The following is a 115,560-nucleotide window of genomic DNA, read 5'->3' as shown; positions in this document are numbered from 1 at the left end:
GGGTGGCATCATCATTAGTTGGAACTTTACCTGAATAGGGGTTACATGTCCTCAGAACCAAATCTGCCATTGACTTATGCAAGTGATTTGTCAGTTAACTGTGGGTCTCAGGTTCAATAAAGGATGACAGATGGAAAATGCTTAAAGGGTGACACGTTAGAAGCAAGCTCTCTTAGGAGCACCTGAGTGGCTCAGACAGTTGAGTTCGGGACTCTTGATTTTGGCTCAGGTCATGATCTTGGTGTCATGGGATTGAGCGCCATGTGGGACTCTCTCCCTCTCTCCCTCTCCCACAGCCCTTCCCCCCGACTCTCTCTCTCTCAAAAGAAAGTGAGCTCTCTTAGAATAAAGGATATATAGGACTCAAAAGCCCAAATAAGTATGTTATATTGGAATATTTTTTTCCCCAGAACATCAAGCCAGGATCAAAGGATAGGTGTAAACTCAAGGAGGAATTCAGAGGCAGAAATCACTGTCCAGGGGCGCCTGGATGGCTCAGCGAGTTAAGGCCTCTGCCTCCAGCTCCGGTCATGATCCCAGGGTCCTGGGATAGAGCCCTGAATCGGGTTCTCTGCTCAGCAGGGAGCCTGCTTCCTCCTCTCTCTCTGCCTGCCTCTCTGCCTACTTATGATCTCTCCCTGTCAAATAAATAAATAAAATCTTAAAAAAAAAAAGAGGGACACCTGGGTGGCTCAGTGGGTTTAGCCACTGCCTTTGGCTCAGGTCATGATCCCAGGGTCCTGGGATGGAGTCCAGCATTGGGCTCCTTGCTCGGCGGGGAACCTGCTTCTCTCGCTGCCTCTGCCTGCCTCTCTGCCTGCTTGTGTGTACTCGCTTGCTCTCTCTCTCTCTCTGGCAAATAAATAAAATCTTTAAAAAAAAAAAAAAAAGAAAGAAAGAAAGAAAGTAATCAGTGTCCCCAGAATACCCAGTCTCTATATTTTCTTTGTGGTAAGTATTGAAAGCATTTATTTCTGGATGGAGGGACAGAAGCCTCAGGAGTTCACAGAGAGCTCTGGAGTTGTCCTAGGAGTCCATGTCTTCATTTGGGTTAGTTTGACTGAAGCTTGGATGGTATCAGCTAAGAACTCTCAAGGACTTTGAAGTTCAAACGTTCTTAGCTCTATCCCTGGACTGGGCAAAAGTAAAAGATAAAAGCTATCACTGAATTTCATACATTCAGGCGCCCCCCCCCCCAATTTGAATCCCAGATCACTTGCCCAGCTGCAGTAGCACAGCCGAGACCCCACACAGAAAAATTCACGGCGATGACGAGGCATGAGATTTATTCAGCACAAACTCGATAACCAGGGCCAAGCTAAATCCTTCCAAAAACATAGGGAAGAAATTATTATCCTAATGGTGAAGTGGTCAGGGACTGGGTTTCCCTCTTCTGCGAATCCTCTTCCTTCCACATTTTACATTATTTGCAGTGTCGTATGGTAGGGAAAAAGCACATGTTTTCACAGATGTGGAAAACGGAATGGACTCAAAATTCATCTCTGCTACTTAGCACCTATGGAATCTTACTCGCACTTAACTCCTCTCAAAACTCAGTTTTCTCATCGATAAGGAAATCATTATCACCCTCCACAGGTGTGTGTGAGGGTGCAAAGACATCCACCGGAAGATGTTATTTATTTGACAGAGACACAGAGAGAGAGGGAACATTGTGGAGGCAAAGAAAAACAAGACTGTACCCACCTCGAGTCTAACCCTGACATAAGTACAGCCGTCTTGACAAAACAAAAGCTGGCACTTTGTACCCCCTCTCCACTCACTCCCCTCCCCTCGGTAGTATGTGTGACATCCTCAGCCACCCGGGGCTGCCCTAAAAGAAAAACAAATAGTTAACTTGCAGAGATTACAATCCTGCAAGACAGAGTCTCCCTTGGTTTACAAATGTCCTGGAGATTTACAACAAAGAAGCTATCTTAACAATAGCCCAATTTCCAGAGGCAAATAACTCAGTTCCCCCAGCCCTAATGTTGCCCTCCCCACCATAAAACTAAAGGAGGCTGAGGCAGAAGGAAATGGAAATAAAGTTAAATTTCTTCTAAACCCAAATCTCACTAACAAGGACACTTGATAGGAGAAATGTGAAACTTTATCTCTAAACCTCCAGGATAGTGTTGAGAATCATTCCCAAGCATATGGCCCAATGATATACATCTAAAGGGTCTCACGAGAAGATTTTCAGTAATAAATAACCTTTCTCCCAACAATAACTAGCCCCGCAAGGTCCTGAAGACCTTGCTTCCAAAATTCCTTAGAGACTTACAACAGCCCCTTTGTCCTCACCCACCGCCAAGTCCACCCCTACTCTGCCTTTAAAAACTCTGACTGTAATCTGGTTCAGGGTCCAAGTCCCTACTCCACTGTGTCGGGTATACTTGGGCCCAAGCTTAAGCTTGCTGAATAAACCCTCGTATGTTTATATCGGTGTTGGCTCCTTAGCGGTCTCTCGGACGCAAAAACTCGGGCATAACAAACACAAGCAGGAGGAGAGGGAGAGGGAGAAGCAGTCTTCCCACCTAGCAAGGAGCCCGATGCGGGACTCAATGCCAGGAGCTGAGCGGCAGATGCACAAGAAGGCAGATGCACAACTAACTCAGTCATCCAGGCGCCCCAATTAAATGATGTTTTAAAGCCTGCCAGTAATAACATGATCTGTCCAAGGGAAATCTGTTCAGAAATGGGGATGCTCAAGGTTGTTTCTGAAAAATAATAATGCACTGGAAAGCAATTAACCACAAAAAAGCAAATGTGAAATGGCTTACCATCTTAAAAATTACATTTTGAAGTCCAATCATTTTCTCCAATTTCCTGTGCACAGAGTTAATAGAAATCTGAGGCTTTAAAAATATATTGGAAAATGCAAGTAATTGGGTCAATGCTCTTGTATTCATTGAGCTGGCAGAGAAGGGAGTGGGGAGATGACAAGGCAGGAGGAGGGGGTGCATCAGGCCTGAGCCTGAGCGGCTCCTGCAATGGTTAATGAAATATGACACCAAAGACACAGATAGTAAGAGAAAAAAATAAGTAAACAGAACTTTGTTAAAATTAGAAACTTCATGCATCAACGGACACTTTCATTTTTTTATTACTTTTTTAAGATTTTATGTATTTATTTGACAGAGATCACAAGTAGGCAGAGAGGCAGGCAGAGAGAGAGAAAGGGGGAAGCAGGCTCCCCCAACGGATGCTTCCAAAGAGTGAATAACGACCCACACAATGGAGGACAATATTTGCAAATCACTTATCTGATAAGAGTATGACATCCAGAATATAGACAGAACTATAAATCAACAACAAAAACAGAACCCAGTTTAAAAACATCAAAATTGGGACACCTGGGTGGCTCAGTCAGTTAAGCGGCACCTTCGACTCGGTCATAATCCCAGTGTCCTGGGATCGAGTCCCACATCAGTCTCCTCGATCGGCGGGGAGCCTGCTTCTCCCTCTGCCTCTGCCTGTCACTCTGCCTGCCTGTGCATGCTCTCTCTCTCTCTCTCTGACAAATGAATAAACATAAAATCTTTATAAATAAATAAATTAAAACGTCAAAGCACTTGAATAGAGATTTCTCCAAAGAAGATACAAAAATGGCAAATACGTACACAACAGACACTCAACACCATTAGTCACCAGGGAAATGTAAATCAAAACTACAATGAGATACCTCTTTAAGCCTACCAGGATGAAAAATTTAAAAAAAAAAAAAGGAAAATAACAGTCGTTGCCCAGGATGTAGAGAAATTTTAACCCTTATATATTGCTCCTAAGAAGGTAAAACCCATAGCCACTAGGAAAACGCTTAGTGATTCCTCAAAAGATTAAACACTGAATTACTGTATGATTCAACAACTCCACTCCTAAGGACCAACTCACCCCAAAGATCTGAAAACAGCAGCTCAAACAGATACTCGTCCACCCCTGTTCACAGCAGCATTATTCACAATAAGGCAGAAGTCGCGCGTCCATCATCAGATGAATGGAAAAACAAAATGTGCTGTATACTTGGGCTGGAACATTATTCAGCCATAAAAAGAATGAAGTTCTGGTACACACTGCAACTGCAGGAAACTTGAAGACATTATGCCAAGTGAAGTGAGCCAGACGCACAAGGACAAAAACACTGTCTGATTCCACTTGTATGAAGTTATCTAGAAGAGGCAAATTCACAGACAAGAGGTAGATTAGGGGCTACTGGGGGCAGGTGGAAGATGGGGGGTGTGGCTATTGCGTAGTGAGTAGAGAGTTTGTCTTATGTCTTAGGAATGATGAAAAGGCTTCTTTAGGGGCACCTGGGTAGCTCAGTCGTTAAGCGTCTGCCTTCGGCTCAGGTCATGATCCCAGGGTCCTGGGATCAAGCCCCAAATCGGGCTCCCTACTCAGCGGGAAGCCTGCTTCTCTCTTTCCTACTCCCCCTGCTTGTGTTCCCTCTCTGGCTGTCTCTCTCTGTCAAATAAATAAATAAAATCTTTAAAGGAAAAAAAGAAAAGAAAAGGCTTCTTCAGAACTAGTAGGAATGGTTGCACAACATTGCATATGTAATTAATGCCACTGGGTTGTACATTTAAACAATGGTTAAAATGGAAAATTTTATACTGACATTTTTTCCACCAGTTTTTGAAAAACAAAAAAATAGAAACCACAATTTGGATATTGAAATGTAATAAAATGTAGTATTGCACAATATAACACTATAGGGCAGCTAAAATGAATTATCTGTCTCTTTATACGTAGCAACATGGCTTGTGAAACACTACAACTGGGAGAACATAGCAAATTTTAGACTGACTATATGCATAATGCTACCGTTATAGAGAAAAAACACACAGCCGTGAGTTTTTTTCTCTTGAGATACATAGATGGATGTAAAACAGTGATTTTTTTTTTTTAAGATTTTACTTATTTATTTGACAGAGAGAGAAATCACAAGTAGGCGGGGAGGGGGGGGCGGGGAACAGGCTCCCCGCTGAGCAGAGAGCCCGATGAGGAGCTCGATCCTAGGACCCTGGGATCATGACCTGAGCCAAAGGCAGAGGCCTAACCCCCTGAGCCACCCAGGTGCCCGGTGATTTTTTTTTTTTTTAACTCTAAATATCTCTCTGGAGAGTGTGGAAGACAGCAAATGGAGGGTAGTCACAGAGAACTTTCTCTTCACTTGTAATCATCTTTTTTTTTTTTTTCTAAGTATGCTTTCTATGCTTTTAAAAGAATGGAAAGAAAACTTCCCTGGAGAGAAACAAAATAAATTAACAGTGGATATTTCTAAAACGGGAAGTAGAAGAGTAGGGCTGATGAATGGAAGCCTTTTTTATTTTTCCTCTTTAATCTTCTGCATTTTTACCCAGTGTGTTTCATATGTTACTTTTGTCAGTTTTTAAATGCTGAATGGCTTCCCCACGTTACAAGCAATATTTAAGACTGAGACATTGTTATTACTACACCTGTGAAGTGTGATTATGAATTTATCTCTGATTTTTTATTGGAACATTCAGAAACTCTTCTTCTATTAGATGAAATTCTTAATTCTTTACACATAAATGGCAGATTTTACCCAGCTGGGGCAAGGAAAGAGAGAACTCAGCAAAATCAATGGGAAGTTTATGGGATCCCTTAGGGAAAAAAGTAAATTGATTTGCATTTAAAATGTCCAGTGAGGGGGCGCCTGGGTGGCTCAGTGGGTTAAGCCTCTGCCTTCAGCTCAGGTCAAGATCCCAGGGTGCTGGGATCGAGGCCCACATGCGGGGGGGGGGGGGGGGGTGTCTCTGCTCAGCGGGGAGCCTGCTTCCTCCTCTCTCTCTGCCTGCCTCTCTGCCTACTTGTGATCTCTCTCTCTCTGTCCAATAAATAAATAAAATCTTTAAAAAAATAATAATAAAATAAAATAAAATGTCCAGTGAGTCAGTTTGTTTAATTTGCCTTACAACCCAGAAAAAAGTTGAAAACAATAATAAAGCCTGGGTTTGGATTCCAGGCGTTGTCAGTTTGTGTTTGTTTTTAGCTCTCTATAACTGACCGGATGCTTGTGGACTATCACAAAAGATGTCTTTCATGCATCCTTAAAAAAAAAAAAAAAAAAAGGCAAGATGGAGAGATATTAAAACTCCCCTAGTCAAAAATTTTGCAGGGGATTAAACGAGCCATTGTTTTCACTGGACAATGGGCTTGGGTCATTTTGGGGAATAACAATAAAGAAACAAGATCTTAATGCTCAGAGGTTGACACGGTTACCAAAGTATTATATTTTTATCGCTTTTAGAAATGAATGAAATTGCCTAAATTACCAAATTCATTTTTAAAATGAAAGAATTATAACCTGATGAATAGCAATGGTCTGAAAAACTTTTATTAGGTTTTTCATGTAGTGTATTCTGATTAGCCTCCCATAAAAACAAGTATAGAGAGTTAACATCATAGCATAGTTGGGCTGGTATTCTGAGAAGAAAAAATTGGTCATGTCCAGTTATTGGGCTTTTTGCATTTGAAAGCAGTTAATATTTAACTAGACAAAATGTCCCTCAGCCACCGTAGGACTCAGGCAAAGTGCAGTTTAATGTACTCTTACGTCATTTATTCTGATAAAGTTCAAATACAAGACAGAGACTACTAGAATGCAGGAAGACAGGAGAGTTAATCCAGCCACACTGTAACTGTCATAGGAAACAAACATTTCAAACAGCTTTCCTGTGCATTTAGCCTCATAATCCCCATCTGTGTCCACTCTCAAATATTCCTGCTTTCTGTTTCATGTTAATGAACCACACGTTCACTCAACAGTCATTCATTGAGCAGCCACACTGTGGACCAACAGGAAACAGAACAGAAGGCAAAATCTCTGCCTTCAGAGAACTTAATATTCTAGAGGATGTAGAAAGATTTAAATATATATATATATATATATATATAAACAAGAAATTTAAATTGCAAATAAGAAATGTTTCCTGCTATAGGGGGAAAAGGGGAGGACTGAAGTAGGGATGGGGCGTGGCTACAGCTCCACTCCGTGTAGGGGTGCAGGAAAGACCTCTGTAAGAAAGTGTTGTAAAGTGTTGTAAAAGGTGAAAAAATACTGCTTAGGGAAATGCTAACCACTCCTCAACTACATTAATGTGCTGCAAAATGAATCAAGGTGCATCCCAAATATTGAACCCTCAGCCCTCAAAGCAGTCACCTTTAGCTGCAACAAAACCTTTGACTTACTACTATCCTGAGCAAATATTCTCATTTTCCATGTGTGCCATGATGTGGGAAAGTCTGGGAACACTATTTTTTTTAAGATTTTTTAATTAATTAATTTATTTGACAGACGGAGACCACAAGTGGGCAGAGAAGCAGGTAGAGAGAGGAGGGGGAAGCAGGCTCCCTGCTGAGCAGAGAGCCGATCAGGACCCTGGGATCATGACCTGGGCCCAGGCAGAGGCTTTAACCCACTGAGCCACCCAGGTGCCCCCGGGAACACTATTCTACTGAAGAAACTGCAGGCAATGACATGTCACTGGTAATAGGGTCTGAATCTTCCCAGTGTCCACAAACTGGAAGAGCTGAAAATCTCTTATCAGGACTCCATAAGCTAGTCGTTCTCGACAGAGGAGACCGGAGACGTCTTTGGTTGTCACAACTGGGCAAATGCTATTGACATCTAATGGGTAAAGGCGGGGAGGCGTCAAAACACACTACAGTCACAGCACAGCCCACCAGAATAAACCCTCATCTGACCCTAAATGTCCACAGTGCTGAGGTTGAGAGACTGTTCTAAGATGAGGAACATCTAAGATGTGGGTTCTGGCTATAGGATTTCCATTCCCTGGACCCTCTACTACCAGCATCTGCTTTGACCCACTTCTGGCCACTGCTGAGAGCCATGACCCCTATCAGGGAGTTCTTGCCAAATGCCACACACCCTGCTTGGAAGCCTTGGAGTGGGGCATTCTGTTTGCACAGAGCGCTCTCAGAAATAAATTCCTGTGAATTGGGGGGGTTTCTGAGACCAGGCAGAGTGCAAGGAGGGAGACACCATGCTTCTGATCTCTTGCACCATGGGGACAAGAAGATACGCTCTGTCATGTCTAGTTCTAATTCTTCTTGCCCTCAATGCGTGGAAGACCATGAGTACCACCCATAGCCCTATTTTATATTGTCCCCTTTCCTTCCAGGCTCTCTTCTCTTACCTCTTTCCATCGCTGTTTTCCCCACAAAATCTCCAACTGTATGCTTGAATGCCGCCTCCTACTCTAATATTACATAATTCTTTCTCATCTTTTTTGCTAAAGTAATTAATGTGACTAAACTTATATGCGATTTTATTGAGGAGAATTCCCTTCCTACGAGTCTGTCGCTGTTGGTTCATACCCTCCTTCCCAGGTGAAATCTGAAGCCAGGCCCTGGACATGGAGGGCAGAGAGAGATCAAATAAGCAAAGAGAACATACACAGGGGCTGTGCTCAGCAGCTGCAAAGTGAGTAGCTCTCCACAGCCACGCGCAAAATCTTAACCTGGGTTCAGTCACGTATACCACGCAGGTGTTCCCAGAACAGCTTCTGGGAGTGGGAAAGGCAAGTTGAATGTGCTCCAAGGCAAGAATGGGTACGGAGCGCCCGAGTGCCAAGGTCAAGCCCGTGGGTCAACCCACAGTCATGTCCTCTTAACAACAGCCTCCAACATTCCACTGGCTCTTATAATTTCTTCCCCAGTGTGCGCTGAGAAGTCAGCAAGGGGGTTCATGAGGATGGAGGTGGCTCATTTTCTGGCTCTCTGGCTGAGCTGGCCAAAAATGCCACTGGAAGAATGCAGGTACAAGGAAGAGGAAAACACAGACTGAGACAAATATTCCCAAAATCAGCGACGATGTCTTCCAGCCAAAGCCCTATGATCCAAAGCACTGATTTCTTCAAACCTCGAGGCTGGGGATCAGATGTTTCCGGGCGTTTACTTGTATCCTTACGTGACTTAATAAGGATGATATATTAGCAGACTGACTCACTGAGTGTGAACACACAACATTCTGCTTGGAAAATGGTACAAGTACCTCCTTGTGAGACATAATGATGTCTAAGGCCAGCCTGTTTGGAGGACAACCCTTCTCTTTAGAGCCACTGCGGTACTCAGTAAGGGCAGGCTTTGTTGCTATCATTTGAGGCTTGCTGCATGAATTTAGGAAAGGTTTCTCTCTATGCCGTAATGCTCTCCAGGTCAATGGAGGGGACACAGGATCGTACCAGTGGAAAACAGAATGTGTCCACCTACCCTTGAGAAGAAGGAGATTGGCAGTTTAAGAGCTTGACCTGGTTGTACGTACCACAAACGCTGGTCAGGGAGACAGCACTGCCAGGCAGGAGGAGACAGGCCGAGGGAGAGAGATGCCAGACCAGGACTCCCACCTTTTCTTCAACACCAGGGGTACAGATGGCCCATCTCCAACTCCCTAAGGATTTGTTGTGACCCCCTCTAGATGTCCAGGGTCTCACATGCCAGCGAGATCCCTGCAGGCTAGAGTAATCCAATCTATACAGGAGAGTCTGGATCCCACGGGGGACCATGAAGGACCGGGCGTGCATAATGTGGCTCATTTTCTCTGCCTCCTCCTGGGTCAGAGCAACACTGTGGCTCCTGTATCCTGCAACAGCACAAACCACACCTGGAAACTTTCCTGGGTCTTCTGTGGGAAGCTGGCAGCTACTCAGTAAGCTCAGAGAGCCTGTATTCTCTGTCATGAGCATTTCCTGACTTGGGGGCTCCCCGCTAGCTGGGGGTGTTGTTGCTGTGTTTTTGTTTTCCTTTGCGTTACGAGCTGGAAGCCATGGAACATGTTATCTGTTTCCCCGTCAATCCCCACGACACCTCCCGTCCCTTCTCCTCACTTTCCCAGGGATCCTCTTGGCTGCAGTGCACTGTGCGCAGTTCTCAAGCCAGCACATCAAAGCAGCAAGCGTATCCATGCAGAGGTCCACAAGCATGTGACATCTGGGCCACCCCTCTCCACACAGACCTCTTTTTTTTTTATTTAAACTATTTTTTTTATTTTATTTATTTATTTGACAGACAGAGATCACAAGTAGGCAGAGAGGCAGGCAGAGAGAGAAGAAGGGAAGCAGGCTCCCTGCTGTGCAGAGAGCCCATGCGGGGCTGATCCCAGGACCCTGAGATCATGACCTGAGCTGAAGGCAGAGGCTTAACCCACTGAGCCACCCAGGCGCCCACTAATCACCTCTTGAGTCTAGATCAGTGTCTATAAAATGACCCTCACTGCTATACAGGGCTCTTGTGAGGATCAAAATGCCTTGGAAATCATCAGGTGTGCTATCAACAGAAAGTATTAAACACGTTATCAGGAGTTGTGTTGTCACATTGCTTTTCAAGCTCCGAGTCAGGCTCCCAGCTCAGCCTTCTTCTCCCTCTCCCACTCCCCTTGGTTGTGATCCCTCTCTTGCTGTCTCTCTCTCTCTCTGTGTCAAAAAATTAATAAATAATCTTGAAAAAAAAAAGAAGGAATAAGTATGGTGGCAAAGTTCTGAGGAGATAAGAAAGTGCAGAAGCAAAAGAAATAGATACAGGGTTAACTTTTTTTTTTTTTTTAAAAAAAGCCAGTACTGTCTACTACCTGCTAGGCACTGTTCTCAGCATCGTGTTTGATATGTAATTCCAACTTCACAATCACTCTCTGATGTACCCAGTATGGTTAATCCCATTTTTTAAAATGAGGAGACAGAGGTGTGAAGAATTCGGAAGCTTCCCAAGGTCCAGTGGATGAGGAGGCAAAATTTGAAGCCCAGCATTCTAGCATCAATCTCTACCTAACTTCCCTCTGTTACTTAGCTATGGGAAAGAAAGAGTCTTCTTTGGAGACTTTAGATAATGGTAAGAGGCTTCATGCAGAAAGAGAGATGTGTTTAAAAGAAGAATGTATGTGAGAGCAGAGAGCAGGTAAGAAAAATGGGGCAGAGAAAGCAGGAAAGGCCGAAGTTAGGGGTTTTGGGGAGACCCTCAGGCAAATTCACCTCTGAGACCTGTGGGCATCACCAGGTAGTAATTGTCCCTTTCTTGCGGAAAGCATAGGGGATTGACAGACTCTGGGCTGTGCTGCTAACACGGCAATAGGCCTTTCCCAAAATTCAAACCACACTGGAGAAGGAGGAAAGGTAACATCTACAAAATTTTTGCTTAAAGCTTCTTTGAAGATGATGTTGCCTTATTTCCTTCCTAGAGTACAGAAAGAAAAGAGCCCTTCAGTATTCCAAAAGAGCTAGCAGACTTATGACTGGATAGTATCATAAGAGCCAAGATTCTTATCTACATGATCACAATGAAAGGGTCAGAGAACCTCTACCCTCAGCTTCAATCTGGCCATGCCCACAGGCTCTCTCTCATACAAGGCAAATGCTCTCACTCTGTTAGATGCCCCAATCACAAGAGAGGCTACAGGAGCTTAGAGCCCAGATTCGTGGAGCTCCTCCCAGAAATGGGCACAGTGAAGAATCCCAACTTCATGCAGTGAATTAGGAGTATTGCAAATCAGTAACCAAATACTGTTCGCCTTGTACTTAGTGACGAAGAAACAGGGAAATCCTGCTGACAAGCCTCAGACTCTTGGTCCCCTGATATTTTTGTCTAATTACAATAAAAGAAATATAAGATCGAGGATAGAAAGTGGAATCAGCTTTCAGTTTTAGTCTGTGTTAGGAGAATCAGACCAGGTTGAATGTTAAAAAGGCATGACAGTGTTTATGGGAGTAATAAAAGCTAAAGCCACAGGGTAGCCCTGGTGCCTCAGTCTGTTAAGCGTCTGCTTTGGCTCAGGTCATAATCCCAAGGTCCTGAGTTTGAGCCAAGCCCCACGTAGGACTCCCTGCTCAGTGGAAAGCTTGCTTCTCCCTCTCCCTCTCTCTTTCCCCCAGCCCCCCTTGTGCTCTTGTTCTCTCTCTCATATAAAAAGAATTGTTAAAAAAATAAATAAATAAAACAAACCTGAAGCTACAGAAGCTACAGAGATCAGGTGAGACTGATTTCTCAAGCATCTTCAAAGAAGTCTGTATTTTATCCTACAATAGGGAGCGAATGGAATCTTTTAAAAACAGGTCAGTGCATGATGGATTTTGGTTTAGGATGGTAACAAGTGACAGAAAGGGGCTAGGTGGCAAGGAAATTATTACAAGAGTACTTATTTCTCATGAAAAATGTGCCTGGAAAATATGCTGTGAGTATACTCTACTTCTTAAAATTGTATTCCTTAATTTTCTACAATTTAGGGAAAGCCAGAATGCTGTGTATCAATATGATAAGTTCTAGACCAAAATAAATGTCTACCAAAAAAAATTAAGAATCGGGCCTATGGTAAATAGGTTCAGCTTCCTATGCTTTTTTTATTCCTGGACTCATTAAAAGGCATAATTGATGCTACATGGCAAATCAAGATCAACAATTAATGTGTTTCCAGAGTAATTATACTTCTGGGTTAGAGGATGAGGAATGGGAAACTATGAAAATAAGGTTAGACTCAAGCTAACAAGATTGTAAAGGACAAATACTATAAGAAGACACAGATAGCATCTACGAGATTCATGGCTAAGATCCTGAGCATTCTGGTGAAAGATCGTCTTGGATGTCCTGCATTTTTTTTTTTTTTTTTTCTCTTTAACGTGTCTCCTGTACACTTGCCTCTCCTCTGACGGCTTAGCAGTAGCGGTGCGATGCCCCCTTTTCACGTACAGTAACGACAATCAGGCACAGGGTGGCAGCAAAGTTTAAAGAGTGAGTACTGTTTCTGCATTATTTTAAAAATGTTTTAAAAAAAAAAGTTAGAGATAAGGAAAAGAGAAAAAGAGGAATAAATAATTAAGGAAACTTAAAACAAGAAGATACCAAACTGAGGTAGCTAGAACACACGGTCCTTATCTGTGGGCAGAATTACATTCACAATGCAGGACAGCGCTGGCTGGTGGGCTAGGAGCAGTTCTTGCAATCTGTGTATTCTACAAGAAAGATTACAATTTTTGTTTTCTGTCAGTGAAATGTGACTTTAAGCCTTAGCGCCATTGGACTACAGGAAATTCATCCCAGATATCCTGGGGAACTAATGCAGGATGGAGATGTTGGGTCCTCTGGGGCTGCGGTCACCCCTTGATAGCCTACATGACCCTTCCCTACTCTGTGGCCTCCTTGTCCTTCGTAGGGATCCGACTCTTTGACAAAGATTTGTAATGTCTTTCTCTGGTTTTGGTGTTAGGGTAATGCCAGCCTCATAGAATGGGTTAGGAAGTGTTCCTCCTGTTTCTACCTCCTGGAAGAGAGAGTAGAGAATTGCACAAATGTTGGGTAGAATTCACCAATGAAACCATTTGGTTCTCGTGCTTTCTGTTTTGGAAGGTTATTAATTGCTGCTTCAAATTCTTTAATAGATATAAACCTATTCAGATGATAAATTTCTTCAAATGAGAGTTTTGGTAGATTGTATCTTTAAAAGAATTGGTCCAAAAAAAAAAAAAAAAAAGAATTGGTCCATTTCAGGTAAGTTATTAAATTTATGGGCATGAAGTTGTTCATAGTATTCCTTTAATTACCTTTCTAGTTCCCATAGAATCGGCTGTAATGTTGCCTCTTTCATTTCTGATATTAGCAATTTGTGTCTACTTTTTTTTTTTGCCCCCGTGATTAACCTGATTCAAATTTTATCAATTTTATTGATCTTCTGATTTTTTTTCTATAGATTTCTTGCTTTTAATTTCATTTATTTCTGCTCTAATTTTTATCATTTCCTTCCTTCTACTTACTTTGGATTTAATTTCCTTTTCTTTTTCAAGTTTCCTAAGGTGGAAGAATACATTATCGATTTTAGATGTTTCTTTTTTTCTAACACACACGTTCAGTGCTATAAAATTCCGTCTAAGCACTGCAAGGACGGAAAAGGCCTGGGGAGTTAGCACTGTCTGTGACTGTGAGGGTTTTGTGCTATATGTTGAAATTACATAATTTCAGTATAGGATTATGAGCCATTCTAAAAGATAACAAGATTTAGCTCTTTATTCTTCCACACTTCTTTTTCTCCTACCTTACTGAAAGTTTAATTTCCTATAATCCAATATCACCTTTTATTAAGCATATGATGTGTATCTGTTTTAGCCTCCTATGTTCTTTTTTCATTATAGAAACTTCTACTCCTGAAATTTCCAAGTTTCCTTGCTATTGAATGTTAGCATTTTTTCTTTCTTACTAACTTGCTATCATTTTTTGGGCTAGTGTTCAGAACTAGCAATAACCTGAATACAATGTACATGTAGTCTTGCTAATCAAATGATCCTAGATCTTGATCTTGAAAATGTACAGGGACAATGGGAATGCCTGGCCACAAATAAACTATTCGTATCTGAGATCTGTCTAGAATCAAGGTAATAAGAAAATATTTTTTCCACAAGTGATTGAAAATATTCTACCCTTGATTAGCCACCAAAAACAGACAAACAAGATACCTGAAGGGGTATCTTTAATTAAGTATCTTCTAAGATGACCTTGGGCTGAGTGCTTTAGCAACTATCATTATCACTGCCATCCTTGGCTTTGACAGCAAGAGGATTTAATTGCCCATTGTGTAATAAGATGATTACACATCAGTTTTTTAAAGTAAAGAAACAGAGGAAAAAGTAGTTGAATAGGAAAAATTGTTCTAATGTTTAAAAGCATGGGGTGCTTGGGTGGCTCAGTGGATTAAGCCTCTGCCTTTGGCTCAGGTCATGATATCAGGGTCCTGGGATTGAGCCCCACATCAGGCTCTCTGCTCAACAGGGAACCTGCTTCTCCCTCTCTCTGTCTGCCTGCCTCTCTGCCTACTTGTGATCTCTGTCTGTTAAATAAATAAATAAAATCTTTTTAAAAATTTAAGAATTTAAAAGCAAAAGCATAATATTACACATGTGCAGAGGTAAGTAAGACCGCTTTGTCAGTTCTCTGTTTCTGTGTCCACAAACTGATGCCTGATAAGTTAAATCCAATCTAAATCAAAATGTCAGTCTTATAACCAATTCAAAAATTTCCCCTACATTTCTCTCAGTTCTGATCCTTGTTTCCGCAGATCAGCAGTGCAGAGGTGAGGCAGCCCTCCAGTCTCAGGATACAGGGGACTGGAAGAAAAGGCAAAGTCCTCGCTGGTACTGAGGTTACCGGGTGGTGATTCTGTGTGGAAGATATCTGTCATGGTTGTCTGATGTTTCAGCCTGACTAGGCAACAGTCCCCAGTTATTTAATTAAAACATTAACCTTAGATGTTGCTATAGGGTATTTTAGATAGATAATTAAAGTCTATAACCAATTGACTTTAAATAAGAGAGATGATAGATAATCCTGGTGGGCTTGATTCAATCAGTTCAAAGGCCTGAAGAGCAGACTGGATGCTTCTCAGATGAAGAAACTGCCCCAGTGGACCCCAGCTTCAGCCCTGCGGAGGAGTTCTAGCCTGCCTTTCCCCGCAGCCTGCCCTATGGATTTTGGACTTGCCAAGTCTGCTGCACAGTTGCACAAACCAATTCCTTGCAATAATCTCTTCATGTAAACCTACTGGTTCTGTTTCTCTTGTTGGATTGGATATAATACCAATACTAGTTATCTTTCACGGGCCCTTCTATAGGTTTTAGCAGTTCCTACATGCAGAGAGATACACTCTTGAGGAATTTCTGCCCTGCATCATTCCGTGATACAGGTGATATGCTCTCTAGAAGGCCTCTTAGAGCCTCTTATGGCTTTACCTTAGCTCTCAACTTACGGTGAAACATTCCACAAGACTTCTTCCTTCTGGAGTCCCTTTGGCTGGCAGGACGTCCTGTTGGATAAAGCCCTTTGTAGGTAACTCAAATCCCATTACCTTCTTCCACTTCCTCTGGGCTCGGGGAGCTCATATAGGCACTCAACAAACAGTGAAACTGCAGCTTGTGTCCCTGCCAGCTCTTCCTCCTTACCTCATCTTTAGGGGCAATCTCTACACATTTTTCTACAACCATCAGACCTCTCGAAAGCAGAATTCAGAGAGAAGTTTCTATGCCCTCCAAAGTAGGGAACTTGGGTCAAGTTCTTCTAAGCCCTCTGTTGTTCTCCAGGCAGCTTCAAATCTACAAGTTTCCAGGGCTGAGCAACAGAGAACCAGGGAGTTCGACTCTGTTTCCAACTCCAGGAAGAAGCCCCCCGCTCTGTCCCAGCTGCCCTCTAGCTTTTCCTCTCACTTAGCTTGGTTGTGGGAGCACAGATACCCCAGCCATCTCTCCATCTACAAATTCCTGCAAAGGGCTTGCCTGTAATCGGTCTTTAATTTCCCCTAATGAGCTCTTAGTGATTGTCCCTAAACCCAGTATGGAGTCGGTCTGAGGACTACCTTTAGAACATAGGACTTCTTGTCACCTACTACTCCCAGCGTTAGCTTTCAGCCAAAATTTCAAGATCACAGGATGAGGTCTTTCTCTAATATTCTACGGCTCTCATCACTAAGCTTTTGCACTCTCAGGAAAAGCTATTATTCATAGGTAAGCTTCTATGTAGAATTTTGTATCTTTATAGAGCATCCCAGGCTGTTCCAGACTTTCAACAATGTTTTCCACTTGTGGCTGTTTCTGAGTCTAGGGATATTTGATGAGTTCATGAGTCAGTGACTATCTGTCCCACTGTACAGTGGTTCTTAAAGCCTCCTGGATGAATCTTCAAACGCATAATCGTTGACTCATCCATGTCTCACAGGCAGATGCACCAATTTTCCACACTCTTGTCACAACCATGCCGAGTTCAGTTAGTTCTGATCCTTCCGTAATTCTGCATTTCATTAGAAGTCAATTGTCTAACCAATTAAGTTGTCTAACTAATTTGATCTCAGAATGGAGAATGAAAGATTTCAAATGCTATGAAACCCAGAACTGATTAAAAAACTATAAATTTGTGGGGCGCCTGGGTGGCTCAGTGGGTTAAAGCTTCTGCCTTCAGCTCATGTCATGATCTCAGGGTCCTGGGATCGAGCCCCGAATCGGGCTCTCTGCTCAGCAGGGAGCCTGCTTCCCCAACCCCTCTCTCTCTGCCTGCCTCTCTGCCTACTTGTGATCTCTGTCTGTCAAATAAATAAATAAATCTTTTTTTAAATAAATAAATACATACATACATACATACATACATACATACAAACTATAAATTTGAGATATAAAAATCCCAAATTTCTAACCAGGAAAAAAAATCCCATCATATATAAGAAAAAAAATGACCAACTAAGACAAAATATTTTCAATTTTTATCACACTCAAAAGGCTAATTTATTTAGTATATAAAGAACATTTTTTCTTACCAATTATTGAGGAAAAGCTCGCTCATCCAAAGTTTTTTTAAAGCCTTTATTTTTTTAATTTTAGAGCACATGAAGGGGAGGGGGAGGTACAGGCAGAGGGAGAAGCAGACTTCCCACTGAGCAGGGAGCCTGATGTGGGACTCAATGTGTGACTCGATCCCAGGACCCCAAGATAATGACCTGAGCCTAAGGGAGACACTTAACCAACTGAGCCACTCAGGCATCCCCCTCATCCATTTTCTTTTTAAAGGATAAAGGTTGTGTCAGTTCACAGAAAAGGAAATGGCCCTTAAGCATGTGAAAAGATGCTCTCTATAGTTCTTAATAAGAGAAATACAAATTAAAGCCATAATGGGAAAATATTTTTTACCTATCTAATTAGCAGAGATCAAAACGTTTGATGAAAAAATGCATTGGTGAAGAAATTCTTATACATTGCTGGTGGAAAGACAAATCTGAAGATTTACACAAAGCAATTTGGCAGGTCTACAAAAAGCATGTAGTTATGCCTGTATGAAATATAGTCATTGCTGCATTGTTTGTAAAGACAAAAAAGAGGAAATGATCTATAACTTCCATTAATAGAAGACTAGGTTAGAGGCACCTAGAAGACTAGCTTGGGGTTGCCTTCGGCTCAAGTCATGATCCCAGGGTCCTGAGGGCAGGCTCCCTGCTGAGCAGGGATCCTGCTTCTCCCTCTCCCTCTGCCACTCCTCCTGCTTGTGCTCTCTTGCTCTCTCCCTCAAATAAATAAAACATTTTTAAAAAATAGAAGACTAGCTAAATAGTTATATCCATAAAAGAGAATTCTATCCAACCATTAAAAAGAAAGAAGCAGCTCTTATGAGTATAATCATAAAAAGATAAGAGATAGGGGCGCCTGGGTGGCTCAGTGGGTTAAAACCTCTGCCTTCGGCTGGGTTCATGGTCTCAGGGTCCTGGGATCGAGCCCTGCATCGCATTCTCTGCTCCTCGGGGAGCCTGCTTCCCCTCTCTCTCTGCCTGCCTCTCTGTCCTATCTCTCTCAATCTGTCAAATAAATAAATAAATAAAGTCTTTTTAAAAAAAAGATATGAGATAGATTGTTAATGGGGGGATTGACATATTGATCTCTCTCAATCTGTCAAATAAATAAATAAATAAAGTCTTTTTTAAAAAAAGATATGAGATAGATTGTTAATGGGGGGAGTAAAGTTCAGAGCAGCACGTGTACTATGCTATAGTTCAGGGGTGTGTGTGTGTGAGCGCGCACACACATACTCATGTAAGTAAATGCTGTGTATGAAAAGATTATATCTGGAAAGGAACACGAAAAGGAATAAAACTGAGTGAGTCAGCAATCAGAGGTGGGAACAGACTGTTTTCACAGACACATCCCTTTGTCGCTTTTGCATTTTAAACTGTGAACATACACATTGGCAAAACATAGTAAGTAATAATTTCAAAGAAGTAACACATAAAGAGAATCACAGACTTGACAAGAGTTTTGAAGGAACTACACAAGTGGATGTCATAGAGACCAAGAGATTGGCTATTTTAGATGGAATGATCTTATAGGATGGGTAAACCTAGGCTGGGAGAAGTTAAGCATTTTGCCTCAAGTCGCACAGTAATTATTTTAAAAAGGATTTGAATATAGGTTTGTCTTATTAACTCCAGCACTGTTGTTCTTCCCAATATGTTCCCACAGCTCCCAGGTAGGGACAAGGTATTGTCTAAAAATATACACATAACATACGGCCATACAGAGAGCCAGTGTAACCAACAGGTTTCAGGAAAGTGTTTGAACATTGTATACCCATCACAGTAAGCAGCAATTAGATGTTCCTAGTCGCACAGGGTCTCGCAGTAAGGAAGACCTAAGGAAAAAAAACAGAAAAAAACTGGGCGCCTGGGTGGCTTAGTTGGGTAAGTGCCTGCCTTCAGCTCAGGTCATGATCCTGGGGTCCCAGAATGGAGTCCTGCACTGGACTGGGCTCTCTGCTCAGCAGAGAGTCTACTTCTCCCTCTGGCCTTCCACCATCTCATGCTCTTTCTCTCTCTCTCTCTTAAATAAACAAATACTTAAAAAATAATAATAAAATAATAATTAAAAAAAAAAAAACAGAAAGAACTAAGGGGAAAACAAAAACAAACAAAAAACCTTCTCCTGGTTCTGACCAGGGAATCTACAGAACACATTCTACCAGCCTGTGGAGAGACAGCACATACATCACAGCTGGTTTGGGGCCACGCTGGTAAGAGCAGAACAGGCCACATCAGATCTCTTAGCCCAGAAAGGCCACCACCTTCGTCTTGGCATCCATTAGGAATCTGGAGGGAAGTCCCTGACTCTGTAGTCATGTGACGAAGTGCGCCGCCATTTTAAAATGAGGGAGGATCTGTTCTGAGGGGGTGGGTGGGGAGAAGAAGAAAACGCAACATTTGATAGTGGATTCTTAAAAGAGGGAGTGGTGGGGGTAGAGGGAGAGGAAAAGGTACATTAAGCAATCCCAAGCACCATGAAGCAATGGGACCACCGTCTAAACTTGCATTCCCACTGGAGCCAAACCAAACTAATCCTCCAGCTGGGAAGAGCTGTGCAGAAGCCCAGAGTCCGGGTGAACAAGAGCACCATGGAGCCCGAGGACCTCCTCACCCCTCACGGACGTTCTAGCTTGACGATTTTGTTGGAGGGTAAAGACTGGTTGCTTTTTGTCCATTATTTTTGTTGTTCGGGCAAAAGATAAAAACATTCTCATTTTATAAGGTCTATTCCACAGAAAGAAAGCAAACATAAGGTGATACATTTAATCATTTCAATACCAATAGATATTTGAGTTGTTTGTAATTTTTCCCATTGGAGAAATGTAATAACGTTCTTTGTACATAAATCTTGGCGCAGGCATGCAAACATCCCTTTCAAATCCATTGCGGGCATTATCAGCTTACTGACCGGGCTGGAAGCAGGAAGAGTGATCTGGTGTGAGGCACCATTAGTGTCCTGTCTGAGTTGGCAGGAAATGCTCACACCTATCCTGGGTACCTGTGCCCACTCTTGTCCCAGTCCTGATCTGGGCCTCCCTGATCAGCCACCCTCTTGCTGCTCCTGCAGACAAATCCTCTACCCCTCGGGTGTGCTCACTGAACTCCAGTCACGCTAAAAACACGTTACATTATAGTATTCACCTGTGTGCAGAACGTTCCCACATTTCTTTATCTTAACCGCCCACAACAGTTTTTTCGTTTTGTTTTTAAAGATTTTATTTATTTATTTATTTGAGATACACAGAGTGAGAGAGAGAAAGAGAGAGAGAGAGGGACAAGCAGACTCCCTGCTGAACAAGGAGCTCGATGTGGGACTCGATCCCAGGGCCCTGGGATCATGACCTGAGCTGAAGGCAGATGCTTAAAGACTGAGCCACCCAGGTGTCCCATTGGGAAAAAATTTGGAAAATGTATGCATAATCCCAGGTAGGGGATTCAAAGTAGAAAACCAGAATCCACAATTTGCGGGGGAGGAGTGGCAGTGGAGAATGAGAGATTTGACCTTATTAAAACTTAAAATACATGAATGGAAAAAAAATCTCCATGACATTAGAAAAACACACAAATAATAGAAAGAAAACATCAGTAACACATATAACTAACAAAAATTTATTCCAAGTATACACAGTGCCTACAGATCGGTAAGAAAGGAAAAAAAACAAAACCAAAAAAACAAAAACGCTGAGAGAATAAATAGCCAAGGGATATGTATGAAAAGGTAAATCAAAGGAAATACAAATTACAAATTAACTTGAGAAGATGCTCAAAGATATTAGCAGCTAGAAAAACACAATCCCTATCAAAACACCAACAGATTTTTCAAAGAAATAGAACAAACAATCCTAAAATGTGTATGGAACCACAAAAGACCCCAACTAGCCAAAGCAGTCTTGAAAAGGAAAAACAAAACTGGAGGTATCACAATTCGAGATTTCAAGAATCCCTACAAAGCTGTAGTGATCCAAACAGTGCAGTACTAGCACAAAACAGATGTATGAATCAATGGAATGGAAGATAGCACCCAGAAATAAGCCCACAGTTATATGGTCAACGAATCTTTGACAAAGGAGGCCGGAATATGCAAGAGGGAAAAAGTTCCCTCAACCCAATGGTAGTCGAGCTAGGGCTAAGCACTTATTTCTTTCCAGGACTTTCTAGTTCTTAAATTTTATGCTTGTATTTGATTATAGATATGAGTGACATTTCATGGTTTCAAAAGTCCTTGATGCTCTGAGAAGTGTAGAGTCTAGTGAAAATTACATCGCCATAAAAGAAATGTGTTTTGGGGGCACCTGGGTGGCTCAGTGGGTTAAAGTCTCTGCCTTCAGCTCAGGTCATGATCTCAGGGTCCTGGGATCGAGCCCCACATCGGGCTCTCTGCTCAGCAGGGAGCCTGCTTCCCCCCCCCCTCTGCCTGCCTCTCTGCCTACTTGTGATCTCTCTCCGTCAAATAAATAAATAAAATCTTTTTTAAAAAATGTGTTTTGTTTTTGTTTCCTTTTTAAAAGTTGTACTATTATTGGTTCTACACTCCCTAGAATACTACTGCTTTGTGAAAGTCCAACTGGATGCAGCGCCCTCCTTGTATTTAGTACATTTGTAAGCCTGGGTCTCTTACTACTTGATATGTTTGCATTAGTTAAGAGAGAAACTTGGTAGCTTGGTAGCTCAGTTAGAGGGAAGGGGTAATCTGCTGCTAGATGGGTCTGAACTGAGCCATACTCCTCTGGGTAAGAGTTGGAAAACATAACCTCTGTACATTAAAAAAAAAAATTAGTGGAACATCACATAGTAGGCAGCCATTAAATTATTTAAAAAGTTAATTTATGGGGTGCCTGGGTGGCTCAGTGGGTTAAAGCCTCTGCCTTCGGCTCGGGTCATGATATCAGGGTCCTGGACTTGAGCCCCGCATCCTGCTCTCTGCTCAGCGGGGAGCCTGCTTCCCTCTCTCTCTGCCTGCCTCTCTGCCTACTTGTGATCTCTGTCAAATAAATAAATAAAATCTTTTAAAAAAAAGTTAATTTATGAAGAAAGACCTGTACAGATTGGGAAAAAAAGATTTTCACGGAGATAACTGTATGATCAAGAGAGTTAACTTTTTATTTTTGCTTTACTAGTGCTACAAACTTGCCAGGGGTAACTTGTTTGGTTCAGGAAAACTGTGGTTTTCTTTCCTAGGATTTGTTGCTAAATGCCAAAAGACATTTTTGAACTGTACATTTGATCAGATTGTTGGCTTTTTCTGTTTTCCTTCTTTTGAAAACCCTGACTAAAAACATCTGAAATTTTTTTTTTAAATGGTGTTGGGAAAACTAGTCGAAAGTATGCAAAAGAGTGAAAATGGACCACTTTCTTGCACCAGACACAAAGATAAACTCAAACTTTATTTCACTAGGCAAGGGAGAAGAATTTGAGTTAGTAACTGACCCTGGCTCCTAATGAGTAAGTCCAGGGAACAAATAAATAGCTAGGAGATTGGGGCGCCTGGGTGGCTCAGTGGGTTAAAGCCTCTGCTTTCGGCTCAGGTCATGATCCCAGGGTCCTAGGTTCGAGCCCCGCATCGGGCTCTCTGCTCAGCAGGGAGCCTGCTTCCCCTCCTCTCTCTCTGCCTGCCTCTCTGCCTATTTGTGATCTCTGTCTGTCAAATAAATAAATAAGATCTTTAAAAAAAAATAACTAAGAGATCAGTGATTTCTAATGTAACATCCCGAAGGGAGGAAGAGCAGGGAAGAACTAGATCCAATTCTGATGAGAGGTGGTGAGAAATCCTTGCAAAAAGACTGAAACTTCATCACAGAGAAGAATTGCCCACAAGCTACCTGCTCAGGGGAGAGCTTGGGAGGGCACCGTCCTCCTCTGCTTCTCTTTGAATAAGTAACTGAGATTGTGCACTCAGTAGCAGCAAAGCCAGGGCCCAGGTGGAATCAGGATCATTACATCCTTAACCTAGCCGGAATCGCTAACATCACATTTGTAATCAACAGACACCCTCCCACCCCAGAGCCAACAGTAAGAGATCATAAGCAGACAGGAGTTTGTTTCTACCACTTCCTTCTCTAAACATTACATCCAAACCAAACTGCCTCTTTGCCTTTTTAGAGGCAGCTACTGAACGCATACATGGATGGGGTCAGGAAGGATTAGAAAATACTGTATTTCTTGCCCTTAACTCCTGTAATCAATTCATGGGCTAACAGAAAAAACTAGAATAAGATTTTTTTAATTTTTTATTCATCCATTCTTTTATTTAATATTCACTGATACAAGCACTATTTTAAGTGGGGGTCAGGATATAACAATAGATAAGATAGAGTTCATGTTCCTCAAAAAAACAAACAAACAAAAAAAAAAGAACTAGGAAAAATGGCCAACAGACACATGAAAAAGTGCTCAACATCACTCGACATCAGGGAAATACAAATAAAAACCAGAGTGAGATACCACCTCACACCAGTCAGAATGGCTAAAATTAACAGGTCAAGAAATGCAGATGCTGGTGAGGATGCAGAGAAAGGGGAACCCTCCTACACAGTTGGTGGGAATGCAAGCTGGTGCAGCCACTCTGGAAAACAGCACTCTGGAAAACAGGTTCCTCAAAAAGTTGAAAATAGAGCTACCCTACGACCCAGCAATCGCACTATGGGGTATTTATCCTAAAGATACAAATGTAGTGATCTGAAGAGGCACGTGCACCCGAATATTTATAGCAGCAATGTCCACAATAGCCAAACTATGGAAAGATGTCCATCAACAGATGAATGGATAAAGAAGAAGTGGTGTGTATATACAATGGAATACTATGCAGCCATCAAAAAATGAAATCTTGCCATCTGCAACAACGTGGATTGAACTAGAGGGTATTATGCTAAGCAAAATAAGTCAATCAGAGAGTGTCAATTATCATATGATCTCACTGATTTGAGGAATTTGAGAAACAAGACAGAGGATCAGAGAGGAAGGGATAGAAAAATGAAACAAGATGAAACCAGAGAGGGAAGCAAACCTTAAGAGACTCTTGGTCTCAGGAAACAAACTGAGGGTTGCTGGAGTGGAGGGGGGTGGGAGGGATGGGGTGGCTGAGTTATCAACATTGGGGAGGGTATGTGCTACGGTGAGTGCTGTGAACTGTGTAAGACTGATGAATCACGGACCTGTGTCCCTGAAACATATAATACACTATATGTTAATTTTTTTAAAAACTGAGAGAAAGGTAAGAGATTGTAATCCAGCATCATCAGCAGTACAGTACAGAATGATGGTCCCCTTCAGTATTCTCTCCTACGTCTTTTAAACAGCACCTTCCCTCCCTATCTATCTCCAAACCCTACTTTTTAAAAATATTTTATTTATTTATCAGATAGAGTGAGAGTGAGAGTGAGTGAGCACAAGCAAGGGAGCGGCAGGCAGAGGGAGAAGCAGGCTCCCCACTGAGCAGGGGGCCCGATGTAGGACTCGATGCCAGGACCCTGGGATCATGACCTGAGCCGAAGGCAGACACTTAACCGACTGAGCCACCCAGGCATCCCTCTCCAAACCCTACTTAAGAGAAATAACCAAGTTTTTCTCATTTTTGAGGCATTCATGCCTAAAATAATTTGGGAATCAAGCACATAAATGGCTTCTGTAAACTTTCCTCAGATTGACCACTATTGTGAAATTAACCTGCAAATCACACATCCACAACATGGAAAAGATATGGTCATATATCAGTTTATTCAACCACATCTATGCACGCCTAGAAAAATTAAATTCAGCCAAGGCCAGGTCTTTAAGTGGTGAAGAGCTGAGAAGCAGAAAGCACCACCCTGTTCTCATCCTCTTTCTACAACTTAGGTTCTCACTATTAGCATTATCCTTTAGAATATAGCTTTCTTCGTGAAGGGCCACCATTAGGATAAAAATATATTATGAGGAATAAGTAACATGCCAACTTCCTAGCACACATCAAAAACACCTATGGGGGGGGGGCCTGGGTGGCTCAGTGGGTTAAAGCCTCTGCCTTCAGCTCAGGTCAAGATCTCAGGGTCCTGGGATCAAGCCTTGCATCAGGTTCTTTGCTTGGCAGGGAGCCTGCTTCCCCCTCTCTCTCTGCCTGCCTCTCTGCCTGCTTGTGATCTCTGTTTGTCTGTCAAATAAATGAAGTCTAAAAAACAACAACAAAAAAAAAAAAAAACACCTATAACACATGAGCAATAGTATATACCTGTGCAGATTTCGTCAGTTCGGACCATAACATAGAGGAAAGGTACACTTTTGACAGAAATGGTGGGAATGGGGAATGAAGGAGGCAGCATAAGTCACTACAGTAAGAAGTACTACAAAAAAATTTGTATTTCCCAAATGATCCTAGATCTGATCTTTAAACTGTTAGGATAATATCTAAATGTTCTCAAGGAGAGTCCAGCAACAAATCTTCAGTTCCCAGGGAAGCTGCACTAATCTTACATCGAATGCTATGTCCTAGAAGGTTCAGCATTCACCAAATACATGCTCATGGTCATCTGAGCACCCAGAGGCCTGCTCCCTCTTGTGAGGGAGCCTTACCACAGATCTGACTCCCTCAAAGTCTGACCTTCTTACAGATCCACGGTAAAGAAACTTCACAGCTAGAGGCTTGGAGACCGTTTCCATTGATGGCTCCACACTTCTGGATCAAGTTGTTTAAAATGATGCTGTAAGAAATCAGGAAAGTCAATCACTTAAGGTAACATGAGAGCAAAGTAGCTGCAAGGCATGGAAGAGTTAAAAACCGGGCAGTTCTTTCTCCCTATTCAGGCCCCACTTCTCTCAGCTCCCAGAACATTAGCCTCTCTTTTTATCGTTGTTGTCGGGGGTTTTTTTGTTGTTGGTTTTGGTTTTTTGGTTTTTTTAGTTTGGGGGGACTGGCTCTTATCCACTATTCATTTCCTCTCCTGTTCTCTAGTTCCTTTCCTTACCCTTTCCTCTCCTCACCGTCTGTTAACCTTGACCTATTTCCCCATCACATACTTTCTCTTCTCCTTTTCTCTTTTTTCCCCATTGTTTTGAACCCCCTTACCTTGAGATGTTTAGGGGTGACCCATCTCCCCACCTCCAGCCAGCTTTGTTCCTCAGACCAATCCAGTAAAAATCATCTTTGAGGAACTGTTTAACCAGGCTCTAGGGAGAGATTGAAGATGATGGAAAAAGGTAAGAAAATGTAGGAAACCAAAGAAGTGATTCAGTGTCATGATCAATAATTATTCTTTACACCCCCTCTCATTACCATTATTATAGACTGAATATTTATTTCTCTCCAAAATTCATATATTGAAGCTCTAACTTATAACATGATGGTACCTGGGCATATGGCCTTTGGAAGGTTATTAGTTTTAGACAAGGTCATGAGGCCCTCACTAATGATGAGATTAGTGTCCTTGTAAGAAGAGGTCCCAGTGCACTCTCCCTCTATCAGGAAAGGACACAATTAGAGGGCAGCTGTCTGCAAGCCACAAACAAGATCCTCACCAGAGACGTAACCCATCAACATTTTGATCTTGGACTTCCCAGCCTCCAAAACTGTGAGACATCAGTGTCTGTGGTTTAAGCCACCCAGTGATATTCTGGCAAGCATTTCAAGCTGACTAAACCACCACCTAGTCCAAATAACTAATCCCTCTTTTAAACTCTAATTCTAGAGTTACACTGCAGAGTGCAACATTTCCTATAATTCAACTTAATATGGATAATTGCATTCTATAGCATGAAAGACATTATACTCTGCCTTCCACTGTAACTTCCTCGGTTAGATGAAGTACTTAATAGGTATTCAAATAACTTTTACAGAAGAAAAGCTTAATACCACTATGGAAGCAGTCATCTTTCTCATTATCATTTAATACAAAATTTATTATTAAGCTTGTATCAATATACTTGCTTTTTTCCCACTACACTCCCATTTTTCAAGTTCTCATCAATCTTGCATATGACAAGTAAAATAAAAACAGTTCTTAAGGAAACAAGCATAAGACAAAATTAAGTTGGTCCCGTGCTACCACTAGAACAGTGATAACAGATTCTTTGCTCTCTACAGTCTGACATTCAAATGAAGGAGTTATACTCTGAGGTAATTGCCTCAATAAGTGGCATAAAATAAAGGATAAATCCCAGAAGATTAATTATATTGTAGGATTTGGTGTTAATGTAATGAATAGACTTTGCAATAAACATCTTCAGCTTTGAAAATTTCTTTTGTTACAGAGACTTTTCTTGTGATGCTGAATTTTCAGTTTGATGTTAATGTTAACAAGTAACGTGTTTCTTCGTGAGCAAGAAGGATAAAATTGTAAGTCTGAAGACCAATCTATTGATGGGAAACAGTTACATATAACATAAGAAACTCACATCCAAATCTGCAAAGAAGTCAAATTATCACTCTTCGCAGATGATATGATACTTTGTGTGGAAAACCCAAAAGACTCCACTCCAAATCTGCTAGAATTTGTACAGGAATTCAGTCAAGTGTCAGGATATAAAATCAATGCACAGAAATCAGTTGCATTTCTTTACACCAAAAACAAGACAGAAAAAAGAGAAATTAAGGAGTCAATCCCATTTACAATTGCACCCAAAACCATAAGATACCTAGGAATATACCTAATCAAAGAGGCAAAGAATCTATATTCAGAAAACTATGAAGTACTCATGAAAGAAATTGAGGAAGACACAAAGAAATGGAAAAATGTTCCATGCTCATGGATTGGAAGAACAAATATTATGAAAATGTCTATGCTACCTAAAGCAATCTACACGTTTAATGCAATCCCTATCAAAATCCCATCCGTTTTTTGTTGTTTTTTTTTTTTTCAAAGAAATGGAACAAATAATCCTAAAATGTATATGGAACCAGAAAAGACCTCATATAAGGAGAGGAATATTAAAAAAGAAAGCCAAAGTTGATGGCATCACAATTCCAGACTTCATGCTCTATTACAAAGCTGTCATCATCAAGACAGTACGGTACTGGCACAGAAACAGACACATAGGTCAATGGAACAGAATAGAGAGCCCAGAAACAGACCCTCAACTCTATGGTCAACTAATCTTCAACAAAGCAGGAATGAATGTCCAATGGGAAAAAGACAGTCTCTTCAAAAAGTGGTGTTGGGGAAATTGGACAGCCACATGCAGAAAAATGAAACTGGAACATTTCCTTACACCACACATGAAAATAGACTCAAAAAAGGGAGGCCTGGGTGGCTCAGTGGGTTAAGCCACTGCCTTCAGCTCAGTTCCTCGGGTCATGGGATAGAGTCCTGCATCGGGCTCCCTGCTCGGCAGGGAACCTGCTTCTCTCGCTGCCTCTGCCTGCCTCTCTGCCTGCTTGTGTGTACTCGCTTGCTCTCTCTCTCTTTCTCTGGCAAATAAGTAAAATCTTAAAAAAAAAAAAGAAAAAGAAAAAAAAAAAAGAAGAAAATAGACTCAAAATGGATGAAGGACCTCAATGTGAGAAAGGAATCCATCAAAATCCTTGAGAACACAGGTAGCAATCTCTTCGACCTCACCCATAGCAACTTCTTCCTAGAAACATCACCAAAGGCAAGGGAAGCAAGAGCAAAAATGAACTATTGGGACTTCATCATGATCAAAAGCTTTTGCACAGCAAACAGTTAACAAAACCAAAAGACAACTGACAGAATGGGAGAAGATATTTGCAAACAACACATCAGATAAAGGGGTAGTATCCAAAATCTATAAGAACTTATCAAACTCAACACCCAAAGGACAAATAATCCAATCAAGAAGTAGGCAGAGGACATGAACAGACACTTCTGCGAAGAAGACATTCAGATGGCCAACAGACACATGAAAAAGTGCTCAACATCACTCGACATCAGGGAAATACAAATCAAAACCACAATGAGATACCACCTCATACCAGTCAGAATGACTAAAATTAACAAGTCAGGAAATGCAGATGCTGGTGAGGATGCAGAGAAAAAGGAACCCTCCTACACTGTTGGTGGGAATGCAAGCTGGTGCAACCACTATGGAAAACTCCATGGAGGTGCCTCAAAAATTGAAAATAGAGCTACCCTACAACCCAGCAATTGCACTACTGGGTATTTACCCTAAAGGTATAAATGTAGTGATCCGAAGGGGCACGTGCACCTGAATGTTTATAGCAACAATGTCCACAATAGCCAAACTATGGAAAGAAACCTAGATGTCCATCAACAGATGAATGGATAAAGAAGTGGTATATATATACAATGGAATACTATGCAACCATCAAAAGAAATGAAATCTTGCCATTTGCGATGACGTGGATGGAACTAGAGGGTATTATGCTTAGCGAAATAAGTCAATCAGAGAAAGACAATTATCATATGATCTTCCTGATATGAGAAGCTGAGAAACAACGTGGGGGGTTTGGGGGGTAGGAAAAGAATAAGTGAAACAAGATGGGATCAGAGGGAGACAAACCATAAGAGACTCCTAATCTCACAAAACAAACTGAGGTTGCCAGGGGGAGGTGGGTAGGGAGAGGGTGGTGGGGTTATGGACATGGGGGAAGGTATGTGCTATGGTGAGTGCTATGAAGTGTGTAAACCTGGTGATTTACAGACCTGTATCCCTGGGGCTAATAATACATTATATGTTAATAAAAAAATAAAAAATTTAAAAAAAACATAAGGAGCTCAGTTTGTATGTGTTTCAGAGCATAAGTGAATATTTAAAGGTATTAATGTGTATCTTTTTTTAGATTATTTATTTATTTATTTATTTGACAGACTGAGAGGTCACAAGTAGGCAGAGAGGCAGGCAGAGGGAAAGGGGGGAGCAGGCTCCCTGCTGAGCAGAGAGCCTGATGTGGGGCTCGATCTCAGGAGCTTGAGATCATGACCTGAGCTGAAGGCAGAGGCTTAACCCACTGAGCCACCCAGGCACCCCTAAAGGTATTCATATGTATCTTAACAGATACTAAAGATCCTGGATTACAAGTGGTGGGCAAGCAAACATGTGAGCAGGAGCATTTGTGGACATTTGATAACTGATGTCCCTGTGTGTCCAGCAAATACTATATGTATACTTAATGAGATAATGTCCTGCATCTTCTCAACACTCTACTTCTTATTCTTAATCCTCAAAGTCACAGCAAATCCCTTGTGAAAAAAAAAAATAAAAACCAATAAGAAAGCATCCAAATTATATCTCCATTCCTTCAATTTTGCTACCAGGATTCTTGTGTGTTAATGGTTTTGTTTGGTCGCTTGGTTGGTTTGGTTTTCTCTGAGTTGGAGTTTGACCTGATAGATGTTAAACAAAAAGGCCACAACTTGTTCCTGTGATCATGCACTTCCTGACTATTTGTCTCAAGCTTCCTTCCTACATTAATGCTCTGAGATAACCAGCGACTTCATCTGGCAGTGGCCATCACAAAAGCATCATATTCTCAAATTCAGTGAACTTGCCTTGATCTCTCTCCTCACTTTATAGACTTCTGTTTGGAGGAATAGAAACTCAAAAAGAGCAATTATTCCACAGCAATTTGGTGGCAGGACTTGGACTAGAACCCAAGGTCTTGCCCTAATACCCAACACCTTGGCATGTCCTCTACTGAGATAGTCCATCTCTTTGCAACCTATCTCTCTCTTAAACTATGCTTTCTCAGAGTACCGGACTGGCTCACCTGGTATAGCATGAGACTCTTGATCTCAGGGTTGTAAGTTTGAGTCCTCTGCTGGGTGTACATATTACTTAAAAAATAAAATAAAATAGTACTTCACTAGCCCTGAAAAAGATCATGAGACTCCTAGGATGTGTCAAGAAACATGCACATTTGGCTAAGAGACCAAATTCTCTTTGATGAAAGACACCAAGAAGACAACTTAAGTTTGTATTATAACATTAGATTTCAGTATTATTTACTGGGTCCCAGTATTGCCACAGAACAGGCTGATGTATGAATAAGGTCTACTAAAGCGAATACATCGCATTTGTTTCTCATTACAACCAAGTTCAGATATCCTAAAACCTGGGCTGGGTGAGGAAGACCCCACACGGTAAAGTACAAACTTCAGAACGAGAGGGTGAAAAGAAGCCACATCAGAGAAGATAGGAAGTGTGGGGACATAATTCTGGAAAGAAAAGAAATGCAGGTGCTTCAGATGGGAGGGAGTTTTGACCTTGGAAAGAGAGAAAGAGAAGAGAAAGAAAGCAGTGCAGGGAACTGCACAAGACAAACACCTCCCCAAAACCACTGACTGAGAAAACAAGAGCAGCTGATTATCACCTGTTTTTACAAGCCAGGGAGCCCAAAGTCTGAAGCTTCAGAAGTCCATTAGCCACAGCCCAGTGCAGCCTGCTGGTCACAGCAGTGCTTCCGTGGGGAAGGAAAGCAGAGACCTGGGACCAGACAGCATGGTTTGAGGATCCCCTAGGTTGCACTGGAAGAGAGAGTTCCCCTTCTTGGAGTGCATTTGGGAGAGGCAGCATGGCCTCTCAGGGGTCAAAAGAGCTCATGGACACTAGCATGCTGCCCCGTTCATTAGCATAGGAACAGAGACACCACTGAGAGCAGCATACCCTGGTGCCCGCTTTTGCTACACTTTACCATAAACTCCAAGCCACTGCACAATCATGTCACTGCTTTTCTGGGACTAATGGACACCAGCTGCAGCATGGCAAGACCCTCCCCCAGAGGATCATCACCACTCTGCACTGCTCTGGATCCCTAAAATTTGGAGTTTTGAAACCTAGCCATGAGCATGACAGAAAATACAGGAGTACTGTGTCATGCGGTGGGCAGATGGCTCAGTCACAGAGAGCATGAGGGCAGGGTCTGATGGAAGCTAGGAACACAAGAGAGGAGACTGCAGAGGACTGACCAGAGGGATAAAGCAGCCAAAACAGAAAAACAGAGTGCATACTGTGAAACACATCCTAAAGCACCAGGCCTGGAACAGTATAGGACCTCTTAATATAGCCATTATTCTCAGGAGCAGGAAACATAAGAGGCTTTCTAACACAGAAAAAACAGTGACCTACCCAAAATGACAAGACAGAGGAATTCACCCCAAAAGAAAGAACAGGAAGAAGTGATGACCAGGGAACTAATAATATGTCTGAACCAGAACTTAAAACAACAAGCCTAAGTATACTAGCTGGGCTTAAGAAAAGCATAGAAGACACTAGAGAATACCTTTCCATAGAGATAAAATAACTAAAAACTTGTCAGGCCAAAATAAAAAAATGCTATAACTGAGTGGTGCCTGGATGGCTCATTTGGTTAAGCATCTGCCTTTGGCTTAGGTCATGATCCCAGGGTCCTGGGATCAAGCCCCTCACAGGGCTCATCCCTTTCCCTCCGCCCACCACTTCCCTTGTTTGTGCATGTTCTCTCTGTGTATCAAACAAACAAACAAACAAGCAAATTATTTTTTAAAAATTTAAAAATTAAAAATGCTATCACCTAGATGCAAAACTGACTGGATGCAATGACAAGGATGGACAAAGCAGAGGAACTAATCAGCGATATGGAAGATATAATTATGGAAAATAATGAAGCTGAAGAGAAGAGGGAAAGAAAAAAAAGACTCATGATTCATGGATCATGAATGTAGACTTAAGGAATTCAGCGACTCCATAAAGCATAATAAAATTTGTATCACAGGAGTCCTAGAAGAAGAGAGGGAAAGATGGCAGAAAGTTTATTTGAGCAAATTATAGCTGAGAACTTCCCTAATCTAGGAAAGGAAACTGTCATCCAAATCCAGGAAGCACAGAGAATTCCCATCAAATTCAACAAAAGCTGGCCAATACCAAGACATATCATAGTACAATTTGCAAAATATAGAGATAAAGAAAGAATCCTGAAAGCAGCAAGAGAAAAGAAATACCTAACCTACAAGGGAAGATAAATCAAATTAGCAATAGCTCTCTCCACAGAAACCTGGCAGGCCACAAGAAAGTGGCATGATATATTCAATGTGCTGAATGGGAAAAATATGCAGTCAAGAACACTTCATCCTGCAAGGCCGACATTCTGAATAGAAGTAGAGATAAAGAGCTTCCTAGATAAACAAAAGGTAAAAGAGTTTCATCACCACTAACCCAGTCCTGCAAGAAATATTAAAGGAGACCCCTTAAGTGGGAAAGAAAGACCAAAAGCAACAAAGACCAGAAAGGAACAGAAAAAAATCTCCAGAAACAGCAACTTTATAGGTAATACAATGGCACTAAATTCTTATCTAAAGAATTACTCTAAATTCTTACTCTAAATTACTCTAAATGTAAATGGACTAAATGCTCCAATCAAAAGATAAAGGGTATCAGAATGGATTAAAAAAACAAGACCCATCTATATTTTGCTTACAAAAGACTCGTTTTAGACCTAAAGACATCTCCAGATTGAAAGTGAAGGCATGGAGAAACTTCTATCATTCTAATGGAAATCAAAAGAAAACCAGAGTAGCCATACTTACATCAGACAAACTATATTTTAAACCAAAGACTGTAACAAGAGAGGAAGAAGGCACTATATCATAATTAAGGGGTCTATCCAACAAGATCTCACAATTATAAATATACATGCCCCCAACTTGGGATAACCCAAATATATAAACCAATTAATAATAGACATAAAGAAACTCATTGATGGGGTGCCTATGTGACTCAGTCAGTTAAGTGTCTGCCTTCAGTGTAGGTCATGATCCCAGGGTCCTGGGAAAGGCCCACATCAGGCTCCCTGCTCAACAGGGAGTCTGATTCTCTCTCCCACCCCCACCCCCGTCCTTCCCCCCACTCATGCGCACTCTCTCTCAAATAAATAAATAAAATATTTTTTTTTTAAAAGAAACTCATTGATAATAACACAATAATAGAAGGGGACTTTAACACCCCACTTACGGCAATAGACAGATCATCTAAGCAGGAAATTAACAAGGAAACAATGGCTTTGAATGACACAATGGATCCGACGGACTTAACAGACATATTCAGAACTTTTTATCCTAAAGCAGCAGAATACACTTTTTTTTCCTAATGCATATAGAACATTCTCCAGAAAAGATCACATTCTAGGTCCCAAGTCAGCCCTCAACACGTACAAAAACAGTGAGATCATACTATGTGTATTTTCAGGCCACAACACTCTAAAACCTGAAGTCAACCACAGGAAAAAATTTGGAAAGACCACAAATACATAGAGATTAAAGAACATCTTACTAAAGAACAAATGGGTTAACCAGGAAATAAAGGAAGAAATTTAAAAATGCATGGAAACAAATGAAAATGAAAACACAACAGTCCAAAACCTCTGGGATGCAGCAAAGGTGGTCATAAAAGGAAAATATGTAGCAATACAAGCCTACCTCAAGAAGCAAGAAAAGTATCAAATACACAACCTAACCCTATACCGAAAGGAGATAGAAAAGGAACAGCAAATAAAACCTAACACCAGCAGAAGAAGGAAAATTTTAATAAAGGTTAGAGCAGAAATAAATAATATAGAAACAAACAACAAAAACAAAAACAGAACAGATCAACAAAAAGAGCTGGTTCTTTGAAAGAATTAATCAAATTGATAAACCCCTAATCAGACATATGAAAAAGAAAGAGAGGGTGCCTGGGTGGCTCAGCTGGTTAAGCACCTGTCTTTGGCTCAGGTCACCATCTCAGGGTCCTGGGATTGAGTCCCTCATCAAGCTCCCTGCTCAGCGGGGAGCCTGCTTCTCCTTCTGCCTGCTCTTTCTGTTGCTCCTCCTGCTTGTACTCTCTCTCTCTCTGATAAATAAATAAAAATCTTAAAAAAAAAAAACAGATTTTTATTTAAGAAAAGAGAGTGAGAGAGAAAGGGCCCAAATAAATAAAACCACCAGTGAAAGAAGAGAGATCACAACCAACACCACAGAATTATAAACAATTATAAGAAGATATTATGAAAAATTATATGGCAACAAAAGGGGCAATCAGGAAGAAATGGATAAATTCCTAGAAACATACAAACTACCAATACCAAAACTGAAACAGTAAGAAATAGCAAATTTGAATAGACCCATAACCATCAAAGCAATTGAATCTGTAATCAAAAATCTCCCAACAGATAAAAGTCCAGGGCCAGATGGCTTCCCAGGGGAATTCTATCAGACATTTAGAGAAGAGTTAATACCTATTCTTCTCAAACTGTTCCAAAAAATAGAAATGGAAGGAAAACTTCTGAACTCCTTCTAGGAGGCGAGCATCACCTTGATTCCAAAACCAAAGACCCCACTAAAAAGGAGAATTACAAGCCAATAAGCCTGATTAACATGGATGCAAAAATCCTCAACAAGATACTAGCAAATGGAATTGAACAGTACCTTAAAAGAATTATTCACCATGATCAAGGGGGATTTATTCCTGGGTTGCAGGGGTGGTTCAATACTTGCAAATCAATCAACATGACATACCACATTAATAAAAGAAAGGATAAGAACCATATGATCCTCTCAATAGATGCAGAAAAAGCATTTGACAAAATACAGCATCCATTCTTGACAGAAACCCTCAACAAAATAGGGATAGAGGGAGCACATCTTAACATCATAAAGGCCATATATAAAAGGCCCACAGCGAATACCATCCTGAATGGGGAAAACTGAGAGCTTTTCCTCTACAGTCAGGAACAAGACAGAGATGTCCACTCTCACCATCATTATTTAACATAGAATTACAAGTCTTAGTCTCCGCAATCAGACAACAAAAAGAAATTAAAGGGCATCCAAATTGGCAAAGAAGAAGTCAAACTTTCACTTACATATGACATGAAACTCTATGTAGAAAACCCAAAAGACTCCACCCAAAATTACTAGAACTGATACACAAATTTAACAGTCACAGGCTATAAAATCAATATACAGAAATCTGTTGCATTTCTATATACAATAACAAAGCAGCTGAAAGAGAAATCAAGGAATCGATCCCGTTTACAATTGCACTAAAAACCGTAAGATATCTAGGAATAAACCTAACCAAAGTGGTAAAAGATCGTACTCTGAAAACTATAAAACACTTATGAAAGTAGTTGAAGACACAAACAAATGGAAAAATATTCCACGCTCATGGATTGGAAGAACAAATATTGTTAAAATGTCTATGCTACCCAGAGCAACCTACCCATTCGATGCAATCCCTATCAAAATACCACCAGCATTTGTTACTGAGCAAACAATCCTAAAATTTGTATGGAACCACAAAAGACCCCGAATAGCCACAGCAATCTTGAAAAAGAAAAGCAAAGCTGGAAGCATCACAATTCTAGACTTCAAGCTATATTACAAAGCTGTGATCATCAAGATAGCATGGTACTAGCACAAAAACAGACACATAGATCAATGGAACAGAATAGAGAACCCAGAAATGGACCCTCAACTCTATGGTCAACTAATCTTCAACAAAGCAGAAAAGAATAACCAATAGAAAAAAGTCTCTTCAACAAATGGTGTTGAAAAACTGGACAGCAACATGGAGAAGAATTGAAACTGAACCACTTTCCTATTCCATACACAAAAATAAATTCAAAATGGACGAAAGACCTAAATGTGAGACAGAAAACCATCAAAATCCCAGAGGAGAACACAGGCAGCAACCTCTTTGACCTCAGCCATAGCAACTTCTTACTAGACACAACTCTGGAAGCAAGGGAAACAAGGGAAAAAAATGAACTATTGGGACTTCATCAGGATAAAAAAGCTTCTGCACAGAGAAGGAGACAATCAATGATACCAAATGACAATCTACATAATGGGAGAAGATATTTGCAAATGACATATTTGACAAAGGGTTAGTATCCAAAACATATAAAGAACTTATCAAACTCAACACTCAAAAAACAATCCAGTTAAGAAATGGGCAGAAGACATTAACACTTTTCCAAAGAGAACATGCAGAAGGCTAATGTAGACATATGAAAAGATGTTCAACATCACTCATCATCAGGAAAATACAAATCAAAGCCATGATAAGATACCACCTCACACCAGTCAGAGTGACCAAAATTAACAACATGGGAAACAACAGATGGTGGTGAGGATGTGGAGAATAGGGAACCGTCCTACACTGTTGGTGGGAAAATGCAAACTGGGGCAGGCACTCTGGGAAACAGTATGGAGGTTCCTCAGAAAGTTAAAAATAGTACTACCCTATTCTCTAACAATTATACTACTGGATATCTACCCAAAGGATACAAAAATACTGATTCAAAGGGGCACAGGCACCCTGAAGTTTATAGCAACATTATCAACAATAGCTCACTTATGGAAAGAGCCCAAACGTCCATCCACTAATGAATGGATAAAGAAGATGTGGTATATACATACAATGGAATATTACTCAGCCATCAAAAAAGGAACGAAGTCTTGCCATTTGCAATGATGTGGATGGAACTAGAGGGTACTATGCTCAGCAAAATAAGTCAGTCAGAGAAAGACAAATACCGTATGATTTCACTAATATGTGGAATTTAAGAAACAAAATAGATAGACATAGGGGAAGGAAAATAGAGAGAAAAGCAAACCATAAGAGATTCAATCTGTAGAGAACAAACTGAGGGTTGATGGAGGAAGATGGGGGGAGGATGAACTAAATGGATCAGGGGTATTAACCAAGGCACTTGTTACTGACGAGCACTGGGTGTTATATGTAAGTGATGAGTCACTAAAATCCACAACTGAAACCAATTTTACCATATGTGCTAACTAGAACTTAAATAAAAACTTGAAATTTAAAAAAAAAAAAAAAGCCAAAATATACACAGGTGTCATCATCCTCTTCTTCCCAGAAGAGTAACAAGTTCACGTGGGTGAAAGGGCTTACCCAAGGCTCCATACTGAATAAGCATCCAAGTTTTCTCTCCCAGGACTAAACTTTTGCGTTATATCAGGCTCTCTCCTTCTAGTAATAAATACAATCATACTGTGCCCCTGATTAATGCTGCCTGATGGTTTCCTCTTTCACATAGAATAAAATCATTACTATGTATTACAAGATTTTACATGATCTAGAGCCTGCCAACCATTTATTCACTTACTAGCTTCCAGTCACGTGAGCCTTCTTTCTGTTCTTTTAACATAACAAGGTCATTTTACTTTAGGGTCTTTACATAGCTTTTCCCTCTGCCTGGAATACCCTTTCCCTAGATTTTTACATGGCTGTCATTCAGGCCTAGGTCTCATCTCAAGTGTTGCCTCCTTAGAGAGGCCTTCCTTGCTGGTCAATCTAAAGTAGTACCTACATTCACTATCACACTGTTTCATTTTCTTCAAAACATATATCACCACATTTATTTACTTGTTTGTTGTATGTCTTTCCTCTGATTAAAATGTAAGCACCACAATAGCAAGAATTTTTTATTACTACTATATCCCCACTACCTATGAAAATATATGAAATTATTTAATTATCTAATATTATTTAATAATATTTACAGAATTAAGGGATATAAAGACAAGTCTTGTGCCACAAGAAATTAAAACCTTTGAACACAAGTGCTCTGCCCTTTTTACTTTACCCCCATGGAGTACTTACTTATATATGTTGGGGGTAGGGAGGTAAACTGAAGAGTCAGGGAAGGGTAAGAGAGATGAAATGATGTCTTAATTTCCAGAATAGCTTGAAACTTTTCATGCAGTTTTTAACCAAGTTGCTTTAAAGGATTATTTAAAATGGAAAAAATTAGTTTGTCCTCATTCCTCTGGACATGGCAAGAAAAACATCTTCCCTTTATTTCAAAGGTAGAGGGATATCTGATAAAGCACAGAAATGAGCAAAGACTTGCTCAAAAACCTCAGGTAGAGGGGCGCCTGGGTGGCTCAGTGGGTTAAGCCTCTGTCTTCGGCTCAGGTCATGATCCCAGAGTCTTGGGATCGAGCCCCGAATCAGGCTCTCTGCTCAGCGGGGAGCCTGCTTCCTCCTCTCTCTCTCTGCCTGCCTGTGATCTCTGTCAGATAAATAAATAAAAATCTTTAAAAAAAAAAAAAAAAAACCCTCAGGTAGAGTCTGAGGAGCTGGGATTAGATTGTGCCCGAATACAAATGCCAACCCTGCACTAATTTACTACTCTCTCAACCCACACAATTTTAAGTCACATGATCAGACCAGTTTACCACTTCTCACTGGTGAGGCTGGAGAGTGAAAATTTTATTATCCCATTCAGAATAAACCTCAAAACCAGACTGTAATTATCAATGCTCTGTGTACTCATGAACTGTGTGTGTGTGCGTGTGCGTGTGTGTGTGTGTATGTAGAAGCAGCACAAAAGCATAAACAAGGGTGTTGACTCAGAATCTTCATCCTCCAGAGAGGGTATAAACAAAAGGACTCGGGTTTGTTGTATTTACTTTAGAGTTTGTGATGTTTGGTCTTATTTTAGAGAGAAAAAATGCAAAACCTAAAAGCAAAATGAAGACAGAGCTCAAACAGATAAAATCAGATATATTTTTCTTTCTTTTTCTTTCTTTTTTTTAGATCAGTATTTATGCTTATATACCCACATACCTTTGCAAGTAATATTTTTAAATCATAACTTAAATATTATTAAGGCATAGAACATACTCCTTAAACTACCAAACTAACATGGCTTACAGGATATATCTAAGTTATTTCAATCCTTATGGAAATAAACTAATAATATGTCAAAGTTACTTGGTCATATCTTCAACTGGCTCATCTGATCTTAGGAACTATATCCTTAAAAAATGACTTCAAGAGAAATAATTCATATAAATATGCTTTAAATGAATAATAATTAGAAATAAGAAAAATGTTGTCTAAGGTAAGAAAAATAGATAAGCAATAATAGAATAATACAGAGCCATAAAAAATAAATACCTACAATAATTTTTAAATGTTTGGAAAAAACAGTAAGGAAACAATGTAATATGATGAAAGCAGAACATAAATATAAGGTGTCCAAAAAACCTGGAAACATAGGATAAATATATTTTTAAATATATATATATCTGTTATAAATGTATCTGTTATATTTCTAAATAATATCATTAATTTATTTTTCTTCAATCTCTGGACACCTTTTCATGTAAGATATTTAAAGCAATGGATGTAGTTATTAAAAAAAAAAAGTATAATACAGATCACCCATAATATCTAAAATCAATTGGGATCTATTGTTTTAAATTTAGAGGAATTTTGCCTAAAAACATATCTAGAGATTGAGTAACAACATATGGAGCATATTACTTGAAAATGTAACTAATATACTATTTAAAAATAAGTTTATCCTATGTTTCCAGACTTTCAGATACCTTATAGTTTACAGACAGCAATTAGTATCGTATGAAAACATGCAGATACATTAAAATATATCAAAGGAAAATTTGACAGGCTACAAATTACTAGAGTTTAATATTGATATGAATGTTCCCTATAATTTTGTGAATGTGCACAATACTAAAAATAAATTAAGACTTGCTGTGTAAACCAGAGAACTCTCTTTAAAAGACAGTGAGACTGTCCATTGACAAATGAATGGATAAACACAATGTGATATATCCATGTAATTGACTATTATTCAGCCATAGAAAGGAATGAAATTCTGATACGTGTTACAGCATGAATGGACCTTGAAAACATGGTCAGTGAGATAAGCCAGATACAAAAGGACGTAATAGGCAAATTCAGAGACACAAAAAGTAGAACAGTGGTTACCAGGGGTTGGGAGAAGGGGGAAATGGGGAGTTAAGTGTTTAATGGGTACAGAGTTTTGGTTTGGGATGAAGAAAATGTTCTGGAAAGGAACAGTGGTGACAGTTGAAAAACAATGTGACTATACTTAATGCCACTTAATTGTACACTTGCAAATTGTTAAAATGGTACGTTTTATGTTTTGCATATATTTTACCACAATTCTGTAAAATGTTAACCAAAAAAAAGATACTGAGAGATATCTTAACCTATCTACCACACCTACAATTTTTGTGTGAAGGTCACAGCTGCTGCTTGTTCTGTTTATGAGGGAAAGGTGACAAAAACATAGACATTATCAGCCTATAACAACTCCAGAGTTCAACAGTTCTCCTACCATCACCCTTTGTTTCCAGGCATTTCTTTGAATCTTCTAACATATTTCAGATATCCTCATAACAAAAATGCTTTCGACAAGTCATAATTTATTTTGTGATACATATTTGTTGAAATTTCACATGTTGGGAGACATAAGAGAAAAGCAAGTTATTTTGACTCTAGGCTTCATTTTGAGTGACAAGGAGAATTAAAGTGGAAAAGAAGAAAAACTAAAATTAAGTGATTCCTATATGTTAAAGGAAATTCCACACAGATTTTCTCATTTAATATCATAATAATTCTGGAAAAAACTTTCTCTACTTCATACCTGAGGAAACTGAGAGTCACAGAGGGTAAGAAAATTTCTCGAGTTCACGTAGCTAGTAAAGCTAGGTAGTAAAAACCAACTTGTGACTGTCTCAAAGACACCAAAAAAAGCCCTTTCTGTTACTTAAAATATGGGGGAAAGTGACCACCTTACCATAGTGTTTGTATTGTAGTATCCAAAGAAGGAAGCCCTGATTATGTTTAGATGTAAATCCTAAAAACAAAGAAAAGCCAATAGCAAAAGTTCAGGAGGAAGATAGGGACAATCCCAAAGTCATAAACTCTGATAGGGAAGAGGATTAAGGCTGAATGAGAGGTTGTTAAAACAAGAGCCTGGTGATATAATGATTATGATAAGGAAGAAAGATGTCACAGGGTGAGGAGCATTGGAATAGCTTTAAAGAAACCAAAGTATTTCCATGGGGAACTTTCTGATCAACAAGGGTGTATTTTAAGATGACTTACCAACAACTATAACAAAGGTTAAGAGAAGGGCAGAGCCGCAAGGGGCTGGTTCTTGTGAGCTAGCGGAGGGTGCAGCTAAAAATAACCCAAAACAAAACAACAAAAAAACCCTAAAAGCAAATGCTAACATCCTAAATGAACTGAGCCTAACAGAAAAACATGGCAACAAAAATCAAGAACTTGAATATACCTAAAGATCTAAAGATAAATTTCAAAAGAGCAAGAAAAACAACAGAGTCAATGCCATCATGTAAACAGAAAACTGAAGAAATAACGGAGTGATTCAATTTCCAATTTTATTATTTTCTCAAAAATAAAATAAATATTTAAGTCCCAAGATAGAAAAAAAGATAATAAGTGAGCATCTCACTCTTTAAATAGATTTAAATCCTATAAGGTACATTCCAGATTTCAACTTCAAATAATTTTTTAAACATGAATAAAAAAAGCACAGCAGACCATTAATGGGAAAAGTCATCTCAGTTTTCAGCATGTGCAAGATGTATCTGGAAGCCATCAAGTACAATATTTCTGTGAGTGACTTTAAAATGTTGACCTTTGCATATAGCAAACTAATTCTCTAGAAGTGTTCTCCACCAGTGGAATCCCAGTTTGAAAACTTTCCACCTTAATAGACCCGTATGCCCCTCTAGCAGCTGTTGGGTCCGAAGTATGACACTAGGAATATCAGGCATACCTTAAAATAAAATATAAATCTTGCCTTGAGAACAAAAGAATAATGTCGCTAGTACAGGAGGCTCAGCAGATCAGACAGAAGTCAAGCCAGTGCTATAGAATCTGACAAAAGCTAGGGGCAAGAAAAAGAATTAGACCTGAGAATAGAGCAAAATTCCCTAGGAAGGTCAGAAGCGAAACACATCTGACTGCTATTAAATCTCTCAGGGGCATTCTACCCTCTCCAGCATCACCTTGAACCAAGGGGCCTTATGAGAAAATAAACAGGTTTTGGAAATGCAGCCAAACTAACTGTTCAGCTTACTCGACAGCAGAGGAAAGACTCAGGGAAAGTAAAGAAAGACAGACAAAAATCCCTCTAATACCGCTCCATTCCTTTGGGGAAGCGCTGAGAATCAGAAATATCCCAAGCCCCGGATATTCTGAGCATTAGCCCCTGTCCTCCTCCCTTCTTATTAGCACACAGCCTCATTTGTAATAATAGCTGCTACACCACACTGCCTCTGGCATTGTCTGGCATTACGACTCACTACTCTGTTTATCAGCATGGTTCCTGCAATGTTTCAAGCTCTTGGCTCACTTCTGCTATTGACGTTGGTCAGCTCAAGTCTTCAGACGCGGATATATCAGAGTGAGAACAGAAGTTGCTGCAAAAGGTCCAGAAAGCAAGGCTATTATGATCAGATGCCACAAAACCAAGATCTCACATATCTAACGAATAGATCCCAATGCATCCTATCATCTAGTTTAGGGAAGGCATAAAAGAAAAGGAAGTAACAGGGACAGACTGATTTGGAATTAGATTCTATGCAGAATTTCAAAGGAATGGGGGCACCTGGGTGCCTTAGTCAAGTGTCTGCCTTCGGCTCAGGTCATGATTCCAGGCTTCTGGGATCGAGCCCTGCATTGGGCTCCCTGCTCAGCGGGAAGCCTGCTTCTCTCTCTCCCATTTCACCTACTTGTGTTCCCTCTTGCTGTGTCTCTGTCAAATAAATAAATAAATCTTTAGGGGAAAAAAAAGAATTTCAAAGGAATGACTATTCCTCTTTCGACAGAAAACAAGAAATCTAGATGCTTTAATCTTTTCTTAAAATAGAAAGTTGCACAATTTAGGGACTATATGTTCTCTTCATCCGCTTTAGAGTAGTTACTTCTCTGAATTTCCCCAAAGAATGCTAATATAATTGAGTTCTTTTTTTTTTTTTAATTGAAGTATAGTTGACACACAATGTTACATTCATTTCAGATGTAGAATGTAGTGTGGAAAACTCTGGGTACACAATGCTACAAAAGTAGTTAACATCTGTCACCATACAATGTTGTTATAATCGTTATAGTTTCTTTTTTTTTTCTTCCTTATCCTTCTCTTTTTTATTATTATTATTAACATATAATGTATTATTTGTTTCAGGGGGTACAGGCCTGTGATTCATCAGTCTTACACAATTCACAGAGCTCACCATAGCACATACCCACCCCAATGTCCATCGCCCAGCCACCCCAGCTCCCTGCCTGCCTCCCTTCCAGCAACCCTCAGTTTGTTTCCTGGGATTAAGAGTCTCTTATGATTTGTCTCCCTTTCTGGTTTCATCTTGTTATATTTTTTTCTGTCTCCCCCTATGATCCTATGCCTTGTTTCTCAAATTCCACGTATCAGTGAGACCATAGGATAATTGTCTTTCTCTGATTGACTTATTTTGCTTAGTATAATACCCTTTAGTTCCAACCACGTCATTGAAAATAACAAGTTATAGTTTAGTTCTTAATAAACTGTTCTCTATGACTTAATTCTACCCAAAAGAGAACACGTAAAACAATATCAACACACAAAAAAATCAACATGAAATTAGCACTAAAAACCTAACTAGGATTTATTTTCTTTGTATACATTATTTACACTGATAAGTTAGAATTTGATTTTTGTACCTTATCTCAGGATATCAATCCCTTGAGATGCTCTAGGATTAATAAAGAGCTCTCCTCCAAGAGACTGCTGGATGGAAAGGAATGATCTGAGAGGCGTATAGGAAGTGGACCCCACCAGATTAGCCCTGCAAGGAGAGTATAATCTCCCTCTCTCTCTCTCTCTCTCTCTCTCTCACACACACACACACACACACACACACAACTTTCCTTTCTTCTTTTCCAGCTCTCCGGAACTGCTTCCTCCTCATGCCCTACTCAACCCAAATGTTTCCTAGCCTAGAACTTACTGGATTCCAATAAATGAAGGGAAATCACTGAAAAAGGCACTGAAGCCCTTGCCACAGTCTCTTTGTTCCCATGATATCTCTCTCTTCTGCTCCCTCCCAAATTCCACCAGCTGTTGCACAGGAATCTGCTATCTCATTGTTGTTGGACCCGTATGTTTTTGGCTCTAATGCTTTCTTTTCATTAGACCTGTATTTCAGGCCTAATTCCTATCTGTAATAGTCACCATCCTTCCACCTCCAGCACACACATAGACACACATACAGGAGTATGCAAACATCTAGGATTCCATACCTGAGGGCTGCTGGGTCAAGCAGAGAAAGAGTAAGGAGTAGGAAGGAGGGAAGGAGCAGGGGTAGAGGGGGAGGAAGGAAGGGAAAGAGGAAAGAGAAGGATAGGAAAGGAGAAGAGTGTTCCTTTTGTTCCTCAAAAGAGAATACACAATACATTGGAACAGCATTCACCAACAAAACAACCATCTGCTAAATGTTTATGTTTACCATTTCCTGTCTGTCTGTGAACTCAAGGAGATGTGAATCTTTATCCAGGCAGAATTCCAGGCTAGAGTTCCAGTCTTTTTTCTCCATTGAGAAGTAATAACAGTAGTTACCATTCTTCATAAAGAGGTCTGGACAACTGCAACAACTGGCACAACTAGTACGACTGGAACCTGGAAAGGAAGAGGACCTGGTTCACATCTTTATGGACCACTAAGTCTTGGAAATGAAATGGGAGATAAATAGAGCATGGAGGTTGCCCAGTCTTCCCTGCCCTACCACTTTTCAGACTGAGGTTTAGAGAAAGGCACAATAATGCCTGGCCTCGAAATAAAATCTTCATGATGTCCAGCTCTCTCACTACTCCTGTGTGTTCCACCACTGAAGCATGTGACTAGGACTAAAGCAGGTCAGGAAATGGATACAGCCTGGCGGAGGACCGTGGACAGAGTACATCACTTGTGCTAGAGATCCTTATGCACATCTGCTGTATTCATACCCGATAAAATAACTAAGCATCTGCATTATATGTATCTGCCCATTGTCTATGTAGTTTTAGTGCACACACTGTGTAACTGCATAATATACATCGCTGAAATCAGGCCAAATCTTCCAAAATGTCCAACCTTAACTTGATACCACATGATAATGCAAAAGAAGAAAAGGACAGAAACTAGAAAAAGCAAACTTAACTAGAGTGTTTTATCATTTATCACAAATGTGATTGTTATCATTAGATATTAGATAAAAGACTTACATACACTTCAGCAAAAATAATTTATCGAAGAAAAATTTCTGACAAAGATATCAGATGCTGAAGTCAGAAGTGATGTAATTTCTTCACAGGGCTCTTTTAAATACAGAACATTCTCACTCCTTTAAAATGGCCAGATTAGGGGCACCTGGGTGGCTCAGTGGGTTAAGCCTCTGCCTTCGGCTCAGGTCATGATCTCAGGGTCCTAGGATTTAACCCCACGTCTGGCTCTTTGCTCAGCGGGGAGTCTGCTTCCCTCTCTCTGTCTACTCGTGATCTCTGTCTGTCAAATAAATAAATAAATAAATATTTAAAAAAAAAAAAAGGTTAAAATGGCCAGATTATATCTTTTAAAAGTGGGGAGGGGGTGCCTCCATGGCTCAGTCAGTTAAATGTCTGCCTTAAACATCTGTCTTCAGCTCAGGTCATGATCTTGGGGTCCTGGGAATAAGCTCCACGTTGAGGTCCCTGCTCAACAGGAAGTCTGCCTCTCCCTCTCCCTCTGTCCCTCTCCCTGCCTTGTGCTCACTCTCTCTCAAACAAATAACTAAAATCTTTTTTAAAAATGGGTGGATTATAGTTCTGTGAAAATGAAAGGAAACCTAATAAGCTTTCAAGGTCATTTCAGCCAAGATTCCATAATTCTATTGATTTTGTACTTTCATAAAACATATTTGTATAAACTCCTCACAGGCACAATTTCACAACAGGCACACAGGAGCCATTATAGCAAATGAGCACGTGTGGATATATGACTGCATAATAGGTTATATACCTAATCTAGATTTGGGGGTTAAAAAGCAAAGGCAGTCTTTTTTTTAAAATGTCAAAATTAGGCAGCTTTTCTGTGGCTTGACATGGGACCAATATAGGGTTCTGGAGATTAAGCTACAAAGTTGGCACTTTATAAATTTATGCTTTTTCCATACAACTGTGACATTACCCAGCCTGAATGAGAAATTCCCAACTTTCTTGAAGTCTCTTTCTGTCAAAGGATTTGGGTCTGAGGTAGAGGTCCTAGGGCTGAACCCTTAGGTTAGGATTAGAGTCCTAATGAATAAAGTCTGTAAAACAATCATCTGTCACTAACAATCATCTTCAGATAACATAAACTTAAGTCAGGACTCTGGATTGTGAAACAATAAACCGAGTGCTTTCTGGATCATCATAGTTAATGACCTAGAAGAATTAAATCTAGAAAATTTCACTTCAAACATTGTGAAAGCACTCTAGCTGAAAAAAAATCAGAATATATTTAATTAAAATTTGATATATCTATTATGTGAAAAGTTAAATACAATACATAAATAGTACAATTTTAACTTTATTATCATAATAAATATGGTATTAGGAAAGTGTTTATGACATAATATAATTAAAAAGCAATATATGAATTATAAGCATCCAATGATTAGAACTATACCAGTCTTACCTTAAAAAAAAAAAAAGGTGGGGAAGATTTTAGAGGACTTGATAGTCTTTGTTAAAAGAACAAATACTTCTACAATGCATGTAGTCAAAGACTAGGAGGTGACAGTCAGGAAATGTTGTGTACAAGTGATGATTTATTTCGTTGGCATTTTCATTTTTCAAATTTTCTGTTATATTATATTGCTTTTATAACACAATATAGGTAAATTAGGGATACTTGGCTGGTTCTGTCAGAAGAGCATGCAACTCTTGATCTCAGATCATGAGTTCGAGCCCCACACTGAGTGTAGAATTTACTTAAATAAGTAAACTTTTTTTTTTAAAGAGGCAAAACAAAAGATTTTGACTTAAGTTAATACTTACCCTGGCAGTGAATCCATTGGACAAGCAGGAGACATACAAAAATGATGTTCAGAAGTCCCAAACCTATTGCCACCTGGTATGAGAGAGGGAACCTGGAAGAAGAAACTGCAAGAAGAGAATCCAAACAAAATCCTGAGTTAGAATAAAAGTTGAAGGACAAGAAAAGGCAAAGGATATCTGGAGTCTTGAACAAATTTGGCCTAGTGAGAACTGAGACCTAGGCCCTAAAATTTTCCTTGCTAGATATTAGGGATTTGCTCTAAAGTCTAGAGTGACAACCCACATCTTTATCAGGAAACATCCTATATTTATCGAGTTAAGAATACTTTTTTCTTGGGACACCTGGATGGCTCAGTTGGTTAAGCATCTACCTTCTGGTTGGTTGTGATCCCAGAGTACTGGGATCGGTCCTGCATCAGGCTCCTTGCTCAGTGATGGGCCTGCTTCTCCCTCTGCCTGCCGCTCCCCCTGCTTGTGAGCTCTCGCTCTGACAAATAAATAAATAAAATCTTAAAAAAAAAAAGAAAGAAAATACATTTTCACTATAGTAAAATATTTAATGAAATAAATTATTTTAGATGTTACGCAAAATGAAAAGAGGTGCCAAAACTTAATTGCATTTGTGTAACCACAATTTGTGAAATTTTAAATTTTTTTTTAAATTTACTTTAGAAATATACATATTAAAAGGCTTTTAGTAGAGTACATACAGTACATTGCATAGACAAGCAAAAATAGATCAAAATAGTAACAGTAATAATCACCACATTGTTGTAAAATTATTAGTGATTTTTATTTTCTTTTATCTGCTTTCATATGTTCCCTATTTTCCATAACAAACATGTAATAATTTTCTAAAGAGATTTTTAATGTAATTTTAAAGCTCCTAGTCTATTTTCCTTTTCCCAAATATAGTACCCTGGAAAACTGGGGTAGAAATGAGCATACTGGCAGCAAACAAGAATGGGCAATGTGGACTGTATATAAATAAAAAACTACTTGCCTAGAAATCAAAATAATTATATTCAAGTTCCAACTTACCAACACCTCTGTGACCCTGCCCTTAAACTTTAGAATGTCGATTCCTTTAACTTAACGTTCTTATTCCTTAGAAATTGGTACAGATTTAAACCAAAAGAAATCTACATATAAATGAAAATATCCAATGCCATATAAATTAGAGTAATGGAAATAAATAAATGTCCAGGGGCGCCTGGGTGGCTCAGTGGGTTAAAGCCTCTGCCTTCGGCTCAGGTCATGATCCCAGGGTCCTGGGATCAAGCCCCGCATCGGGCTCTCTGCTCAGCAGGGAGCTTGCTTCTCCCTCTCTCTCTCTGCCTGCCTCTCTGCCTACTTGTAATCTGTGTCTGTCAAATAAATAAATAAAATCTTTAAAAAATAATAATAATAAATAAATAAATGTCCAAATGTACCAGAATGACGTAGCGAATTATAGTATTGCTTTCAAAGAACAACACTAAAAATTATAATAATAAGATTATGTAGCAGAAGAGAGAAAGCTGATGAAGTCGCCCTAAAGAACATACTTTATGGGAGTGTATTGCCTAAGATAAAAAAACAAATATTAATTTTGGCTCTTATACTATAATGTGTCTATCCCAGAAAGCGTTTTTTTCAGGGCTCCATGTAAAAATATCTTTTTCATCCTCAAATCCCCAAAGAGTCACTGGGAATACTTATTTGTAATATTCTTAATGCCTTCTTCCTACTCCCGTCACACTCCCGTACAGTACTGTGGGAGGGAAACCTAGAGAACGTGAATCAGTTTCTTTTCTGACAAACTTACTATCATCCATTAGCAAAGTTACTGGTGTCTTTCTCCCGATTTCAAAATCAGAAAAACAGAGATATTTAGAATTTAAGCAGCCTTAGCTTGGGTTTCATAGATGAGACCTTAGAAGTGAACAGTTAGAAAAGACTTTACCTAAGAACTAAGAGCAGATCCATGACTGTATACCAGATTTTCATACCCCCAGTCTGGACTTCAAACTGAACCAGATGTATTCCTTCAAGTTACCATCATTTTTCTGCATCCTCTACTCCAAACTTATTCTACCTTCCATTCATCTCTTAGTCTATGGGCACTGTGCATTGTTTTGCACACTAACCTGATTAACTCACCTTTTTGCTGTGGTCTGCAATCATTCTGGGTTTGAGGTTCAGTCGACAATGGAAATGTAGAATAAATAACATTGTCCATTATCTCCATCTAATATCATTCGCATTCAGTTGAGAGAGTAAAATTACAGAAGTGTGAAGAGACATATGTCAGTGAGGGAACAACCCGATGTCTCAACCGCGAGCAGGAAATTTGAAGGTTTTCAAGTTGGGTTTTTTTTTGTTTTGTTTTTGTTTTTTTTTTCAAATGGCCCAGTATGATAAAGACAGAAGCAGTTTTTCAGGAAATGGCTCAAAATCTGCAGCTGATTAAGAAATTAATATTCTAGGGGAGCCTAGATGGCTCAGTTGGTTAAGCGACTGCCTTCGGTTTAGGTCATGATCCTGGAATCCTGGGATCCAGTCCCACATCAGGCTCCCTGCTTGGAAGGGAGTCTGCTTCTCCCTCTGAACCTTCCCCTTCTCATGCTCTCTCTCTCATTCTCTCTCTCTCTCAAATAAATGAATAAAATCTTTAATAAATAAATAAATAAATAGAAATTAATATTCTAAACTATGATTTTTTTTCTGCCTCAGCACTCTCTAGATATTCATTAAGTGCATATTGATTCCCACCTCACCCAGTCTATTTAACAAGGAAAAGTTTCTCTGAAGTCCAGCAATTTCAATTATAGAAACTGGAATAAAAATGACAGTGTTCTTAGCTATGAATTTATCTCAGATTTTATATGTGCTTTGTTTCCTTTTGAGAAAATAGATGCATGCCAAATGGGACCGTTTTCATCGTTTCTTAGAGCTTTTGGTTAGTGATATATGACAAGAGAAATTGACTATTGGTTGCATGTGCCTGGCATCATGGGAAAAATGAACTATTTCCCTGATATAGGTTTTGTGAATGTGGTGTACCCCTACATTCCCCCAAATATCTTCCCGATTGTGTTCTAATCTTTACACTTCATTGGGTCAGAAATTCCATTAAATTTTCTCTCCTTGTTCCTTTATTTTTTTTTAAATATTTTATTTATTTATTTGACAGACAAAGATCACAAGTCAGCAGAGAGAGAGGAAGGGAAGCAGGCTCCCAGCCAAGCAGAGAGCCTGATGCGGGGCTCGGTCCCAGAACCTGGGGACCATGACCTGAGCTGAAGGCAGAGGCTTTAAACCACTGAGCCACCCAGGAGCCCCTGTTCCTTTACTTTTATATGCAAAGACAGCTATAAGGAGAACAAATTAAATAAATACATACTAAAGGGTGAATAATGTATTTCTAATAGGTGAAACGTTAATAAGTAGTTAAAGTAAGGAAAACAGAAACGGAATTAAAATCTACATAAGTTCAAGACAGGAAAGAGATGAAAAGCAGGGAGAGCATACTAATAAAAACTAGTAGAGCTCCGGGGCAACTGGCTGCTCAGTTGGTAAAGCATGCGACTCATGATCTCAGGGTCATGAGTTTGAGCCCCTTTGAGGGGCTTTGAGCCCCCCAGAGATAACTTTAAAAATAATAATAAAAGTTTAAAAATTAAAAAAAAAAAAAAACTAGTATAGTACTGCTTCCCACCATGACAGAGTAAGACTGGATTTGCTCTTCAACCAAAAAACTATATATGGGGATGGCCGGGTGGCTTAGTTGAAGCTTCTGCCTTTAGATCAGGTCATGATCCCGGAGTCCTGGGATCAAGTCCTGCATCGGGCTCCTTGCTCTGTAGGGAGCAAGTTTCTCCCTCTGCCTGCTAGTTTCTCCCTCTGCCTGCTAGTCCCCCTGCTTGTGCTCTCTCTCTGTAATGACTAAATACATTCTTTAAAAAAAAAAAAAAAGAACTATATATGACAAAATACATAAGCAACTGTTTTCAGGCACAGACGTACAGGCAGCACAGCAATCCCTGAGAGAATGAAACATGCAAAGATGAGCACCAGCATCACCCTGGCATTACACTACCCAGGGTCACTTTCTGGCCCAAAGCAGGAAACTGAATTCTTTTTTTTTTTTAATTATTTTTTTATTTTTTTATAAACATCTAACATACTATTAGCCCCAGGGGTACAGGTATGTGAATCACCAGGTTTACACACTTCACAGCACTCACCATAGCACATACCCTCCCCAATGTTCATAACCCTACCACCCTCTCCCTACACCCCTACCCCCAGCAACCCTCAGTTTGTTTTGTGAGATTAAGAGTCTCTTACGGTTTGTCTCCCTCCTGATCCCATCTTGGCAGGAAACTGAATTCTAAGAGCAGCAGTCTCACCAAGCTCAGGAGGCAGGTGCAAGTTTTGAGCTGTTTATGTGCCTGGGGTTTGCAGGGCAGGGTAACTGACAAGAGACTGCAGAGAGAGGTATCCAAAAAACAGCATGGGAATTCACCACGCTCCTTGGCTAAGAGCTAGGCTGCACAGGCAGAGGACAAGCCCCTAGCAGCCCCCATCCCCACTGAGATGGCCTCCAGCAGGGCCGACAGCTGATTAGAGACCCAACGTGAGGCAGTGTTGACCAGTGTGAACAGAGAAAAAAAAATAAATAAAGCCTGACAGAACCAAAAAGATCTACCAGTAATTTAGCTGTCCCAACGAACAAATTTTGATGCCCTTAAAAAGAAGACAACAGAGACAAAATGTGGTCTAACATAAAATGGGATATTATTCAATCTTAAAAAGGAAGAAAATTGGGTCACACTCTACAACATGGAGGAACCTGGAAGACGTTATGATAAATGAAATAAGCCCATCCCCACACACACACAAATACTCTATGATTCCACATATATGAGGTATCTAAAGTAGTCAATTCATAGAAACAAAATAGAACAGAGATTGCTGGAGCTGGGGAGCAGGAAGAACAGGGAGTTATTTAATGGTTATAGTTTCAGTGCTGCAAGATGAGAAACTTCTGGAGCTCTGTTGTACAACAAGGTGAATGAACATGTATCAGTCTGCTTAGAGAGCCATAACAAAATCTCCTAGGCTGGGGTAGCTTAAGCAACAGAAATTTATTTGCTCACAGTTTTGGACACTGGAAGTCCAAGATGAAGCTGCCTGCAGGGTTGGTATCTGCTGAGAACTCCCCCATTGGGTTACAGTGGCCTTCTCACTGTGGTCTCCCATGGCCCTTCCTCGGTGCACGTGTACAGGAAGAGAGCGAGCAAGCTCTCTGGGGACTCATCTTATAAGGACACTAATTCTATCAGATCAGGACCCCTGCATCAAGACCTCATATAACTTCAGTTACTTCCTTATGTTAGGACTTAGTTGGACAGTTAGATAGTCAGGGCCAGAGTCCCCAGAAAGAAAATATGGAGTCAGGACAGCTGAGATAAAACAGCACTGACATCCTGTTTTGCAGTTTAGACAGGACTGCGCTAGCATTCTGCTTTGCAGCCTTTGCAGAAATGACTTCTGCAAAATGTCCTAAAATAAGACAACCACAAAAGCATTTGTCAATATCACGGGCAAGGGGCAGTGAAGCCATAAGCCCCCAGACATCAGCAAAAAAAGAGTATCTGCACAGAGACATTAACCTAGTAGGTAGACAGATCCGTAACCAAAGCCCTAATTGGCATGACTCAGCACAACCTGATTGCTTAAGATAGTTCAGCAAAAGAGTTCATAAAAAGCTCTAAACTTTAAAAAAAAAAAAAAAAGCCCTAAACTTGGAAACTCTGGAGGCAACCCACTCAATGCCCCCCTCCCCACAGGAGCTTTAAACTCTTGCTCAATAAACTTTGCTGCCCACCACTCTCCGTCTGATCTACCTCTTCATTCTTCAAAATGGCATGACCAAGAACCTGGGCACTGAGGGGACAAAAATCCTGTAACATTTAGAGGTCCCATCACAAAAGAACGAACGAAGCCACACTGGAGGTTAAGGTTTCAACAAATGACTTTGAGGATGGAAGGGTCACAAACATTAAGGCCATAATTATAATTAACACTGCTGAACTGTACACTTAAAAACAGTTAAGATGACTGAAGAAGAAGAAGAAGAAGAAAGAAGAGTAGGAGGAGGCAGTGGCAACAGCATAAGAACCAGAACTTCTTGAGGAAATGACTAAATCTAGGGTCAGGGCACAAAAAAACCCAAGATGAGTCTGGGGCACCTTTTAGTCTTTTAGTGCTAGAAAATGAGGAAGTACTCAAAAACTTAAAAAAAAAAGATGAGGGCATGTCAGAAGGACACAGGAACCAAGCTGACAAAACTCCCAACAGCTAAAAATGAAACAATTAAAGCAAGAAAATAAATAATAGTATTGGAGTATAACTCAGGAATAAAAAAGAACTATGACTTCATACTAACTGGTTTTTATCTGCATGCACTTTTAATTAAAGTTGTATATATTTATTACTCAGCCATCAAAAAAAATGAAATCTTGCCATTTGCAATGACGTGGGTGGAACTGGTGGGTATTATGCTAAGCGAAATGAGTCTGAGAAAGACAAATACTGTATGATTTCACTCATATGTGGAATTTGAGAAAACAAACGGATGAAGGGGAAGGGAAGGACAAATAAAATAAGAGGAAAACAGAGATGGAGGCAAACCATAAGAGACTCTTAATTATGGGGAACAAACTAAGGGTTGCTGGAAGGAGGTTCGTAGGGGGTAAGGGATAATTGGGTGATGGGCATGAAGGAGAGCACTTGAAGCAATGACCATTGGGTGTTATACACAACTGATGAATCACTGAATTCTACCTCTGAAACTAATAATACAGTATATGTTAATTAATTTGGGAAAAATGTATCTATTTAAAGCATTTAATGTGGAACTTTTGATGTAAGTACACATTGTGAAACGATTACCACAAACTAATTTACATATTCAACACTTCCAACAGTTACCGTCTCTGTGTGGGGGTGTGGGGGTATGATGAGAACACCTGAAATCTACGCTCTTTTTTTTTTTAAGATTTTATTTATTATTTATTTATTTGACAGAGAGAGAGAGCACAAGCAGGAGGAGTGGTAGGCAGAGGGAGAGGGAGAGAGAAAAACAGGCTCTCACTGAGCAGGGAGCCTGACCTGGGACTCAATCCCAGGGCCGTGGGATCATGACCTGACCCAAAGGCAGACACTTAACACATTTAACCAACTGAGCCATCCAGGTGCCCTTAAATCTACTCTCTTAACAAATTTCAAGTTTTTGTTTTTTTAAGTAGGTTGCCACACCTAACATGGGGCTTGAACTCACAACCCCAAGATCAAAAGTCACACGCTGTGGCTGAGCCAGCCAGAGGCCCCTCAAGTATATATTATTTTTTAATAGCTCTACTGAGGTACAATTAACATATATGCATGCATCAGTGAAACTATTACCACAATCTAGAAAATAAATATATCTGTCACCCCTGAAAATTTACTTGTGTACTCTACTACTGCCCTTCTGCCTCTCCCATTCCCCTTTCTCTAGGCCTCCACTGATCTGCCTTCTGTCACCATAGATTAGTTTGTATCTATCCCAAGTCTTTCATAGAAGGAAACTCATCCATGTTGAAGTGTGTATCAGTAATTCATTCTTTCTTATCCCGAATATATTCCAACCTATGCATAGACCAGACCAGTTTGTTTATCCACTCTCTTGTTAATACATTACCATCAAGTACAGTCACCATGCTGTATGTACATTAGGTCTCCAGAGCTTATTCACCTTGTCACTGAAAGCTTGTACTCTTTGATCAGTATCTCCCCTCTCCCCCATTCACTAGCCTCTGTTAATGACCTTTCTACTCTGTTACTATGAGTTCAACATTTTTTTCCTTTTCTTCGTTTTTTTAGATCCCATAGTGAGATCATGCAAAATTTGTCTTTCTGGTCTGGCTTATTTGACATAGATAATATCCTCTAGTTTCATCTATGTTGTTGCAGATAGCAGGATTTCTTTCTTCTTTTAAGGCTGAATAATTTTCTGTTCTATATATATTCTCATATATACAGTGTATAAAAATATTTTTTTTCCTTACCTATCCACAGACATTAAGTTTGTTTCTGTATTAGGATTACTATGAATAATGCTGCAATGAACATGGCAGTGTGGATATCTCTACAAAATAGTGATTTTATTTCCTTTGGATATATAACCGTAAGTGAGGTTGTTGGGAGTTCCATTGTTGATATAGTTGTAGTTCCATTTTTGATGTTTTCAGGGGCCCCCAAACTGTTCTGTAGTGGCTATACTAATTGACATCCCTTTCATTTTGTTGTTTCCTTTACTGTGCAAAAACTACTTAATCTCACATAGTCCCCCTTGTTTATTTTTGCTTTTTTGTTTGTTTTCTTGTTTGGGGAGGGGGGGGTTGGCTTTTTTTTTTTTTTTTTTTTTTAAGGCTTGAACTCATGACCCTGAAATCAGGACCAAAGATCAGGATTTCAAATCAAGAGTCAGACACTTAATCAACTAAACCTCCCAGGTGCCCCTATTGTTGCAGGGTCTCAGGATTCTTGTCTCGCAGAGTGAAAGAATGAATCTCGAGGACAAAAGGAGGAAGTGAAGTGAAAGTTTATTAAGTGAAGAACAAAAAGGAAAGAAAAGAACCCACTGAAGGGAGAGGGGTTCCAAATGGGCTGCCACTGAATGCTTTTATGGCCAGTTTTTTATGGGAAACTGACCAGGGAACTTGGTAAATTTATTGTCAATATCATGATGGATTTGAGTATCATGTCAATATTTAGAACAAACATGGAAGACTTGTAACTATCATGAGAACAAACAGGGTGTTCTTGTAAGTATCATATCTATTTATCCACATCTGGGATTTCTGTGACCCTGATTACATCTACATTCCCCCCCACACACACATACCATGACGCTAGTCACTTCTAGCCTCGCCTGTCCCTTACTATTTTTGCATTTGTTACCTGTGCTTTTAGTGTACATTCCAAAAAATCACTATCAAGACTGAGTCAAGGAGTTTTCCCCCTGTTTTCTACCAAGAGTTTTACAGTTTCAGTCTTAGTTTTAAGTCTGTAATTTATTTCCATTGTTTTTATATATGGTGTAAAAAAGGGGGTGGGGGTTCCAATGTCATTCTTTTGCATGTGGATATACAGTTTTCCCAACATCATTTATTTAAGAGACTATACTTTCCCAATTAATTGTATATTCTTTATGCCTTTGTCAGAAATTAGTTGACTATATACATGTGGGTGATAGAACTTTCTTCCTACCCTTTTTGTGTGGTTATTCTCGAGTTTTTCTGTCCCACTGTGTTGTTGATGCTTAAGTAGATTCCTGAGATCTTTCAGAGCTATTCTTATTAGTAAATAGCTGTCTATTCTTCTTTGTGGAGGGATAAAGGCTGGAGTCTCCTAATCTGCCATCATGGTGATGTCATTCCTCTGAATCCATATAATTTAAAGACATTATTGAACAAATAAATAAATAAATAAATAAATAAATAAGAGAGAAGTTATATATCTTTCATAAAGATTCCAAATAATATATGCAGGCACTCCCCCATCATGATACTCAATTTAATTCTCCTCCCTATGAGTATTGGCAAGACTTAGTGACTCACTTCCAAAGAATGACATATGGTTAGTAGAAAACAGTAACTTTACAGTAGAGAAACCTAGCAAACACAACCTTTAACATAAAAACAGGGTGATTCTTATAAATCACCAGGAATAAGTCTTATTGATATCATGTACCACCAATATGATGCAATAAGAAAGATACCTAATTACTATGGTATATTTTACCAAAATCCATAATCTAAGTCTAAAGATGAAAAAAAATAATAAATTGAGAAGTAGTCTACTAAATATCTGACTAGTACTCTTAACTATATCAAGGTTATGAAAAATAAGGAAATACTGAGGAACTACAACAGACCAGAGGATTAAGGAAATATAAATGCAAGGCAGTATCCTGGATTAGATCCTGGAACAGAAAACAAACATCAGTGAAAACCTGGTGAAGTTCAAAGAAAACCTGCAGTTAGTTAATATTAGTAGGGCAGTTATTCTTAGTTTTGATTCAATGATTAAATGATTATTTAATATGTTAACATTAGAAGTAATGGGTAAAGGATATGAAAAATTGCTATGTACTATCTTCTAAAAATCTGACATTATTCCCAAATAAAAATTTTATTTAAAAAAAGACAACATAATGCATTCTCCCTATAATGTATTTGATGTCCAGCATACAATAAAAAAGTATTACAACACAGAAAAATAAGAAATTGTGGGCCACCACTCAGAGAAAAGTAAATAAAAAGAAACTTAAGATGACATAGGTGTTGGAATCAGCAAACAAGGACTTTAATAGCTGTATAAATACGCTCAAAGACAAGAGGAAAATATGGTCATAATGAACAAGAAGATGACGAACCACTGCAAGGAAACAGAAAGAACCAAGTAAAATTCTTAATCAGAAAGGAATATGGCTGGTGCTGCTTGTGTGCTTGTTTGGTGCTGACCTGGTACCTCTTTTATGAAGCGACAGCAGAAGATACTCATGCTTGTCATGGCTGACAAAAAGCCCAAGGAAGGAGTCAAGACTGAGAACAATGATCGAATTAGTTTGAAGGTGGTGGGGCAGGATGGTTCTGTAGTGCAGTTTAAGATTAAGAAGCATACACCACTTAATGAACTAATGAAAGCCTATTGTGAATGACAGGGTTTGTCAATGAGGCAGATCAGATTCTGATTTGATAGGCAGCCAATCAATAAAACAGACACAACTGCACAGTTGGAAATGGAGGCTGAAGATACAATTGATGTGTTCCAGCAGCAGACAGGAGTGTCTACTAAAAAGGGAACCTGCTACTTTACTCCAGAATTCCATTCCTCTAGACCAAAAAGACGTTCTCAATTAGAAAGCCACAATTGGGGGCACCTGGGTGGCTCAGTGGGTTAAAGCCTCTGCCTTCAGCTCAGTTCATGATCTCAGGGTCCTGGGATCGGCCGCATCGGACTCTCTGCTCAGCAGGGGGCCTGCTTCCTCCTCTCTCTCTGCCTGCCTCTCTGACTACTTGTGATCTCTCTGTCTCTGTCAAAAAAATAAAAAAAAATCTTAAAAAAAAAAAAAAAGAAAAAAAAAGAAAGCCACAATTGGGTTCCACCACATCCTGACTACTACAGTAGTTTTCTCTATTCTTTCATTTTCCCCTTCCCTATTCCTTTATTGTACATAAAGGAACTGTGTATGTGCACAAGCGTATCGCAATTTTTTTAAGTAAATGGCCAGTGGTATGTTTTGATCAACATCAAATGGAGATGGGATGGAGGAAAACACTGCTTCTGTGAAAATACCCACTCTCTCCATTAGACACATGCTCAGTCAGCTCTTATGTTTATATTCCAGTAAGTTATTTTGCTCTCACAGTTTAACAAATAAAGAAAAACATAAAAATCCTTGCACACCTTGTTTGATTGGAGAATTTTAATGTTCTTCATTTATCATTATAAAACTAAGAACAATTTTATAACTTTTTTGTATGTAGCTGTTACATGTAGGGCACTCTGTCTTTAAGTAGGGATAAATTAAAAGAAATGAATCCTAGATAGTTTTCCCTTCAAGTCAAGCATCTTGTTGTCTAAACTTCTTGTTTAAAATGAAAAAAAAAAAAAAGAAATAAAAAATAAAATGAAAAAACGGGGCACCTAGGTGGCTCAATTGGTTGGGCATCTGCCTTTGGCCAGGATCCTGGGATCAAGACCTGCTTTGAGCCCCACACTGAGCCCTGCACCGGACTCTCTGCTCAGTGGAAATCCTGCTGCTCCCTCTCCCACTCCCCCTACTTGTGTTCCCCCTCTCTCTCTCTCTCTCTCTCTCTCTGTCAAATAAATGAATAAAAATCTTTTTAAAACATGAAAAAAAAAGTGGGGGGGGGGTGCCTGAGTAGCTCAGTGGGTTAAAGCCTCTGCCTTTGGCTCAGGTCATGATCTCAGGACCCTGGGATCGAGCCCTGCTGGACTCTATGCTCAGCAGGGAGCCTGCTTCCCTTCCTCTCTCTCTGCCTGTCTCTGTGCCCACTTGTGATCTCTGTCTGTCAAATAAATAATAAATAAAATCTTTTTTAAAAGATGAAAAAAAGGGCGCCTGGGTGGCTCAGTGGGTTAAGCCTCTGCCTTCGGCTCAGGTCATGATCTCAGGGTCCTGGGATCGAGTCCCGCATCGGGCTCTCTGCTCGGCAGGGAGCCTGCTTCCTCCTCTCTCTCTCTCTCTCTCTCTCTCTCTATCTGCCTGCCTCTCTGCCTACTGTGATCTCTCTCTGTCAAATAAATAAATAAAAATAAATAAAAAAAATTTAAAAAAAGATGAAAAAAAGATCATGACCCATAATTTTAAAAAAAAACTAAAATTAAAAGCCTCCCAAAATTAAAAATTAATTAAAGATAAAAACCCCAACTGAATGGGATTATCAGCAAACTGGAGAGGACAGAAGAAAAGGTCAATGGAATATGAAGATAGATTGCTAGAAATTATCCAATATAAATAACAGAAAAAATAAATAAGTAGAGCCTCAATGATCTGCAGGACAATATCAAGTGCTTATAAGTGAAGCCCCAGAAAAAGAGGAGAAAAAATAATGGAGCAGGGAAACAATCTGAAGAATTAATGATCAAATATTTCCCAAATTTAGTGCAAAATGTACAGATATGAAATATTCAATGAACCCCTTTCAGGATAAATGTAAGGGAAATCCCACCTAGGAACATCATAACAAAACTGCTGAAAACCAGATAAAGAGAAAATATTGCAAGTAGCCAGAGAAAAACAACATATTAACAGAGGGGAATAATAACGTGAATGATTGCTGAATTCCCATCAGAAACCAAGAAGGAGAAAGACAATGGAACTCCATTTTTTAAAAGGTAAAATAATAATACTATTGGTACAGCCACTATGGAAAAGAACATGGAAGTTCCCCCCAAAAAATTAAAAACAGAACCACCATATGATACAGAAATTCCACTTCTGGGTATGTAGCTAAAGGAAATTAAATCATAATGTCAAAGAGGTGTCTGCACCCTCTTGTTCACTACAGCATTATTCACAATAGTTAAGACATGAAAACAACCTATGTGCCTATCAAAGGATGAATGGATAAAGAAAATGTGGTATACAGATATAATGGAATAGTATTAAGGCATAAAAATGAAAGAAATCCTGCCATTTGTGACAACATGGATGGACCTTGAGAGCATTATGCCAAGGGAAATAAGTCAGAGAAAAACAAATGCTACATAATCACATTTATATGTAGCATCTTAAAAAACCAAACTCGGGGTGCCTGGGTGGCTCAGTGGGTTGGAGCCTCTGCCTTCGGCTTGGGTCATGATCCCAGGATCCTGGGATGGAACCCCGCATCAGGCTCTCTGCTCGGCAGGGAGCCTGCTTCCTCCTCCTCTCTCTCTCTGCCTGCCTTTCTGCCTACTTGTGATCTCTGTCTGTCAAATAAATTTAAAAAATCTTAAAAAAAATAAAATAAAATAAAAAAATTAAAAAACCAAACTCATATTAATAGAGAGAATGGAGGTTGCCAGAGGCTGAGGGGTGGAACAAATGAGATGTAGGTCAAAAGGTATAAACTTCCAGTTATAAGATGAATAAGAAAGAAAGAAAGAAAGAAAGAAAGAAAGAAAGAAAGAAAGAAAGAAAGAAAGAAAGAAAGAAAGAAAGAAAGAAAGAATTAGGTGAGGTGTTGGATGTAGTAACTTATGCGGTAATCATTTCACAATATATACATATATCAAATCATCACACTGTAAACCTTAAAATTATACAATGTTATATGTCAATTATATCTCAATAAATCTGGGGTGTGTGGTAAATGATACTACCAGCCAGAATTCTATATCCAGCAAATACATCCACCAAAAATAAAGAGGAAGAAAAAAACACTTTTATTTAAAGAAAACATAGCATTGTCATTAGCAGTCCAGCACTATAAGAAATGCTAAAAGCAGCTCTTCATACTAAAAAGAAATGTCACAAGATGAAAATGTAGACTTACAAGACTGAAGAAGAACAGAAATGATAAATACATAGGAACATATAAAAGATTGTGTTTTTCTTAACTTCCTTAAAAGAAAGAAGAAACAAAGGAAAATAAAACACACAAGACGAACTGTAAATAAAGAGCAAAATGACAGACCTAGTGCCAACCATATCAATAATTGAATTCGTCATAAATGCACTAAATACATCAAATAAATGGCAGAGATTGGAACACTAGGGAAAAAAGCAAAAAACCCGACAATATGCTGTATATAACACACGCACTGTAGACATAATAACACAAAGGGGTTGAAAGAAAGTATAGAAAAAGATACCTGCAAACAGTAAACAAAAGTAACCTGAAGTGGTGTATCGGTTTCTTAATGTTGCTGTAACAAATACCACACAGTGGCTTAAAACAATGTACCTTTATTCTTTCATAGTTCTGGGTGTCAAAAATTTTAAATGAAAATGTTGGAAGGCTGCTTTCCTCTGGAAGCTTTAGAGAAGAATTCATTTTCTTTATTTGTTCTGCATCTTTCAAAAGGGGGGGTATTTTTTATGTATTAATTGGCGGGGGGAGTGGGAGATAACATGAGTGGGGAAGGGGCAAAGGGAGAGGGAAAGAGACAATCTCAAGCAGACTCTGTGCTGAACACAGAGCTTGATGTGGGGCTTGATCTCACAACCCTGAGATCATGACCTGAGCCAAAATCAAGAGTCAGAGGCTTAACCAACTGAGCCACCCACACACCCCAATTTTTCCTGCTTCTATAGGCTGCCTGAATTGTTCAGCTTGCAGCCCCTTCCTCCATTTCAAAGTGCATCACCCCAATGCCCGTTTCCATCATCTTATCTCCTTTTTCTAACTTTTACTCTACTGCTTCACTGTGATTATACTATATCTACCTGGATAATCCAACATAATCTCCAATGCAAGATTCTTTTTTTTTTAATATTTTTATCCCCAGGGTACAGGTCTGTGAATCGCCAGGTTTACACACTTCACAGCACTCACTATATCACATACCCTCCTCAGTGTCCATAACCCCTCCCCCCTGGCCATCCTCAGTTTGTTTTGTGAGATTAAGAGTCACTTATGGTTTGTCTCCCTCCCAATCCCATCTTGTTTCATTTATTCTTCTCCTACCCCCTTAACCCCCCATGTTGCATCTCCACTTCCTCATATCAGGGGGATCATATGATAGCTGTCTTTCTCTGATTGACTTATTTCGCTAAACATGATACCCTCTAGTTCCATCCACGTCGTCGCAAATGGCAAGATTTCATTTCTTTTGATGGCTGTCCAATGCAAGATTCTTAATTTAATTGTATCTACAGAGTTTCTTTTGCCATGTAAGGAAATGTAATCACAGGTTCCAGGTATTAGACATAGACATCTTTGGAGGTGGGAATGGGGGACATTTTTTAGCCTACCACAAGTGGTTCTATTAATATACAACAAAATTGACAAGTAAAAACAGGTACATTTCATAGTTATATGAATCACAGCATCAAGTATACATAACAACTGCAAATGAGTATGAACCTAATAATACAACTTCAAAACATATGAAACAAAACCTCACTGAATTAAAAAAGAAATAAGCAAATCCATAATTATAGTTGAAAATTTAAACACCCCTTTCTCAATAACTGATAAACAATTAGACAAAAAAAATCAGTAAAATTTTAAAATTTTTAAGCAATACTATAACCATCTTGACTTAGTTGAAGTATATCCAACAAAATGATACCAAATAACTATAGAATATGCGTGCCTTTCAAGTGTAAATGGAATGTTTACCAAGTAAATTACAATACTGGATAATAATACAAGCTTTAATGAATTTCAATATGTTCCAATCTTAAAGATGTGTTCTACAGCCAGAGTAGAATCAATAGCAAGAAAAAATCTAGAAAGTTCTTAAATACTTAAAAATTTTACAGCACACTTATAATCATCAGAGAAATAAAAATCAAAATACAATGAGGTATGACCTCATAGCTGTTAGAATGACTACTTCTAAAAATAGCCAGGGGCACCTGGGAACTTTGGTTCAAGTTATGATCTCAGAATCCTAGGATCAAGGTCAGAGTCCTGGAATCAAGCTCCCCTGCTCAGTGGGGAATCTGCTTGTCCCTCTCCCTCTGCATCTCTCTCTTTCAAATAAGTAAAATCTTTTTTAAAAATAGAAAAAAAAAAAAAACCAAGAAATAACAAGTGTTTATTAGAGTATTGGAAAGGATGTGAGGAAAAGGCAACCCTGGGCACTATTGGTGGGAATGATATTGGTGTAGCCATTATGGAAAACAGTGTGAAGTCACCTTAAAAAGTAGAATTACCATATGATCCAATAATTCCACTTTTGGGTCTGCAGTTGAAGAAAACAAAATCACTACCATTTGTGTCTTTTATATCAAAATACATCTGCACTCTCACATTCCCTGCAGCATTACTCATAATAGCCAACACATGGAAACAAACTAAGTATCAGCTGATAAATGAATGAATAAAGAAAATGTGGTGTATATACATAATGGATTATTTAGCCATTAAAAAAAAAGAAGAAAATCCTGTCATTTCTAACTATATGGATGGACCTCGAGGGTACTGTTAAGTGAAATAAGTCGGACAGGGAAAAACAAATAGTGTATGATCTCATTTATATGTAGGATCTAAAAAACAAACAAACAAACAAAAAAACCCTGAACTCTTAGACAGAGAGAAGAGGTTGGTGGTTGCCAGCTGTAGGGGGTAAGAGGAGGGTAAAGTTAGTTAAAAGGTACAGACTTACAATTACAAGATGAGTAAGTCATGGGGATGTAATGTATAGCATGGTGACTATAGTTAACGATACCGTATTATATATTTGCAAGCTGCTAAGAGAGTATATCTCAGAAGTTCTCATTACAAGAAAAAAACTGGTAACTGGGGTGATGGATGCTGACTAAACTTACTGTAGTAATCATTCTGAAATGTATGCATATATCATATCATTACATGTACATTCAAAAATTAAGTTCTGTTTGAATACTTAACATGACTTTTTGTATACCTAAAACACACACACACATACACATTCTAAATAATCCATAGGTTAAAGAAGAAATAATAAACAAAATTAGAAATTATTTAAAAAATTAAATAATTACAAAAATTTGTAGACCAAAGCTAAAACAGTAACTTAGAATGTTAGAGCTTTAAGTGACTAAAAAAGAAGAAATACTTTAAATAATCTCTTTCTAGTTTAAGAAGATAAAAAAGAAGAACAAATTAAAACCAAAGCAAGCAGAAGAAAGGTCGGGAATTTTAAATTCTAAACGAATAATATTTAAAAAACTAACCACAACCAACAGAAAAATGAACAAAATTTTACTATTATATAATATATACATTTATATGTTATATAATACATATAATATAAATTAACAAAATTAACAATAAACAAATAAAAATTGGGTTATTTGGTAAGATTATTAACTGATAAACTTCTAACAAAATTTACCAAGAAACAAAGACAAACTATGAATATCAAGAATGAAGCGAGTATATTACTACAGATTTTAAAGACACTACAAGAGTAATAAGGGAATATTCTATCTGTATGCCAAAAAATTTAACATTCTAGATAAAATGGAAAAATTCCTTGAAAACCACCGGGTGTTATATAATGCTGATGAATCACTGACCTTTACCTCTGGTAATACATTACCTGTTAATTAACTGAATTCTTTTAAAAAGTCTGTAGAGAATATAAACAGATAACAGATTTTATAGGATAATGTTTCATAATGATAATTAATATTAGCAAATGAAAATGTATTTGATTTTTAATTTTTTATATTTATAAAGAGTTCAAAATAAATGAAATGTATAGATAATTCCTAAAAAAAAAAAGAAAGAAAGAAAAATACAATTTACCAACTAACACAACAAGAAACAGAAATTTCTGAATGGCTCTACTAAAGAAACTGAATTTCTTAATACAAACTTTCCCATTAAAAAAGCTTCATGCTCAGATGACTTCAATAGCATGTTCTACCAAGCTTCGAAGAATAAATAACACAATTCCTTCAGAAAATAGAAAATGAAAGTATACACTCCAACTTATTTTAGGCAGCTATCATGATTCTGATACCAAAACTGACAAAAAATTACAAGAAAAAAAGATTATGGATACCTGGGTGGCTCAGTCGGTTAAGCCTCTGCCTTTGGATCAGGTCATGATCCCAGAGTCCTGGGGTGGATTCCTGCATTGGGCTCCCTGTTTAGCGGAGAGCCTGCTTCTCCCTCTATCTGCAGCTCCCCTGCTTATGCTCTCTCGTGCTCTCCCTCTCTCTCTCCTTGATAAATATATAAATAAAATCTTCAAAAAAAAAAAAAACAAAACAAAGCAAAACTAGACTCATGAACACTCATGAATATAGACTTCAAAATCTTTGAAAAAATATCAGCAAATGAAATTCAGAAAAATACATGATGACAATTCATCATGACAAAGTGCGGTTTATCCCAGGAGGGATAAATTTAATTTTATCATTTTATCATTATCCAGGATGTTTAATTTTATCATTTCTATGCAACACTGTAATGAAAATCCTAGACAGGAACATGAGGAAATATTCTTGGGTGATAAAAATCTACTAAATCTTGATTACAAGGTGGTTATAGTTATGATACGTTGTTAAGATTCATTGAATTATACACTTAAGAGTTGTGTATTTCATTATTGATAAATTGTACCTCACCAACAACAAAAAAATGAAACTTCAAACAAATATTGAACTCCAGTAGGCTTGCTTTACACAATGGTATGGTTTATCAGTTATAAAGCTACTTCCTGTATTTTCTTGTCTGTGAACAAATGTATAAATATATTGTGTAATGGGAGCGTTTTCTCACTCTTAGAAATATATATAGATTTCCTAACTCTGCCTAGAGGCACTAAAGCAGTGACCCCAAAGTAGCAACAAACACACCTTGTAATCAGATCTTGGTTTCTCAACACCACTCTCCATTAAGAGGAATCAGGCTCCTGTGGAGAAATAACTGATTCTAGGGTAATTAAAATACAAGATAAACATGGAATATCTGTATACCCAAAAGTAAAGAATTTGCTCCAAACGTGATGGGGAGATGTCAAAATGACAAAATGAGGCTCCCACTGGCAGTCAACATCAACCAACACCCTCCAGCAATTTATCTGCTATCTCATCAGTGGGGGGCATGTTCCTGTGGCAGGAACTACACCATCTCTTCACAGGCCTGAATCTCTACCTCGTGGCTGGGGAAGTGAGCACTTCTTCAAGTTTCTAAGGTACTTCCTTGCTAACTCTTCTTCAGCCCAGAGATAGTAGCTGCATTTTGTAGTTGCTATTTCTTTCTTTTTTTTTTTTTTAAGATTTTATCTATTTATTTGACAGAGAGAGAGCACAAGTAGGCAGAGAAGTAGGCAGAGAGAGAGGGGGAAGCAGGCTCCCCACCAAGCAGAGAGCCCCATGCGGGGCTCGATGCGGGGCTTGATCCCAGGACCCTGAGATCATGACCTGAGCCAAAGGCAGAGGCTTAACCCACTGAGCCACACAGGCACCCCAGTTGTTATTTCTGGGTAACTTCTGTATAACCTAGAGTCCTTGTTGAGCCCCCCCTTACTAATTATTTTTTACTAGAAAACAAGTCTATATTAATTTTTTCCTTAAAATCACTGGTCTGGTATCTGTCTTCTAATTGGATCTTGACTGATAAGAGGACACATCACTTCTCTCTTAGTCCTATCAAAAAGCACATACCTAGGGGCGGCCGCCTGGGTGGCTCAATGGTTTAAGCCTCTGCCTTCAGCTCAGGTCATGGTCTCAAGGTCCTGGGATCCAGCCCCACATCCAGCTCTCCGCTCAGCAGGAAGCCTGCTTCCCCCTCTCCCTCTGCCTGCCTCTCTGCCTACTTGTGATCTCTCTGTCTGTCAAATAAATAAATAAAATCTTTAAAAATATATTAAAAAAATAAAGATTTTATTTATTTATTTGACAGACAGAGATCACAAGTAGGCAGAGAGACAGGCAGAGGGAGAAGAGGAAGCAGGCTCCCCGCTGAGCGAAGAGCCCAATGCAGGGCTCGATCCCATGACGATGAGATCATGACCTGAGCCAAAAGCAGAGGCTTAACCCACTGAACCACCCAGGTGCCCCTAAATAAATAAAATCTTAAAAAAAAAAAAAAAAAAAGAGGGGCATCTTGGTTGCTCAGTGCGTTAAGCCTCTGCTTTCGGCTTAGGTCATGATCTCAGGGTCCTAGGACGGAGCCCCACATCAGGCTCTCTGCTCGGCGGGGAGCCTGCTTCCCCCCCTCTCTCTCTCTGCCTGGTCTCTGCCTACCTGTGATCTCTCTGTCAAATAAATAAATAAAATCTTTTTAAAAACATTAAAAAAAAAAGAGAAAGAACACGTATACCTAAATATAATCACGAGGAAAACCCAAAATGAGAGATATTTTACAAATTAAGTGACCTGTATTTTTCAAAATTTCAGTGAAAAACAAAGAAAAATGGCAACTAACTGCAATGTGTGACTCCTGCTTGGGCTCTGCGGTTGGGGAATGGGAAATAATTACAAAGCATATTTACTGGGACGACTGATGAAATCTGAATATGGACCATGGATTAGGTAATAATATCCTACCAATGTTATATTTCTTTTTTTTTTTTAAGATCACAATTAGGCAGAGAGGCAGGCAGAGAGAGAGGAGGAAGCAGGCTCCCCACTGAGCAGAGAGCCCGATGTGGGGCTCGATCCCAGGACCCTGGGATCACGACCTGAGCTGAAGGCAGAGGCTTTAACCCGCTGAGCCACCCAGGCGCCACCCCAATGTTATATTTCTAATTGTGATGATTATACTGTAATAAGTTAAGAGAATGTCTTTATTCTTGGGAAATACACACTAATGTCCTTAACAGTAATGGGCAACTTTCAAAAATTTTTCAAAATAAACCATTGCGTGAGTGTGTTTGTGTTGTGTGGTGTGTGTGTGTGTGTGTGTGTGTGTGTGTTTACAGGGATGGGAGAGACCAATAAAGCAAATGGGGTGACTTGTAAACAACTGGTAAATCCAGGTGAAGTGAATACAAGAGTTCTTTCTACTATTCTTGCATTTATTCTAAAAATGTTAAATTATATTAAAGTTGAAAATTGCCAAAACCAAAAAATATATTTAGTCCTTGAAATATGTTAAATGTTTTAAAAGGAAAGCATCAATAAAAATTCAAAACTGAAATCCAATTCAAGACAGCAAACTGAATACATGCATAACAGGATTAAGAAACTACCAACAAATTTTGAAATATCCCTGAGTAGATCAGAAATTGTGAGCAGGTAGGATTTGATAGCAAAACCTGCAATGCAAAACTCATAAAGAAGGAAGCTGTTGAGAGGTTTAAAAAGCCATTCCCAACCTCCCAGCTCAGAGTTAACAAAAAAGTAGACAGGGAAAATTATCAAAGCAACGAATTGAAGGAAGAATTCAGGATACAGTAGTATCCCCTACACACAGTTTTGCTTTCTATGGTTTCAGTTATTCAAGGTCAGCCACATCCTGGGAGCAGATGATCCTCCTCCTGACTTATCTGTCAATAACAACCTAACCTTAAATCACAATTGTATGTCATTCACCTCACTTCCTTTCATCATGTGGGCATATCATCTCTCACCATCACAAGGAGAAGGATGAGTACAGTACAGTTAGATTTTTTTTTTTAATTTGACAGATTTTAATTTTAAGTAGGCAGAGAGGCAGGCAGAGAGAAGGGGGTAAGCAGGCTCCCTGCAGAGCAGACAGCCCAATGCAGGACTGGAATCCAGGACGCTGAGATCATGACCTCAGCCAAAGGCAGAGGCTTAACCCAGTGAGCCACCCAGGCACCCCAGTTAGATATTTTGACAGACACCACATTCACATATTGTTATAATTGTTCTATTTTATTATTGTTGTCATTAATCTCTTACTATTCCTCACTTACACATCAAGCCTTATCATAGGTTATGTATAAGAAAAAAATATAGTATATATGGGGTTCAGTACTGTTCCTAGTTTCAGGGATCTTGGAATATATCCTCCATGTATGAAGTGGGGAACACTAGATCCTTCCAGCATCTTCCCCTCCTCTGCTTATACTAAACAGGAGGCATCCTCAACATATGATTTTAGAACAAAAGTCACAGAACTCCTTTCTAAACAAAGTGAGCAATTGTATGTGGGAGGGGGTGTGGGTGTGGGTAGAGTGTGGAGGGTGTTCTTGTTAATGATAAGGCTAGATAGACACAGAGCAGAAAGGCAAAAACCCTGCTAATTTCAGTTTTGTCCCTGGCATAGATAGTTTCCATAATCGGCACTAAAGGCTGAGCGGCAGGGAAGTAACCCAGGTTACTTGTAAGGGATGGAAAGGGAGGTCTCTCCCTCCTTCTCACTCCTACTACATAAGACAAATTATTCATCCTACTCAACTGTGTTGCTGGACCTTTCACCATTTCCAACATACAACCTACCTTCCCTCAAGCCCAAAATGACTCTAGGCAATGACCAGAGGCAAGATTTCTGAAATTAAAATTTGAATTCACCAACAAAAGAACATTAATTCTAGAATGAAAGCTCATTGTAAAAGGGATTTTTGTCTTTTATTTTCTACGATTCATCACCCAAAACCTGTAACAGTGTAACTGCTCAGTAAATATTTGTTGAATGAATTGAAAAAAAAAAAATTTTTTTTCAGTAGAAATGCCTTAAATACCTAACTCTAATGGAGTTGCTTAAGCAGTAATCCATGCACCTAAATATTATGCAACCATTAAAAAGTTTATTTGTGGGGCGCCAGGGTGGCTCAGTCAGTTAAAGCCTCTGCCTCGGGCTCAGGTCGTGATCCCAGGGTCCTGGGATCCAGCCCCGCATGGGGCTCTCTGCTCTGCAGGAAGCCTGCTTCCCCCTCTCCCTCTGCCTGCCTCTCTGCCTACTTGTGATCTCTGTCAAGTCAATAAAGAAAATCTTTTAAAAAATTAAGTTTATTTGTAAAGTTAGCGATATAGAGAAAAAAATTTGATTACATTGAATGTTTTTAAGAAGGTAATGGATAACACATTCCTGAGAGAAATACACAACCTCTCTGTGGGTTTTTGGATTTTTGTTTTGTCCTTCTCTGTACTTTCTGATTACAAATTACTCTTATTCTTAGAAAGAGACTCGCTTAATTTTCTTATTTTTTTCTTGAGAACACATTCAAACCCAACCCAGACATGATAACCACCTTGGCTGAACTGAATATACCAATCAATAAACAAATGCAGAATCCTAAACAGTGAGCATAAAGTATTGCGTGAGAGCTTCGACTCTGAAGACTACATGCACATATAACTAACTTACGCCTAAATTACGGAACCTGAATACTGACAACGTTAACTTAATAGACGTGGGACCCAGAGTAAGTTCCTTAGCCTCCATCAGCTTTAAAATTCAAAGCTTAGGGTTAAGATTAAATGAATCAATTCTCATTTAAAGCACTTAGAACAGTGCCGACACCACAGAACCATGCACGTATAGCTTCCATCATTGCTGGATTCAAAACATTGTAGTAGCTCTGGTGAGAAGGACGTATCAAAATCCAGTCCCTACCCGCGAAGAGTGGGGGGACACACACAAAAGCAACGCAGGAGTCAAAGCAGGATGGAATCCGGTTAAAACCAAGTAGAGGCAACAAGCGGGCAGTTAGAGGAAGGAGTTCTTCATTCCGAAAAGCGTTAAAATCCAGAAAGTCACGGGAGCAAAAGCATTTGAACCGAGTTCCAGGAACGCGCAGGACTTCAGCAAGCGACGAATTCAGACCGACCTGAGGGAAACCGCGGAGGATCTTGGCAAAAGCACGGAGACTAAAAGAGGATTGTTCTTTCCCGAGGACACCAGAAATGCGGATAGGATGGGCTGAGCAGAATTGGTTACGGAGGGCTCAGCACGCAAAATGCCGCGAAACCTCCGGTGAACAGAACTGGTTGCCGTGTTTTACGCAGAATGACCGGGATGAGAAGGTTAACGAAAACGGTACCGGTAACAACAGACCCCAAGGTACTAAAGTATAGAAAGGAAACAAACAACAAAGGTGTCGTTAAGAAAGCCGCGACCCAATCGCTGTCCACGATCCTCTAGGTGCGGATCCTGAAGACAACGCGACTCGGCGCAGGCCGACGGCGAAACAGCGCCTCTCGCCGGTGGCAAACCTGCACGGGAAACACCGACAGGAAGAGACCCGGGGCGAGAACTACAGCTCCCACTGAGGCCTGGCCGACGGCCCCCTTTCCAAATTTCCGCTTCCGCCGCCCGCCCTCGCGTACCCTCTTCAGGGAGCGGGCCGGCGCGTGACCGCGCGTGACCCCGCGTGACCGCGCGTGACTCCGCGAGTGACTCCCGCGAGCAGAGAAGCTCAGGGGCGGGACTCTGGGACCCCACTGGTAGAAACGCGACCCCCCCAAAAGGTGGAACGCAACTTGAAAATCTCGAAAGAGGTTGGAGTTGATAGGACAAGGGCGGAGCTACAGGACCAGGATCCTGACCAATCAGGGTCTGGGATCGGCCGGGAGACCGGGAAGGGGAAAGGGGCGAAATGGTTCTGTGGTCACATGCCGCGGGGTCTAGTGGGAGGAGCAGTTGCCCAGAAGACGCCTGGTGCTTCCTGTTTCCGGTTCCCGGAGTGGAGCACAGCGAGGCGGCTTGGGGAACTCTGGCCTTTGACACGAGTTCTGGGTCCGGGGTCTGTGGCTGGCCCCTCGCTGGCCCTGTCTTCCAGCCCCAGACAGGTATTCAGCCAGGGATTCTGCGCCTTGGCTACTCCCTGTGCCCGTGACACGTGAGTATGAGGGGCGTGGAGGAGGAGGGGAGCTGGAGAGCGCTCACACCCCGGTGCCCGGAACAGGGGCTGGGGATCGCTAAGTCTCCCTTGGCCGGGGTTCTAGCCAAAATTCCAGCTAAGGAGCCCTAGGGCAGAATGGAGGCGGAGGCGTGAGGGCGGGGAGTTAGAGAGTCCCGAAGGGAGTGAGGGAGAAAGGACCTACCAAGACCGGAGAAGGATTCGACGTGTATTTGGAAGGCAGAGAAAGGAAGGACCCTGGGTATGGAGTCGCTGGAGGTGTTCCTGGATACCTGTAGTGGGAATTTTTGGCCTGCATTGTGGAGGAAGGTAAAGTGGCATCATTTGGAGAGGATACGGCTCTAGGCAGTTGGGAAATCAGTAGACGGAATAAGAATTTCTAGAACCCTGGGAGAAGTTTGAAGAGGATGCGTGTATGGTATGGGATAACTACTAGAGGGCTTATCTTGTGTTTTCTCTTTCTGGGGAGCTTCCGCCCATGGGACCTAGAGCTGCTCGTCTAGGGCTTCTCAGCGTTGGGCCATGTAGCTAGCTAGTTAGGGCTGCTCTTCTGAAAGGGTAGACTGCTGGAGACAGGAGATGAGGGTCGTAACCTCAGGAGTGAGCCACACAGCAGAAAGTAGAAATTCCGCTGAAAAATGGGAAATGCTCATGGCTAGTCTCGAGGGATGGGAGAGAGTGGTACAGATGCCCAGTGATTTGAACTGCTTCCCAATTCCTGGCTTAGTCAGTGGTCATTCCATTGAAGAGAATTGTTTAGCATTACCAAAATAGATCTGTCCTAGAACAAGAAAATTGAAGGGGATTTTCAAAATCTTAAAGTTCGGCCCTTTATTTCCAAAGTATCTAGACAGACTGTTGCACCTTGAGGATCTAAGTGTAGCACATTAAAAGGGAACTACACAGCCCTTGGATTTCATAGCTTGCTAATAAATTTTGGCACCGCTATATTTATCAGAAAATAGCTTTATGCCATGAGTCATCCAAGTTGCCCCACCAACTTCGTACATGTTTAATACTTATATAACCTAGGGCAAATAATTTAGCCTTTCTAAGCATCAGTTTCCTCATCTGTAAAATGAGAGAAATTATACCTACTTTTCTTGGCTGTGAAGATTACAATCTAGATAAAGCACTTAGAGCATTTGCCACTGAATCAAAGAAGTAGCTCAAAACAGACAAACCTTAGGCAGAAAAGAGAGAAGAGTGTAAGTTGATTCTCACCCTAACTTCTTGAACGAATAAGCAAATGGAAGAGAGTTCAGCTCCACTAATGGAGACTGCAGGGTGTTTAACCCTTTATCCTATCCCAATTTTGTTCTAATTTGGGAAAAGAAATCATAAACTGTTAACAAATAAGGAACTAACTTTGAGGCCATATAACACAGCCTTCTGTATGAGCATCCCCTCTGGAAAACTGGTCCTGGGGGGGAAAAAAAAAAAAAAAGCTTGACAGTCTAGAACGTTAAAATTTTAAATTAGATCCTGAGAGAATATAAGGAATATGGCATGTTAAATCAGTCTAGTAAAAGGAATCTCTTAATATTTTTTTTTAGGAACAATGCTGGTCATGTAATGTGTTGAGCAATGAGTTAATTTAGGGAAGGTAGGAGTTTGAGGTTTGAGTTCTTTATTCTATCTCTTATTCAGTGAACTATGTGAGGAATCACTTCCCCCTGCTTTGTCAAAAAGAAAACAAGGCTTTGGCTGCCTACTCTGAGCCCCAAAAAATTAATGTGAAAGAGGATACTCATGTAGTGGTTAAGTGTAGACCATGAGCTCTGGAGCCAGACTTTCTGGGTCACTCCATTGGCTATGTCTCAGTTCTTTCATCTGTAAAATAAGGACAATAATTGTATTTACTGCATAGGGTTTTTGTATGGATTAATTAGTTAATGCATGTTAAATGCTTTTAAGAGTAAAAGGCAAGTACTCTATTATAAAGTTTCCTATTAGTGCTCTAAATCTGTTTTCTGGGGGCCTTAGACATTATGACTGGTGATAATTATTCTATGGAAACACTTTACTAATACTACTGTAGTGAGTTGGTTTTGGAAATACACAAAGTCGTCGGAACATCTGGGTGGCTCTGTCAGTTAAGTGCCTGCCTCTGGCTCAGGCCGTGTTCCCAGCATCCTGGGATTAGGCCCCATGTCAGGCTCCCTGCTCGAAGTGGAGTCTGCTTCTCCCTCTGCCCCTCCCCATGCTTCTGCTCTCTCTCTTATCTCAAATAAGTAAATAAAATCTTAAGAGAAAAAAAAATACACAAAGTCAGGGAGACAACTTCCCAAGCATTTGGGAAACAGAAGGTCAAATGTATGTTTGTTTAGGGGAGTAGAGAAAATTCAGTCAGGGCAGAGAAAATTCAGTCAGGGCTCAGAGCTTCCATTTTCCTATCTTTAAATTTACTAATACCCATTAAACTCTGCCTAGTTTTTTATTCTAGAAATGTACTGGAGTTGATGAACTAGCCTGAAAAAGAATTAGAGGACTCTAAAGAGTTAATTAGCCAAAGTCCAGGCTTGTAGTCTGGAAGCATGTTACTACGAGTAAAAAAAGTTTGGAAGAATTAAATATTTGTATGATAACAGTGACACTTATGAAATTAACAAGTAGCAGTGGCCTGGAGGATCATTAACTAATGGACATCAGAGCGAAGTCTTTTGCAAGGATAAATGAGTATGTCCTGGGTGAAGATGGATTAGAGGAAAAAAAAATGAGTTTAGGAAATGGAACCATGTGTTTCCATTCCTAGAGCAGTACAAGGAGCAGGGGAATTGGAAAGTGACTTAGTGATTCCCAAGAATTGTCACCTGTTCAGAGTGTACAAAGACAACTGCTTACTGGAAGTTTAGAAACTCTTGAGATTTGTGACATGTAGAGACTGAGGTGGATTTTGAAAGATGTCTTCACTCACTTCAACCTAGTGAATTTTCTTCTTCCTATAATTTAAACTATTGTGTTTTCAGAGATGAGCCATTAAATTAGGTAAATGTCAGCTTTTAGGTGCTGTGGCTTTATTTATCTCTTACCATCTTTCTTACGATGAATATGAACAAAGACTGTTGATGCTTCTGACTATTGACAGGAGAAGTTAGGAGCCAAAGTACTGGAGTCCCTTTCCCTATTTTACATCTCTTTCAATAACTTTCAACCAGACTTTATCAAGTGTTAAGTTATAATTTGAGTGTTACCTTAGGGAGGACCACAGGTTGAAGCCATTTTTGTGAACAGTATTAAACTTTAAGTGTGAGATACTGCAGTCTAACTTTTCATGAAACCGTAAAGATGCTCATACTCTCTCTCTCAAAATAAGTAAATAAATCTTTAAAAAGAAACCTAAAGATTAAGAATCCTGTTCTGAGTATTAGAGGACAGGGGAAAAAACAATGGGTGAAAGCTAAAAGCTCGAAATAGACCCAAAAAAATAAAACCCAACTTCGTGTTAATAAGGAAAACTGACTAATGTAGAATAAGTGATGGATGGAAGATAAAACAGTAAAAATTGTACATTCATGTGCTTTCTCTCTCTCTTCCCCCACCCCGATCTCCCCTGCTTCCTCAACACCCACACCCTCTCTCCCAAAAGGATGTTCCTCTTCTACAGCTGCTGGCGGACTGGACTGCTCCTGCCACTGCTCCTAATTGTGGCAGTAAGAGAATCCTGGCAGACAGAAGAAAAAACCTGCGACCTGGTAGGAGAAAAAGGGCGAGAGTCCGAGAAAGAGTTGGCTCTTCTGAAGAGACTGCAACCACTGTATAACAAAAGGTAACTGAGAACAGCTTTAAAGGACTTGAGAAGATAACTTTGTTAAAGAATCTTTTCTTCTCGGGGGCCTGGCGGGCGCAGTTGGTGGAGCATATGACTCTTGATCTTGGGGTTGTAAGTTCGAGTCCCACATTGGGTATAGAAATACTTTTAAAACAAAATCTTAAGAATATATTTTTTTTCCTCCATTTACTGACTTTTAGTATTACTACTCTAAATGGAGGGAAAACATGTATAATAACCAACTCTGGGAGATGGTTCTAGTCTGAACTTTAGTAATACTGGTCTTATTTGGCCATGATATATTACTTTTTTTTAAAGTAGGCTCCATGTCCAGCGTGGAGTCCAGGGCAGGGCTCAGATCCACAACTCTGAGCTCAAGACCTAAGCTGAGATTGAGAGCTGGATGCTAACCTACTGGGCCACCCAGGCACCTATGTGTTTTTGGTTGTTGTTGTTTTTTTTTTTTTAAATGCTGTAGAGCAAATTCTGAGCCCAGTTTTTATAGCAGTGTGCAATTCTCTTAGGCAGAAGAGAAAATGCACTGTTTTTAAGACTGGATCCAGGAGACCAGCTTGTAGGAATTAAAAAGCATTATTTGGTACTTCTATGTAATAGGACCTTAGAAGTGTCAGATAAACATTGAGGTCTATACACATCAGAAGTGTCAGGAATCTTCGGGTATGTAATTCTGAAGATGATCTTCAAGGAACCAGGAGCCACGCGATACTTGCCATGAACAAGATCCTATTCACTGGGAAATAGCAAGTGACCCTTCAGCGTAGTCTGGAACAGGTCTTCTAGAATATCTAGCTGTCCTGGATGTTGTGTTTTAAACCGTCCTTGCCAGCAGTTAGGATTGTCTCTGTTCAACAAATGAACTATTCACTATTACATGGGTATTTCATGACCAGCAAATATTATTAACTAGTACGTTTAGTTGTGACATCAGATAAATAAATCGATCACACTTGGCAGGAGGTGGGATGGGGTAGGGGTAGGCAGCTTAAAGGAAGAGAGGCTTTGTCCTAAAGCTGATAGCCAGTAACTTCTCTTCCTTCTTTCTCCTCACTTCTCCTTACAGCTTTGAGAGCACTGTGGGCCAGGGTCCGGACACATACATCTATATGTTCAGGGTCTGCCGGGAAGCTGGCAACCGCACCTCTGGGGCAGGCCTGGTGCAGATCAACAAAAGTAATGGGAAGGAAAGAGTGGTAGGGAGACTCAACGAGACTCACGTCTTCAATGGAAGTAAGACTCTCCCTGTTGGTTAATGGATCCCAGGTCAATCCCTCTGACGATCCTGTATGTGTCAGCCTTTTGCATTCTTTTTAGAGTATTATATGGTACATGTGCTTCAGATCACCTGAGACTATAAACCATAAGATACCTAGTTCCGCAGCTCCTCTGGAGTCAGGGTCAGGACCTTTATGTTTGTTTTAAAGTTAATGAAAAGTTCATGCATAAAGAATCTAGCTGGGATTCTGTAGCTTAATGTGTTTTTCGTACCAGGCTTGAAAACACCAACAACAACCATTGCTCATTGAATTACTCCATGCCAGTTACATTTTCAGAGATTAAACTTTTTTGCAAACCTGTCTACCAAAACTTCCCCAGCTAACTTGGGCTGTGGTTTCTCAAAAGTCATAAAATCATATTGCTGGAAAGAACTACGTGAGCACCTGTGGTCTAATTCCCTCCCTTAAGCAGATAACTGTATTTTCCAGTGCAAATATTTGTTCGTATCAATAACACGATGGAAAATAACATCAAGAATTTGGGGGTAAGTAGGGGTTGGAAGACTGGATTTTTGACCCAGCTCATGTTTACTTTCCTGTGACTTTGAAAAATCATTTCATCTTGTGTTTCTTCATATGTGCAAGATTAGAAGCAGAATCTTTACCTTATTCACCTCACATGATTGATAAATCGAAGGATATTTTGCAAAAGAAATTGGAGTGCCATAAATACTAAAGAAGAAATGGCTCCCGATCTTAAAAATCATACACATTGCATTTATCTGTGGCTAATTTTAAATCTTTGGTTTTCCCCTACCACCTAAGAATTTTATGGAACCTCTTCTTTTGATGTGAGCAGGTGTTCAGAAAATGTCAATCAGTGTGAAAGCATGGGTCCTAATTGTTTTTGCACTATTAGTTGCCTGCCTTTAATAAGGAAAATTAAGACTATTCTTACATGAATATCTGATTCTTTGTTGTCTTAAGGGAACACAAAGCTGTTATAAAGAAGCAGGTTTTAACTTGGTATTTCTGGTTTACGGAGCTCATATTGATACTGGTTATTTTAATCAAAACCAAGTTCATTGAACTCCTCCATTCCTTTCTGCCATCATACCCAGGCCTGCCTTCCTGCCCCAAAGCAACATTTCCGTTGTCCCTCCTCAGGTAATTGGATCATGCTGACCTATAAAGGGGGTGACGAATATGACAGTCACTGTGGCATGGAGCAGCGTCGTGCAGTGGTGATGATCTCCTGCAATCGACACACACTTGCGGTGAGGCATCCGGGGCACATGAGCCTAGAGAACAGATGAGAGCACTGACCTGAGGGGGGAAGAATTTCCACAGGGAAAAAGATATATCAGGACAGACAAGAGAAAACTAGTTCAGTTTTTCCTTGTGTCACAGACACCGGTGTTCAATCATACATGGAAAATAAGTTACTGAATCAGGAGAGAAGGCAAATGTTTTTTAGTTTGTGGGTTTTTTCTTTTTCTAATTAAGCGTCAAAACAGTTAACCACATTGTTGTGTTCTGTTCGGTCCTTTCATCATCAGGACAATTTTAACCTTGTGTTCGAGGAGCGAGGCAAAGTTCAAGATTGTTTCTACCTCTTTGAGATGGATAGCAGCCTGGCCTGTTCCCCAGAGATCTCTCACCTCAGTGTGGGTTCTATCTTATTAGTCACGTGAGTGCTTTTTCCTTTATCAGTCCAAACCTTCCTTTTTTTTCCCCCTTAAACTCAATTACTTGGTGACACTTAGACACAAATTGTCTGTGTGTGTGTGTGTGTACACACTACTATAATTGGAGGGGGGATACTTTTTAAACTCTAATTACGCAAGTTTTAGAAAGTTAGATATACTGTTTCACTCCTAATATTTGCATTTGGAAATGCTTTACATCCCATTACTGGAAAACTGGACAGTTTTATTATGATCCCATTAGATTATAAGAACTTTCGGAGAAGTGGAACTCTATACCTAGCTAATAGTACTTATTCTTGGCTACTAGTCAGAGTCACTCATTAAGTCTTATTTTTGTCTGAGCCTTTGCTTTTAGATGTGCTCTAACTGGTTTTCTAAAGAAGGCACCCTTCCCATTTTAGGGGCGTTTTTTTCCCCCATTTTTATAGAATACAGACTAGGAAACCAATAATGAATATAAAGATTACCTTTTCTTATCAGTTTTACTATTCCTTGGTTATTAAGTAGCGATGTCTTTCTTCCTCAATAGGTTTGCATCACTGGTTGCGGTCTATATCATCGGGGGGTTCCTATACCAGCGACTGGTGGTGGGAGCCAAGGGAATGGAGCAGTTTCCCCACTTAGCCTTCTGGCAAGATCTTGGCAACCTGGTAGCAGTAAGTAACAGGACTGGTGGCTGAGTCTGTAGCCTGCCGCCGAGGCTGAGTGGCCAACCACCCTGGTTTACCCAGATAGAGGATTTCCAGGGATGTAGGACTTCGGGTGCTAAACACAAAGGAGTCCCAGGCCCTAGTACAAAGTAACAAGTAGCATAGCATCTTAGTGTCTGGCCTTGGGAAAGGCTTGGCTGGAAGAACAACACTGTTGCTTAAATTGAGGAATCTGATAAAGCTATTAAGGGACCTGGATGGGGAGAAAGTAAGACCTAATTAGAATTTTTCTCACCTTAGCCCTAAATTCAATTTAGGCTGGCCCTTAGAGGTTCTGGATTTTCTCATTATCCTTGAAGAAACCTAGTTCTTGCCATATTCTTAGGCCATAGGTGTATTTTGCCTCACCCTCAAAGTTGGTTATTCCAAATTATCATTTCCTTCCTTTGCTTCTCTCTACAGGATGGTTGTGACTTTGTGTGCCGTTCTAAACCCCGCAATGTGCCTGCTGCGTATCGTGGTGTGGGGGATGATCAGCTGGGCGAGGAGTCAGAAGAAAGGGATGATCATTTATTACCAATGTGATTGCACTTTAAATGCCCAGCTGCTTCTTCATACCAGGCTTGAAAACAGTCTTCAGTCCCCCAAACCAAAGCATACTCAGCCAGATTTCTTAAGCAGTCTCCACTCCAGTCTCTCATCCCATCCTTAACATTGATCTTGCTTTCCAGTTTGCTTTTGATTTGCATTCTCTTCTCACTAGTAGAAATGCCTTCCCTTTGCTCCCTATTTTGTTTTTTTTTTTTCTAGAGAGGTACAGTTCTAGGACAGATAAAATAATAGGGCCTGTGCAGAAGAAGCTATCACACTATCTCTTGGTATCAGAAGGTACAAGATAGTTACAATGAGCAAAAAAGTGTGGCAGGCTCCCTGAGTCCTGAGTCTTTTTTAAACCTATTTTCACAAGTTTTTGAGACACTGGATTTCTTTAATTAAAAAAAGGGGGGGCAAAGAAACATTATTTATACAAGGTTTGATTGCTTTCATGCTGTTACTCTGTACCCTACAGTAGTCTCCATGAGAACCTGGATGTAATTTGCTGCTTGGAACTACTCTATGGTGATTACTTGGTTACATTCCAAGTATTTGTTTGGTCTGAGCCTGGGGATGTTGCAGGCTTGCTTCTCCCACCTCTGGGATTGGGATGGGGAAAATGTTAATTTCCCACTTAGAGGATTATAAAATACCATCACATCAGTTGTTGGCAGTAGAGTGACCTTATAGCTGGAACTGGGCCCTGGATTGTGGCCTTGTGATGGTCATGGACCTTATATGGCCAAAATGCCTTATCCAGAAGTCTAGTCCGTTGGAAAGGGAAAGTGAATGGGACCTCTTGTGCTATAGAGGTTTCAGAAAAGGTGGGATCTCCTTGATGGCTTTCTTCTCCCACTCACAGTAAAAGCTTTAGGCAGAGCTTTTCTTCTAAGCTGTTTCCCTCTACTAGTATTTCTATATATGTTGCACTTTCTTCACAGGCATGTCGACTTCCCCCTTCCCTCCCTACCAAATCTTCTGGAAAGGAATGAAAGCAGAGGTGGGATATCTAGTGCTTTGCCATCCTGTGCTCTGGGTGTGGAATGCTGCTGCACCTGTCCCTTCTGGCTCAGGGAAGTATCTTCTTGCCCACAGCAGTTTCTGTGGGGAGAGGTTTTGAATCCTCTGATGCTTCCACTTTTTTGTTTAGGCCATGTGCCCAGAAAGAAGCCTGGCCCAATCTTTGCATAATAGTGAACCTGGGCCATTGAAGAGTAACATGGCTCCACTGGACACAAGAGGGCGCCAAAAGGCAGGGGCTTTTAATAGCTTTTAGGGAAGAAAAAAATTATTTCATCTTTGGACTTTTAAATACTATTGGAATGATTTTTTTTTTCTTCTTTCTAAACAGGGAAAATAATGTTATAAAAGCATCTTTTTTGTTAACTTGTTTGCATCCCTCCCCCACACTGGTGTTTTAAAAATGCAAAAAGAAAAAAGAAAAAAACTACATTTTTTGTATAAAAACACTTAAAAGATTAAAAAAACAAACAAACAAGTTGCCCTAGTCTTTTGTATGAAAGAAGAGGGTAGAGACACTGGAATGGAGTAAGAGACAATAGACCAATTTTTATCCTTTTACAGAGAAGGAAAAAAATATTTAATATTTTTGTTGTATAAGGAATAGCGCCTAAGGTAGGTACTTATACTCCTGACCTCAGCCCCACACACTCCCGTTTTAATAAAGCTATAGGACAGAGCAGAGTTGGAATTGAAAAGAAAGGCAGGGCAGGAGAGACAACAGAGAAACTGAAGGGAACAGGGGGATGCAAAAAGAATGACAACCATGTGTGTGCCACACACCTTTTAGCCCCTGCAGCAAATCAGAATGACGCCCACCAAGTCTCTGCACCAGCGAGCGAGCCTGCCACAGATGCAGGAGAAAACGTTCAATACTAAGGGAGCGACGACAAAGAAATCTCTGGGCCCCAGCCACAGTTGGGCAATCCAGAGGGAAGAGAGGGAGTACCAGATGTCGCTACTTGTGTCACACAAGCTAGAGAAACCCTATCTCTCCCACTGTTGAGGCACACCTATGTCCCACCCACTGCCTTACCATACGGTACTGTCTACTCCTCTTGGAGAGCTGAGACCCTGGCTAGATCCTCCACTCCAGGATAAGGCTGAGCAGTCCTAGTTCTCTAGACTGCTTTTATAAAGATTGGATTAGGGTAGGTAAGAAAAGTGAGAACTGTAATGATTTTAAAAAATAAGGTAGAACCAGAGAAAATGTCACAGCTGCCGCCATGTAGCACCAGCAACCAATTCTTGCACTTCTCTTCCCTCAGTAATCCCCTCTGCAGAAGATTCGGGTAATTGGAACAGCTCTTTCTTCCCTGTAAAGTCTGCTGGTACCAGGTTATAACCTGGACAGTGGAGAGTATCTGCCTTAGGCTCGTTTGTGCAAGAGGGCCACCTTAGGTCTCCTTGAGGACGTTTATCTTGGCGCAGATCTTGAGGGCAGGGCCCAACTTGATGTTCATGGCACTCATAAGATGCTCTTCTTTAAGTAATAAAAGGGCCTGTCCATCAATCTCCTGGGAACGAAACTCCTCTGCAATCTCTTGGCAGCCTGGAAGGAAACGGTGGGAATACATGTGAAAAGCTATGTGATGGTACGTACAGAGGACAGGAGGGGGAAATTGAAGGTGAAAAACGGGGGAATCCGGTAGTGGTTAATCCCAATGTACTCATCCTAAATTCAGGAATATAAAAGTCTGGGGTGGCAAGCTTTGGAAGTAAAATGAAATCCGAGAAACTGGCTATTTTTAAAAGCCAAGAGGAAAGAATAACAAAGTTGTTCAATCACAGAAATAACTTCATTCAACTAGCTTGAGGGAGAAAAGGGAAGGAGCAAGATCATATGTTCTCTTTTACACTAGCAAAACAAAGTTCAGAGCCTTTATGACATCTTTGTTTAAGAGCCCAGGGTTCAGACAAATGGCAAAAAGGGTAAGTTGATTTTCTTTTCTAGAGAAAACCATCCTTTGTCAAGAGTTTATAAACAGTCCTGCCTTGAAGAGTGTGGGATAACAGTGGCCCGTACTTTCCTAATCCCATTAGTGGAAACAGTCTTTTATCCATGACAGGTGTCACAAAAATCACATATAAAAAATATGCTTTATCTAAAAATTACTAGTAAGAAAGAGAAAAGTGAAAATCAAACAATGCAAGATTGCTGACATAATAGAGGACAATCAGCCCAAAAGGAAATTAAACCAGAGTGTGTGCAAGTTACTTTGTGTAAATATGAAGAATAGAACCTCTGCCATACCATACTTAAGTGCCTACTGCTTCAAAGTCCATTCTGTTCCCTGTCACAAAGGCCCATGTGGGATAATCTAAAGAAAAGTAAACCTGTATGTGATCTGGGTTCTCCTGGATAAGGCCCTCAATACCTTGTAGAGAAGCGATAAACTCATACACCTCTTCTACACTCCAGCGGCTGGGATTGCTAGACAGGAACACAGGGTTGATGCCATGTAATTCTGGCGTCGGTGGTGCCGTATTGGGGTTCCCCAGGTCACGTTCTCCATGCCCAGTTCGCACAGATAAAGGCCCAGGAGATGTTGGAGAGAGTGCTTCATCGTAACTGGAATTATCTGAACCCCGGCTAGAGTCCTCTTGACCCTACGGAGAACAACACAAAGCCATGAGGTCATGAACAGTGTCAGGACGTTTCTTTTCTTCGCCCCTTCCCAGCCAACGGGGTTTGGGTTAATACTAGGCACAGAGCAAAAACTAGTATTAGAGTGAAGAAACTGTACTTTGTTGGCAAATGCCCGGAGTCACTAGTCCACCCTCAAGTAACTTCCAAGTATAAACTATCACTTTCTTGATTCACCCTTTCTTCCAACAATCGATCTAGATTTTGTCAAATATAATGTGATATAATGATTAGTGCGTACATGAACCAGTAATCACTTGAGAAGAGACAAGGAGTCACGATCTCTTGGAATCTGCACAAATGCTATCAATACAGAACTCAAGAGTTCTGGTCTCATACTCTTTTATCAGGGCAAAGGAACTGCCTGGCAGGAAAAGAGGAAGGAAGAAGGACCATTTTAAAGGTAGCTGGCCGTGCAACGGACGCTCACCCGGTGGCGCTTGCCCTGGATCTTGGCACGAGCGATGTCTGAGGAGCTGCGGCGGGGTCCCCGCCGACGAACGCGAGCATAGTTGGCTTCTTGGAACTCTTTCATTTTTTTCCTCTTCAGCCGGAACTGGTGACTACAGCTCACATTATACCTACAGGTCGGGGCATATACGCAGTGTTGGCAGTGCTAGAGGAGACCGCCGGGCTACCCATGGCTACGTGGGAGTTGGTATTTTAAGACCGACTTGGGGAAGAACACAAAAGTGAAGACAGGAAGCGTCAGCTATGAGGTGATCCTAGGGAAGGAGCCCGCTATTCGATGGAGGAACTGGTGCTGAAGGTAAGGAAGGGGCAGGTGCCCACAGTACCTCTTAGCGCAGGTCATTGAGCAGAACCTCTTGGAGCCTCGAAACTGCTCAGCAGGAGCATACTTCCCGCAGTACTCACACTTCAGGAGGTTTGCCTTCTTATCTAGCTCTGGAAAATAACGCATCCCTTGGGAGCCTATTGCTGATCCCGCCGCTGCTCAGGCCATCGTTAGGCCCACAGCTGGCTAATTACTCTCAGGGTTTGCCCCTCAAGACCTACACAACCTAATTCGGAATCCCTAAAACAAAGTTCAAAATCCAAAACCATAAAGACACGTCCTTGAGGAACATCATGGCCTTCCTGACTTAAACCAGCCCAGTTTCCATCTTCAGCGAATAACTTGATCCCAATTTATACTCTCAGGTTGCCAACAAAACCGTATTTTAGAATAGGAGAGAGGAACTAATTACTAACTAGAAAGATGTTGGATCCCTCTCCCAACACAAGTTTACAAAAGCAGTGGGAGTAATATAAACAAGAGTCCTTAATATAGATGATAAAACCTAGAATGAGAAATGGAAATTTAGAAATATCCTATTTTACATCACCTTTTGAAAAATACATACTTAGAGTAAATAATTCAAGAGGTTAGCTTGATAAAATTACCCTAATTCTATAGGGAACTCCTTTTGTGTGATTCTATACATTTTGATATTTAATATCAAAATGTTCCTGCATGTGGCTGGACTTCATACAACTCCCACTTTAAATAATTACTATTTCACAGTGAGTGCTCAAACACATCTATCTCCCTGAGCCTCCTTCCCCATATGGGTCTCTAAATAAATACTTACCAGCAGATGGGCTGTCCCCTCCCAAGGGGCCCCCTGACTGATTCTCATTCAGCCCTGTAGGCAGGCCAGTCTGTAGTGGCTTCTCAGACTCTTTCAGTAACTGAGAACAACCCACCTGTGCCAGAAAAAGTTTACAGTTAAGTTAGCCTAGTTCCTTTCTGCTTCTCTATAACTTTCCCCAGTATTTCTCACTGCCATGTCTTTGCCTGGTTCTCAGAGTTAATGGCCATGTCTGGTTTAGAGAAACATTTCTCAACATGGCAATCAAGAGGCCCTACCTGGCTCTTTTCAGATAAGCTACTGGAAAACATGTTCTTAACTTGGCACCCTAGCTTGTCCTTTTCCTTCCAAAGTTGCAGACACCTGCATTCTAGGCCTAGTTCTGCAACTCCTGGTATCTAGAAAAGTCCCTTAACTTCTCTACCACAAATTTCTTCATTATGAGACAGCCTAGTTTGTGTAACTAAACATTACAGCTTCTCTTCTCCTCTTCCCAACATTTGCATTTGTTGGTCTACACATACTGTTTCCTTTCCTCCTTCCCTTCCTCCTCCACAATTAACTATACAAACAATAGAATTAAACCATTCTCCAATAATTAAATAGTTCTGAGATTTGATTTTAGTGAACTTTGGAAAGATAATAATCAGATCAAGTCCCCACTTGAAAGTCCCACCTTATGGCCCTGCCCTCACCGGGAAAGGCTCTGCTCCTTCCTGGATAACGAAGCCTTCAATGATGTGGGTGAGAATCTGGGGCTTCACGATGGCCTGTGGGGGTTTTGAGTCACCCATTTGTCTGGACACCATGGCTAGTGTAGCGGGGGGTGCAGCTGGGGCAGGAGCCAAGGCTACTAGTTCACTGCTTGGAGTACTAGCATTCACACCAGTCACCGGTTCAGCTTTCTCTGGAACAGATTAAGGAAGAGATAAGAGGATGACGTAACTGATCCATTAGCTAAGCCAGTCTGATCTTCCACAATAATACATGTTCACCTTTGATCATTCACCCTGGAGTCCCTGTTTTTGGATCTACCCATTGGTCTACCAAGTTCAGGGTCCTCTTCTACAGAACCAGATTTAGCTGTGAGCTCACTCAGAACAGTTCTCTAATCTCTGCACTCAAATCACACTGCAGAAGTCAGTTACCTCCAAGACTGCTCTTCTCCTCCATGGCCTTTGGGCTTTCGGCTACTGGAGATGCCTTGGCAGGAAGCACTGAACCCAATGTGGAGACATCATCTCTCTCCTCCTCAGACTCTGCCTTGCGTTTGACAGCCAATGTCTGGGGTTTGCTCTATACAGTGAAAAACAGGAAAGAAACCAAGATGTATGAATGAAGGACATAAGGAACCTCAATGACCACCATACTATCAGTGAAAATGTTCTTGGTTCCAGATTACCCAATCTGCATACTTCCCATGGTACACTAGAATTCCCGGTCATTCCCAAGAAGTGTATCTTCTACATCAGGACAAAAGAAAATGTCACATTTAGTCCTGACATACACCTCAGGATTCTAGTTCATTATGGCTCCACCGAGAACCACCGTTTTTCTAAAGACCAACTTAAGTGAGTAAGGCTATCTTAACCTAATTTAGTACAGATCCAAAAACCCAGAATGATTTCAGGAGCAAATCAAGCAGTGTGAAGTACAGATTATTATACACGGTAATGTCTTTCCTACAAAAGGAACAAATAAATACCAGTATCTTAACCTTCCATCAATGCCTCTCTTACAAAAGGACAAACCAATATCTTTTAAGTGTTACAGTTTGTAACAAATAGTTGTTACAGACGAAACAATATGATCCACAGAGCAGTTGGTGCAATACCATATTCACCTGCCATGCTCACTCACCCACACATATTATCTATTTGTTATGGACTAAATGTTTGCGGTTCCCCTCCCCCACCCAATTCCTAAGTCCTAACCCCAGTATGGCTGTATTTGGAGATGGGGCTTCTAAGGAAGTAATGAAGGTAAAATGATAAGTATCAGTATCTCAACCTTCCGAACTCGTTACTCCCCTCCTAAGTTAAGCTCTATGTCCACTGAGCCCCAGGTCCACTCAAGACCTCACTCACCGGCAGGTGCACAGACTGCATGTAGAAGGCAGCAGGTACCTGGGCCACAACAGGTGAGGAGGTCGTAGCCCCACCCTTTACCACATGCGCTGTCCCCTGCACAGGAGCGAGGCTCATCCCAGACGCCAGCGTGGGAGGGCACTCTTGCAGGGCCCCGGCAGCCTGGGATGAAGGTGGCGAGGAGGCCAAATGGGCCTGACTGGGCTGCACTGTACTGGGCATGCCCCGGGAAGTAGGGACAGCAGCGGCCAGCTGTGCCAACCCCAGAGCCTGTGCCTGGGCCGTCCCAGGCTGCCGGGTGCCCACCACTTGCACAGGGATATGGGGTGGTGGTTGCTGGGTAGCTGACATCTTAGCAGCGCCTAACTGAGGAGGCTTGATAGGGGCTACAGGTGGTTTGGACTGGATGGGGATGGGTGGCTTGGGGGTTGGGTCAGGCGGGAGGGACAAGGGTGAAGACTGAAGCATGGGTTGAACAACCAGGGTCTGGGCTTGCTGCTGGGACTGGGAAGGAGGGACCTGCTGAGTAGGTGGGACCTGCGGTGGCTGAGGGGCAGTGAGGGTGGCAGCTGGCGGCGGGGGCGGGGGCGGCGGCGGCGGCGGCTGCTGCTGCTGCTGCTGCTGGGCCAGCTGGAGGTGTGTGGCTGTGTGGAGGAGCTGGGACTGCCGGTGCTGGAACTGCTGCTGGTGATGGATGGCGATCTGCTGCTGGATCACCACCTGTTTCTGCTGGAGGTGGATCTGCTGCTGTTGCTGAATCAGGGAGTGGGGCTGGATCTGCGTGTAGGTGGCTACAGCGGGGCGCCCCGAGCGGAACAAAGAAGAGCGGAAAATTATCATCGATACAAATTGAAAGGGAAATCACCTTTCCAAGGTGCACTTGGCTCTGGGATCACACAGTGAAGGGAAATCGAACCTGGCGGACCCAAGAGATAACTTCATTCACACTCTTGCCTCTGAGTCAGACATAACTAGTCTCTCTCCATAGCGAAGCACCCCCAGGGAAGAAGTCCCTTTGCCCAATCATTTCACGGTGCTTGGTAATTTCTTGCAGCTATCTAACTTTTATTTTCTTTGCTACACTAAATCCTGATAGTTTGACCCAGCAGAGGAGAATGGCTGGCCCATCTCCTGTATGATTAGACTGAGTTCTTCGAGGGTTGAGTCCTTGCTCTATTCATTTTCGCATCCCTAGAACCCAGCCCCATGCCCGGCACATGATAAAGACTCAATGGTCACTGAGAGAATTAATGTCCACAAAGGTAAAGATTCCAACATCCGCCCACGAATGCCTGGGTTTTTCAGACTCATCAGTTTGGTCACCACCTACAAGAAGGCATAAGAGTCAGTGGCTGCAGGCCCAGCCTTTATGCAGTTTCCTCCACTGAAGGTGAAGCCAAGACACACCAGTCTCCCAGATCCCCCTGAGAGCACATGTTACATGAAAACACTTTGGAAACAGAGTGCTACGGTATATAAATACTAGGTGGTAGTAGTACAGCCGGTGATTAACTTAACTTTTTTGTAAGCAAATCATCCAAACAGAGCAACGACTGAAGTGCCGGAAACAAGGCAGGTAAAAACAAACATTACCAAGTGAGGTACGCGCATCTAACTATACCGAACCACATTCTAAAAGCAACTATAAACCATTTGAGGTTACTATTATTTATTCCTTTTTTTATCCTTATCCTTGATACAGATGATCACAAGTTAACTATACTAAACCGTTTGCTAGTCCCGAGTGCTCTAAGGCACTTAGACCATCTCCACTCTACCCTGGTCCAACTAATCATCATTAAACAGAGTAAGGAGAGAAGTCATCCCTTGCACTAAATCGTAAACTCCATGGGGACAAGGAATCTGTTGTTCAAACATGCATCCCCAAATAATACATTATATGTTAATAACTATAAAAAAAAAAAAAAGATGCATCCCTAACACCTCCTACAACACAGTAGGCAATACCCAGTAAGAACTGGATAAATGAATGGGTGGGATGGATAAACTGACACACTCAGGGCCTAAGAAGGGGACAAAGCAATTTATACAGATTGCTGCCTAGTGGAACAGAGATCTACTTCTGCTACCTGTCCTACTCTCTCCCTGTACTAATCTGATAAAGGCTGATGTGATTTTTTTTTTTTTCCTTCCACTACTCCAGGACCCAGAGAAGCAGGATAAATGGCAAAGAAAAGTACTCTGAGGATTTCAAACAAGTTCTGAGAGAATAATGACATTGTGAGAGGTGAGAGCTTACCTGAGCTAATAAGGGTCTGGCTGGGAGCAGGTGTAGCTGTCCGTGTCAGGTTCATGCCCACATTCTGCTGACCAGCCCCATCTGCTTCTGCCTTCTTGGCTGCTGCACTTTCTGCTTCTGTCTGGCTTCCCTGACTCACAGTCACTGTTTGGGCTGCAGGCAAGGGCTGCACCACTCCTGTGCCCTTCCTGGGACAGCTCCCACCCCCACCCATTCCTGAGGAAGGCAACGGACCCAAGCCCCCAGGTGCCTGGCCACCACCACCTGGCCCCATGGACCCTGGGATGCTATTCCCACTGCCTGTGCCAGCTTGACTGAGGTTGAGGGACTGGCCTGAGGCCCCAGAGGAAGCCTGAGCCACAGCGAGGGCCTGGCTAGAGGCCTGGGAGAGGCTAGAGACAGGGGAGGCTCCAGGAGGAATGGCCTTCTGAGTAGAGCCTTGCATTTGGGGTCCTTGGGCTGAGGCCTGTTGGTTCCTCACTGCCAAATTCTGCACCTGAAAGATAAGAAGAAAATGATATATTGAGAAGAGGGGAACAGGAAGCATGAAGGTCAAAGACTTCTGTGACCGATTCAGAAGCAGTGAAGACAGCTACAGATATTCCCAGCCCCCTTCAAAACTTGTCCCCTTACCTTTACAATTACATACATTGAAGTCCTTCCAGTCATACGCGGAGGTACTCTTGAATCCTATTTGATATTTAGTCTCCTTCATCCACTATCAAATCTATCAGCAAGTTCGCTCATTTATTCCTTCAAAATGTCTCAAATTTTCCTTTCTTCTGTTTATTCATTCAACATCGACCAAATACCCTACTATGTTTCCGGTAGTACACTGGATACTGGAAATGCAGGGACGAAAGACAATGTCCCTGCTCTTAATAATGAGTACTTTCTACCAGAAAAGACAGACACGAAAATCACCAATAAACCTGTCATACTATACAGAGATATGCACAAAGTGCCATGGGAGCACAGAGGAGGAAGACAGACTCAGCCCGGGGAGACTGGGGAAAACTTCCTGAAAGTCTTGTTTCATCTGAGACTCCATGGGTGAGAGGGAAAGCGAAGTTTGAAGACACAGGTAACAACATTTGGAAGACCATCGAGTGAAGAAAGAGCAGAGCATTTTTGGAAATTATAAATATTTCATTATGTTTGGGGTGAGTTAGAGGGAGTGGCAAAAAATGAAGCTAGGAAGACAGGCTAAGGCCGGGGAGGTAGAACCGTGCCAGATCAGGAAGGGCTCAGTGTGTTCAAATGAGGAAGAGAAAGTCTGTCTTCCCCATTGTTGTATTTCCAGCATCTAGCACAGTGCCTGATAGAGTAAGTACTCCGAAATATGAAGAAAAGACTGATGAGCACTTCAAATGACAGGAAGCCACTGAAGACTATTAATCAGAATAAAGATCATCAACACTACAGCTGAAACCATTCTTTTAAACACTGCTGACAGAAGTGTAAATCAGCAAAACTGCTTTGAAAACAGTTTGGCATCCTATCCTAAAGCTGAACATTCACACACCCTCTGATCCAGGAATTCTACAGGAGCAACTCTTGCTCCTATAGCAACAGGAGGCATGTGTAGGGAAGTCCACAGCAGCACTATTCAGTTAATGGAAGTCTGGAAGCAACCCAAATGGCCATTATCAGAAGAGAAGATGAATGAACCACAGTATATTCACATGGTTCAATACTACAGAGAAATCAAAATTAATAAAATACAATGACATGCAACAATACAGATGGATCTTGATAATAAGCTATTAAGAAAGTATTCCCCCCAAATTACATACAGCACAAAGACCTTCTACACTTAAATACAAATATTTATATATATATATAATATAATTATTATTATATATAATTATAATATATAATAATATATATTATAATTATATATTATTATATATTATAATTATAATTATATTATATATATATATATAATATGTGTGTGTGTGTGTGTGTATAAAATATATAGAACGTATGGTATCTGGAATTTACTTCTAAATAATCCACAGTGGAGGGAAATGGCCTGGAGAGAAAGGCTGTGTGTTGATAAATATTGCAGCTGGTTAGCAGGTGTGCAGAGATTCATGTATTTTTCTATTTTTGCATAAGTTTGAAATTTCCCATAATAAGAAGTACTTTTGGAAAAACCCATGTAAACACAATAAAACTATAGAAAAAGGGACACAGGGCAGGATGAACCTAGGAATCAGAATCATTGTTACCATAGGTAGGGGCAGGCAGTGGGTGGAGCTGGGGAATGCTTATTACATCATTAAAACATAGTAAGTAAATAAGATTGGGCCATGATTAGACCACTGCTGAGAGGTATCATGAACCAAGGATTATGACTTATCAAACTCGGCACACCAGAAATACCATTTAAAATAACGTTAGGAACAACATGTATTTTCTTATTGAAAAAACTTATTCTGAGGATAATATGAAAGACGCTTAGAGGTAGACAAGGCTGAAGTCAAGAGACCAATTAGAAAACTAGAAGAGTAATGCAGGTGAAAAATACAAGGAACCTGAGTTCAGGCGAGCAGTAAAGAGGTGAGAGCTTTTGAGAGAGCTTTACAGGACTTTACAGGAATTACCAGGATGGGGTGTTGGGGCACTTAAAGTGATACGACAATTATATAGTTTGTTTCCAATCAGCTTTCCATAATGACTACTCAAAACTTTCCTAGTCTCCCAATATACCTCAGAACCACTTGCTCTTCCCCCTCTCCCTCATCACCCCTGCAGAGATGATAAAAACACTATGTGAGCAGTTCCATCACCAAATCTATAATCCCCTTCATGAATCCCCACCACCACCTTTTCCCTGCTCTCCCCTCTATCAGCCCTCCTATCAAATCATTCTCCACACTCAAGGCCTCAGCTCTCCTCCTTCTCAAGGAGCTTGTGCTATCAATTCCTTCCTGTCTCTTCAACCTCCCCTCTAAGGCACCCTCCGATCACACGTGAACCCCACTTCCCCAACCCCAGCTTCATCCCCCTTTTCCTTTGATTGCTAAACTGGTAATAACTGTTTACATTCACTGCATCTATTCTCACAATCCAGCCATTCCTCAGGTGATACTAGTTTGGCTTCAAACCCCCCCCACCCCCAAACTCCACTGAAATGGTTCTCTGTCCATATTGGTAACTCTTTCTTGTCCTTTCTACTACAGTTGACAGAGGACTCCCTGCCACTTCTAACGTTCTGCTCCCTTGTCTTCATGACACTACACAATCCAGATTTTCCTGTTTCACTTTCTACTCCCTCTGCCACTTCATCAGCCTCTACTGACCTTGAGCTGTTCTATTTTCGAAGGAGCAGTCCTAACCTTCAGGGTTCCATTTCTCATACCAATCCGTACCTTTCCCTAAGCAATGCCAAACGCTCTCTTGACTTCCATTATCCTGTGTCTACTCTTGAATGTTTATTTCCATGCGGACCTCCTCTCTATACTCAAGCACCAGCTATCTAAAACTGCTGGCCTCATGACCCAGTGACTCGCAAGCACATCCAAGACAGCGGTGTACAAAAGTTAACCTCACCATAAGTCCACTTCTCCAACATTCTACCTCTCTAGTCACACTACGAAGTCACCTTCCTGCTGTCACATCTCGTCCCTGGCACCTCTCTCAACTGAATCAGCTTTCCTTTTTCAAAGATCTTCTAAGTTTTTTCTCAAATCTATTCATTTCTGTCCACATCCATTGTTACTGCCTAACCCAAACACCATCTTTCCTCTAAATTGTTGTCCCTAGATTCACACTCATTTATTCACACATGCTTCCATTTATTCTCTACAGAGGAGCTAACATAGTCTTTTTTTTTTTTTTTTTAAGATTTTACTTATTTATTTGACAGAGAAAGAGACAGTGAGAGAGGGAATGCAAGCAGGGGGAGTGGGAGAGAGGGAAGTAGGCTCCCGGCCGAGCAGAAAGCCCCATGCCGGGCTCCATCCCAAGGCCCTGGGATCATGACCTGAGCCGAAAGTAGATGCTCAACCCACTGAGCCACTATGCCCCCAACATAGTCTCTAAACAAACAAATGAATGAGCCTCAAACCCTACTATGTGATTTCCAAATTTAAAATCCTCCCATAATGTCCTATCACCCTTCACATAAAGCCCAAAATCCTAAACACTGTCCCCAGTGCCCTGCAAGAAGTCTCTCCTACCTCCCCAGCACCATCTCCATCCCGCTTTGCCAAACTCCAAACATGCAGGTCTTCTTTCAAGTCCTCAAATATATAAAGCTCCTTCCCTCCTCTTTGGATTCAAGGGGTATTTGGACATAAGGTTTCCATTGCCTTCACCACTCTCTTTCGATGCCTTCACCAGACACCCAATTTAAATGTCACCTCCTCGGGGCGGTCTTCTCAACTTTCACCCCAATCCCAAGGCTGAATAAGGTCTCTTTCTGTGTTTTCAGAGCACTCTATACTTTCTAATGAAGCAATTGTTAAGCCATTCAGGTGATTTTTGTTTAATGTCTGGTGCTTCAGTGATTTGTCATCTCTAACTCATTTAATCCTCAACACACTCCAAGGTAGGTATTTAACAACAGCTATTTTATACACGAAGAAACCGGCAAAAAGATGTTAGGCCGTCTGCCTAGGTCACACAGTTAAGTCATGGACTTGGAATCAGATTCTTATTTTCAAACACTACTCTGTCCCTTCATATATTGACACTCGAATATCTGATGAGTAAAGAGATGGATAAATCAAAGAACTGGATATGAAACCAGTCTCAACCTCATCCTCTGATCCCGATGCTGTTACCATAGTCTAAAACGAACGTCTGGGGCTCCTGGGTAGTTCAGTGAGTTAAAGCCTCTGCCTTCGGCTCAGGTCATGATCCCAGTGTCCTGGGATCGAGCCCCACATCAGGCTCTCTGCTCAGCAGGGAGCCTGCTTCCTCCACTCTCTCTGCCTGCCTCTCTGCCTACTTGTGATCTCTGTCTGTCAAATAAATAAAATCTTTAAAAAAACAAAACAAAACAAAACAAAATGAACGTCTTACCCTAGTAACTAAATGAGCCCCAAGAATCTCTTACTAGGTTCCTTAACTCCTCTTTCTTCTCCAGACACATGTTCCCAGATGATTCTTTCCAAAGTATTGTCCTTATCCTATTAATCTGCTGTTCAATAGCCAGCCATGACCCCTGCTACCTACAAAGTTACTTGGTTTTCAGACTTCTCCCTGACAATGACCTTTTCTAACATCAGGTGTGCTGTCTCCACTTTACCCATTCATCCCCAATTCAGTCACATACAAGTCATGGCTTTACACACACTGTTCTCTCTCCAGTTTTCTTCTAACTCCAAATCAAGTCCTACCAATCTTTCGAGAATCTGCTCAAGTATCCCAAAAGTCACTGTGCAGGAATGCAGCCAACTCTTCTCTAAACTCGTGTGTCACTCTGAGTTAGGACCATTTACTTTGTACTCCTTTGGGCACTAAGGTCTTTGTACTTCTTTGTTCTCTAAGATCTTTGAAGACTTGACTTGTCTTTCTTTCCAAGCTTCCCAAGTTTCTAGTATATATCTGAGCACATCAGTAGAAAGAGCTCAACCTCACTATTTACTTGCTAACTGATAAACTAAGAGAATGAAAAAAGTTATTAAGAGATCTCAATTTGTATTCCATCATAAGAAGCCAAAACTTCAGGCTCGAAATCCATGTCCATGTTTGGGGGTAAGGCACAGAAAGCAATGGTGAGGAACACTTTCCTGGGCACAGAGACCACTGAGAGTCAGCAGCCACAGTGACTCATAAAGAGAAGGACACAAACATCCTTCCTGCGACAGCCCGGTGGGCTTCACATCTACCTAACTGCAGAATTCCCTCAGTCATCCCTTACTTTAAGAGAGCACTGCAAAGAAAGAGAATTAAGGCCTCCTGAATAAAACTGAGCCACGGAGGTCTAAAAGAATGTAAGGACATCTGCCCTGGATTGAGAATAAGGCTTCCCAGGTCCACAGGGCTGTTTTCAGTCAACTCCACCTCCCTTCCTAACTCAGATAACTCAAAAGTTACAAGGAATTCGAGTGCTATGGAAATGAAGAAAAAGGGAGAAAAAATAAGAACCCTGAGAAGTCGTCATGGGGTAGCAGGGTAGGCCCTGGTCTGTGGTGGTTCCCTTCATCCTCCCCAGTGCCCATCCGCAGGTCAAGTGGTTGCCACTGACCTGATCTGCATCTGTATGAACTCCCGGAGATGGAGCAGATGGCACCTCCTGCTGGACTGCAGCCACCGCCCCGTTAGGCATCAGGATGAGTTGGGAGGCTAGAGGCACATTCCGGCCCAGGGTCCGGTTTACCTGCAATAGGTTTCCCAGCTGTGGCTGGCAAGGAGAGGAGGAAGAGGAAGAGCAAAGTAAAGAGAACAAGAGAAGAAGAAAGACAGAAGAAATGGAAGGGAAGGACCACAAGACAAAATAAACAGAAGATACGAAACTGCTAAGCCCTGCCCCTTTCCACACCAACCCAGGAGACCCTTATTCTCCATATTCAATGAATCATCCAGAAGGAAACTTAGAATGTATATAAAACTATAGATTGATATCAAAGAGTCAAACATCAAAGAAGTTGAGACAATGAGGATTTTAGAGCAAGTATTTATGTGTAGTAAGTAGATAGGCTAAGAGATAACACTTGGAATTTGGGTACTCGAGCCACAGGTTTAAAGATTAGATTATATGTGACACTACTTCAGTCAAAAATACTAAGGCGAACACCTTCTCACTTAGGATCTCAATGCAATCTGCAGGCTACCTGTGAATACCAAGCATCACTTCTAGAGATAGGTAAGGCCTAGAAAGTCCATCAGCGTATCTTACCATATTTGGGCAACCATATTTAAATCAAACAGCTTTCACTCAAGTCTTTGCCAGGGGCAGAACAATTATGCCTCTGGAACAATGGCGGTTGTGTCTGTGGCTTACCCGTAGATACATCTGGGCCTGGGACTGGTTGAGAGGTGGGGAGGTGGTGTTCCCCAGTAGCACAGATTGGGTCAAAGTGGTAGCACTGGGAGAGCTCACACTCTGCGATCGGCTGATGAGCTGGGCGGCCGACGTGGTGGCCAGATTGATCTGTGTGGTACAGAAAGGAACCAGAACTAAGGATTTCGGAAAGGTAAAAAGAAATGCACATCACTGACAAATGCAGAGGGACACAGCCAAGAACAGAGTATCTCATTTTCTTCTTTTTTTAAGAACAGACGATCTCATTTTCAGAGTCAGGGGGAAATGAATAATACCTTCCTGACCATAACTGTCATCCTGACTACTGCAGGGTAGTACCAAAGTAAAGAAACTAGTCCCTAACCACTAACCTAACTACTAACATTACTAGCTGAGAGGGAAAAGGAACAAAACGGAACAGACTTCACGCCTCGTTGAAAGGTCCAGAGATGAGTCCCCTTCCTTTTTCATCCCCTCTTCTTCCCCAGGATTTTCTTTCTCCTTTTTTAGACCTCCTCCCTGAGACTCCGATATAGGCTCAGGTCAGTTGTTTCCCTTTTACTAACATTGTCTACGTAAGAGCAATCATCATCATTCACGGCTCAATACACAAGGTTGCTTCATGCAGAGACCCAGGGAAGGAAGCCTCTCAGTGGGGAGGCCCAGTACTACTCACTGAGGCCTGGGTGGTGGTAGTCTGCTGCTGGGCAGTGCTGGTGTTTGGGGAGCTAGCCTGCCGACTGGCAGCAATCGTGGCCTGTTAGAGGGGAAAGGAAACAAGAAAGAGCAGAGACAATGGAGGAAAAGACTGAATCTTGGAATCCCAGGCACAAAATGTAATAGTGCAGATAAAAAGCCAGAGGCTCCACTACGGACCAAGGAAAAGTATATTCACTATCTCCAGAACCCTCACATTACCACATATGCCAGCCTAATAACTCCCGCATAACCCTTCTGGGGCAATCAGGTACTCTGCCCCCCTCCTCCCACGTTCTTTTAGGTGGAAGAAGAACCTTTGATCAGATAATAATCATGAGTCACTCATATGTCTAACCCAGGGCTGTCTAAAACGAATACAATGTGAGCCACATAAGTAATTTTCTAGTATGCATTTTTAAAAAGTGAAAAGAGGTGCAACTGGGTGGCTCAGTCAGTTACGCGTCTGCCTTCTGCTCAGGTCATGATCCCAGGGTCCCCGGATCAAGTCCCGCCCTCGGGCTCCCTGCTCAGCATGGAGCCTGCTTCTCTCCCTCTCCCCTCCCCACCAGCTTGTGCTCGCTCTATCTTGCTCTCTTTTGCAATCTCAAATAAATAAAATTAAAAAAAAAAAAAGTAAAAAAGTGAAAAGAAACAGGAGAAATAAACTTTACTCAAGCCAATGTATCTCATTTCAACATACAACCAATAAAAACAAACTACTGAGATAGTTTATATTTTCTTATGCTATGTCTTTGAAATCCAAAATTGTACTATACAGCTCAATATGGACTGGCCACATTTTAAGTGCTCAACAGCTACACGCGACTAATGGCTGCCATATTGGACAGTGCAGTTCTGGAACACAGCCATTCTACCTCCTAATTCCTACTGCAACCCCAAAAACTAAGATCCCTTCATCCTCCTATAGGAGGACAGGAGGTAGAAAAGACTATGATTCTAGCCTGAGTGGCAGGAGGAGTGGAAGCACTGCCCCGACCCACCTGTAGTGCCCATCCCCTCCCTCTTGGGCCAGCTAGCTGCTGACCTCTCACCTGCTGGACCGCAGCCAGGCTATGCAGCTGGGCATTGCTGAGCTGCTGCTGGAGCATGAACTGGTGGAAATACTGAGCCGCGTTGGGCTGACGCTGCAGTGCCTGCAGAGCCTAAGAGGAAAAGAGAGGATCAACCCACTTCGAATGAATCACTCCTAATTCCTATTCTATGCAAATGACTGTGATAAGGTGAAAGGGACAATTGGGAAAAAGAAAAACAAAGGGAGATGGGGAATGTGGCTAAATCAACATCTGATTTGCCCATTTTTATATTAGAACTAGTAAGTTCACATAGTCTTCAAAAAGCGGAGAAAGAGGGGTGCCTGGGTGGCTCAGTGGGTTAAAGCCTCTGCCTTCAGCTCAGTTCATGATCCCAGGGTTCTGGGATGGAGCCCCACATCGGGTTCTCTGCTCAGCAGGGAGCCTGCTTCCTACTCTTTCTCTGCCTGCCTCTCTGCCTACTTGTGATCTCTGCCTGTGAAATAAATAAAGTCTTTAAAAATAAAAAAAGTGGAGAAACAATTCTGTTATTCTCTATTCTTGTATATAAAGAAAAGGAATATAAGCAATGTAACTCACATGAACTCTTAATTCCCAAAATGGAATGGAATTCCCAAAATGATATAGCAAGAAAAAGAACTGGGACTAGACAAGTTGAAAATAAACTGGACATCAAATAATATAAAGAGAAGAAGGGGCACCAGGCTGGCTCAGTTGGTAGAGTATGCAACTCTTAGTCTTGGGGTTGTGAGTTCTAGCCCCAGACTGGGCACAGAGCTTACTTAAAAAAAGTAAAAAGAGGGGCGCCTGGATGGCTCAGTCAGTTAAGCATTCAACTCTTGATCTCAGCTCAGGTCTATGATCTCAGGGTCATGAGTTCAAGCCCAAGATTGGGCTCCAACATGGAGCCTACTTAAAAATAAATGAATGAAAAAAATAAAGACCATATTCTAGGGACACAATTCTAGGGACACAAAAGACCATGTTCTAGGACACAAAGGTGACAGAGCCCCAAGTAGTTGAAAATGATGAAAAATAGAGTAAATAGTGGCTTGTGAAAGATTTTATCAAGTAATATTTTCAAATAACTGGCATTTCAAACACATAAATGTTTATAAAGATGACACTGGTAATGCAGTTTGAGTGTCACCTTTGGGTTATTTACTGTATTCTTATTCCGTAATAACTAGAACTATTCTTATTTTGTGCCTAGTTATTCTAGCAACCAAGATATTTTGAGTAAAATGCCCCATTCCCAAGATTTTTTAAAGCATAGGATTTACTATTTGTCTAAAAATAAAACTCCAAGGAGTTTCATACTTCCATTACCCAGGATGATTTACAAGAGAGACCAAAGGTTAAAAACCTGACAATCCACGAAGAGAAACGGTTAGACTCTAGCTACATGAACTGAATGGTATAAAAAAAACCATGATTTGAAGACTGAATATCATTCTCTACTTGCTTGAACTGTTGTAAACTCCTAAAATTCTCAGAGTTGGAAGGGACGTTAGTTATCACCTAATCCAACTCTCCCAGTTTGCTGGAAAGGAACAATGAGCGGCTATCTTCCAGCACCAATGCCCACCTGAAGCCAATATTCACAGATCACAGCCCCTCACACTTGAGCCTCACCTGCACCGCCTGCCGTTCATACAGTGACATCTGAGCTATCTGGGGCCGAGAGCTGCCCCCAGAGCTGGAGCTCCCATTGGTGGAGTTGGAGTTCTGCTCACTCTCAGTCTCCATGATAGTGGTCCAGGGTCCCAAAAGCCGTTGCTCTGACTCAAGACCTAGATGGAAGTAGCGAAGGATTAAAATTCACACCTGATCTCAAACTAATATTTCCTGTTATTTTTCATGTTATCTAATACTCTTCCTCTCTTCCCTCTGTTATCCATGATTCCTTGGGCTTCTCTAACTACCAAATCTGCAACACACACTTATACCCATATGCTTCCTGTACCATCTTTTGGAGCTATCCAGTGTCTCAAAAGAAACCCTTACAGATTCCCTCAGGACTGTCTATTAAATATCAAGGGGCTAGAATGTAAGACTATAATACTAAGGCTACCTTACTTTCCCATAGCATTTGTAACAGTTTAAAATAGTCCTGCTTAAAAGTTACTGTTTTCTCATTTTTATCTGCACCTGCAACATCAGTACCAACATCACCTTAACAATGGCCACCACTGACTGAGAAGCCACCAGGTGCCTCCTCTCACTGGCCTGGGCTCTTCATCTCCATTGCCTCTCATAGTGCTTTAAGGTAAATATGATTGTCCCCATCTTATAATTGTAGAAATGAGGTTTTCCGAGATTAAAGAAGTTATCCTAGTAGGTATCAAGTCTTTACATTAATACGTGCTGCTTCCTCAAACCAAGGGAAAAAAAAGAAAAAGCTGTGATTAAGGCAGTGTCATTTCGTTTGAGTGTTCACTGTCCTCATTTTATGGAGGAGGGGCTCAAGATACAGATATGTTAAATTCATCATGGAAAGTCATAAAACTAGAGGTAGAGGGACGCCTGACTGGCTCAGTGGGAAGAGCATGCAAGTCATGATCCTGGGATCATGAGTTCAAGCCCCACACTGGGTGTAGAGATTACTTAAATACAACTTTAAAACAAAACAAAACAAAAACTAGGAGGTAGGACAGCTAGTCTGCAACCAAAATAGCTGTCTGATTCCAGCTCAGCTACTAATAAAAACACCGTGGGCACATCACCTTCCCTGCCAGCCCCTCAGTTCCCCCATTTGCAGAAAAGCCTTCACAACTGAATGTAATATATCATTTTAACAAATGACTACCAGGCATTAAACATATTAAATACACAGCAATGAAAGGCTTCAAGAAAGTAAAACTAAACTTTTCGCTTCAGTAATCAGAGTTTACTCTCTGCGGTCTACACTAAAATTTGCCAAAAGACATGAAGACATTGCTAGGAACCAAGCAGAGACAGGAGAAAAGAAGCAAGAAGAAATATGCCTCCAAATAACACTAAATGACAATAAGGGGTTTTGTTCATTCTTCTTTTTTTTTCCTCTTTTGTTGGGCCTAGACACTACCTTCTCTACTCTGGAGGCACGGGGCCACTAGAAATATTAGGTCAGCAAAGCACTGTTTGGTTTAGATGTGTAAACATCAAACCAGAATTTCTGCTAAGGCCTGGCAACAGTTTTATCACAATGGATTTATCATAATGATTACATCCAAAATAAAGTAAATAAAATCAAACCGCTTGGCCCTGGAAACAGAGTTGGGGAGATTTCTCATTCAGTTCCCAATATCATCTGATCGCATCATTATCCCCCACGTACTCAACCCATCTCTTCAGTTTTATTTAGGTGTAGCAAACGTCACTGCAAACATGGAATATAACCCAAGGAGTACACAGGAGAAATCATATCAGCTTCAACTCTATAGTTATCTTCTCCCACAATATCAAAGCACTAAACAGATACAGACCCATGAATCCTCATTATCAGCATGTGAAGAAAAAAAGTGGGTAAGGATTAGAGGCAGCATGGCATAGTTGTATAGATCAATGGACTTAGTTTACTGTACTCAAAGACATGAGACCCCTTCTTTAGCTAGAGGAGACATTAACTCCTACATTCATAGGTGAAAATGCTAATACTGTAGGACCCCACATCTCCCCCAAAATGGAAGTCTTTTTTTTTTTTTTTCAGATTGTGAAATGAAAATAGAGATGGAAAGATACTGGCTTAAGTAATAAAATCAGGAAAAACTGACATCAAAACCAGGAGTCCTGGACCCGAGGCACACAGATCTATTCACTTGTGATCAACATTGGGACTGCACAATTAAATACAGAAAATGAAAACAACAAAAGGTTTGGGAGGCACAGTGCATTTAAATGTTCAGAATTACATCGGGAGAGAAAGTGTGAGAAGCTGATCCACAGAGGTGCCCACAATCGCTAAACTATTGTCACCCTGAAAGGTAGTATTTGAGTGTGTATGGGCTGGGTTGGGTTCATTGGGTCGGTTTGGGTGGATAAGGAGCACAGACCTCTGGAAGGCAGATAGAAAAAGATAGTTAAGTGGACCTGCGACTGGGTCCACTGAGCCAAGAGTTGGAGGAAATAAATTTCCCTAAACCTAAAACTCTGCCTTGTAGAAAGTATGGGACACAGAAGGCGGCAAGAGAAGGGAGTGGGGGGTTGTTGGGGAAGACTGTGCCAAAGAAATGGAAGTGATCTGGAGAATAGGGATAGTAAGCGCCCAGGGGTCCTTGTTGTATACAGAACCTTGATGAAAATGAGGTTCCAAAGAGGAATCAAAGACACCGAGGGGAAGGGGACAGATAGAGTGGAGCCAGGAGTGAACTGACCCAAGTGAGCAGGGAAATGTGCTTACTGATAGCCGGGAGACAAGCAGGAGAGAGACAGGAGTCAAGAATTGGAGACCGAGGGACCAAGCGGACCATAAAAAGCAGGGAGATTACCAGACAGCATGCTTGGATGGGAGGACCAAAGTCAGAGAAGGAAAAATGAATGAGAAAATGAGCAGTCAGAAGCAACTAGAGTGACGGACAGACGGCATTCAGCGCAGCGAAATGAATAGCAAGAAGACTTGGACAGACAGAGCCGAAGGACCGCAGAGCGAAGCGCAGAGGTAGGCAGGGAAAGAAACTGGGGGAGGTACCTGGGGCGTTACAGACGGAGGTGGCTGAAGAAACATCCCCGCGCAGCCAAGCCCCCAGAGGTCCTGCCCCTCCCCAACCCGCGGCCGCCCGGGTACCTTCGCGCCTGGCTCTGCACCCGAGTGCTCCCGGGGGGCGTCCACCTCATGTGCCGGGGTCCCCAGTCGCCGGGTTGGGCGGGGGGCTCGCTCGGCCTCCGCGGCGGGCTCCCCTCTCCTCCTCCCCTTCCTGGAGGGGCGGGGGCGCCGAGGGCGGGGTGGGAGGTGCCCGGCGCGGCCGCGGCTCCCCGCCCCTCCCGCCGCTCCGGGTGCGGGCCCGGCCGCGGCTCTGCCAGGCCTCCGGGGCTCGCTCCGGGCCTGTCACTTCCTGCCGGGCCGAGAGGGTGGGGGCTGCGGGCCGGGGGCTGCGGGCCGGGCTGGAGGAGGGGGCTGGCGGGGAGGTGCTTCCGGGGCAGCTGGACCCCTCCCCCGTCCCTCCCCTCCCCTCGGCGCCCTCCTCCCCGTCCTCCCTCCCGCGCGTCCCTCGTTTCCTGCCGGCGCCCGTTGCCATGACGACGCCGCTCCCGGGCCTCTGCGCTCCAGGCCCCGGGGTTGGTTTTTTGTTGTTTTTTTTCCCCCCCTCTCTCGCTCTCTTTCTCCTCTTTTTTTCCCTTCTTTCTCTCCGAGTTCTGCTCGCCGGTTGGAGGGACGAAACTGAGAAAGTGCTGGCCTCTAGTGGGGACCTCGCTCTCACCGAGGAGATGGGAGAAGGGAGGGAAGTGACGTGAAAAGGGGGGGAAAAAGGAGGTATTTTCTGGAGCTTCTGGGAATAAGGGACAGAAAGAAAGGATCAAAGGGACGATCAAGCAGAGAGCGAGAAAGCGAAGCCACAACCCTAAGAGAAACGACAGACTGGGAAAGGGAATTAAGCCGAGGAAAGGAGAGAACGGGGGGGGGGGGGGTGTGGAGACTGAGGAATTGGAGAGAGAATGCTGATTGTTTAATCCCTCACCTCAACTCCGAGAAGGCGGGAAAGAAGGCTGCTCAGAAACTGAACCCATTAGGAGTTGAGGTTCATTTAAAAGCAGCCACTCAATAAGACTTGCTTTGAATAACACATTTAAGTCGGTAGTTTCAGGGATTTTATGTACGTGTGTGTTCTTAGATTTAAATGTGTATGTAAAAGAGAACGACAAAAATAAGGGAAGAGGTATAAAGAGAACAGAACAATGGAGCTGTATTTGGGGATGCTAAACACTGGATGAGGCAGTAGCCTTTGTCATTTTATTTACCATAGCAGTTTGTCAGTTTTTAATTCTCCTAGTCTTGAGAATATTCAGGAAATATTCGCAGAGCACCTAGGATGTGTCGCCTCCTGTTTTGGAAGCTTGGATTACTTCGCTGCACAGAACAAAGATAACTGCCCTCCTTTACCTTTACAGAAGGCTGGGGGACTCCTCGTGGACTAGTAACTGAGGCTGGTGCTTTTCTGGTGTCCTCTTAATCCAGTTAACTACTTTTTACGTCATATTTTTTCTAAACTCTGTTTTCGTCAGTTATTTTCTCTTAATTCTCTCCTTTAAAAGCCAATGCATGCTTTGTTTTTAGAGGAAAAAAACGGGAGTTTTCTCTTTGTTTATAAATTAGATCCGTGTAGATTTGCACCCAGAGAGGTGTGTTTGGACTCCTGGCTCTTAGTTTGTGGTAGCCAGATTTATGTCAAGAAATCCCTGCCAGGCTTCTAAGAACCAGCCAGACGAGTATGTGAGGGAAGAAACCGGAGGGCAGCCAAAGGACTGGAAAAGCAAAGGCATGAGGTATAGGGAGGTGAAAGGGTATGTTGTCATGATGGTTGACAGGCTTTGGCAGAGGATGAATTGAAAAGATTCTGGCAGAGAACTAGTGGTAAAAACTAGGTAAAGCATTAGTCATTTAATTCAAACTTAGATTTTTGGCATGCCAAAGAAATTTAAAGCTTTCTTGCGGAGATGTACAGCGGATATTGAGCCTAAGCTGACTCTCCGAGCACCAATGAAAAAGTTGTATCCATAGATAATTTTCAGATGATATAAGGCTCACATTACTCATGTACTTCCATGGGTTCCATGGGAGAATTATTGCTGCTAAGTGTCTAAAGAAGGCCTGTAATATATTCCAAGGATAAGGAATCCAGGCGCCAGAGAGTATTTTTCCAAAAGCCTGTGGAAGTTGCATACCTAAACAGGCGAAACAGGGCCATTCCAGTCCCATTGGAAGTGAAGCACTACTACCATATAGAGATGCATTCCGGCTCTAAAGATGTTTTGTATTCCCTGGTCACCAGCCCCACCTCTACCGAAAGTTACACATTTTGATGATATTAGGGAAAAAGATAGTGATGATGTATAATTTTGTTGAATAATTTCAATCTAGCCTGGGAATACTCACAGACCACGTCTTAACGGATTATGAACCAGAAGTTTAATTTTCTGACCTAAAATCTTGTACCCCATATTTCACAGTAATTCTTTTCAACTTCATTTCCCTCTAAGACAGACCAGTCTTTGAGAGTCATGGGGTCGTAGCAGTTTTCCAAACACAATTTCAGGATGAAAAAGAAATGGATCAATAGTAAAGCGAAGTATTGGGAAAAACGCCATCCATAGGAAAATCATTCTCATGGACTAAATCAGCTTGGGAACAGGTACTGAAGAATGTGTCTCCCTCGATGTAAACAGAGCAAAACAATTTGTAATCCCTAGAAAATCCTTGACTGACTTTTCCTTTTTTTTTTTTTAATTTTGCTAAACTTTCTCATTTTCATTTAATGATTCTGCTGGAATTGGTCTTTTCTTTTTCAAACAAAATAGTTCTTCTGAATGGAAAGCTAAATAATTTCTTTACTCTGCATAACACTGAAAGTCATTAGCCTAAACAGGTGAAAAGGAAATGCATTCTGTTTAAGTAGAAGCCCTCCCCCTGCAAGCTCAGCTAAATAAGGAAAGATCAGGATTTGAAAGGAGCTCAGTTGTTCGACAACAACTAAAGCAAATAGAATAGTAGGTTGGCCAATATAATTTTGCATATCAACCTAACATTGAATAACCTTTCCTCAAAACTTCCAAGCCCAGCACCGCACAATGAATTGTAGAGGAAGAGTGGGCCCTTACCCCTCGAGGTGTTAGTACCATTGGAAAGTATCTGTTTACAGGTAACCAAGTAAGTAAACAAGTATGATCGCGACTTCTATGCAAAGGTGGCCTGGATGAAGTAGGGAAAATAGGAAACCATAACCTTCACTCTAACCATCACCAATTGCAGGTGTGAACCACCATACGCATCACACTCCCATCCCACCACCAGGCTATATGCCACTTTAAGGTCTAGTCGGGAGGAAATAAGATGAAGATTAAAAGGACTTAGAGACTCTTAAAGTTTTTAAGCAAAAAAGAACTTTAAAATTATCCAAGCCCTCAACTTTAATGGAGAAAATTGAATGCTAAATGATGAATGTAAAAGAGGGACATTTCGTAATCCCTACTAAAGAGAAGATGTCCAATAAATATTAGTTAACTGAATTAATTCCCTAGACGTTTGCCCTTCTCTGAATAAACTATATAATATGTTATATAGTTTATATATAATGAATAACTGAATAAAATATACGGAATTAAAAAATTAAAAATGCCTCCTATTCCTCACCACTAATACCCATGATGGAGTTCTCAGGACACACTACCCTGAAATAAAGCACCTTGTTGTAGTGACTATTTTTAACTGAAGAGAGTTTGAAAAAAAATGGCAGAAACCCGAAAGCCATTCTAAACTCCTGCTTCCCTCTTCCTTCTTCTCTAAAACAGGTCATAAAACCCTCCTGTGAGAGGTGCCCTGGGCAGAAAGGAACATCCTTATCTCTGAAGACAAAGGGACACCAAGGCAAATATCCCGATTTATAACAATTACCTCATACTCTTTAACTTATGATATTCCCCTACTACTGTTCACTCTTTAACAAACCTAGCACAAAACCACACTGGTCTCTATCTTTGGGTCTTCATTTTCTGATGAAGGCTCCCAAGTCACATCAAAATTATAATAAATAAATTTTGTTGAAATAAATTTGTAGGTCTGAGATGGGATCGCTTCTGCCCGGGATGCTAGACCAGCAAACTGAAATTTAGACAAATGTCATGTCCCTGTAAATACTTCACTAGGCCAAAAACTCAATATATCCAATCAGCCAAGCCCCAAACACTAAGCCAAACCTGAGCTCAATAATTACTTCCTTGTTTTTTATTATTTATCCTATAAAAGCTTCCTGCCTCCTGCCCCATTTTGTAGTTCTCCGAATGGAAACTGTCCACTTGTTAAAGTGTTAAAGTTTGTTTGTGTCTACTACATTGTGTTCTTTAATCATTTTTTAAAGGTTTTATTTATTTATTTGACAGACAGAGATCACAAGTAGGCAGAGACGCATGGAGAGAGACAGAGAAGCAGGCTCCCTGCTGAGCAGAGAGCCCTATGCCTGGGATCATGACCTGAGCCCAAGGCAGAGGCTTTAACCCACTGAGCCACCCAGGGGCCCATGTTATTTAATCATTTTTAAACAATTTGTATGCTTTTCTCTGGTTAATCTGTCTTTGTCAATTTAACTCGCTGGCTTGGCCAGCGACGCTAAGAGTGTTAAGGAAAACTTTTTCCATCTACTACACTGACCATACTTCCTTTAGAGTAGAAGTTTAAACTTACCATATTGATTGGTTCTTCTCAGTATTCCATCCAGCATGTCCATCAAAAAAAAAAAAAAAAATGGATAGGGGCCCCTGGGTGACTTCAGCTCAGGTCCTGATCTCAAGGTCCAGGGATCAAGCCCCGCATCATCGGGGGTCCCTGCTTGGGGGAAGCCTGCTTCTCCCTCTCCCAGTCCGCCTGCTTGTGTTCCCTCTCTCACTGTCAAATAAATAAATAAACTCTTAAAAAAAAAAAAAAAAAGAAAGAAATGGATACACCCCCACATCCTCGAGTAGGAAAAAGTTAACAATAACATAGGATTCAACAGTTTAAACTGTTAGCATCCAATTAGGGCAAATAATGTACCTACTTTGGTCCTTGATTTTTTCTGTAAAATAGGAATAACACCCTGTAGTTATTGGAAGTAAATATAACACTTATAAACTGTTTCATACAATGTCAGACACACAGTATAATATATTATTAGCCTATTTCATTAACTCAATATTTTTGTCATCACCAAATTATCTAAATCACTATTTTTTTTAAAGATTTTTTTGTCTATTCATTAAAGAGAGAGAGCCAGCAAGAGCAGGGGTAGGTGGGGAGGGTCAGAGATAGAGGGTGTAGTGGACTCCCCACTGAGCAGGGAGCTCACCGACCAGGGCTAGGTCCCATGATCCCTAGGATCATGACCTGAGCCAAAGGCAGATGCTTAACCAACTGAGCCACCCACATACCCTCCTAAATCTCTATTTTTTACTGAGAGGAAGAAAGAAAGAAAAGAAGGAAGGAAGAAGAAAAGAGAAGAAAAAAGAGTGTTTCCTTCCCTATGTACAAGATTTACCTCCCTTTGCAGGGAGGAGGAGAGGATGCCTGGCTGGCTCAGTCAGAAGAGCATATACCTCTTGAACTCAGGGTGGTGAGTTGGAGTCCCAGGTTAGGTGTAGAGATTACTTTAAAAAAAAATTACCTCCTTGGGGCTTCCAGTGTGTCTTCTGGTCTACTTTTCTAGGTTTGGGTACAAATCCATGTTGAGACCAAGCATTAGATTTATACCACTTGGGGTTATGTACCCTAGGTCAAGAGAGCTAATCTCCTGGGAAGAAGTCCAAAAGGAAAAAATGATTTAAATATACTTAAAGCTTCTGTTCATGACTTCACATACATTATTGTGTTCAACCCTCTCAATAACCTTTTTCACTAGCTATTATTAATGCTTAATATACAAATGAAGAAATTAAAGTGTAGAAAGTTGGGGAAATTGCTCAAAGTTCATGAAAATGGTAAGTAATAGAATTTAAATTCAATTCTGTCTGACTTCATCACATCTTTCATTCTATGAAAATAGAGTAGTACAAAAGATCTATTTAAAATGCATAGCACACACATTAACGTTTGCACAAAAATACCTGGCATTTGCTACTGTAAATACGTGCTGTGGAAGGCCCACACTGCCTTTGTTAGCAAGGGACCTAGCTATGGTCCACGAAGATACTGGAGAGATGTCTCAGCAAAAAAATAAAGACGAGAATTATATATATTATTTCCCTAAATTCTCTGTTTTCTCCCTTGATGCTTATAACCTATGGTATGCAGAGAATGGTTCCAAAGATGTCCTCATCTATGAAACCTGTGAATGTATTATGGCATGGAAAAGGGGCATTAAAGTTGCAGATGGAATTAAGGTTGTTAATCGGCTGCCCTAAAAATAGGGATATTGTTCAATATTATCTTAATGAAGCCAAATAGCAAGGATCTTTAAAAGTGTAAGTGGGAGACAGAATAGACAGGTTGAATGTTGCCATATGAGAAGGACTGCCATTGCTGACCTTGAAGATGGAAGGGACCATGAGCTAAGCAATGCAGGAAGCCTCTAGAAGTTGGGGAAAAAAACAAGGAAATGGATTTTCCCCTACAGACTTCAGAAAAGGGCACAGCCCTGTGGTCCCTCAATTTCTACCCAGTGAGATGCATGTCAGGCTTCTGACCTATAGAACGTGAGGTAATAAATTTGTGTTGCTTTAAACACTGAGTTGTGGTAAAAACTGTTAGAGCAGCAATAGAAAACTAACATATAAGCTGACCAATATTTCCAAAAGCAGCAGCAAATTTTAGGCCTTTTCTGCTGCCTAAAGTTCATCCGATTGCCAATTGTCTGCTAACAGCAGGATACAATATATTGTATCAATGCTTTGACTAATCAATGAATAAGTGCCAGGAATCATTTTGAGTGGCATCTTTTCAGTTCGGTGAAAATGATATTAACGTGTAATTTTCAAAAATGTAGAGTCCCAACTCTCCTGCAAATATAAGATGAAGAGGTGTCAAAGGTTTTCTATAACTTGTTAAGTAATGAAAGAACAAATGAGACATTAAAATCAGCTCAAAGTTCGAGAAGCTTGGTGCTTACAGTCAATTTTTTCAAAAATATTTTATTTACTTATTTGAAAGACAGAGATCACAAGTAGGCAGAGAGGCAGGCAGAGAGGAGAGGTGGAAGCAGGCTCCCTGCTGAGCAGAGAGCCGGATGCGGGGCTCAATCCCAGAACCTCCAAACCATGACCTGAGCTGAAGGCAGAGGCTTAGCCCATTGAGCCACCCAGGCAACCCTACAGCTAATTTAATAAAGGAATGCTAGAGAAGATTGCTGGGTTGGAGACAAAACTGGTTAATGTCCTTTTGAACCATGAACCATAACCTTAAGGATTATCTTTTTCCTCCGCTAGACAGGAAGTATTTGCATCTATCTGTTAATCTCTGCCTCTTTAGAGTTATAAAGTAACCCAGTCAAGAGACAATCAAAGGCACAAATGCAGTTCTAAACTGGAAGGACACATACTATTCCAAAATATAGCCCCTTGGCATACTGATTATTTTCAGCTGAAGGAGTTAGATAGAACTGCAGAAAAAGGAATGTCATTTCACCCTCTTCTGACACTTCCTCCTTGAAATAGGTCATAAAAGCCTCAGATGAGAGGTGCCTTCCCTATACCAACAGGAAAGGAGCATGCTTAGCTCACCAAAAAAAGGAATGTTGCAAAGAAACGGAATAGGACTTGCTGAGTTTCCTCCAGTTTACTACAATTACTTCATACTCTTGGACATACCATATTTCTCCTCAACTATCTGTTCGTCATCATACCTGGCATAAAAATACTCAGGCTTAACCAGTTCTTTGTATCTTCGTTTCCTTGTGAAGGCTCCCTTGTCACATCAAAATGATATTAAATAAATTTGTATGTTTTTCTTCTGTTATTCTGCCTTTGTCATTTCAGCTCTCAGATCCAGCCAAGAGACCCTAATAGGGACAAGCAGACTCCAGGCTGAGTGCAGAGCCCTACTTCGGGCTTGATCTCACAACTCTGAGATCATGACCTAGAAGAAATCAAGAGTCCCTAGCTCAACCAACTGAGCCACCCATGATCCCCACCTCCAAGCCTTTTTTTTTTTTTTTAAGATTTTTTATTTATTTATTTATTTGACAGATAGAGATCACAAGTAGGCAGAGAGGCAGGCAGAGAGAGAGGGGGAAGCAGGCTCCCCGCTGAGCAGAGAGCCCGATGTGGGGCTTGATCCCAGGACCCTGGGATCATGACCTGAGCAGAAGGCAGAGGCTTTAACCCACTGAGCCACCCAGGCGCCCCACCTCCAAGCTTTTTGATGTAAGAATTGACTTTAGTGATTATCCTAAAGAAAATATGTAAAGCTGCCCTATTCTTGTTTAACAATTGCATAGTATTCCCTTGTGTAGATACATTGAATGGAAATATTTGTTATTATACAATATAGATATATTGATGAACATTTTTGTCATTTGTAATATTCTGTAATCACAATAGCCTTAAGCATGTTTAGTACACATAAATGCAAACATAACAATAAAATAGGTTCCTTAAAGTGTTGCTATTAGGACAAAATATGTGTATGTTTTATATTTCAATAACTATTGCAGAATTACTATCCATAGAAGTTGTAAGTCTGTATTTTCTTTTTTTTTTTAAGATTTTATTTTATTTTTTAAAGTAATCCTTACACCCAAGATGGGGCTTGAATTCACAACCCTGAGATCAAGAGTCACACACTCTCCTAACTGAGTGAGTCAGGCATCCCTGTGTGTTCTTAAATGAATTAATGCTAGCAGCCAGAATTAGACATAATCCTGGACCCCTTTATAGAGATGAGTCAGGGTGGGGATGGCACATGAAAATGTTATCTCATTCATGTTGTAGCAGTAAAATGAATAAAAACCTCTGTTTTAGATGGCTTCTTATCTAAGCCTCCCTTGTAATTTTATAGTTGTCTTCTTTCTGCCTTTCCAACCCTCCATATACACGTGCACCAACTTATCTACACACACTCACACATACACACAGAACATGTCTCCTATGGACACTTGTTAACTAAAGGGAAGCTGTAATTCCCATAGAAAGATGATCTATTATCTATAGAATACACACTTTTTTATTTTTAAAGATTTTATTTTATGTCTTGATTAATGTTAATGGGAAATTTGAAAGTATTGCCCCCAGGATCTATTCAGGTGTGTTCGGCTTTAATAATTCTATACTTTCTGATAGATTCTATCATTTCCCCCCCAAAGTTTAAAATGGACATTTAAGTAAGGAGAAGTTTAGATTTTTTTTTTTTTTAAGATTTTATTTATTTATTTGTCAGAGAGAGAGAGCACAAGCAGGGGGCGTGCAGAGGGAGAAGCAAGCTCCCTGTTGAGCAAGGAGCCTGATGCAGAACTTGATCCCAGGACCCCGGATCATGAGCTGAGCTGAAGGCAGACGCTTAACGACTGATCCACCCAGGAGTCCCGAGAAGTTTAGATTTATTTATTTAGTTAGTTAGTTAGTTAGTTTATTTATTTGACAGAGAGAGATTACAAGTAGGCAGAGAGGCAGGCAGAGAGAGAGGAGGAAGCAGGCTCCCTCCCGAGCAGAGAGCCTGATGCGAGACTATAAAACTGCTTAGCAGCGAAGAAAGAAATAAGAAGATATGTGTATACATATATATGTATACACATGCACATATATATAATGGAATATTATTTAACCATCAAAAAGAATGAAAACTTGTCATTTGCAATGACATGGATGGAGTTAGAGTATATTATGCTAAGTGGACTGTGTCAGTCAGAGAAAGACAAATATCATATGATCTGTGGAATTTAAGGTAGAAAACAGATGAACCTATGGGAAGAGGGAAAAGGAAAAAAAAAAAGAGGGGGAAACAAGCCATAACAGACTCTTTTTTTTTTTTTTTTTTTTTCAGAGAGAGAACATAAGCAGGGGAGCAGCAGGCAGAGGAAGAAGGAGAAGCGTCCCTGCAGAGCAAGAAGCCTGGTGTGGGACTTGATCCCAGGACCTTGGGATCATGACCCGAGCCAAAGGCAGACACTTAACAGCCTGAGCCACCCAGGTGTCCCATGTCAATGGTTTCTTGGGTTGTAAAGCCTCTAAGGTTGTTGTGCCAAAAGGCGAACTATAGAGTGAACTCATGAAATCTCCCCTGATTTCTATTTTTTATTTGTAAATGACTGCAACATGTCCTCTGTGTCATCATAATATTGCAAGTATACAATAAAATAATCAATTGGGGAAGACTGTAAGACAAAGTTACAAGTTCTAGGAGAGCAAATTGAAAATTTTTGAAAGCTTCATTTGAGAGTTAACACAGTCCCATAGAAGTAAGACACTTTGTAGGAGAAAATAATCAGTATGTATATATTTTAGCTTGTATTATGTTTTCAACACTGTGCTACCCAATGTAAGAGATACAGCAGAACTATAAAACATTATGCCTGTTCTCAAAAAGCTTGTAATATGGTAGTATAGAAGAAAATTACTAATATAAATTGCAGCAGGCAACCAAAACATACAAATTTTTCTTTGCTGAAAATACTAACCGTATCATATATAATCTCAGGACAGTAAATGGAAGAAAAGAAAACTAATATCGGGCTAAAGGATTTCACATGTAATGTCCTATTTAGTTCTCTCAAGCATTCCTTGAATTAAGGACTATTTTCTCCACTTTTATAAATGAGGTTACCAAAACTAATATGCTAAATGACTTATCCATGGTAACTGATGAGCTAAATAATTAATCCATGGTAATATTAATAAATATTAGAACTCATACTAAAACTTCATCCTTTATTGTTTTTACCATATAGAGGCAGCCTTTAAGATCTGTTACAAAGGGAGGTGCCTGGGTGTCTCAGTTGGTTAAGCATCTGCCTTCCACTCAGGTCGTGATCCCAGGGTCCTGGGATGAGCCCTGCTTCTTCTTTGGGCTCTTTGCTCAGCAGGAAGCCTGCTTCTCCCTCTCTGTCTGCCCCTCCTCCCTTGCTCATGCTTGCTCTCTCTCAAATAAATAGATAAAGTCTTAAATAATAATAAAAAGACTTGTCACAAATGTTCCAGATCTTTCTCTTTCTGGGCATATGGTGGGATTGTACTTTCCTGCCCACTGGAAGTCAGGCATGGCTGTGTGACCTGCTCCAGCCAGTGAAATGTGAGTGGCTGTGATATGAATCACTTCTGAGCAGAAGCCTCAAGAACCAGTACACCCAATTAGCCTTGTTCTCTCTTCCTCTGCCACAAAATGTAGCAATATTCAATATGGCAGCTGCTTAATCACTTTGGGCCCTGGAATGAAAACAACATGGAGCACAGGCCCTATCCAACCCTCAAGGGACATGAAAAATAAGGAATAAGTGTTTTTACTTTAAGCACTAAACTTTAAGTTTGTTTACTTTGGCAACTTATAACCAGTCCTGACTCACTGGAACTGGAAATATGGAGCAGTTCT

General features: G+C 40.9%; 3 protein-coding genes and 1 pseudogene across 11 annotated transcripts; 2 read left to right on the top strand and 2 right to left on the bottom strand.

Annotated features, from left to right (window-relative positions):
• Positions 1-924: 924 nt before the first annotated feature.
• Positions 925-72,163, bottom strand: KLRG1 (killer cell lectin like receptor G1). The gene is made up of 6 exons (XM_032854937.1): positions 71,842-72,163; positions 48,101-48,205; positions 45,556-45,725; positions 26,376-26,476; positions 25,911-26,010; positions 925-1,134 (listed from the first exon to the last, which is right to left on the bottom strand). The coding sequence occupies exons 3-6, from the start codon at positions 45,673-45,675 to the stop codon at positions 1,108-1,110; spliced, it is 348 nt and encodes a 115-aa protein (XP_032710828.1). The 5' UTR covers positions 45,676-45,725; positions 48,101-48,205; positions 71,842-72,163; the 3' UTR covers positions 925-1,107.
• Positions 58,707-72,151, top strand: LOC116866384 (annotated as a pseudogene).
• Positions 72,164-72,747: 584 nt separating the features above from the next.
• Positions 72,748-81,062, top strand: M6PR (mannose-6-phosphate receptor, cation dependent). 3 transcript variants are annotated; one of them, XM_032854936.1, is made up of 8 exons: positions 72,984-73,066; positions 74,644-74,693; positions 76,677-76,856; positions 77,941-78,107; positions 79,262-79,371; positions 79,654-79,784; positions 80,333-80,459; positions 80,916-81,062. In XM_032854936.1, the coding sequence occupies exons 3-8, from the start codon at positions 76,678-76,680 to the stop codon at positions 81,036-81,038; spliced, it is 837 nt and encodes a 278-aa protein (XP_032710827.1). In that variant the 5' UTR covers positions 72,984-73,066; positions 74,644-74,693; position 76,677; the 3' UTR covers positions 81,039-81,062. The 3 variants fall into 3 exon arrangements, with proteins under 3 accessions (XP_032710826.1, XP_032710825.1, XP_032710827.1); XM_032854935.1 differs by lacking the exon at positions 74,644-74,693 and having other exon boundaries at positions 72,748-73,066; XM_032854934.1 differs by lacking the exon at positions 74,644-74,693 and having other exon boundaries at positions 72,756-73,066; positions 76,653-76,856.
• Positions 81,063-82,373: 1,311 nt separating this feature from the next.
• PHC1 (polyhomeotic homolog 1) lies at positions 82,374-104,265 on the bottom strand. Of its 7 annotated transcripts, none has more exons than XM_032854930.1 (15): positions 104,149-104,265; positions 101,019-101,176; positions 99,384-99,494; positions 98,309-98,389; positions 97,612-97,761; positions 96,856-97,011; positions 90,654-91,149; positions 88,394-89,184; positions 87,455-87,602; positions 87,002-87,213; positions 86,307-86,421; positions 85,512-85,638; positions 85,145-85,295; positions 84,446-84,677; positions 82,374-83,619 (listed from the first exon to the last, which is right to left on the bottom strand). In XM_032854930.1, exons 2-15 carry the CDS (start codon positions 101,130-101,132, stop codon positions 83,465-83,467), a joined length of 3,039 nt encoding a protein of 1,012 aa, XP_032710821.1. In that variant the 5' UTR covers positions 101,133-101,176; positions 104,149-104,265; the 3' UTR covers positions 82,374-83,464. The 7 variants fall into 7 exon arrangements, with proteins under 7 accessions (XP_032710821.1, XP_032710819.1, XP_032710817.1 ...); XM_032854928.1 differs by lacking the exon at positions 104,149-104,265 and adding an exon at positions 102,851-103,069 and having other exon boundaries at positions 96,856-96,987; XM_032854926.1 differs by lacking the exon at positions 104,149-104,265 and adding an exon at positions 102,851-103,068.
• Positions 104,266-115,560: the final 11,295 nt, after the last annotated feature.

The sequence above is a fragment of the Lontra canadensis genome, unplaced genomic scaffold (assembly GCF_010015895.1).
Source record: "Lontra canadensis isolate GAN:19392208 unplaced genomic scaffold, GSC_riverotter_1.0 scaffold9, whole genome shotgun sequence".
Lineage (NCBI taxonomy): Eukaryota > Metazoa > Chordata > Mammalia > Carnivora > Mustelidae > Lontra > Lontra canadensis.
Note: the sequence above shows the minus strand (reverse complement) of the source record. Positions and strands in the feature narration are given on the sequence as shown.

What these genes read in the sequence shown, in the direction of transcription:
- KLRG1 (XM_032854937.1), bottom strand. Translation starts at nt 45,675, where the DNA reads ATGAAGAATGGTAACTACTGTTATTACTTCTCAATGGAGAAAAAAGAC. An exon ending in TCACAGACAGACAGGAAATG is followed by an intron (nt 26,477 to 45,555) that starts GTAAACATAAAC and finishes ATCTCTCCCTAG; the next exon opens with AGCCTGGTTAAACAGTTCCT. An exon ending in TACCGTGGATCTGTAAGAAG is followed by an intron (nt 1,135 to 25,910) that starts GTCAGACTTTGA and finishes ACTTTTGCCCAG; the next exon opens with TCCAGGGATAGAGCTAAGAA.
- M6PR (XM_032854934.1), top strand. Translation starts at nt 72,840, where the DNA reads ATGCCGCGGGGTCTAGTGGGAGGAGCAGTTGCCCAGAAGACGCCTGGT. An exon ending in ACTCCCTGTGCCCGTGACAC is followed by an intron (nt 73,067 to 76,652) that starts GTGAGTATGAGG and finishes CTGCTTCCTCAA; the next exon opens with CACCCACACCCTCTCTCCCA. An exon ending in GACTCACGTCTTCAATGGAA is followed by an intron (nt 78,108 to 79,261) that starts GTAAGACTCTCC and finishes GTCCCTCCTCAG; the next exon opens with GTAATTGGATCATGCTGACC.
- PHC1 (XM_032854926.1), bottom strand. An exon ending in TTCATACAGATGCAGATCAG is followed by an intron (nt 91,150 to 96,855) that starts GTCAGTGGCAAC and finishes CTTATCTTTCAG; the next exon opens with GTGCAGAATTTGGCAGTGAG. An exon ending in CCAGACCCTTATTAGCTCAG is followed by an intron (nt 89,185 to 90,653) that starts GTAAGCTCTCAC and finishes GCCCCGCTGTAG; the next exon opens with CCACCTACACGCAGATCCAG.